We start from the raw sequence: 144,179 nt of genomic DNA, 5'->3' as shown, positions 1-144,179 counted from the left end.
AATATGTTGTATGAAATGGAATGGACATGACAAAAACCTAATCACACCCACATGCTTGCATATTAATGATGTAATTTTTGCTCCACAATGGTTGAATGAAGAATATGCAACCTTGGAAATATCTAAAAAATGCTTAATAAACACTTCATGGATGCTTTGTGTCAAATGTAGATGAATACTTACGATGCTTGGATAAAATTAGGTTGATCAAATGTCTTTATATATGAGATCCTAGATCAATTTATTGATTAGGTTGATCTCCAACGGTCATATAGAGCCACCAATTTCAGTCCACTGGAGAGATAGGTCACATCCTCCATTTGAAAATTGGGCCCCATTGAGGGGAACCAGGGCACTAGTGCCTTCTTCCTCCTCAATCAAGGACCATGATTTAGTCACAGAGAGGAGGACACCCCTCCAAAAAATCATTTGGTAGGTGTATATGGCATCAGAAATAGAGTTAAGGAACTAAACAGACCCAGATAGGAGATGAGAGAGAGAGACACTAAAGTAGGGGCACAAACATGAAGTGTAAATTGGCCCAGTGACAATTTATGACGCTACAGAAATGGAGTTGCTTTCTTTGGCACCTAGCTTATAAATAATTATATGCTTTATTTGTATGTTATTATTGAAGAAAATAGTGATTATTACAGAACTCATATAATGTTTATGTTTCCGCAAAAAAGAGAAAGATGTAGTCTCCTTGTTGACGTCATGAGCCTGCCAGTGTATTGTAACTTATTTATTGTAAATTAATACATTGGTTTGATGCTTTGAAGTCTAGGGTTTTTACCTTAAAAGGTTTTCCCCACATATATTGGTGTTTCTTCTCTTTTGTCTAATTCTTTTTTCTTTCATTTTTTCAAGTATTAATTTGCATATCATTATGTTGTTGAAATTTACAGATTTGTGAGTTGACTTATCTTTCCTTGAAGGTTTAATACAATGGAAAATTAACTATATCTATTTTCTCTTTAAAGGCATAGTAATATGTTCTTCTATCGTGAAATTAAATATTTAATAAAAATGAAAGAAAGGATACTAAAGGTTCATATTGATTCTCAAAGGACTTTCTAGGATGCCCTATTCCTTTCAATTGGTATCAGAACTCTAGTTCCATGGTTTGCAGGTGCTTTCTTTTTTGCTTGCCCATATTGCATGTGAATATTTCATGGTGTTAAAGTTTCTTAGACTAGCAAGCTTGAGGGAATCTATTTTGAAGGAATTGGCTCATTATTAATCCATGTTTGAGTGTAAATCTTATAGATGATCTTGTTTTCAAGTTACAGTAGACATTTGAAGGATGGAGAAGATGGAGTTTCATGGAGTCAATCATGTGATGTCATTTAATATGGTATTGGTCTTGAGATCCTAATTGATAGTGTGTAATAATCTTGACGCATGATGGTTTTATTACTTATGTTGGGTTCTTGGACTAAGTTCTTGGCATTAGAAGGCACTATTTTATTACCCTTTTATGCATGTAGGCTATGAATTTGATCATTGGAAGATCTGAAAGCTTCTAGAATAGCCTTTCTCCTTAGTATGCATGTACATGATGGTGGTTGTGGAGTTGACCTACAAATGGGCCTAGAATTCTTGGACCTCTTCTTCCTTTTTTGGTGGTTTGTAATTGTATGTCTCTGCTTCATGTTGGATGGATCTAATCATTTTATATATTTTTATTCAAAATAAATGGTTGTGTTTATCTATGTTATTCCATTATTCTGGTTTAACTGTTTTGGTGTTCTTAAAACTTGTGGGTCTTCTAAATGATAAGTGGCTATGGGTTTGCATGTGTGTTCATAAACATGATGGTTTCATAGGTTTTACATGGTCAAACAAAACTTATGGAAATTATAAATCTGTAGATAAGCTATCTTTAAGATTATGTTTCCCTGTTAGTATTTTTAGATGCAAGATAGTTGTAAATTTGCATTTATGCTTTTTTGCATGGTGTGAGGAGGTTTGTTGCTTTCTTAATGAGGAGATGTTTGTATATGGGTTATGAAGTTGATTTGTTCTTTATATTTTAAAATATTCGGGACAACCTATTTCCTTTGAAGGTTTTGTAGTTTTCTTGTTCTACTAAAAGATATGGGTTTGTGTAGATTTGGGATATTTCATTATTTCATATGGATTATATATATTCTTGGATATTTTTGTGGATTCGGATTTGTATAGAGATGGTTTTGTAGGTTTTGCATGTTAACAAATATTTGTGGTTTTAAATCTATCGAAATTTGTTATGTTCATAATCTTAGAGCTTTATTGGATGGAGACAATTTCAAATTCGCAGGAATGTTTTTTGTTCCTTGACTACGATGCTCAATTATGGATTTTCTTGGAAAATCATATCTGGTTAGTGATCTGGTGTTTGAGTCTTGAAATACACATGTTATCTTATTCGATATCTCAGTTTTATATGTTATTGATGTGATGGTGAGTATGCATGTTTTACTATTTGGGATCTATGAGTTGTTTAGTTTAGTGGGGTTATCTTTACCCTTTAGTTGCATTGAAGATTCAAATGTGGACTATCTATATCCATAGATCTTTTAGTATTTAAGTAGATTCAATTAGTTGGCCTTCTTTGTGGTCATTTGCATAATGATATGGTATTTTGAGATGAGATGATGGATATTTTTTGAGTACCTAGAAAGTCAATTGTTGGGACTTGGAGCATGTTTATCACAATGTCATGTTAGCTTTGTTTCATTTTATTGGTTATACTTTTCAATGGGAGCTTGTAACGGTGATGATATACCTTCTTGGCTTGGAGATCTTGGCCTTACTCTGGTGTTATTGACATTTTAGTTTTATGTGTGTAAATATGGATGATCTTTAGATTAGGGGTGGTTTTATCATGATGCTTGGAGAGCTTTCTATCATGGTTTAGTAGGAGCTTTGGTAGTGATTGTGAATTTCTCACTTGGTGATGGATGATCTTCTTTAGTGTTGCAGATGTTTTTGAGGCACTCTTAGATCCTATTGTTGCAGAAGAGTTATTTCACATTTGTTGACTCACTATTTCAATATAGTTTGTCTTTGTGTGATTATTGATGTTGTTTCTTGGTTTTGATTATGTCAGGTATTGTGTATTGTTTTACTCTCGATACCACTTTTGAGTTTTGACATAATACAGATTCTATTGAGACCAAGATGTCTGCATTGATTGCAAGTTATCTCCTAGGAGGATATGGTTAGATCATGATGTCATTGTTATGTTCTTATTTTCATTCTACATGTGTAGTTGGAACAATGGTAATTGATTTTATAGTTCTCTTTGTATTGAGTACATGATCACTTCCTTGATTACTTTATGATAATGCTATGTTGCATTTTGGATTTTGGCACAAATTGATCAATTACAGGTGCTCATGAATACTTGGAGACTCAAGTGATGTTGATGCTTTCTTGTCTAAGAGACATTCATTGATGCAGTTGATGGTTTCAGTAGGAAGACCAAGGAGCTTTCAATTGTTTTAAACTCAAGAGGGGATTGTTCTTGGAGAGATTCATGGTGACTTGGTTATACTAGAGGAGCACTCTCATTCCCCACTCTTGTTCTACTCAACAATTTAACATTTGATAGGTATTGCCAATTTTTACTTTTAGATAAATTATCTTTTATGCTTGATCTCTCGTAGATACTGGTCTTGAGTCATGGATAGATGGTTTCGAAGGATTAATTTGAGAGATGTTATGGCATGGCTATCTATGTGTGCATGTTTGTTACTATGATGTCGATTAATGAGGATCATAGAATATGGTGTATTGGGTTGATTTATTGATATAGGAATGGTTACTTTGACTTTGATCTTCTCGGTGTGAGAGGCTTTCATCCATAGTGGTTACATGATACATATTTTATGTTTGATCTTGGTGAATGAATAGGTTGGGTATTTTTATGGATTTTTATTTTGGGGTTTCATGAAGGATACCATACTTGACATGGTTTTCAATTACAGGTGTATGTAGAAGGACATTCTATATATGTATGATTTGGAGTTTCTCTCTTTGGTCTCGTTTGTCTTCCTTGATGTTTGGATTTGAACATTAATTTTTAGGCTTGGATAGAGCTATGGTGATCACTAGTTTGTGGTCACGTATTGTCACTTGTAATTTTGGTGATGACATGGAGATTATGTTTATCTCTTTCCATTGTTAAGTATGAAGACTTGTTGTGAGAGATGTTTTTGCAACAATTTTGTTTGAAGCTTTGCATATCAATGTGGATGTTCTTTGGTACTACATGGTATTGGTTAACACCTTCTATGTGATGATATTGGTAGACTTAATATGCCTTGGTTATATTCATATTTGTGTTACCCATATAGTGGGAGTTCCTAGATATGTATGTTTTTTCATTGCCAAGTTTGCACATAGACCTTGATTATGGTTTATGGATGGATTATTTTTTGTCGAAATGAGTTCATTGATGTTGTTGATAGCTTAGAGGTAGGGATGATTAGATAACTTGGCACATGGAGCTTGATTGTGGTTTATGGGTGGATTATTTTTTGTCGAAATGAGTTTATTGATGTTGTTGAGAGCTTAGAGGTATGGATGATTAGATAGTTTAACATTCATTGTGGTTGCTTTTTCTAGTTAAGCATGTTTTTGGGAGTTGGATGTGAGCAATCAATTATGGTTGTTTTGATGATTTTTTGAACATTCATGTTTGATCTTGTTCTTGGAGAATTTTTAGACCTCAAGGTTGTGTTCTAGTAATGGGTTTCAAGTTATATCGATGCTTCTATAAATCTCATGAGCACAGTGCAGTTGTGGCAGCATTCTATGGTTTGCACTAGACTCTTGATAGGTCTTCAACAAGTGGGAGAATGTTGGGATTAAGTTGTCTCAATTTTTAAGTCCTAACATTGATAATTAATTTAATCTATTATTTTGGTGTATATTTATTTATCCTAAGTTGATTATTTCCTAAGTTTTCCATTCACTTTGTGGGTCCTCTTGGAGAGGTGGCATCCTACATGGCAAGTGAAGTCAATGGCATGTTTCTCATTGTGTTGGAAAGCAAATATCGTGTAATCCCTATCTTTTAGGAAATGGGTGCCCACTTTGGAGTTCCTATTTTTAGGGGATTGAAGTCAAAGATTTCATGTTAAAGAAAAAAATAGATTTGACAATCTCCTATGTTTAGAAGAGAGACTTATTGTGCAGTTTTTATTCCTCAATAAGAAAAGAAAAGAAAGCAATTTTTTTCTTTTATCTTTTCTTGGAGGCTCATTTTAGGATTGAAATGTTTTCACTGAATATTTATGCCCAAGGAAGAGTAGTGCTTTATTTCTAATTGTAGGATGAAGTTGGAATCATTGGTGATGTGCTTTATTTAGCTTTTTTTCTTTGTTGAAGAAAGAGTTTCTTTCTTTGGCACCTACCTTATAAAGCATTATATTCTTGAGGTGTATTTCATTATTGAAGGACAAGGTGATTATTACAAAGCTAATATTTTGTGTATTTTTCTTACAAGAAAAGCAAGATGTAGTCTCCATGTTAATGCTATGAGAATGAAAGTGTATTGTAACTTATTTGTTTCAAAATAATACATTGGTTTGATGCTTTGGAAAGTGGGGTTTTTTACCTAAAAAGGTTTTCCCGTGTATATTGGTGTTTCTTCTCTTCTATCTAATTCTTCTTTCTTTCATGTTTTAAATAATTAATTTACATGTCATTATATTGCTGAAATTTATATGGATATGTGAGCTTAATTATCTTTCATTTAATGGTTAATGCAATGGGACATTAACTATGTTTGTTTTAGCTTTAAAGACATAGTAGTATGTTCTTGTATCATGACATTAAACATTTAATTAAAATAAAACAAAGGATACTGAAGGTTCATACTGATTCTCAAAGGGCTTTCTAGGATACCCTTTTCCTTTCAATTATCACACTCATAAAATTCTAAAAACTAGTCACAACACTTAATACCACACGGCTAAAAGACAGATATAAATGATCAATAATAAGGTTATAAATATTTTTTCCTATTCACCATTTGATAGCACCTTTCAGTGTCATTACTAACTATTAATAAGAATTAAAAAATGGTGTATTAAATTTAACAAATAATTTATTAATTTGCTGAAAAATACATCTACTATGTTAGATAGACAGGGGTCAAAATAACACACCCAACTACTAGGTCTAATAAGCCATGGAATGACATATAAAGCCAACCACAAACCAAAAAAAACACCTACCATACCATATCATATACTATAATGTTAATTATTAATATTATTGTGCAACTAAGGCAAGATATGCATAAGAGAATGTTTGGTGGTGAATAGCAATCATCAAAGTAAGTGGCATTCTTTCATCTACAAGGAATTCTCATTTCATTGCCTTATATACATAATCTTTTAAATCTTTTGATTTTTTAAGACCTTGCATCATAGTAGATATTAAGAATATGACTCATTGAATTTTTTTTTAGTCAATGATTTTTAAGTGTTATTATAGTTTGGATTTCACACTTGCCATGGCTTCAACATTCAATGTTAATGGGTGTTGGCATTTTTAGTTTGTTGGCATTTTGCATATAAATTGCATTAATGATATGTTGTCATTGATGTCAATTGAACCGGTAATGGTATTGATGTTATTGTTGATATTGTTGGTTTTGATATTGGCTAGTAACCACTAGGAAGAGCTTTGTGGAAGATGTTGTAAACCGGTATGTTAAGTTTCTGAGTTGAACCGGTAAACTAGTGTAAAGGGTTAAACCTTTCTATGCAATGTAATCGGTAAACCCTATCAGTTGTTAAACCCTAACCGATCAAGTTTGTTGGTTTATTATCTGATGAGCGGTAATAATGGAGACATGTGTGATCATTGTATGAGGATAAGTTCAGATTGTTTTGGCGTGTTTGTTTGTTGTCTAGGGAAGGAGCAAAGTGGATTGCATCTAATGCATAGTGTGTGATGAGTTACAAATTCCGATGAAGCGGTGATCATCGAGCAATTAAAATTTTCTTGAAGAATGTGAAGAGATTGTTATGATTTCTAACGGTCAAGATTGTACCGACTTGTTTGTAATCTCGATGATGAGAATTAAGTTTTTGTTGTGTTACCGACCTAATTGATTTGTATTTAAGTTCGATGAAGTTGTTTGTAAAATTTGTTGGCAAGATAGGCATAAACCTTTTGAGTGTGTAATTGCCTAACCGATGAATGGATCTACACTTTGAGTAAAGGCAGATTGAAGCTCAAAAGGATCTGGTCAAGCAAATGCAGTGCTATCCAGACAGATCAAGAAAACCTGTTGTTTTCTAACAATTACAGCAGAAGTGAAATCCCTTAACTAGGTAAGCTCTAACAAGCTTTGTTACTTATTAAATCCTCTAACAAGGTGGTCCATTAGCTTGGATTTTTAAATCCTCTAGCGAGGTTACTCCTAACAAGGTATTGTGTTTTTCATCAAGGCATATTTGTAAATACCTTAACCAGGTGATTCCTAACCAGGATTAGTTCTTAACAAGACTTTGATAACTCTAATGATGAATAGTGAGTACCAAACTGGTATTGAGAGGGGGGGCTGAATCAGTACAGGCACAAAAACTTTCTTAAACTGGTTTGATTGCAGACAGTGAACTACTGGCAATCACTAACACCGATCCAAACCAGATTACTACTGGTTATATATAGTGCAACTATGAAATACATGAACCGGTCAATCTTCTTAGCTTACCATACAACCTACTCCCTCATTTCCACTTTGTCCTTATGCATAAACAGATAATCTATCATTAGAGATACAATGATTTACTAGATCACCATGATTTGCCACTAAACAGAAAATAACAAAACATCACATGAAAGAGGCATCACACATGACACACATATTTTTCACGCGGAAACCCAACTGGGAAAAACCACGATGGGGATGAATACCCACAAGTTGTTTTTGAACTCTTTAGAAGTCCGCTCTGTTAGGAGCCAAGTCTGGTTAGAGACTGTTATAGTAGATTCTGTTAGGAACCGATCCTATTAGGGATCACCTGGTTAAGGGATGGCTAGAATACTCGGTTAAGGGTTAAACCCTATTAGAGGTTACCTTATTAGAGGATTTTCTGAACTCAATGGCTTTGAGTCACTCTGTTAAAGGATTTACAGCAAGCTGGTTAAAGCTACCCTATTAAGAGATTTTCCAACTGTTGAAGTGGTTAAAGATCAACAGGTATTACAATGATCTGGTAATAGCACACAATGCCAATGCAGATCCAGTTTAGTTCCTTCCTTCTGTACACACACTTTGCAGGTATCAAATCTTCTTATTTGGTCTGTCAAGAATCACGTATCTCTACACTTAGATACACACACAACATTTGCCAACAACCTTAGCATGAAACATCACATCGACCTTATAGGAAATAGACAGGTCGATAGCATAAACCCTAAACCCTAAACACTTAGGTTGAGAAATTTAGTCGGTTCAATCCTGACCATTGAACACTATGCATTTGAATACAATGGTCTTTAACAGATCTCAAGACATTCTCCATCATTCATTCTTTGCAACTCCTTGGAGGTGATAACCCATCACGCGCTCTCCGCTGTTTGCAGAGACTTCACACATTCCCGAGGTAGATAGGATCAATCTCCTTCATGCAAGATCCTTCATGTGCACGAGGCTGATGTGGAAACATGATCTGATCTCTATTACAATGCTAGCTCATCACATAATGCCATCGGTTGAAACACACAGGATCGAAACACTTCAACTGGAAACCCTGAAGCTGAGACTACCAATCGATAGTTATGCCATATGAACCCTAGATACAAAACATTCTATACCGGTTCTCATTCTGACATACCGGTTCCGGTTCACAACATCATACCAGTTCACTTGGACAAGCATACCACTTCACTTCAATAATCCTGTTCACTCTTCAACATGTTACCGGTTCTCTTTCAGCATATTGACATCAATGACAACACAATATCATCATGTCAACATATTCTACACATATGCCAACAATCTCCCCCTTTGGCATTGATGGCAATATACAAAGATATCTCTCTTTCTGCATCACATCTTCTCCTTAATATTGCAGATATCTTCTCTACTTCACATCTTCTCCCACTTTGACAACAATGCCAAAGTGAAGGCACGAGCTTCCCTGTTCTACTATGCTGCTCCCCCTGAGGAGTAGCATCCTTCAACACATCAATCTTGAAAAGATATAGCAAAGTAAGATCTAACTGATGTGGAGCACAAGCCTTTAGCTTACCTCTTGAAGAGGCAGCACCCCTAATTCACCTCTCAAATAGGTAAATGTAGCCTTTGGTAGAGGCTTGGTGAATATGTCTGCTAACTACTCCTTACTGGAAACATGCTCCAATACCACCTCTTTGTTCTGAACCTTTTCCCTCAAGAAATGATACTTGAGTTTAAAGTGCTTGGTTCTAGCATGTAAAACCGGATTCTTGGAAATGTTAATTACACTTGTATTGTCACAAAATATGCTTACTGTTTCAGATACAGGAACTTTGAAGCCATTCAATACATGCTTCATCCAAATAGTCTGGGTGCAGTTCATAAAAGCTGCAACATACTCTGCTTCTGTTGTAGACTGAGAGATACAACTCTGCTTTTTACTCATCCATGAGACCATTTTACCACCGAGAAAGAATGCACCACCGTTTGTGCCCTTCTGTTCATCTACATTACCAGCCCAATCAGCATCTGTGAACACTTTCAAATTGAAATCATTATTGTATGGATACCATAACCTAGAGTCAATAGTTCCCTTCAAATATCTAAGAATCTGCTTGACTGCTACCAAGTGAGATTCTCTTGGGCTTTGCTGAAACCGAGCAGTAATACCCACTGCATGTGCAACGTCTGGTCTGTTATGCACTACATAATGCAACTTACCAATCATTGATCAGTAATCCTTCTCATTTACCAATGCCGAGTCATCCTCTTTTGATAGCTTACAACCGGTCACCATTGGTGTAACAACCGGTTTACTGTCATCCATGCCAAAGGTCTTCAACACCTCTTTGACATACTTGGACTGAGTAATAAAGATTCCTTTTTTCATTTGTTGAATCTGCAGTCAAATGAAGAACTTAATTTTCCCTATGAGTGACATTTCAAACTCCTCTTTCATCTCATCTGCAAAGTCATGACTCATCTTGTCATATCCACCAAAGATTATGTCATCAACAAATACTTCGCAGATCAGAATCTGATCTCCTTCTGATTTCAAGTAGATATTGCAATCTTCACTTGTTCTTTCAAATCCAATCTTCTTAAGATGGGAATGCAAGCATTCATACCATGCTCTTGGTGCCTGCTTTAGTCCATACAAGGCTTTATGTAGCCTACACACCATTTCACTATCTTCTGATAGGGCAAACCCATCTGGTTGCTCTATATACACCTCCTCTTCAAGTATTCCATTTAGGAATGCAGATTTTGCATCCATTTGGTATACCTTGAATCCTTTCAAAGTTGCCTATGCAAGAAGCATACGCACTCCTTCCAATCTTTCTACTGGATCAAAGGTTTCTCCATAGTCTTCTCCTTCTTCTTAGGCGTATCCTTTACACACTAGTCTGGCTTTGTTCCTTACCACTATGCCATCCTCATTTAGCTTGTTTCTGAAAACCCATTTGGTTCCAATGACATTTTTATGCTCCGGTCTGGGTACCAAAGACCATGTACCATTCTTTTCTATCTGGTCAAGTTCCTCCTCCATTGCCTTAATCCAGTCTTCATCTTTATGTGCCTCTTTGAATGATTTAGGTTCAAATTCAGAGATCATACGTGAGCTTTCTCTGACCTTTCTTCTTGTAAGAATTATTGCATCTTTGTCTCCTATGATCTGCTTTGGACCATGATTGAGTTTGACATACCTAGGTATGTTCTTAAAATATTCCTTTTCCTTTTCTTCTTCATCCTCATCTTCATTAGCATCAACATCTATCGGTGTAGGAGCACAATTACTAGTACTGGGCTGATTTGCAACCGGTTCCCAGAAGGTTACTACTGGTTCATCTCCTACTTGCTCACTGTCGGTTTCCTCACATTTCCCAAAGTTTTCATCAACCCTAACATTGATGCTTTCAACAATTCTTTGAGTCCTATTGTTGAAGCATTTGAGAGATTTACTCTTGGTGGAATATCCTAGGAATATTCCCTCATCACATTTAGCATCAAACTTGCTCTGATGTTCACTCCTCTTGATGTAACATTTACTACCAAATACTCTAAAGTAGCTTACCACTGGTGTCTTATCGGTCCAGTACTCATAAGGAGTCTTATCCTTTCCCTTTTTGATGAGTACCCAGTTCATTGTGTACACTGCAGTGCTCACCGCTTCTCTCCAAAAGGTGTGAGCGACCTTTCCTTGGATCAACATAGTTCTAACCGCTTCAACCATAGTCCAGTTGTTTCTCTCTGCTAGGCCATTCTATTGTGGAGTCTAGGGGGTAGACAGTTGCCTCTTGATGCCATTCTCTTCACAATATTTGTTGAATTCATCGGAAGTGAATTCCCCTCCTTGATCAGTTCTAAGGCATTTGATTCTTCTACCACTTTCCTTTTCTACTAGTGCTCTGAAAGATTTGAGCTTTCCAAAGGCTTCAAAATTGTCCTTCAAGAATGTGACCCACGTCATTCTTGAGGAATCATCTGTAAGAATCATAAAATACCTATCTCCCTGCACACTCCTATTTTTCATAGAACCACACAAATTGGTATGCACAAGATCAAGTAAGTTGTCAGCGGTGAAATATTTACCTTTGAAGGTTGAGGAAGACATTTTCCCCAGTTGGCATTCTCTGCAAAAAGGATTTTCCGGTTTGCTCAGCATCGGCAGTCCTCTAACTACCTTGATCTTACTGGCCTTTATTATGTTATCAAAGTTTACATGGCAGAGTCTCCTATGCCATACCCAGCTATCATCAAACTTAGCCATAAGACGTGCTTATATTTGCATTTAGCTGAAATAAGTTACCTTTGGTCTGCATACCGGTGGCCATCAATTCACCCTTCTTTCCTTTGATTTTACACACTCCATTTTTGAATTCCAGAGTCAGTCCACTGTCATTCAGCTGAGCAACACTCAATAGATTGTGTCTGAGACGTTCCACCCAATACACATTGTCAGCACTACTCTTTCCATTCAGAGAGATGGACCCTCTTCCTTTGACCATACATGGTGCATCATTACCAAAGTGAACCACACCACCATCATATTCTTCCAAAGATAGAAACTTGCTCCGGTCACTAGTCATATGGTGATAATAGCCACTGTCAATAATCCACTCATTGGAATTATAAAAGCGAGAGACAAGAGCCTTCTTGTCTGGCACATCTTCCTTTACTGCAACAAACACAATATCTTCATTTTCTTCATCTTCTGATTCCTCATCTGTGACACCTTCATCAACTGCTACAAAATAGTTTCTCCGGTTTCCTCCTTTGAATTTCATGAACCTTTCTGGTTTGTCCTTGTTGTCACCATTAGGACAGTTTACAGCAATATGTCATATCCGGTTACAAGAAAAGAATTTCAAAGGGAGCTTACCTCTGTATTTACCGGTTCCCTTAGGAAGTCTCTTGGCAAGAAGAACTTCAAATTCCATCAAAATCTCCTCATCATCCATTTCTCTGCTCTGTCTTGGTTCACGGCTAGTGCTTGCTTCTTTTCCTTTTTCTGGATGGTGCAATAGAAGCTCTAAAAGCTGATTCAGTATTTTGAACACTACCATCAAAACTATTTAGCTCATAGGTTGTTAATTTTGCAATGATGGAGTCTAGGAATACCTTAGTCTTGTCTATTGACCTTAACTCCTGAATAGAAGCAACCCTTATTGCATAGACCGGTAATAAGGAGCTCAGGACTTTACTAATAATAGTAGAATCTTCCATTTTTCCTCCCGCAGTTTTGATGTCTCCAACAATAGTCTTGATTCTTATTCCATATTATTGAATGGTCTCACCTTCAACCATCCACATGTCTTCAAACTTCCCTCTAAGGCTTTCTTCCTTAGCTTGTTTTACATGCTCATCACTACCATAGATATTCTCAAGAGTATCCCATACTTCTTTGGGATTTTCTTTATCCTAGACATCAATAAACTCAATGTCAGATAAACTGCTGATTAGGGCTTCCATGACTTGCCCATTCTCCTAAATCTCTCTCTTTTGATCATCGGTGAGAATACCGGTAGGGATAACATAAGAATTCTCAACATAGCTCCAGTGTTGAGCACCCATGCTTCTAATGTATATCTTCATTCTGTCCTTCCATATTTTAAAGTTATCTATGTTGAACTTTGGACCTTCCCTCTTTATCATTACAATAGGATCTTTCCCTCAAGCGGTCCAGCTTACAACACATAGGACCTGGAGGACGCTTTGATACCAATTGATAACTCTAATGATGAATAGTGAGTACCAAACCGGTACTGAGAGGGGGGGTGAATCAGTGCAGGCACAAAAACTTTCTTGAACTGGTTTGATTGCAGACAGTGAACTACTGGCAATCACTAACACCGGTCCAAACCAGATTACTACCAGTTATATACAGTGCAACTATGAAAGACATGAACCGGTCAATCTTCTTAGCTTACCATACAACCTACTCCCTCATTTCCACTTTGTCCTTATGCATAAATAGATAATCTATCATTAGAGATACAATGATTTACTAGATCACCATGATTTGCCACTAAACAGGAAATAACAAAACATCACATGAAAGAGGCATCACACATGACACACATATTTTTCACGCAGAAACCCAACTGGGAAAAACCATGGTGGGGATGAATACCCACAAGTTTTTTTTGAACTCTTTAGAAGTCCACTCTGTTAGGAGCCAAGTCTGGTTAGAGACTGTTACAACAGATTCTGTTAGGAACCAATCCTATTAGGGATCACCCGATTAAGGGATAGCTAGAATGCCCGGTTAAGGGTTAAACCCTGTTAGAGGTTACCTTATTAGAGGATTTTCTGAACTCAATGGCTTTGAGTCACTCTGTTAAAGGATTTATAGCAAGCTGGTTAAAGCTACCCTGTTAAGGGATTTTCCAACTGTTGAAGTGGTTAAAGATCAACAGGTATTATAATGATCTGGTAATAGCACACAATGCCAATGCAGATCCGATTTAGTTCTTTCCTTCTGCACACACACTTTGCAGGTATCAAATCTTCTTATTTGGTTTGGCAAGAATCATGGATCTCTACACTTAGATACACACACAACATTTGCCAACAACCTCAGCATAAAACATCACATCAACCTTATAGGAAACAGACAAGTCGGTAGCATAAACCCTAAACCCTAAACACTTAGGTTGAGAAATCTAGTCGATTCAATCCTGACCATTGAATACTATGCATTTGAATACAACGGTCTTGAATAGATCTCAAGACATTCTCCATCCTTCTTTGCCACTCCTTGGAGGTGATAACCCATCACACGTTCTCCACCGTTTGCAGAGACTTTGCACATTCTCGAGGTAGATAGGATCAATCTCCTTCATGCAAGATCCTTCACGTGCACGAGGCTGATGTGGCAACATGATTTGATCTCTATTACAATGCTAACTCATCACACAATGCCATTGGTTGAAACACACAGGCTTGAAACACTTCAACCAGAAACCCTGAAGCTGAGACTACCAACCGGTAGTTATGCCATATGAACCCTAGATACAAAACATTCTATACCAGTTCTCATTCTGACATACCGGTTCTGGCTCACAACATCATACTGGTTCACTTGGACAAGCATACCGCTTCACTTCAATAATCTTGTTCACTCTTCAACATGTTACCAGTTCTCTTTCAGCATATTGACATCAATGACAACACAATATCATCATGTAAACATATTCTGCACATATGCAAACAGACTTATTGTAAAGCTTTAACAGGCTTGGCTCCTAACAAGGCGAACTTCACAAGAGTTCAGATAGCTATCCTTGTGAGTCTCATCTCACCATGGTTTTTACCTATTTGGGATTTCCACGTATAAACATTTGTGTCAAGTGGTGAATGTTTTTGTGGTTATGATCTTATTTGCTAATTTGATTAACTTCTGATAAGGCATGATAACTGGAAGCATTGAGAGATGAATATGTTGAGATATAATTAAGCATTGTTGATGTTTACAAGATTGAAGTTGATAACTGTTAAGTTGTCATAACAGTCAAAACGGTTGATGTCAAGTATTCTTATGAATATTGATCTTGACTATGATATGTGTGATATTTTGCCAAGATCAAGAGCTCAATGAAATGTACAAAATAGAGACACAATATAGGACAAGAATAAACTATATTCTCATCAATAGAAAATGATCAATAATCATAATTACATACAATGTAGATGAGCCTGCTTATATAGGCAAGGCTAGGGATATGTGAGCACACAAACATGACATGTGGCTCAATAAGAAACAAGGGTAGGTAGGAAATAGGTGTGGGTAGGTAGGAGAAATAATATAATAGTCCACATGAGGTGGTTCACCCACTAAATGTGGAGTATAACAACAAGATCAACACCATAAAAGGTGGAATTTCTCCTACACACACTATCCCAATGTGGCACAAACACCCAAGTGTCTCATACCCAAACTACTATGAAATGCATTATCCTAAGTAAACTTAAGTAAGGTGTAATAATATCCATGATGAATAATTATTTACACCAACACCCCCCCTTAAGTGCAACTTAGGGGAATGGACTTAAGTCTACAATGCAACTAAGCAATGCAAGATGGGTCCCGGCTACGAGGCCATGTTAGGTACCCATGTACAAATGCAAATGCATGCAAACCAATGCAATGAAATCTCTCACAAAGTGGGGAAAGAGAGAAAAACCCAATGGGAAAAAACCCTCCCCCAAAAGAGAGATGAAAAACATACAAGAGAACTCTCATAGAAGAATGTGAAGGACAAAACCCCATGTGAGGAAAAAGTGCCCCCCATATGAGAGAAGAAGAGAAGCTAGGAAGTCCCCCCTCAATGTGGAATTTGCACCAATTATAGAAGCTCGATGTATGAAGAAACTGCTCCATGAACGTCGAACAACATTCCTCCCCTTAGGAAGAAACAAAACCAAAGGTGTATCCAAGAAGTCTCCCCAATCATGAAGGGAAGATGTATGAAGAAAACTCATGATGAAAGGAATCTCTGAAAACTGCTCAAGTGTCCCCATGTCGATGTTGAAAGATACCCCCTCCAAAGGTGGTAAACTGTGCCACACTGCTAAAAAAGGCACTCCAAGATCTAGTGGAGATGGATGTAGAACATGTCCCAAAGACTCACATGTCTCCTCAAAAAATAAAGAGACCTCCTCCAACTATTGTACATAAGTATCCACAATCATGTCAACCTCAAAAGAATGATCATGTAGAGAATGAACAAGAGGGTCAGAGTGTTCCCTCGCAACAATCGAAGAAGGATCACCTTCATCAAAGAGAAGATGAATGTCATCAATGATCTCTCCGAAATCTGCAATGTAGGATTCCATAAACAAACCTATAATATCTGTCAAGTAATCATCCCATGAATCTGAAGCTGGAAGACAATGAATATCCTGCTGCACTAAATCACATGAAGGCAAAACTGTCGCACTATCTGCATCATCAGGTGCAATAGGTGATGTGATATCAATATGAGGAGATGAAATACAAGACTCAAGAATGGGGTCACATGTGAGAATCCCCATGTTCAAGTGCCCAAAATTATCCTCAAAATATGAACCATCACAAGAAGTGTGATGTATGATCAGCCACCCCAGTCGCAATGATAGCTCTAGTCTCCAAGTCTCTAATGAAAACTGAGTCAGGTGTGAACTCCACAACTCTCTTAGTTGCGCCATGTGTGATTTGATAGATAGAAAGGAGATTGTTTGTCAAGTGGGGTACACACAACACATCATTGAAGGAGTTATCCCTAATGTCAATAGATCCTTTCCCAATCACATCCATGTATGTATGATTGCCCATCAAAATCTGTGGCATGGTGCAAGGCTCAAATGTAGAGAACATAGACTGTGAAGATGCCATATGATGAGAAGCCCCTGAATCTAGAAGTCATCTCTTTGAATCATGATTGGTAGTAGCACATAGAGCTTTTCCTTTTCTTGTCCCAAAAGAGTGAGTCTTTCCACTTGTAGAAGCCATGAATGCTTGCCCTTTTCCTTTTGAATGCGAGGAAGTGGAAGTTGATGAATCATCCTTCTTGTAGACTTTAGGCAAATCAATGTTATGCTTTTTGATGATATGTGTGAGCTCATCAATCTTCTTAGAATGGCAATGATGCTCCTCATGACCAATCTTTTTACAATAAGCACAAGTAGGTCTCTCCCTCTTTGGTGAATTATCTCTCTTGGAAGAGGATGAATCTCCTTGTTGTGGAGAAGATGGTGCTTTTTCTTTAGGCTTTGATTGCCATTTCTTCTTGTTTGAGTTGTCCTTTCCTTGATTTCCTTTGTTCCCTTGATTTGCCACTAATGCTTGAGACTTAGAAGCCTTAAGAATGCCCATGCTTATCAACTTAGTTTGTTCCATCATCAACATTTCATTGAAAGCATCAAATGTAGGCATTGTGTAGCTTGAACCCATTGTCATCCTATGGGTTTGGAAACTAGAAACAAATGCTGCATATTCTTGTGGAAGCTTGCCTATCAAGTTGAATATCAATTGAGTATCCTTTTTATCAATGCCACAATCTTTGAGTTGTGCTCTCAACTCATTTGCCTTAGTGACATAATCTTGTATAGTATCAAAGTTCTTGGTATCTAACATGGTGAGATCACTATCAATTTGATATCCCCTAATCTCATCAACTTGACCATACAAGTCTTGAAACTTTTGCCAAGCATCCTTGATTAGAGTACACTTCTCAATATGAAAAATGAGATCCTTTGATACATACTTTCTTAAGGTACCAATTGCCATGATATTTTTAGTAAGCCAATCCAAGTGACCAACTGGATCAACCTTAGGATCAGCTAGAGCAACAATAGTTCCATCAATGTAATGAGTGAGTCCTTTTTCCATAAGTTACTCCATGCATCAATTTTCCAAGTAGCATAATTATGTGGAGTTAAGAGAGGAAACTTAGAAGAACCCATAGCAGCAAAAAGAAAGGAACACAAGAGCACAAAATCACAAGAGACACCCCCCCAAATTCACTCAATCAAAGTACCCCCCCCAAAGTGATGATTTTGGCACTTTATACTTAGTGCGATTACAATGAGCCACTTGCAAAACAAGGCAAAGTGGACTTATGATGCAAATTTTACAACTTCTCAAATGAGATACAAGAGACTTCAATCAATAGTGCAATGAATCTAACTAAGATTCAAGCATATATACAAGTACCAAGAGAGCCAAAAATGGTCAAAATCTGAAAGTACAATTTCTACTTACAATGGCATCAATCTGATAGCATCATGTGAAAGTAGACAAAAAAATACGCACTTTCAAAAAAAATGGCACCTGAAAAGGAGGTCGTATGACCCCAAATGAAGCCTCTGAAGTTGCAAAAACTGGGATTACTCAGGTACAGTCACCAAAAACTGCATTTTCTGAAAAATCTGTGCATCAAAATCAAAAAATTTCTTCACCACTGCGGAGAGCACGAAATTCTAGCCCATTTCAAAATAAATTGTACCAAAAAAGGAGTAAAAATGAGCAAGTTATGGCCATTTGAAGTTGAACTACAAAATCAAAAAGCGCAATGAGAGGGGCCTGCAAAATTTTTGAAAAATGATGACATGGCACTGATGTTAGTAAGTCACTATGTTAAATTTGACGGTCGTATGACTGTCGCAAAACTTCGCCTCTCTGCTGACTGGGTGTCCGTACTGTACAGACTGATGATGTGGCAGATGACTGTATAGGTCGTATAGATGACATGGCAGTCTGACTCGGCTGTCGTACGGAGATGATGTGTCAGTCAGAGGTGGCCACAGGCCAGTGGCCTCCTGCCACGTGGCGGATGTGGATCGCCGGTTTTAATGTCTGCCGGCGGAAGGAGGTGCTGCCAGAGAGGAGGGCTCGCTGGAGAGCCGGCGGTGGCAGGTGGGCCGCTGGTGGCAGCAGCCGGTGGTGCGGTCTGCTGTGGAGGCGATGGAAGGCACCGGGAGGTTCCCAATGGGCGGCGCGGCAGGGAGGCATAGCGGGACGCGGGAGGCGAGCGTGACGGCGAGAATCCTGGGCGTCGGCGACAGGAGACAGACGGCGGCGGCGGCTCAAGAGGTACGGGCTCTATAGACCTGCAACATGCGGTACTGCGGGTGCAGCACGTGCAGACCTGCAAGTACAGCAGGTCACGGGGGGGGGGGGGGGGGGGTCTGCGAACCCCCCAAAAACACCTTTTTTTTTTTTTTTTTTGATAATTTTTCGAAAAGATTTCAGAAAAATAAATTTATTTTTTTTCGAAAAATATATTAAAAAATTTTGAAATCCGTACGATTATAGCAAAATTGGCAAAAAAAAAAATTATCACCAAAATAGGTTGACTTTATAACCAGAATTCATGGAAACGGCCTTCAGGACACAATGGCGGGGTCGGATCTGGTCTAGGACGCCTCCAAAAGATGTTGCTCCTCAGATCTGCCTCTTGACGTCACAATAATGCCTCTTCAAGACGAATCAATGAAGCCCCAATGGCTCTGATACCATGTGAGATTTTGCCAAGATCAAGAGCTCAATGAAATGTACAAAATAGAGACACAATATAGGACAAGAATAAACTGTATTCTCATCAATAGAAAATGATCAATAATCATAATTACATACAATGTAGATGAGCCTGTTTATATAGGCAAGGCTAGGGATATGTGAGCACACAAACATGACATGTGGCTCAATAAGAAACAAGGGTAGGTAGGAAATAGGTGTGGGTAGGTAGGAGAAATAATATAATAGTCCACATGAGGTGGATCACCCACTGAATGTGGAGTGTAACAACAAGATCAACACCATAAAAGGTGGAATTTCTCCTACACACATTATCCCAATGTGGCACAAACACCCAAGTGTCTCATACCCAAACTACTATGAAATGCATTATCCTAAGTAAACTTAAGTAAGGTGTAATAATATCCATGATGAATAATTATTTACACCAACAATATGTTTACTTTGTGTGATTGAATTTGAGTTTGGGAACTTTGTATCAGTTTTTCAGTATACTGATTCAGCCCCCCCCCTCCTCTCACTATTCTATCGGATACTTATTCTTTCATCATACCATCAATTGGCATTAGAGCATCTCAGGTCCTCTTTAATCTAAAAGCCTAACATCTTGAGGAAAAGATCTCGTAGATCATGATGAAGAAAGAAGGTCCGAAGTTCAAAAAAGATAACTATAGAATATGGAGCGACTGAATGAAGATTTACATTAAGAGTCTTGGTAGTCAATATTGGGATCATATAGAAACGAAGTATATTACACTGACTGGAACCCTGACTGATGATCAGAAGAAAGAACAACAAGAAAATCATCAAGCATTAGAGGCTATTATCAGTTCGTTGTCTGATGTTGAATATGTAGATATTCATGGTCTTGAAATTGCATATGAAGTATGGAAAAAACCTAAAGAGATTTATAACAGTGATGAACATGTTAAGATTGCTAAAGACGAGAGTCTAAGAGGAAAGTTTGATGACATGATAATGTCTGAAGGTGAGAATATCCAACAGTATGGTCAAAGGATAAAAGAGATAGTTGGTGAAATAAAGAGTGTGGGAGGGAAAGTGGAAGATGCCACAGTGATCAATAAGGTACTGAGAACCCTGCTACCGGTCTATGCTATCCGAGTTGCAGTTATTCAGGAGCTGAAGTCCATTGACAAAACTAAGGTATCTCTTGACTCTATTATTGGCAAACTTACTACTTTTGAATTAAATGCCTATGGTGGTAGTGTATAGAAATCAGAATATTCATTCAGATCTTTTGTCTCTAACCCATTTGTGAGAAAAAGTAGAGATACTAGTCATGGTTATGAATCTAGATCCAGCAGAGATGTTGATGATGAAGACAGCTTAGTGGAACTTGAAGCATTGTTGGCAAAATGACTGCCTAGAGGCATTGGTAAATATAGAGGTAAGCTACCTTTAAAATGTTTTGCATGCAACAAGATTGGTCATATAGAAGCTAATTGCCCTAATGGTGAAAATGAATACAAGAGAGACAAATTTAAGAAGTATAAGGGTAAAGGCAAGAGAGATTGTCTTGTAGCTATTGACAGTGGTATTACTGATGAAGAATTTGATGATGATGTTAGTGAAGATATTGTGTTTGTAGCTATTGACAGTGGTATTACTGATGAAGAATTTGATGATGATGTTAGTGAAGATATTGTGTTTGTAGCTATTAACGAAGAAATATCATATCAGAAGGCACTAGTATTCAGGAAGGATAACTCAGATGATTGGATCATCGATAGTGGTTGTTCACATCACGTGACCGATGATCGGAGAAAATTTCTTTCCCTGAAGGAATTTGATGGCGGTGTTGTCAGATTTCGCAATGACTCACCCTGTATGGTTAAAGGTAAGGGATTTATTTCTCTTAATGGGAAGAGCGGTGCTGACGATGTCTATTGGGTTGAAGGCCTAAAGCACAATCTTTTGAGTGTGGCACAACTTAATGACAAAGGATACCCATTGGAGTTTAGAAATGGTATGTGCAAAATCTTTGACAACAAAGGTGAATTGATTGCAACCGGAAAACTGACCAGAGGTAATCTATTTCATCTTAATCTTAAAGTTAGCAACTATTTGATTGCAAAGATAGATGATAGCTGGCTTTGGCATAGGAGATTTTGTCATATAAATTTTGACAATATTGTAAGCAAGTCTAAGATAGTAAGAGGTCTTCCTTAGCTACACAAACTGGTTAATGCTCTTTGTAAAGAATGTCAGTTAGGAAAGATGACTTCTTCAACTTTCAAGAGCAAGTACTTCTCAGTAGAGAACTTGTTAGATTTGGTTCATACAGATCTATGTGGACCAATAAGAACAAGAAGCATTCAAAGTGATAGATATTTCATGATCTTCACTGATGATTGTTCAAGGATGATGTGGGTCACATTCTTGATGGATAAGAATGAAGCTTTTGGTAAATTCAAGGCGTTCAGGGCCTTAGCTGAGAAAGAGAGTGGTAAAAAGATAAAATGTTTGAGAATAGATCAAGGCGGTGAATTTACTTCTAAGGAATTCACTAAGTACTGTGATGAGAATGGTATCAAGCAGTAGCTTTCTACACCAAGGACACCACAGCAAAATGGTATAGCAGAGAGAAACAATCGGTCAGTGGTTGAAGCTGCTAGGACTATGTTGATACAAGGAGGTATAGCGAAAACATTTTAGAAAGAAGTAAGCATAGTTGTCTACACAATGAACCGAGTTCTGGTGAAAAGAGGTAAGGACAAGACCCCTTATGAATACTGGTATGGGAGATCCCCTAATGTTAGCTATTTTAAGATATTTGGAAGCAAATGTTTTATTAAAAGAGTGATTGCATAAGCAAGTTTGAAGCTAAGAGTGATGAAGGCATATTTATTGGCTATTCCGCCAAGAGTAAGGCCTATAAATGCTTCAACAATCGGACACAGAGAATTGTTGAGAGTGTTGATGTTCATGTAGATGAATGTCTTGGAGTCTTTGAAGGAACCAGCTTAGAGAAAAAGGATGAAGATCCTTGCATTTTTATTTTGAAACCTGAAACTATTAAGTCGGAAACCCTTAAAGAAAATCCTGATGTACTTGTTCAACCAGAACAAATAAATTCAGAAGAAGATGATAATGAAGAAATTGAACCTGAAGAGAATGATCATGTTATTCCTAGATATGTGAGACTGAATCACAGTCCTGAATAGATTATTGGAGATAAGGATGTTGGAGTACTAACTAGAAGGAGAATAAGAGAGAACTCTTGCATAATCTCCACCTTTGAACCTAGAAGTGCTAAGGAGGCATTTGGTGATGATCATTGGGTTAAAGCTATGGAGGAAGAATTGGATCAAATTGAGAAGAACAACACTTGGACCCTGGTACCCTGACCGGTAAACAAGAATGTTATAGGTACTAAATGGGTGTTCAGAAACAAGTTAAATGATGATGGTGTTGTAGTTCGCAACAAGGGAAGATTAGTCTGCAAAGGTTATGGGCAAAAAGAAGGAGAAGATTATGGAGAAACTTTTGCACCAGTAGCAAGACTGGAAGGTGTCAAAACTTTACTTGCATTTGTAGCTCATAAGAAGTTCAAGGTATACCAGATGGATGTTAAGTCTACATTTTTGAATGGGATATTGGAAGAAGAGGTTTATATAGAGCAGCTTGATGGTTATGCATTGATAGATAAGGAAGACATGGTATGCAAATTGCATAAAGCTTTGTATGGATTAAAGCAAGCACCCAGAGCATGGTATGAACGGCTTCATACACATCTGATGAAGATAAGCTTTGCTAGAACTAGTGATGACAACAACATTTATCTCAAGTCTGAAGGAGATGAAATACTGGTTAGTGAAGTATTTGTTGATGACATTATATTTGGAGGTAATGATGACATGAGAAATAGTTTTGTAGATGAAATGAAGAATGAGTTTGAGATGTCATTAGTAGGAGAAATTAAAAAAACTCATAGGCTTGCAGATACAACAAATGAAGAATGGTATTTTCATTACTCAATCTACGTATGTGAAAGAGGTTTTGAAGACTTTTGGTATGAGTGACTGTAAACCAGTTGGAACCCCAATGGTTACAGGTTGTAAGTTGTCCAAGGAAGATGCATCTAAGTCTGTAGATGAAAAGGAATACAAGTCAATGATTGGAAAATTACACTATGTTGTTCACAGTCGACCGGATATTGCCCATGCAGTTGGTATAGTTGCTAGATTTCGGAAGAATGCAAAGGAAGCGCATCTGATGGCAACCAAGAGAATTTTTAGATATCTAAAAGGTACTATTGACTATGGGTTATGGTATCCATATGGTGGAAATTTTGATTTGAAGGCATACACAGATGTTGATTGGGCAGGAAATATTGATGACTGGAAGAGTACTACTGGTGGAGCATTCTTTCTAGGAGGAAGGCTAGTTTCATGGAGTAGTAAAAAGAAGAGTTGTACTTCACAATCTACTAATGAAGCTGAGTATGTAGCATCTTATATGAATTGCACACAAGCTATTTGGATGAGGCACATTTTGGAAGGTTTTAAGATGAAAATATCAGAACCAATAAAGATTTTGTGTGATAATACAAGTGCAATAAACATTTCTAAAAATCTTGTTTTGCACGCAACGACTAAGCACATTGAATTGAAGTATCACTTCTTGAGGGAAAAATTTCAAAGTAAAGATGTTATCTTGGAGCATGTTTCTACCAAAGAGTAGCTTGTAGATATCTTGACCAAACCTCTACCTAAGACCACTTTTGAGTATCTTAGAAGTTAATTGGGGGTTGTCCCTCTTCATGAAGTTAGTTGAGCATGATGTTGATTGCATCAGCCCCTGAATTACTTGTAGAATCTTACATGGATTGATGAAGAAGTGGATGTATTCCACAAGGGGAGCATCAAGTTGCAGTATGTTGTTGATGCACAGTGAGAACAGAATTACCTGTTTTTACTTTCACTTTGGCATTGATGTCAAAAGGGGAGAAGAATTATGTGATTGAGGAGAAGAATTATGTGTCTGGTTATGTGAACCAGCGATAGGCTGAAGATAGACAGAGCAAGGTGAATACTTGGTAATGTAAACCGGGATTCCTATTCACCAATCTCAGCAGCAATCAGAGGCGTTGATATTTGTATTGCCATCAATGCCAAAGGGAGAGATTGTTGGCATTTTTAGTTTGTTGGCATTTTGCATGTAGATTGCATTAATGATATGTTGTCATTGATGTCAATTGAATCGGTAGTGGTATTCATGTTATTGTTGATATTGTTGTTTTTGATATTGGCTAGTAACTGGTAGGAAGAGCTTTGTGGAAGATGTTGTAAACCGGTATGTTGTTTGTGAGTTGAATCGGTAAACCAGTGTAAAGGGTTAAACCTTTCTATGCAATGTAACCGGTAAACCCTATCAGTTGTTAAACCCTAACCGATCAAGTTTGTTGGTTTATTATCTGATGAGCAGTAATGGTGGAGACACGTGTGATCATTGTATGAGGATAAGTTCAGATTGTTTTGGCGTGTTTGTTTGTTGTTTAGGGAAGGAGAAAAGTGGATTGCATCTAATGCATAGCACGTGATGAGTTACAAAGTACAATGAAGCGGTGATCATGGAGCGGTTGGAATTTTATTGAAGAATGTGAAGAGATTGTTATGATTTCTAATAGTCAAGATTGTACCGACTTGTTTGTAATCTCGATGATGAGAATTAGGTTTTTGTTGTGTTACCAACCTAATTGATTTTTATTTAAGGTTGATGAAGTTGTTTGTAAAATTTGTTGGCAAGATTGGTATAAACTTGTTGAGTGTGTAATTGCCTAACCCGTGAATGGATCTGCACTTTGATTAAAGGCAGATTGAAGCTTAAAAGGATCTGATCAAGAAAATGTAGTGCTATTCAGACAGATCAAGAAAACCTGTTGTTTTCTAACAATTACAACAGAAGTGAAATCTCTTAACCGGGTAAGCTCTAACAAGCTTGGTTACTTATTAAATCCTCTAACAAGGTGGTTCATTAGCTTGGATTCTTAAATCCTCCAATGAGGTTACTCCTAACAGGGTATTGTGTTTTTCATCAAGGCATATTTGTAAATCCCTTAACCGGGTGATTCCTAACTATAATTAGTTCTTAACATGACTTATTGTAAAACTTTAACAGGATTGGCTCCTAACAAGGCGAACTTCAGAAGAGTTCAGATAGCTATCCTTGTGAGTCTCATCTCACCGTGGCTTTTATCTATTTGGGTTTTCCACGTATAAACATTTGTGTCAAGTGGTGAATGTTTTTGTGGTTATGATCCTATTTGTTGATTTGATTAACTTTTGATAAGGCATGATAACTGGAAGCATTGAGAGATGAATATGTTAAGATATAATTAAGCATTGTTGATGTTTACAAGATTGAAGTTGATTACTATTAAGTTGTCATAACAGTCAAACCAGTTGATTTCAAGTTTTCTTATAAATATTGATATTGACTGTGATATGTTTACTTTGTGTGATTGAATTTGAGTTTGGGAACTTTGTATCAGTTTTTCAGTATACTGATTCACCTCCCCCCCCTCTCAGTATTCTACCGGATACTTATTCTTTCATCATACCATTAATGGGATGTTTTATTTTATGGTCATGGATCATTTGATGTCATGGGTATAAATAAGAATGTGAACATTTTGTAATTGAGTATATTTGCAAGGCGATAATATTTTTCAAAGTTTCACAATGTTTAATGGTGACCAAAAAAATTGAAGTACATTCAAATTACAACAAGAAAAACAAATAACTTATACCAATATATAATTCTCAAAAAAATATCCACTTTCAAAAAAGAGACTCAAACCCAAGTCCATTTGTAACTTCAAAACTCAACAAAATTACAACTACATAGTTAAATTTAAGACAAAACATGTTAAAAAAAAATATAACTAATTACTTCACTATAAAGAGCAAGAAATTATTTTCCACCTCAAAAAATGGCTTGGACAAATGCATATGTATGGCCAAAAAAAGGCATCCCAAAGTTGGCATATAAAAGTGAAATTGCAAATGGAGAGCAGATATTTGGTCCAATAGAAAGAAGTTGGTCTTCAAGTGGAGGATAGGCAGCGGCTACAATGGAGGTTGCAAATGGGAAACACTTGGGTGGTGACAGGGAAATTGAATGACAACGCCCTATCTTAGTTGATACTAAGAGATGAAGGGGTAGTGCAGCCAACAACATGGGGGTGGTTCCTTGGTGGAGTGGCAATAACAAATCTTGAGGTGGCAAAGGTGGTAATAGTAGTGGGAAACTATCAAAGATATCATGCAATCATTGATGAGCTATCCATTTAGTTGGATAGACCATGTTTATGAGCTTAAAATTTGATTGTGAGGGTTGTGGGGGCACACATCCCTACTCACAACAAGCTTTGTACCCTATCATGGTAAGTTAAAAGGGTACAACTCCTATTGGCATGCCCTTGTGGCACTTAAAACAGACTTTGCTTTGTTGTCTTTTATAGATTTTGACAATTTTTGGACACAATGGGTCAAGGCCCTTTGCGTGCTCATCTAATCAAAATTTTGGACATAATAACAAGGTCTATTTGGTGTCAAAATGCTTATGTTAAAAACAAAATTAAACCCTATAAATAAATCTATATTAAATTGATTTCATTGAATGAAAACTTACCTTAACTAATATGACCCTTCTAAATGTAATGGAATAGTTAATTTATTTCTTAAAGGTCTACAATAAATCGTTTGAAAAAAAAACACTCAAGATGCAAGACTACAAACTTTAGGTAAAAAAAAAGGTAAAACCATATATCAAATTGAATTAAATTGACCTACATTATACCATGTTAGATTTAATAAAGATTTTGCAATATTAAATTTAACTTAAGAACAATATAACAAGATGACAATAAATATACTATGCAAACAAAATAAGACTAGCAATCTATATCCAAGAATTACTCAAGAGATTGTAGGTAAATAAATGGAAGAAAAGAGTTACACAAAATCAACGAAGATGAGGATAAAAAAAAAATCAAAAAAGCAAGGGAATGGCCTCTAAATTTCCAACTATAATAAAACAAGAAATAAGTGAAATCTCATTAAAAGAGAAGAAAAATATATTTGTAGACTCATTATCCTATCTTGCCTAAACAATAAAAAAAAACATGTTAAACTTAATAAAATAGATGCAATAATTAATTGTCAATGGCTTGCTAAATGTATCTTATTTAAGGATTAAGCTATTAATATAATATGAATAATGTCACAATGAAAAACTGAATACTCTTAATTGAATTCTTAGAAATTACCTCAAAAATATAATTTTCAAAGGTCATGATATCTAAATCCAACGATACAATTAACTTACATAGATAATACATTATTTATAATTCCATTCATTTAATTTATTTTATTTCAATTTTAATTTTTAATATAATTAAAAAATATTATTTTGTTTAACTTTAAATTTTGTTTAGTTTTATTTAAATATAAGTTTTGTTTTATTTAATTTTAGTTCATTTCAATTTTAATTTTAATATTAGTTTAGTTTCATTTTTTTCTTTAAATAATATATTAGGATTCCACATTTCTCATGTCGTCACATTGCAAGAAATTATTAGCAATCTCAGTTTGTGAGGAATTAAGATAAGGCAAGTCATTCCCACGTAAGTAAAGGAGTATGCCACGTAAGGAAAAGAGTATAGAGTGGTAGAAAATCCTATTCTCCTATAATAATGTCAAATTTTGAAAAAGATATAGTGGTAGAGAGTCCGGAGAATAATTCATTAAGAGCTCCCTTTAAAAATTTGTAATTTATTTAAAATTATATTTTATTTTATTTTTCAATAAAAGTGGATTATTCCACTAAACTTTTTTATTAATATTTTTTATTTTTTACACAGGATTCAAAGAGTGTACTAGAGGAAAGAACCCTGGGAAGAAAACCTCTGGTCACAGCTCATAAAATAAACCTATAGTATCTAACGGATCAGTTTATACACCCCGCCCAAAACCACATACAAAATGCGGTCACAACACATATAATATCAGTTTTGCATAGAGCCCATATGACAATTTGCCAAAAAAATCCATCGAATAATTTTCAAATGTAGACTCCACAGCTGCTATCAATGGAAGAAGACAAAATTTTCCAAAAACCTGTGCCAAATCCCATGAGCCAAAAACCTTCCTGCCAAAAAAGAAAGTATCAAAAAACCTTTGGAAAAACACTATTGTATCAAATATTATGAGCTCGAACTCTCCTCTAGACAACGAACATGAATACTTGAAATGAAAGGGGAAAGCGGGAATAATTATCATCATAAAATTTTACATCAACATTACTCAAGAAAATCATATAACTATTGTTGCAAACCTTCCCATACCCTAGAAGGAATTTCCTCAAAACCCACCTCTCGCTAATTAGCATTGCTATCAATGACTAAATTTGCCAAAAAATCTGCAATCTTATTAACTTCTTTGTAACAATGGGATATCAAGAAAGATTCAAACAATTCTAATTTTTGTAAAATGGGATCAAGTATATACTGCAAATTCCAACAATTCGATTTCTTTTTCATAACACATTGAATAATCACCATAGAATCACCTTCAATTATTAAGTCCTTAATTCCCAAAGAGATTGTCATATCCAATCCAAAAGACAAAGCATGAAATTCCGCATAATTGTTAGTTTTAAAACCAATAGCATGACACTTAGCTCGAATAAAATTTGCATTGTGATCATAAATTACCATCCCTACCCTAATCGGCCCAGGGTTACCACAAGAGGCCCCATCAAAATTCAGTTTAAAGTGCCCTTGCGAAGGAGGTTTCCATCTAGCAGAGCATCTCTTACCTATTGCATCATTCTTTTTTAAAATTGAACCATGAGAGGGTAAAACTAACAGCATCTTCCAAACTTTGGTAACTCTACTATCCCAGTGCGAAAAAGAAGTAAGATTTTCCAAATTCTTATAAATAAACAACAAAGCAACCTCAGAGATTGAAGACTCAATTTTTAATAGAACCTCAGACACAGGAGACCTTGTTTTTTTAAATATCTTGTTGTTTCTCTCTAGCCAAACATTCCAAATCACAATAGATGGAGATATGATCCAAAGGCATGCATAAAAAGATGAGGCAAACATAAAGGGCCAAGATCTAAAATGGGAAATGAGATCCTTACCAATAACAAAGGATATATTTAACTTCTCAAACAACCACTACCAACATTCATAAGCATAATCACAATGTAGGAACAGGTGTGAAGAAGATTCTAAATTTTTGTTACAAAGGACACAAGGGAAAACAACAGTAATACCAAGCCTATCTAGTCTCATACCTGTAAGGACTCTGTCTTGAACTGCCAACCAAGCAAAGGCTCCAACTTTAGGAAGACAAGTCGAATGCCAAAAAAACTTATAAGGCCAAGATGATAAATCTTTAGCAACCATAAGAGAGTTGTAACCATCTTTAACGATGTACTTACCAGAAATGTTCTTTGTCCAAATAAGTTCATCCTCAGAATCAGAAAGAAATACAATTCTATCCCCCAAAATCTTCTCAAAATCTAATTTCATGCTTTGATCAACATCTAAGAAATCAATCGACTTCCATCTAGCTAGCTTAAGGGGTCCACTGCTCACAATTTCAAAATAATCGGCTACAAAAACACCCCAAAGGGAGGAAAGAACGATGATCAGAGGAGACCAATCCCTAATATTCACCAAAGGTGTGTGCCCATTCCATACTTCATCCCAGAATCTGACCTTTCTACCATTATGAACAATCCATGAGAGATGAGGCAAAATAATTGATCTACATTTACAAAGGAAATTCCAAATAGCAGAACCCGAAGGCAAATTTGAGACTTTAAAAATGTAGTCTCTCGGTCCATTATTTAAATATTTGGCAAACATAATCTGTGCCCTTAAGGAGTTAGGCTTGTCATATAATTTCCAAACCAACTTAGCACCTAAGGCTAAATTCTGATTCTCCAAACTCTGAATTCTTGTTCCCCCAAGTTCCTTAGGCAAACATAAAAAATTATATTATAATTAATAAAATTAATAATTTATATAAAAAATTATATTAGAAATTTTTAATGTTGGTTTTTATAAAAATTAAAGAGAAGGATAATCAAATTATATAAAAATTAAATTATAATTTTTTAATGTTAGTTTTTATGGGAATTAAAGAGAAGGAGAATTAAATTATAATTTATTTATTTTTTTAAGGAATTTAAAAGAAGAGGATAAAAGTATTTAGTTGAATTTTGATTAAATGGGGTAAGTACATATAAATTTTCTTAATCGTATTTCAATTGTCATCTTTTGATTATGGTTGATTTTATTGGAATTACGCTTAAAAGCAATCATGGGGCTATGATTCTCTTGATAGGTTTCGAAGGTGGGATCAATGGCAAAATAAATTGAAATGCCAACAAGTAGATCATCTAAGCTAAAAAGTAGTTAAAAAAATAATATTACAATTTTTAACATTAATAATATAATACTAGCTTAGATATCTTTAATACATCATCAAAAACTCTATTTTTTAGTTAAAGAAAACGGTTGTTCAGTGACTATTACCATGTCATATTCTTGATTTCAAATATGGTTCTCTCCAAAAAGAATTGGATTAGGAGATCTTGAAGTGACCATTAAAAAAAAATCAGGTCTTCATAAATCCAAAATGAATTGTGATATATGATCAAGTTACATATAGAATTAATAGAACTGCTTGCTTTCAAAATAAATTCATTAATAGTTCTATAGTATAATATTAATATGTTTTGGATACATTCAAATTATGAAGATAATTAAGCTTCGTTGATTCACTAAAAGTTAATGAAAATACTTTTTTCCTAGAGTGAGATGCAAAGTTAATGATCATACATTGATTTATACTAAATTCATTTTCCACATTTCTTGATATGTACTCTCTAATATTTCATATAACACATATTTTTAACCGTTAGGCGTTTTTTTATTGGGCAGCCTATGTTGGAAATGTCTCAAACCTGAGACTTTTTTGCGACTACCCGAAAAATGTTTGGTTGCCAATAACACGCAAAGTTTGCCATAAGCACAGTTAAAACATGCCTTGCCCCCAAAAAGCATGTCGAAAAAACACCATGATTAATTACGGAACAATTTACCTTTGCTTCGCAAAATTCTTTGATCGAAGAACAATTTAACCAAAAATTTGTCGTTTGACTGGATCTTCTTGTTATAAGGGGAAAAAAATTGGTCAAATATATGTGTCGTGTGCCTTGGGGCTACTAAAGCGAACCTCAAATAGCTTACAGCGCAAGCATATCCTCACCCCTACAATTATCTTAAGACTTTTCAACTTTTTGTTTGTTTCTAATTATATTTATTTTAAATTTTAAGGTAATTGTTAGCGCAACATTAACTTTCCATCTCCATGATTTACACTTGATTTCCAAAATCTCCATAATTTTGAATTGTTCTTGTTTAAACTAACAAAGGAGTTCTTGTTTTTAACTCCTCTTCATCTTCCAGTTCTGTTTCATGCAATTAGTTCTTGGTCTACGGAAATTTCATGCATCTTGTGCATAATTTATGTTCCTGTGATCTATAAATCATTTGTAATTCATACAGATTTAGCAATGTAAATGATTTAATTGCATTCATTCTATTTTTCAGATTTCAATATGTAAGTTTTTCTTTTATTTTTCAATTAGAGATCCAGACTCTATTTTGCAAGATTAGCTGCAAAATTTTACATGGTATCAAAGTGAGGTTGCTAGGAAGAAGAAGCTAAACACAATTATTTGTAGGCAGATCTCTAAAGATTACCATTACCGTGGAAACTGACGTAGACCTTTATTTCTAGATGTATGCATATTCTTCTCCTAATTTTTGCATGCTCCTTGCTTTCTTCCTATATTGATTATTTAAAAATTGTATGTGCTTTGCAAGCACCGCATGATAAAGATCTAGAAAATTTTGGGCTTTGTAAAAATTTAACTTTTAGAAAGTTTATATGGGGGTTTTGTTTAATGCATTTAGTATAGGTTTCTTTTAATAAGCTTCCTGAATAAATAAAAATAGAAGATTAAAGTTGCTATTAACCACTAACTTGTGCACTCTTCCTTCAATTGGCAGCCAAAAGTATTCGTTTGTTCTAAATTCCTGTCTACATGAGATTCCAGTGTTGCAACTTTGTTTGCTCCTAGAGATTCTTTCTAGCAGGGTTCCTGACTACATGAGATTCCAGAGTCACATCCTCAAGTGCTTCCAGAGTCTCTTTCTAGTGGTACATTATTGAACATTAGACAAACAATGGCATCATCCCAATCAGAGGTCATATTTGCAGTTCTTCAATTTGGAGCACATTTCTGCATATTCATATATTCTTGTCTTCAGATGATCAGTTTCTATATTCAAAGACTGTGTACCTGTCTGTTCATCCATTTGAGCAATGCAAAACATGTACAACTACATTTTCAAAGTATCCTAGAGCTACTCATGCAGTGGTTTCTATGACTCTGATACAATCTTGTTGCAGTGTGGATTCATTTGCATTTCTCCATCGACAGTTGCATCTTTCTTCTTTAATTTGAATAATAGTTAGGAGTTTTTCACAATTGGGTTTTCTCCTTTCTTCTTTGTAATTGGGTTCTTAATCAGGCTTTGTTGCCAAGACCCGTATCTCTCCTTAGTTAGACTTAAGGGGGGTTGTTAGCACAACATTAACTTTTCGTCTCCATGATTTACAATTGATTTTCAGTATCTTCGTAATTTTGAATTGCTCTTGTTTAAGCTAACAAAAGAGTTCTTGTTTTTAACTCCCTCTTCATCTTCCAGTTCCGGTTCATGCAATTAGTTCTTGATCTGCAGAAATTTCATGCATCTTGTGCATAATTTCTATTCCTGTGATCTATAAATCATTTGTAATTCACACAAATTTAGTAATGTAAATAATTTAATTGCATTCATTCTATTTTTCAGATTTCAATATGCAAGTTTTGCTTTTATTTTTCAGTTAGAGATCTAAACTCTATTTTGCATGATTAGCTGCAAAATAGGCATATTTTTATTCTTATTATTATTATTTAAATGTTTATAGTTCTTGTAAGTAAACAAATGAATTAATATATACCATTCATAATTAAAAATTATTCATATTTTATGTACATTTTTTTAAAATTTTTTGATGGTCATATTTTAAGATGAAAGTATATTTAATAATTTAAAAAAAAATTAATATAAATTATAAAAAAATTATAGAATATAAAATAATAATATATTTAAATATTTTTATTACAATATTAATTTAGATTATATATTGCTCCTAATTAGTAATGGTGATATCGATGTTCAATTAGATGGGAGTGAGTGTGCAACAATAGAACTACCAAATTCTTTATAGTTTGGAGAAAAATATGCTCTCTTCCTCACTACACTTTGCGACATCATAAGGAATAACAAAGTCGACACAATTAGATTATAATATTTTGTGTATTGAAATGCCATTGTGCACTGTGCAGAGGAGAATGAGTGTTTCAGCAGTAGGACTCACATTATCTGTAATAGTGATTTTCACCACCCATTTGCCATTTTGAAAATGCATATGCATGATATGGACAAATTTTAGAGATCCCCTTTTGACGAAGTACATCTGAAAGTATAGATAAAATTGTGATGCTATTTATTTGCAATTGTGATGATAGATTAAACTGAATTAAATGATTCTTGGTATGTTATTTCAATTTAATTGTTTAGGTGAATTATTGGTAATAATTTGGTCCTGACTATTCCTGAGATTCAAACCCTAATCTCTTGCATGAAAAGAATAACTATGCTATGAAAATGTCCATGGAAAAGGGATCTCTAATTTTACCCCTTAGCAAAAATAGAGTACATTACAATTTTTATATGACTCGCAAAATATGTAATATTTTTCAGCATCGACACTAGCAGAGACATTTCACCCTTCAAAGTCAAAAATGCTTAATGTAGTCAATTCGAAGAATATAATAATTCACATCTGACATTGTACAAATAACCTATATTATATTTAAGGCTGCAAAACTTTTAATATGCATTACTATCGATGTTACCATTGCACCTTCATATGATGCAAGTGCTAGTTTTACTTTGTAAGCATCAACAAGGAACATATATGAATCTTTCTATATTTTTTTAACAATTTTTTTTTCAATTGATCATCATGAAAAATAAAGATAAACATATTCAATATAAGAAAATTATACCTCATATATTTGGAATAGATTTTACATGTTGCATTTAATATAAATATCATTAATGACATAATACTAAATGTATTACTTTTTAAACCAATGCCCACTCAAATAGGGGTGTACTTGTAAAAGTGGAATATAATTCAAAATCCACGAGCCCAATGTAATATGTTACAAATAAATTTTTCAAAAAAACATCATGTTGTGTTTTAATTTTTTTAATTGTTTAATAAGAAATTTCATTAAAAAAATAGTATAAATTACAAGTTTAAGACTTCTTTTAGATTCCTTCTATGGAGTTAAAAGATAGGAATTTTTAACTAGTGACTAAAATTCCTTATTTTTAGATCAATCAAAAACATTTAAATTATCTTAAAATAAATTACTTCAAAGTTTGTATTTTAATGATTCAATCTGATCATTTTTTACAAATAATAAGAAAAAATGTATTTTTTCTTCATTTCACTGGACAAAATATTTTGTTATTTGTAAGATAAAGCATCAAATCCTATAATAAGAATAAACTGAATGACATGTGGCCTCCAAAACCTCCAAATAATACAACACTATCTTCCTCTAACATAGACACTGAAATTTTTGTTAGGCTCAAATGTCTTGACACAAATTTAGGGGAAAGGACCCAGTAGTTGAGCATGTTCCAATTGTTGTGAGGGTTGTTGATACCTTTTGTTCCAAAAATTGAACAAATAAAACCTATTGTTTGAAACAAAAAATATCAATTTTTGTTAGGAAATGTACCAACAGTTGTTAGGAAATGTACCAATAGTTGTTAAGAAATGTACTAATATTGTAAAAAGTAACCAATCAGGTGATGTCACATCGGCTGCACAACTATTGGGGTCTCTAATGCACGCCTATTGGTCTCACTTTTTTTGGGGGCTGTTTTGGACACCTTGGCAAAAAGCATGCTGATGTGGCATCATATTTGATGATGTGGCCCTGAAACCTTAGTTATAAGCAGGGGACTTGCCAAGTAAGCTGCTGTAAAAAAATCGGAGTGATTCGAAATTTCCAAGTAGGATTTTGAGAAGCGTGAAGTTAGGGTGCACGACTACTGGGTCCTTTCCCCTAGTTTGGAAATGTAAATCAAAGAATATTTTAAGAAATGAATATTCACTTTAGACAAGCAAATATGTGTTTTGGACTTCCCTACATTAATTACTTAATTTCAACTTTTTAAAGTTTACTATATTTTTTCTCTTTTAAACATAAATTGTAAATACTTTTATAAACATATCCTTTAAAATATAATATTTTTAGAATTACAATAATAAATAGAGAATAGAATACATTTGTAAACATTATTTAACTCATTAATTATTTAATATTAATAATAATACTCAATTAACAATTAAAAATTGAACTATTACAATCTACGCAATGTCTCCCGCCCAAAAAATTTCAAACTCTCCTTCCTCTGCTCGCGTCTCCTCTGTTGTTGTGTTGGTTGTGCAGGGCAATGCTCAGTCGATGCCTAGTGTGGAGACTCAAGTCCAAGGGGAGTTTGATGCCTCTTAGCCCTTGGATGCTTCTGCTGGAGTTTTGGGTGCAATGGGCTTCTCCTCGGTGTCCTTTCGTCCCAGTGCTACTGGTGTGTTGCCTGGTGTGACTCGAAAGCCACAACCTAGACCATTTGGTGGGTTTGCTCCGGTTACTAAGGCCATATCCGTCAATCTGAAAGATGATACGGCAGAGGAAATTGTTTATAATGCTTCTATCATTTCTTTACATGGTGCAATATGTCGTTTTAGGGGGGTTTGTCCTTCTCTTCCTAAGTTGCACGCTTGGATATATGAACACTGGGAGCGTCTTATCACAGGTAAAGTTCATATTTTCCCCATGGCTAAGAGGTTTTTTGTTGCAAAGTTTGATAATGCCCATGACAGAAACAAAATTTTATGTGATCATTTTTTTAGCTGGGAGGATAAATTTTTGTCGATGATGAAGCCTTGGCACTCTGATTTTAACCCTTCTACTGAAATGTTTAATAAGATTCCAACCTAGGTTCGACATCCTAATCTCCCACTTCATTTATGGAATGATTCTCTTTTAGAGGAAGTGGGAGATGCCCTTGGTGACTTTCTGAAGGTGGATGTTGAATCTTCTGATATCTTCCACTCTACATTTGTCTGCATACTTGTTGATCTGGATATCTCAAATGGGCTGCCTGCTGAAATTTTACTTAATTCTTCAAAGGGTTCTTGGGTCCAATCTTTGGACTATGAAGGGATTCCATTTCGCTATAGAAGATGTTTTAAAATTGGGCATCTTGCTTAGCATTGTGAGTTTTGAGAAAAAGGCAACTAAGGCTACATGGTGGAAAGGTGCATCGGTACAACATTATACGGTGTCGAAGATTCTAGATCAATCTAGGAGTTTTTCTGAGGTGGCTGCTTTGGATCCATAAGATTTTGAGGCATCCCCTTCGGTTGTCTCTCTTAATGGGGTTGTTGATACTGTGCATGTGTCTCCTGATGTTTCTTGTGTGAAGGAGACTCGGGAGGCTTCTTCTGGTAATAATGATTTGGCTTGCACTCTTGTTTTTACCAAGTCTGTTGACTTGCTTGCTGATGTTGGGGTTTTGTCGTCTACTGGTTTTGGTGAGGCTATGTCTGTTGGGCTGTGGCCTGCTGGTGATGTTGGGGTTTTGCCTTTGCTGTATGTTGGTTCTACTAAAGCTAAGACAGTGGCGATTGATTCTCACTCACAGGATTTTGGTGTGTTGGATTGGCATGTTAAGGCAACGCATGTGGAAGAGGGATGGATTTCTGTTAAAGGCAAAAAAGCTAAATCATTTAAACCTTCTTTCGATATGACTCTTCGATCCCACAAGAGCAATTCTAAATGTAAATCTTGATGGTTCTTAGGTTGGGGAGGGTTTTTGGTTGGCTGCAGGTTGTTCTTTTTGCAACTCTGTTGTTTTTGGTTATGGGTGTTCTTTTTACCCATGGTTGTCTGGTGCTTTCCTATTCCTTTTTTTTTCGGACAACTTTCTGGTTGAGGATTTCGTATCCTATCATATTCTGTTTGTAAAGGGTTTCGGGTCCCTTCAAAACATGTTTTTCCCTTAATAAAAAATAATTAAAAAATTGAACTCTTATTTTTTAAATAAAATAAAATTATTATAACTCTCAACAACATTGTTAAATTTAAAATTTTAAGCCTCATATTACTATTTACCTTATACAAATAATTATTTTCAAAGAACAAAACTGTCCTACCAATATTTAGCAACTTTGGAGCAACATGACCTTGTTATTAATGACTACATTTTTTGCAATGTTCATGAATAGCTATTAAGATATAGAAGCCCACTCCAAAGAAAAAACTTACAACTAAGAAATCTCATGCTACAAAAGAAAAATGCCAAAACCAAAGAGAGTTTCTAAAGTGACTGGAGATAACAAGGGCAAGCCAGTATAAAAAAGTGTGGCAATACCTATAAGACTACTTATGTAAATTATTGAAGCAAGCACACCATAATTTTGGTGTTTCTAGCAAGGGCATAGGGATTATAAACAACTTAATCAATTAATTTAATAAACTTGTCAACAATGCAACAAAATTTACACTCTATAACAAGAACATCATCATTACTTTGCAAGAAATTCAATTGTTTGTGTCAAACTCTCAAAGGGGCTTGCAAAGCACACAATTTGTTTAAGGTTCAAAAGATATTACCAAATTCATCAGCAAAATTTACACTCTACAACAAGAAACATCATTACTTTGCAAGAAATTCAAATGTTGTGTCTCTTGACGGGGCTTGCAAAGCAAAAATTTTGAGGGTACAAAGGATCTTACCAAATTCATCAATACTTGATCTTTTAAAAAATTAAGAGTTATTGTTTTGTTTACAGTTTCCAGAAAAAACTAACTTCTACACTGTCATTATTGAAATTTTAGGCATTTTTGTATATCTTACTATAAAATAAAATAAACTTCCATCAACTATTTTTTAATATAAGAGTTGAATTTTACATATTTAGCTTTTTAAACATTGAAATTACATTAGACACATTCATAAATTTCTTTTTTAATAAAATATTGTTATGTTTTTTTGTAAATTCCTTTTCAAATTGTCATATGAGCTAGCTATTATATGTTTACTCATATTTCGAAACTATTTTTTATCCTATCCTTGAAAGCTTTGATGTTTAAGTTGATTGTGCCAAGGTTCAAAATTCTTCTAAATTGCTCTGAAAAAATTTGTTTCTTTTTATTAGTAAATGAATGGTTACAATTTTTTCCAAGTCGTTAGAGAATCGGAACTATCTTGCATGGTCGGCTAATAGAGTCAAATGTCATGATATCTCCAAATCAAAGCCATGTTTTTATAACCAACTCGTTGTGTAAATATTCAACTGGGTATCATGAAATTTACAGAAAGCCATGTCTTTATAACCAACTCGTTGTGTAAATATTCAACTGGGTATCATGAAATTATTTAAATATGTGCCATCACTTTTCTCAAGGTACAATGTTACAGGCCATGGAAAAATTCATGATTGCCAACGAGGTAGTATGCTTAAATCAAACTTACTCTAACATCCATAAAAAAGTATGAGAGGTAGGTTTTTAATTAGACTACAATATCCATGAATAATATTGTAGTAAAAACTTATGATATGAATAAAGATAACCTATAGAATTGCAGTTAATAAACTCTTCAGATGCTTCATTTGATGGAACATTTCCTCTCTTGGAATCAAATAGATGCAATATCAGATGGGACATACTGTGGTATCATAACATGCTGAGGGCAAGATTGCTCATTCTGCCCTGTGTACGTTGAGATGCAATCTCGTGGCTGATGTGAAGACAAATAGCAACTTAATGTGAGTCATGTGGTCTAGGAAGACTACTTTACTACAAATAAAACTAAAGAAACAATCCACACCTTGAAATCCTTGTAAAAGCAAAGTCGTAGTTCCTCAAGCTGACCATGGGAACAGACAACAGAAGGTGTTGCTCCTACAGCTTTACTAATTGCAGTAACTAAATCGCAAGTTAGATATTCTTTATCATTGGCAGGACTAATGCCAGCTGCATTTAATATATCCTGCCACAGAAGACATTTATGGTTTATACAAGAAATCTCTTAAAACAGATAACTCTTGACAAACCAAATCTAATGATTATACAAGGTACTCCGATTTTATTTTTTTTGTACTTAAAGTGTAAGCAGATACCGAGTTTATGTGTAAAGCTAACAGAAGTTTTCCCAGCAATTTATGACATTTTCATCACAGCCAGGCCTACCAGAGAATTACTGTCTAATTCTCTATTCACATACCCTTTTGGGAAACTTGGACTGTGTGGCTAAAGTGGGATACATACAAAAGCAAAGTATTGGAAGATATATGAAACAAATTCTTCTGAGTAATTAAACCTTGCAATCACAATGCAAATAGCAATACAAGTACCGAATATAAACATTAGAAGCGTCCCTATCAAAGGGCAAGCTCATGTTTCATTAAATAACAAGTCTGTTTGAGTAACTTATCCTTTCTGTTCCAAGTTTTAGCAGCAGTGAAATTATACCCCAAATTCCTGATGTCCATGACAATGAATTATCCTTGTCATTATTATTGCAAACGTTATATTTCCCTAGGAGTCCAATTCTGTAATGAAATTGTGCAGGTTAAATTAGGATTAAATATAAGAGACGTTAACAAATAAGGCTTTATATTCAGACTTACAATGAGGACCAGGGCAAAAAGCAAAGGGTTTGTGCAATTTAGGCAACTGTGAGTTTCCTTTAGGATCTTCCAAAGCTTGTCAACATTGAAAGTAATCAGAGGGGGCCAATTATAACCAAGGTTGGCTTGTCTGTATATGAACTTGTCTGGCAAGTCATCCAAATGGTTATTAATATTATGATAGCCACTATACGTTGCTAGTAAAATGTTGAAAAAATGTCTCAACCTAACTTTTACCATATTCGTATTTAATTATTAATTAAAAATTTGTAATTTTCTTTTAATTGTCATGAAAGTTGCTAAATGCAACTATGACAACTTGTAAGGTATTTTTTAGTTCTCAATATAGAAAGAGCGTGAAAAAGGGGAAGTTAAATGAAAGCTTGGAGAAAATAAGGAAGATTTTTTTAGTTTGCATGAGCACATTACTAAAAGGTGGATAAAATCACAAATTGGAAGAGGAAGTTTATTATTTTTGTGATTTATGCCTAAATGGTTTTAAAAAACATTTGTGATTTGTGGTTTCTTTCATACCTATATATTTAGTGCTTGAGTTGAAGGAAAAATAAATTAATTTACAGGTTGTTGAAGCGATTAAGTGTTGCAATGATTCAAAGAGATAAGTTGTATTAATGTAACTCATTTGAAGGATTAATACAGGTCTTGGATCTCTCTAGGTGTGGATTTTTTTCCTGCAAGGGTTTCTCCATGTAATTCTTGAGTTATGGTTTGCATTTATAATGTAATGATGTAATCTATTTCCATCTATGATTTATTGGTATTTATTTATTTGGATGCATAAAATTATCTACATATTTTCAATGTAAAGTTTTATCTTGTTTTTCAACATTTGGTATTAGAGCCAAGCTGGCTTGATTACAAAAGGGGACACCTTTCTTGGAGTGTTTGATTGGGTTTCTTGCTACAGTGGGAGTATGTTGTTTTTTCTTGCAATTTCAGATTCAGTGTGATAAGAGATTGTGGCAAGCTCATCTTAGTTGGACATTAAAAATTCAACAGTACTAGATATGAACTTTGGAAGTTAAAGATGCAAGATCTCTTGGAAAGAAATTGATCAATGGATTGTTGCTAATAAAGAGGAGAAACCAAATAGTGTGTTAGATGAAAAATGGAATAAATTAGATAAAAAGGCTCACGGCACTATTCGTTTGTGATTATCTAATTTTGTTCTATTAAATGTTTCAAAATGAGACTACTGCATTTAAATTATGGAATAGAATAGGAGAGATTACCAAATTAAGAGTCTCATTAACTAGTTGTTTCTGAAAAGAAAGTTATATTCTCCTAAAATGAATGATGGAGACTATTGTAGATCATTGAAGACATTTAATCTAATCCTGAGTCAATTACATTCAATTAATGTAAACATAGATGAGGACGATAGATGTATTTTATTATTATGTTCACTACCTGAGCCTTGGGATAATCTTATTCTTGCAATCAGTGGTTCTTTTTCAAATGATCTAAAGTTGAATGCCCTCGTTGCCACTCTACTTTCAAAGGAAATGAGGACTTCGAAGGGGTCTAAAGATGCATTGCATGTTTGAGGTAGATCTAAGGAGAAAGGTAAGGACAAGAAGAAAGGTGAAAAGGACAAGTCTAAGGATTGTTCTAAGTCCAAGGGAAGGTTTAAAACACCTAGTAAGAGAAGATTTAAGTGTTGGAACTGTGGTAAGCGGGGCCATCTCAAAAAAGAAAGTAAGAATAAAAAAGAAAAATAATGATGATTTCTCTACAAATAAATCCTCTGATGATGAGGACAAGTCTAAGGATTGTTCTAAGTCCAAGGGAAGGTTTAAAACACCTAGTAAGAGTAGATTTAAGTGTTGGAACTGTGGTAAGCGGGGCCATCTCAAAAAAGAAAGTAAGAATAAAAAAGAAAAATAATGATGATTTCTCTACAAATAAATCCTCTGATGATGAAGCTATTGATGCTTTTATTATTTCTGCTAATATAACTTATGATGACTCTTGGTTAATAGATTCAGATGCAACCTACCACAACTCCTCATAAGGAATAGTTTTCAGCATATTCAAATTATGATGGTGGGGAAATTTTCCTCAAGGATAATAGCACATGAAAAATTGTAGGTCGAGGGGAGGTAAAATTGATTTTCAATGATGGAAGGGTTAAACCCTTAAAAATGTATTGCACATCCCTGCTTTAGCTAGAAATTTCTAAAATGAATAATTCAAGGATGCATGTTACTTGGGCAAAGAGTGGTTGCAAGTTAAGCAGAGGGAATTTGGTTTTAGCTAAGGGTAATAGGTGTGGCACCCTATTTAGACTTGATGCTTCTACTTTTTGTAACTTTGTTAATGTAACTGATAACTCTATGTCATGTAAGTTGTGGCATCACACAATGGGTCATATTGATGAAAAGGGTCTTAAAACCCTCATAAATAAAAAGATGGTTGATGGTTTGTCGGGTTACTCTACTAATTTTGATTTTTGTGAGCACTATGTATGGAAAGCAAAATAGAGTATCATCTAAATCCGGAAGTACTAGGGCTAAACAAGTTTTGCAGTAATTCATAATGATGTCTTTGGTCCTATGGATGTACCATCTATTGGAAAGTCTCACTACTACATTTCATTCATTAACGATTATTCTAGATATTCATGGGTTTACTTTCTAAAGGAGAAATCTGATTTTTTTCTATATTTAAAGAATTACAACACTCGTTGAGAAATAGACAGGTAGAAAAGTAAAGGTTTTAAGAATAAATAATGGTGGTGAATTTTGCTCTATGATCTTTAATGACTATTGTAAGCATGCAGGAATTCTCTGGCAAAAAACCCCATGACAAGATGGAGTGGCAAAGAGGATGAATAGGACTTTAATGGATAGAGCTGGAAGCATGTTGAGTAGTGCAAAGCTTGAACAATATTTTTGAGATGTAATTCACACTGCTCGTTATCTGCTTAATAGGTCACCTACTTCTGCTCTTGTTGATAAAACTCCCTATGAGATATGGATAGGTAAATGAGCATCAACTTCTCATTTTAGAGTTTTTGGCAGAGAACCATGTGTTCTATTCCTAAAGAAAAACATTCTAAGCTTGACTTCAAAGCTAACGAGTGTGTTTTTGTGGGTTATAGCAAGAACATTAAAGGTTATAAGCTTTGGGATCTTGTAGCAATGAAAAAATGATATATTCTAACAATGTAATTTCAAGGAATTAAGAAAACTAAAAATGATGAACAACCTCATGTAAAGCCTAACAAAATAGTGTATTTTGATATTAAGTTTGAACCACAAGAAGATGCACATGTAGAACAAGATGATGAACATGAAGGTAAAGAAGAAGGATTAGAAAAGAATTTTGAAGAGGAACAACCAAAGCATCTTGTTACACCTTAAAGAAGATCCACTAAACAACGTAAACCTATTGATAGATATGGATATAGTCCATCTAATTTTCATTGTGTTTTTGCTTTATCTTGTACTAACAATGAACCTAGATCTGTGAAAGAGACCTTATCTTCCAATGAGCATTGTGATGTAGGAAATAGGCATAAGTTATCATAACACATAAAAGCCAACCACAAAGCTAAATGCTATGAAATTAAGTCCTAACACATTCAATGAAAGCATAGAAACAAAGCACTAAAATTAAATGCAAACCAAACAAGTGCTTCTTCCATGTTATTCCATTGTTTTTCTTTCTCCTTCAAATTGTTGTAGATCTCACCTATAAAGCAAGTGTGTTGCAAGCAAGATGAATTGAAATTGACAGCACAAGGATACTCGAAATGTGGTTGTAACTAAATGAGAAAAGAGTCCAATTTATAGAAAAATTGGGGATTGATTGGATAGCTAAGACTGATTCGAGACTGAAAATAATCAACGGACAAGACTAAGTGCACAGCAAAGCTGCCATTCGGGGAAGGATGAAGATAGAAGAAAGCAAATGAGAAGATATTATGAAAATAAATAATAAAATCTTTAATTATCTTCTCATAAATACCAAATTAGCAGGTTGAAGAGATAAGGGAGAAAAAAATTTAAAAATGGAAGAGATAAGTGGGGTCATAAATTTATTTCACCCACACATGACAATTAAATAAATTTAAAAATTAATTTAATTAAATAATTTGGAGAAGGGGTTTAAATAATTAAAATAATTATTTAATCAAGGAGGAATAATTAGGTTAGAATAAAGGGATTAAATAATTAAGTGAATTATTTAATCAAAGAGGAATAGTTAGGATTAGCCGATTAAGATCAAGATTAATTGATTACAAAGAGATAATGATAGATATTAATTAAATAATGAAGATTATTTAATTAATGGTTCAGAAGAACAATAATTAAATAATTAAGAATTATTTTTAATTATTTAATTATAGGAAACTAGAAGAAGAATATTAGTACTAATTAATTAATTAAAATTATTTAATCAATTTAGACGAAAAAAGTTAGTGAAAAGTATCGTCAAAGACTTATAACAATTTTCAATGTCTACAAGCATAAGTCTTGGTTAGAGGCAATGAAAGATGAAAGAAAGGACTTGGACAAATGTGACACATGGAGTTGAGTTGCCTAAGGGAAAGAAAGCCATTGGATGCAAATGGGACTTTAAAAAGAATTTTAGAGCAGATGGTAAGTCAGAATGGTACAAGGACCAGTTAGTGGCAAAAGGTTAATCCCAAGTTAAAGGAATCGATTTTGGTGAGATTTTGGCTAAACTAACCTCCATTAGATTCATTTTATCTATTATTGCTACTTTTGATTTAGAAGTAGAGCAGAAGGATGTTAAAACAACTTTCTTACATGGGGATCTTAATGAGGAAATATTTATGAAACAGCCTCATAATTTAATTGTGAAGGGACAAGAACACTTGGTTTGCAGTTTAAAGAGATCTTTGTATGGTTCAAAAATTTGATGCTTTTGCATTAAATCATAACTTTATTAGAAGTGAAGAAGATTGTTATGTTTATTTTAAAATAATTAAAGATTGATTACTAATCATCGTCCTATATGTTGATGATATGTTATGTATTGGAAATGATAAGGGAATGATAGTTAGTTATCTGGTACATTTGATATGAAAGATTTAGGAGAAACAAAATATATCTTGGGTATGTAAATCAACAAAAATCAGGTTAACAAAAAATTATGGTTAAATCAAAAGAAAGTATATTAACACTATTTTGCAGTATTGTAAGCCAGTTAGCATTCCCTTTCTAGTTGGCACAAGGCTATCTCTAGAACAATGTCCTAAAACAAATGATGAATTTGAAGAGATGTATAAAGTTCCATATGCTAGTGTTGTAGGAAGCCTTATGTATGCATTGATTTGTACAAGATCTGTTATTGCCCAAGCAATAGGAGTTCTTAGTAGATTTATGGCAAATCTTAGTAAAAAACATTGGACTTATATGAAAAGGGTTTTCAGATATTTACATGGGACTTTCAACCATTGCATTTGTTATAATCGATCTTATGATATGAATAGGATGATTGATTTGCAGGGATTTGTTGATTCAGATTTTGTTGGTGATCTAAACTGCAAAAAGTCCACAAGTGGCTATGTCTCTATTTTGTTTGGAGGAGCAATTAGTTGGATGAGCAAAAGACAACCTTGAGTTACATTGTCCACTACAGAATTAGAGTACATGGTTGCGACACATGCTTGTAAGGAGGCAGTTTGGTTAGAGAGATTGTGTTTAGGTATTGGCTTTTAGTGTATTGTCATTTGTTTCGCTAATAACCCAATGTATCATGGCCGTATGAAACACACAGGTGTTTAGTGTCACTTTGTTCAGGAAATGATTGAAGGTGGTAGAGTGATGTTACAGAAAGTAGACACTTTAGAGAATGTTGCCAATTCTCTTACTAAACCAATAAGCACAAACAAATTTAGTTGGTGCAAAGAGGCCATGGGCCTTACTTCTTATAAAGCTTCATTCCCTTTATGCTTTTTGCAAGGTGTTCAACAAGTGGGAAAATGTTGAGAAAATGTCTCAACCTTACTTTTACCATATTCATATTTATTATTAATTGGCAATTTGTAATTATTTTTTTGTTGTCACGAAAGTTGCTAAATGCAACTATGACAACTTGTAAGGTATTTTTTAGTTGTCAAAATAAGAAGAGCGTGAAAAAGGCGAAGTTAAATGAAAGCTTGGAGAAGATTAGGAAGATTTTTTAGTTTGCATGAGCACATTACTAAAAGGCGGATTGTTGACGTATTTTTTATGACAGCACCTAGCACAGAATAAAGTTACCGACGGTCACCTTACTCTCTCTTGATCAAAGTGTGATTGTATGCTAAGATTGCAGGAAGATTAAACAATCGACTCCAAGGTTCCTTCATGCAACGGACGTGACTCAGTTGATCGATGTGATTGCTGGTAATCCAAGGGAACCTATGCTTGGATCATTCTTTCACCTCTTGGATGTGACTAGAACTTCATCATCGGATATAGCAATTATGCGATGTTGCTGCTTCGAACGGATTGAACTCCAATGAACTGAAATTAAAGGGGAAAGGGTTAGAGGATCTAAATCTACTCCTAAAGGCAATGATATCAATGGATAATGCTCTACTGGACAAATTCCAAATAAACCAAGCTCTACTTCGCCAAGATTAACTACAACTCTGCAAGAACCAATGCAATCTTCTGAGGATGTTGAAGGATTTTCACATTGAGAAAGTGCATTTGATCACCCCACACGGTGCAATCCAAACAACTATTCACAATCGAACTTAGCATAAATTTGGGGGTTCAGGCTAACTTTACACTGCATCTTATAATCAACAAGATGCAAAAAGTATGAACCATGGAAATTCATCAAACACCATTACATTCTTCATTGAAATCAAAGCACTTTATCTAACAACTGAGAAATAAAATTCTACTCTAAGTGAGGAAGGTGAAACCATGCAAGTTTTGAAAAAATAACTTAAGTGGACATCATCAGAGAACAATGTTTCACTGTTATTATCTCAAAAGAACTTATCACAACAATTTCATATAAATCTCCCTCCCTTACAAATGAAGGGGTGACCCCTTATATAGGCCTCGGGCCTTGATTACATGCAAACCCTAAGTAGGGTTTTCCCTAAAAGATTCCCCACACATGATGCAACAAGGTGGGAATCATCAATTAATGCCCTATACAATTAATTCCTAAATGCCCAAAATGGCATCCATTTGTGCATTAAATGCACTACTTTCATCAAATTCGCCCAACATGCAACGAATGTTCCTCCATGCAAAATTGCCCATGCTGCCATAAATGCCCATCATCTCCCCATGCAACAGCAACATGCAAAAGAATCTGCCATAATGTCATAAATGTGGTGGCTATATGCAAAAGATGCTCCATAAATTCAACATGCGTTGACCCGACCACCACTTGGCGAGAAACCCTAGGAGAGGGAAAATCTCATCTAGGAAGAATTTTCTTAAAGTTTCAAATTTTCCTTGTCTTGGAGAAAGATTTTTCATTAGTTTTGCACATTTCCTATTTTTTACGAATTTTCCCAAATTAGGGTTCTGGGGTCAAGGAGAAAGAAAATTTTCACTTAGCCAAATCTGAAAAAAAATTGAAATTTGGATGAATTTTGATGCCTGAAATGGGATTTTCGAAAAAATTTCTAGAGGGGAATTTTCTCGTTCTACTCTTCTTTGATTCCTTCCTTGCCTTTTTTGACTTTTCTACTATGTTACCCCGAGTTTCCGGGACGGGGACGGCAGGGGACGGCAGGGGATGGTAGGGGATGACGGGACAAGTTTCCTAGACGGCAAATTTTTTTGCCAATTTTGGGGATGGCAAAGGGACGACAATATAAAATATAGGGAAAATTTTAAATATTTAGTGAAATTTTAAATGTTCATATGAAAAATAGATAAAGCATGTATATATACATTATATTCATATGAAAACATGGATAAAGCAGGTATATGTACATTATAGAACCTTAACATACCAGATTTGTGTTCAAAATTCATTGTCAATACTCAATATGCATTCATAATTGAAAATACATTGTCAATATGCTAACACTTGTTTGCATGTAGTTCATTGTTTCTTTCTGGTTGAAGGATATTTCGATAGTCTTCCATTTCTATTATGACCTACAACCGCTTCTTTATGAACTACAAAGTTTTGGATGTTTGTGAAATTCTATACCAAACTCTTATTCATATTTCTGAGTGCTTTTGGCTATGATTCAGACCTGTTTACCTTTCATAATTGTGAAAAGTCCAATATTGCAGACCAACAACCACTTTTTTACGCACTACCGTGTTCTAAGTGTTTGTGAAATTTATTACCAGGCTGCTGCTCATTATTTCTAAGTGCTTTTGGAAGTGATTCAAACATGTTTACCCATCATATTAGTGAAAATCCACTTTTATAGACCTATAATAAAATAAAATAAATGTTTTTTGAGCATTTGAGTCTTTTTTTGTTTTTTAAATGTGCTAGGAAAAGGGGGACAGCTAGCCGTCCCCGGGACGGTTAGGGCACTGGGGGATGTCCCCAAACCATATTGGGGACGGGGGGACGTCCCCTTTGAGAGTCACTGTCGTCTCCAAGTTTCCAGGACGTTTCCCACAAATTTTGCAATTTTGGGGACAGTGAGGGGACGTCCCCAAGTCCCTGAAACGTCCCCGGTACGGGGACGGGGGATTTTAGCCCGGGGACGCGTCCCCGGGTTACGTAGCTTTTCTAGAATGCCCAGTCTTCAGTGTCTGCCTGCGAAGAACCTACCACAAATAAACTTTCCAAAAATAGAAAGTGTTTCAAAATGTTAGAGTTAGGGCAAAATAGGACGCAGAGACTAAAAATAAAAACTTACTAAAAAGAGAAATTACTAAAAATAGTAAGTTTGATTTTTGGCAAAATTAGACCAATCCGATAGTCAATAAATTCCTTCAAAAAATAGGAACTTTCTAAAAATAGAAAGTTGCTCAGAATTCGCTCAAATTTCATGTGCAGGATCCTTAGAGGGTCCTAATTCCAATGCAACGCTCAATTTTTGCAAAACCCTAAAGGAAAGGCCTCAAATTCAAGTCTGAAGGTGAAAAACCCTAAAACAGACAAAATAGGCTCCAGACTTAGCCAAATTTGCTCGAACGAGCTGCAGACTTGATCAAACTAACCCCCAAACACTTGCAAACTCAGAGGACTGACAAAACGACCGCAAAAAGACCAAAAAACCAAAACCAAAAGACCGAGGGGGCCTAAAAAGTAGGGAGTCCCCATTTGCAATGGGGCGATGTGTGAAAACGTCACAACTTGGACAAAATCACAAGTTGGAAGAGAAAGTTTCTTATTTTTATGATTTATGCCTAAATGGTTTTAGAAACCATTTGTGATTTGTGGTTTCTTTCATGCCTATATATTTAGTGCTTGAGTTGAAGGAAAAATAAGTCATTTAAAGGTTGTTGAAGCAATGAAGTGTTGCAGTGATTCAGAGAGAGAAGTTATATTAATGTAACTCATTTGAAGGATTAATACAAGTCTTGGATCTCTTTGGGTGTGGAGTTTTTTCCCACAAGGATTTCTGCATGTAATTCTTGAATTATGGTTTGCAATTATACTGTAATCTATTTCCATCTATGATTTATTGTTATTTGTTTATTTGGATGTATAAAATCATCTACATATTTTCACTATAAAATTTTATCCTATTTTCCAACAAATATCTCATCAAAGGTCATTTATTTCCTTTGTGAAGGTGCAATTCATTGTGTTGACAATGCAATCCTAGGTGGGTAATCACATCATTGATATACGGTTCATTTTATACATCCCCACTAGAGGTTGCTTGTAAATATCTCATCAAAAGCAATTTATATCCTCTGTGAAGTTGCACTTAATCATGTTGACACTGCAGTTTTGGATATACAGTTCATTTTATATAGAAAGCTTTAAAATGAAGGTTTAAAATGAGTGCTTTGGTTCACTTCCAAAGTAGAGGCTCTACCCTAAACTGCCATTTTAGTTTTTTCCTGATGCATATGATGACAACCATAGTTCAAAAATTCAAATCTGGCTAAAACTTGGCAGCCCAAAAGTTTCACTCAAACTTAAAATTGGCAAATAAAATAAATTAAATGAATACACAAAATGAACCTAAATAATGTATAAAAAATATAAAGAAGAAATTTAGAGAAGAAATAAGACTTTTGATCATAGAAGTAAATAGAGAAAACAAGTTTGACTCAGCAAACCAAATGTATAAAAGCAATTGAATTGGTTGAGATTTAATCACAAATATTCAGGAAATTAAAAAACATTAAAATGTTTATGGAAATAGGGAAAAATGCTTCTTTTTTTATTGTTGTCATTTTATGACACCCTTGGTCCATCAGTGAGAACCGATCAGAGATATGTTCCATGGACCAGCACTGCCCCAATTGATCAAGGAGAGAAGATTCATGAAGTGTGAAGTGTTGCCTTGTCCGGAGGAAGTTCCTCCCTTGGCCTTTTCTTCTTCCTCGGAACTCCGGAACCCCGAGGTTCCGAAGTTCTTTTCCCTTTGCCTTCTCCTGTTCTTCTCTCCGGAACTCCGGAACCCTGAGGTTCTGAAGTTCTTTCTCTTCCCCTTCTCTCACTTTTCCTTTTCCGGAACTCCAGAACCCAAAGGTTCCAAAAGTTCCTTCCCTTTGCTGCCTCTCCTTTCTTTTCCTAGAACTCCAGAACCCCGAGGTTCCGAAGTTCCTCTCCTCTCCCTTTCTTTTCTTCTCTCCCAGAACTCCGAAACCCCGAGGTTCCGAAGTTCCTTTCTTTTTCCCTTCCTCGAAACTCCGAAACCCCGAGGTTCTGAAGTTCCTTTGCGCAATTCCTCGGAACTCCGGAACCCTGAGGTTCTGAGGATCCCTCCCCTTCTTCTCTCCAGAACTCCAGAACCCCGAGGTTCTGAAGTTCCCTCCTAGCCCTACTTCCTTCTTTTCTTCGGAACCCCAAGGTTCCAAAGTTCTCTTCCTCACTTCCCCTTCTTCTCTCCGGAACCCTGAGGTTTCGAAGTTCCTTCCCCCTTTGCCTTCTCTCTCTTCCTCCGAAATTCCGGAACCCTGAGGTTCCGAAGTTCCTTTTCTTCTCTTCCTCTCTCTATCCTGGAACTCCAGAACCCCAAGGTTCCGAAGTTCTTTCCTTAGCCTTTTGAAGTTCTCCAGAACTCCGAAACCCCGAGGTTCCGAGGTTCCTTGCTCCTTCCCTTGTCTTCCTCACTTCAGGAGTCCGAGCTTCCCAAGTCTCTAGACTTCCTTCCGACTTCCGACAATTCCGGATGGCGTGATCGACACTCAAGGCTTTAAATGCTCCGACAGTTTTGATGACTTGTGCACTTTCTTTTGTGGAGCCACGAGGGTGCATTAAATGTTTTTGGCAGAATTTCCATCAAGGGAGGTACGGGGCCATGCTTGGTGACTTATGTCATGTCTGACTTTGGAAGGTTAGTCAATCCACCTTCTCAGGATTGCCCTTTGTGGGTATGGCTGGGTTGCTTGCATGTACAAGTCAAGTGCATGCACTTCCAGACTGACATGCAGGGGTCATGATCACCCTTGTAACTATTTTTCTATATAAAGGTTGTTAAGCCTCATTGTAAAGGGTTCTCTCCCTACTGCCTTGAGCTTTCCTATGCTCTTTCTCTTCTCTTGAAGACTTGTAATTGTTTTTACATTTCTACAACTATAAGTTTGGCCTTTGGCCTTTGAATGAATTGAAATTACATTCTTGCCTTCCTTCAACTTATGCATGTTGTGTATGTTTCCTTACCTTCATCATAAGTGTATGTTTTGTGGCTCTTCTCTCCATATATGTTGTGTTAACTTGTTTTTCTGAGTGTGACTTGTGGGAAACCTTCTCCCCTCTTGGCATTCAATGGATTCTAACCTTCATACATGCATTGGGATCACTCATACAACTGAAGTTTGTGCATCTCCTGGGTATTTCAATTGATTCCTTGTGCCATTTCTGGTGGGGAGAGAAACAATCTCTTCTTGGTGCATCACCTCCTTTTATTTCAAGCATTTCTCTCTTCCCTTTACCTCTGCAATTTGTTAGGATAGGCCTAAGAGTTAGTTTTGAAGTGTTGAGTTGGTTCAACACCTGCACCTGGATTGAGAAGGAAGTCGTCCTTCTCCGGAGATTCAACCCCCTTGCGCAAGGTCCCACACTTCGGGGTTGTTTCCATGTTTCACAAGGTTGCTGAGTTGATAGCTTAGCAAGGGTGCAAACTTTTGTGATAACACTTATTTCAGGCCAAACAAATGGGATACAATGTGGCTTTTCTATCTAGCACAGTCTAAAGCATTTTTTCTTAATTGCTTTTTAAAACCAAAGAAGGGATTTAGGGGCAATGTGGTGTCTGGGGGTAATGCCCCAAGCACATTACCAAGGGTGGAGCCCTTACCACCAATCCCAAATTAAGGCCTTTGTGGCCACAAGGACCTTCATGAAGTATGTCATTTTTTATTATTTTCTCTTTTAACCAATAGTTGATAAATCCTTCTAAACACCTAATAATCAATTCATGCCACTAAGATCCAAATTGTTGAATACAAAAATGACAAAAAAAATGGTTTTATGCAGTGTTTTTGGTTGTTTCTCAACAGCCAAGTTCTCTTGTCAGACTTACCAAGACTGAGTAAGTCTTAACAAAGACCCGCCAAGAAACTCGTGCAATATTCATGAGTTTCTGCAGTTGACTCATCTCATAAGTTGTGTACAAGTTAGTCATCTGCTGCAAAAATGCATTAATACTCACCAACTTTTAAAACACTGATGAAAACCAAGAACCATGGGCAACTAGATAAAAGTTCGCAAAATTTGTATTCCGTGATACTTTCCGTTTGGGGAATAATCTCTAATCATTCAAAATGTAACTTTGGGGTGTTCATTTGACCAGAATACTTAGAACCTAATAATGATGATAGGAATATCCAATGGTTCTCATCAGACTAGAATTCTATTTCACGGCAAACTGAAGTGTAAATGTAATTCAATTAATTAGTTTAAAACAGAAAAAAAATGGCAAATTAAAAATGTGAAGTATTTTCATGCCATATATAGTGTGTTTAAAGAGAAACAAACATAAGACAAAAATAGAGAAGTTGTTCAATGTTGCCAATTACTCTCAAATTTTCTATAAAATTTAAAAACCCAGGCTTTACATGAAAAAATGAGGTGTAAATGAAAAACCCAAGGTTTCAAGGCAAAGGGGCAGGTTATTTAAAAAACCCATGGGTTATTGAATAACCTGCACAGTTTTCTGGATAATGCCCAAAATAACCCAGGCTGGTGAAAATTCAGCTAGCCAGTTGAAATTAGCACGGCCCCAGCCTTGGACCATTGTTAACCACAGGTTTTTCCAGGCAATGCTACTATGGTTTTCAACTTCTCATACTCACAAAAGGAAATCCAGGAATGGCAGTATATCACTGATTTTAAAATTCTCAGCTCTTTAACCTCTTTAAGAAATCTCATCCAAATGCTAGTAAGATAGTACGAATAAATTATGCAAAAAATAATAAGCAAAGAAACTGCATGGTAGCCTGCTGCAAGACATAATTTTCTCTAAGATGCTTTGAAATACTAACCAAGATATTGTACTTCGAATAAATTTGAAGAGTTGTAGAAAAATAACTATATTCATCTTTAATCACCGGGTATGAACAGGTTCCATGCTTCTCTGTAATCAACAATAATTGATGGCAGCAGAAATTAATACATTCCAGATCATTTTTATAAAAGAGCTTAATATATGTCAAAATGTTCCATGCAATAGGCCAATTGAATGCTCAAATCTGGTGAATGAAAATGTGAAATAGATCTCAAACTCATATAATGTTCTATGTAATGGTACTTTAAGAAAGATTGCATGTACGGTAAGTACTCACCCCACTGTCCCATGAACATTGTATGGAAGCACGTATATTTTCATACCAAGAGGTACAAACAAGGGATCAGAAAATTAGAAATAATAAGATACCTATATAATGAATGCATAGCAGTTGTTATGGTTAGCGCATTAATATCCTTGATATTGAAAATATAATAAATATTTGAAAGGTTTCTCAAATTGTCCTTTATAGTGGGAAAGATAGAGCTCACCTCATGTGCCCAGAGAGATCCTCTACCTCCATGACAATTAGTTGGAGAGCTACAGCTTAGGGATGGCCAGTCCCTTTCAAGTTCTCCAAGCAGACTGAAAATCTACAATAGCCATTAATTAAAAAATCCGTACATGTATGTTGCAATCAAATGCAATACAAGAAGTTCTATGCAATACTGTAAAACCTTTTTTTCATTGAATCTTGCTCCGCTGCAACACTGAGGCCAAGTCCCGTCATTGTAATCAGGCCATAAACCATCTGAGATGTATTAATGTCAGCTATAAAAGTACAAATCCTAGCCTGATAAAGGAAAATAACAAAGTCATATAAATATCTAATTGTTTAATTAATTGTGCTGCAAATGGAATAAAAATAAAAGCAACAAATTTAGGCCAATTTTAAGAGACCTGCAGGTGAATCTCATATGATGGAATCTCTTCAACAAATATTCAGTAGGTCATCAACATAGAAATGTATTCTAAGTGATCGTAACCTTGGCGAAAGTTCAAATTGAAATATAATTATCAACAATGTCATCCTAAAGGTGCATTGCTCAGATAGAGTTTATTTGAAATCTCCATATGTTTATATATAGTTACCAACAGAAAAACCTGGCTGTTTTTGTTATAGACTGTTTAAATGAGAACAAGATAGTCATGAAAGAGGAAACAAATGGAAAGAAAGTGAGGGATCCATATAAAGGGAAATGGAAAAAGAATTCCAATGTGGTCTTCCAAAAAGGAGATCTCATGCAACAATTTGGTTTCCCAAATGGCAGTGACATGAAAAAATATCTATAATTCTACGAATTTGGAATAATGTTGTCACATACTAGTAAGTTGATAATCATTAATTGCTCCCAAGATTAACTTCACATTTTCTGTGATAATTTGCAACGGTGTCTTTATCTTTTTGATTTATGGTGAAATAATCCAACCATTCTATACAAACCAAAATTGTCCTATCTTGTACTTCCATATTGTCTAGTTTCTCTCATTTAGCTTCTTGCAATTCAAGAGGAAGTTCTGGAACTTCCAATGCCTGTGACAAGTAAAAAAACACTTTGACAATATGTACATGATTAAGTCATATCATTGACAAATTTCAAACTCCCATCTATGCTCTGCAGTGCAACTACAATTGCACTTTCCTCAGCTCATCTACCAGTAAGGCCTTCATCATGTGTTTCTAAGCAGTGGGAAAGTGACCAAACTGTCAAAAGCTTGGTGGGAAGGATGATCTAGAGCCCAGAAAACAGAAAAAACAGCATATTCAGGATTAGTAAAATCAGGATAAGTCCAAAAGTGTTATAAAACTGGCTTGGAGATGACAAGGAGAAACAGATAAACTGTTGTTGACCAGTGGAGAAGTATTTCCAATGTCCCTCGAAGAATGAAATCTACCAAGGGATTTTTTGGATATAAAGGTTGTTTAATAGCATGATCACCCACAGCTTGGTTAACCGCAGATTGATTTGCAAAAAGCCTAGCTATGACCTCCCTATTATGGCTGACAGTGAGTAGAGGAGAAACACTAATATGAGACTAATTACAGCTAATTAACTTGTTCTATTGTGATGGAGTCATGGTTGAAAGATGACCATGTCATCCTCAATGACAATTGGCTGCTTTCCTTTAGCCAGCCATGCCAATTTGTGAGCATCAAGATTCTGATAAACTGAATGTCAACATCTTGTGTTGTTTTTTTCATTTGGTAAAGTTGTTTAACATGAGACAAAATAAAACATTTACCTTTCATTGAATCCTTATTGTTTTTTAAAACCTTGTCCATAATTCTTTGGTGGTGTCTAGGATGCATTTTGATTAATGTAGAGTTGTCAATCAACCAAAACAACCTTCCACACAAAGGAGAAGCAACAGAAATGCCATGAAGCCAGAGAATTCATTAGATGCAAAATGAATTTGGTACACTATGCATGATGTAACCCTTGTTATTAAAACAAGATGAAACCCTAAAGAAAACCCGACATACTAAAATTATGGCAAGTGTCTTAATCCTGTGATATGAAACACAAAGTAAATAACCCAAGTAAGCTTAAATATGTAGGTGTGAATAGGGCATAAGAAATTAGTTAAGCAGTATACAATGTTTGCACCAACACCCCTCCTTAAGTGCAACTTAAAGAGTATGGGCAAGCCAAAATTTCATTAGTAAGGGCAAGCCAAAATCTATTTAAATCAACATCAAAAACATCAATATATCCAGCAAGAATTTTGTGCCAAGAAAAACAAATATTAGCATTCCAATCCACAGGATGACCAAACATCAAAGACCACAAAGAAAGGGCATATCTGCATTCAAAAAAAAGATGCTCAAAAGTTTTTGTAATGAACAAAATTCACAGACTCTAGAAGACAACCCATAAGTATGCAAAACATGCCCCATAGCTAATTTTTTTTAAATAAGCAGCCAACAAAAGCAGGTTTTTTTGGATCAACAGATTTATGCCAAAGATGATTCAAAACTTTAGACCATTTAGAATCAGACCAAGATAATTGTCAGGAAGTATTAAGCCAACAAGCATATTATATATCCTGCTGACTGTAACTAAATCAAACTTGGAGCTGAAAGACTTGCCATTTAATTCTGTCTATAAGATCTGAGCCTCTTATCATTTTCCCAAGAAACCATTCTCCCAAGCCATTGTTAATCACGGAGTAAATTTTTTTATGAGTCACAAGTAAACCATACTTAGTTTTCAGCTGCTCTCAAGAACCCAAATTACCATTAATCAAGACCCTAACCCCCAAAGGGTCCCAAGTTTTAGCTAAACATCCCTGAGTTAAAGCCAAAGGTTTCCAGATTGGGGCTATGTTCCACCAGATGGACCTATTAGTTACTAGAGTGGAGGGGATTTATTCACTGCTGCCCCATTGGAAACGAAATGTCTAACCTGAGCCCATGCCTTCCATAAGGTCGTAAGAACAGCTGAGCCAAAAACTCTAACCTCAAACTGGCCAAACAAGATATCTTGAATGTGCATAGGGCACCATTGCTTACCTTCTTTTGTCTTGGACAATTTCAAGTTATTTCTTATCAAAACTTTCCACAATTAGTTCCCTTCCATTGCATTGAATAACCATTTAGAAGCAAGAGCAATCCCTTGTAACCTCAGATCTTTTAAGCCAAGAGCTCCCTGCATTTTAGGTTAACAACATCATGCCCAACAAACATGATGTGTCTTTTTACCGCCCTTACCATCTGACAATGAGAATTTCCTCAAAATCTTCTAAAATTTTGCAAATTGTGCATTGGCAAATAGCCATGCTAAGTAAATATATGGCACGAAAAGCTATGACTTTTTGAACCACTTGAACTCTTCTGGCCAGGGAGTGAAGGTGAGTTTTCCATTTCAGGTTTTCTTCTTACTTTTTTAAACAACCATTCCCACATGTTTTTTAGGGAGGGAGAAACGGAAAAGGAAATTCCTAAATATCTCACCACTTTCTGCATTTCACTACTATCTTCTTGTCCAGCCCAACTTGAGCCCCCCCGCCCTATAATTCCCCCCCACCCGCCTCCCAAATAGAGATCAAGAGATTCTATACGTCATATGCCCAATTCTATACGTCACATTCTATTGCTTATAGGCCTCCCACCCGGCTGCTAATATAGTTCTAAAATTGACTCATTGTCACTGTTCAAGAAAGATTAGTTGGGGGTTGGGTGTGCCCTCGATCGACTATAGACCATAGACTATAGACGAGATACCTAGCTATTAGATGGTGAACAGGACTAAAAGTGAACAAAGGTTGTTCCCTCAACCGAACTCCCATATCTATCTCTAATTCCCCCCACCCCAACCCCATCCATCTGTAAAGATTTGGGCGGGCGCCATAGATAGTTCGTTCAGGGGAGCAGTCTCCCCTCTTTAGGCATAGATAGGGGTCGGCCGAGTGCTGCCCTCTATCAATCCCCTATCTATCTATATATGGCTCTCCCGTTGCATTGGTCGAGTGCCTAAAGGTTAATCCCCCTCCTAGGGCTGCTCACTGGACTGGATGCATCCGCCCTATAGACGAAGCGAAGGAGGGAGAGGGCCCCTATATATATATGGTGCTCTCTCCCACCCTAGGCAAGGCAAGCGTGAGTGGATCAATCGGTTCTCTCTAGTTAGGGTATGTTAATGCATTAGTAGCTTCTGCAAGATAAGATTTTCCTAACTCATTGATCTCCTCTATTCTGTTTTGGTTTACTCATCTACGCTATTAGATTATCTGAACTGAATATGTTTATCAGACTATAACTTTGATCTTGATTATGATATTGATATTGGATAAAGATGGATTAGATCGACGACTTGCTTAACATAGTTAAGCATCAATCTAAATGCTATCGGGCTAGTAACCCGATAGCATATTAATGTCGATTCATTTATGAATCGGCATTAATATACTATCGGGGTATTAACCCGATAGCATATAATGCTATTAGTTATTGTTATTGTTTACTTTAACACCGATTCATTATCGGGTGTGCTTATATCATAATCTGCTTTAACACCGATTCATTATCGGGTGTGCTTATATCATAATCTGCTTTGACATCGATTCATTATCGGGTGCGTTTATATCATACTCTGCTTTGACATTGATCCATTATCGGGTATGTTTATATCGAACTGTTAACATATACAAATGGTACCGAGTTGTTATCATAAACACCGAAATGAATCGGTAGACAGTCACGACCAAGTGACATCTTGGTCGGACATGTCTAAAAGACATGTCCGATCAAGGTGCCACTTGATCGTGACTACCCTGCTATATATACATCTTTCAAAAGAGAAGGAAGAATATTGAAATCGATAAATGTTCATCCTTCAGACCTGCAGAAAAGAAATACAATAATATTGTTGTCATAGTAATAATACCAAAATTGAAAATACACAATCTAGCATATAACTTGTTCATTGAATTGGAAATTGCAATAACATTTACAGGGTAGGGCGAACTGTTACCGGAAAGGAAGGAAGGGTCGGGTGAACAAATTGAACAAGCGGTTATCGAACCAGTTATCAGTTAGTTAGCCAGCTCAAGGGATAGTTCTCAAGCTAAACCATCCTTTCTCAAGCCTAGAATTCGGGTGGGTGGAAAGGTGGGGCTGTTGACCGATGCCTCAACTAGTCCGGAGTTAAGGATGAACTATAATACCCATCTCATCAGCCTCAACTAGTCGAACTGCTCATTGGTTGTTAGGATCAAACCACCCCTAACCCTTATTTGCTAGCCAGCTAGGGGGATCTTGAGACCACCCAATTATAGTGGACTTGTGAGGAGCGATCTTAGAGCCTGAAGCATTACAAAATATCTTCAGCCGTTTAATGGTGTTATCAAAATTGGCCTCTGTAAAAAGAGAAGTATCATCGGCAAACTATGCATTCAAGAGCTACTCCTGATTAGGAAGCCTAATGCCCTTAATAGGAGGGGATATTAGGTCTAATCTGAGAACATAGTGTAATGCATCAGCTGCAATAACAAACAAAGCAGGAGCAATCAAACGACCTTGTCTAATTGACCTTTGAAGAATAATAGGTTGAATAGGCTCACCATTGACATCAACAACAGAAGAGGAATCATTGAACAAGATATTAATCCACTTACAAAATTTAGGAGGAAAGTCAAAGGCTTTGAGCATATCCAACACAAAGCGCCACCCTATTCTATCATAAGCCTTTTCAAAATCCAATAAAATCATGGCCACATTTTGCTTGTCCTGATTCTTATGCAATCTGTTAAAACACTTTGGCATCTTATCCTCCTTACCTTTTTTTGTTACTTTCTTCTCTGACCCAAAGTCAAATGTGGTGGGTCTATCTTTATGTTTTCTTTTTTTGTTATCTTCTTTGGTAGAAAAACCTTTCTACATATGAAAAAAATTATCAACACTTGAGTCTGAAAACAAAGGATTAAAACATGACATCACAATTTCCTTGACAAAGGTTTGATCACGAGATTTGAGGTTGGAGTTGTTGACAGGGGCTTCTTCCATCACCCCATGAACAAAAGTATTCATAATTTGTGTGATTTTTTCAGCTTTGCCCTGTACGGAGTCTAGGGTTAATTGATGGGCGTTCTTAGAGCCCTATAGGAAATTAGGCTTCTATCTTGTAATAGTTATTGGTTAGACTGGGGAGAAACTAAACCCTTAGCATGAATGACCTCAATTTCCCCATCAAATAGAGGATCTTCTAAAGACAACTATATGTTATTTGTCATAGGAGTATCATTTTGTGATGTCCCCATATTATCAAATAATAATAATTTATATCTGAATAGGCTTATGCACTCATTATTTAATCATGAGTTATTTGTTCATTCAAATTAAAGATTTGAATGAACCTCTTAATAATTAATCGATTATTATATTATCAATTTCATTAAATAACATCTTTATATTTAACTTTAAGATTATACTAATAAACTGATTATTATTAAGTAACTTCTTTATATTTAAATTAAAGACTATATCGTAATTAAATTATGGAGCAAATCGAATTGAGAGCAATGCTAACAAATAGTCAGCAATTTGAGGGAGATAATCATTCATATAGCAGCACTGAGAATAACTAATAGTAAGCAGCGATTAGTAAAGATGACCAACTTTCCTAATAATATAAAGCAGCGATTAGAGTCAAAGTTGGTGCGATCCATAAAATATTACTTATACATTCATTAAAGAATTCAAGGAAGAAGTCAACTATGTTAATGGTAGTGCAGCGCTCATAGATTTGTTAAGAATCATTGATGTATTAAGTTAATAAGAATTGTTTACATGAATCGACCAACTGTTGTGTCCGTTAAATACCTTTCACAAAGGGGTATGTGGAAGATATTTATTCATAAGGCAATAATCGATGAAGTGGGGGGGGAATTAACAACATGAAAGGACAAAGGAAAGAACAAGGGAAATCCTTAGACTAAAAGACAATTCTGGCTGTGATGGCTCAGGTAAGTATCAGTACAATTCCAAAATTAGAAAGGAAGTATTATACAATCCAATATGATTAAATTGCTGTTACCAGTTCATTATGACATTAAGACATAGCCATAATGTTATTCTGAATATATTCAAATTCGTATCCATAAGAAAGAGGTATAAGTTGGCTAATGTATTCGTAGGATATTGCAGTATTGCTATAACTATTAGTACGTGGAGTATTAATGGTATCATGAACCACAAAATAAGGATGGGTATAGTTTATAATTCAGTAAAACTTGGCAAATCCACGTTTGGTGTATTTTGGATAACTGTGTAAATCATACGAACTATTAATAATAAGATACTATGATTTAAGTTACAGTTTTTTTTTCCAATAACAAAAAATTGTAAAATACGTTACGGTTACTTGTAACATTAATGAATATAGAGACTACTGATGTCAGAAAGACTGCCTGCGTCAGAGATTGTTCCCCTAGCATTAGACAATGATAATACTTCCAAATTAACTATTGAGGAAATCATTTAGGATACCATCATATCATATAATAGAGATATTAGTTAAGGAAGGTTGATGTTAATTCCATACTATCAATGGGGAATGAAAGAAAAAGGAATATATATTTTTGGCAGCCATTGACCAGATCAGATCAGGACTGTTATTAAGTTACAGGCAGTAACATCCTTGTCCTTAGTGGTATGCATAGGGATTGTAATGTCCCCTTCTTAGGCGTAATGTTTCAGTTGACCGATGGCCTATTTCGGAGACCCGTAGGCTACTCAATGGGTGAAATTAGGGTTTCCAATTTTGGAGTTTGTTGTTGCTCGTGAATTAGAGTTTGGATCGCAGATTCTTTCTGGGTTTTCAAAGGGCTTTACAGTGGTATGTCCGGCTTTGCGTTCCGAGCACTTTTTGGATTTCTGGCAGTGGTCTTGATTATTTCGACACAGTTGGTTCTCTTCTTCAGTTGGTTCAGTTGGCTTCGTCACTTTTGGCCTTGGGATGTTTTTTGGAGAGATAAGTTCATTTCATTTAAATAATGTTATGCTTTAATGTTATATTTTAAAGTTGACCCCTTGGCCTAGGTTCATCACTTCAAGTTGTTTTAAAAGGTGGTCTTCAAGGGTGGACGCATCATGGAAGGGATTTAATATTTCCTAAGGTCTAAAATCTTGCTTATGAAAAGGGGTGCCAGCTTTATGAAGAGAAGTGAATTAAAATAAAGGTTAATTAAGCTTTTAAAAGTGGCGCCATCTCTTGGAGGAAAATTCAAATGGAAATTAGGGCGCACTTTCTAGAAGCCTCTAGAGATCCCTTGTTAAGCTTATAAATGGAGGCCTCTTCCCTTCATTTGACATCTTATGTCTATTATAATGTTACTCTGTCGGAATGGTAGTGGGGTTGCTTCGAGGAATGAATGCCTCCTAGCCTTGGCATTGCTTCTTGCTTGAAAGATAGCAACTAGTCGTGATTTAGTGTAGTTGTGAGAGTTTGTAGTGGGAATTGCATTGTAGCTTGAGTTGTGCTTGAAGTTCAGTTATTTGCATTTCATTTCATTTTCGGGAGTCGCGGTTAGCAGGGCAGATTTGTAGTTTCACTCATATATTTTGAAATAAAAACATATTCATTCTAGGTATTGCATATTTCCTCTTGTTTTGGCTGGGCGCTCCTTTGTGCAAATTTGCAGATTCTAATATGAAGTGTTTTATTTTATAGAGAAGAATCGCCATTCTTGCCTGGCGTCACTACTAGGAATTGCCTGGCGTCACTACTGGGAATTGCCTTGGGGTTCGTGATAAATAATCTGTTGGGTTAATGTCTGATTTCTTGGTATTGGTTGGGTCGCCTCCTTCATAGGAAGCCATTGCTTTTGGTTTCGGGTCATTCGGACTAGTATTGAGAGAGTAATGAGCATTTTAGTGATTCCATGTGTTGCTGATTAAGCATTTCACGTGCTGGTCTGTCATAAATCAGAATATTAAGATTGATCCTTGAGTAGAATTTCTTGGACTTATCATTTTTGTTAAGCCCAGGAGAGCCTTCTATATTGTTACAGCATTGTATAGTCTTAATTCTATGATCTTGGCAAGCATTTACTATCATATTGTAAGCTGAACAGTAGTACTGGCAGCATTTCTTCTCATTTTCATTTCATGCTTGTTATTTACATTTAATTCCATTTCTAAGTTCTTAGCATCTCCGCCATATGGTAGCTCCATTCCCACCCTGGGTTTGAAAGCACATGCTTGGTGTCGAGTTTTCCTTTCAGCAGTTGTAATTGTAAAGATCCTCTAACCATATGTTAGTCCATCTTGGGCACATTCTTGGTTAGAGTTGCTTTCAACATGCACCAAGATCCTCTGACCATATGTTAGTCCATCTTGGGCACATTCTTGGTTAGAGTTACTTTGGGAATGCTTTAAGACCCTCTGACCATATGTTCACGCCTTGCCCAACCCGGGATCTTGGTGTACATTCTTGGTTAGAGTTGTTTTCCGCATCATTTTGGTTTAAGTGCTAACCCTAACGGATGTGTGTTGTATTACTCTTTGTAATTGAAAAATTGAAAAAAATTGGTCTGGGATATTTCAGGGATGTACTTAGTATGTATGTTTAATATAAAAGGCCGCTGGTCCATATGCAGAGTTTAATATTATTCTAAATATTAGTAATGATATAATAATTATAAATTATTGTAATACTGGAAGTGCTCTACAGTAATATATGTATAATAATAATATCTGAAAATAGATAAAAGTATATGAATATATATTTATAGAAATAATGTCTTGATCAGACAAATAAATATTAGAATATAAATCAGAAGAATTATTAATTTATCAGTACGAAGAATATATGTTTTTTGTTATGACTCTCAGTATTTAAAAAAATTGGGAAAGGAGATGTTTTCACATAGGAGATGTTACAATGGGTTTGACACTAGCATTAAGAACTATGGGTGTATGATAGATGAACTATGGATGTATGATAGATGAACATTTATTTTTTAATAGTTAATTGATTGAGCTGTGGAATATCACTGATTTGATTCATGTTAAGGTGGAATTGTCTCCTAATATATTTAGTTTGAGTTATAAGCATATTGAAATAGATTAATTATGGTTAAAACATGCCTAAACCTAGTAGGGGACATTACACATTTTTTCCTCCTCGGCAGGGAAATGCCTTAAATTATCTGTTATAAGAGCATACTATCTTCCCCCATAGCAGTTTTGCAGAATTCTCTGGAATCTTATCTTCCTTTTCTTCAAGCTTGTTATCCTCATTTTTAGCCTCGTTGGGCTTGAAAGCCCCAATAGGATTAGATTTAGCTTTAGGACAATCTTTTCTAAGGTGCCCATTCCATTTGCAAAGAAAACAGGAGTTTAAAGAACCCAAAACCTCTATTCCACAAACAATTGATTTGTTTTCAAACTGTAAGAACACAAGGTCAAGAATTTCTACTTCCAGGACCAAAGATATCAAAACCCTAGCATTAAGGTGATCAAGGGTAACCCTCAATTCCTCTATTTGCATAACATTACCAATGGGCTTCAGAATATTAGGGATGAATTTCCATAATTGAGAGGGAACATGCTTTATATCTACCCAGTTAGGAGCAGACCTAGCCACCACCTCCTCAAAGTTTTCCTTCAGAGACCAGGGAGGGGCTCTAAACATAGATTGCCCAATATTCCAAAATTCTTTTTTGACAACTCTTTCTTGCATTCTGTGGTTGCTAAAGAAGACAACAAAAAGACCCTTTTGAATCATTCTGCAAAAGGTTACATGAATACCCATCTTATTCCCCCTGTAATGTCCCTTCATAAAATGCCTTGAAATATCCTAGTTATGGGTTTTCCGTTCTTAGTGTAGGGATTAAGAGAAAGTACCTTAGCCTCTGTTGTAGTCAAAACCTGCAAAAATAAAATCAGCAAATACTACAAGTCATATAAGCAACTATATACAGAAATGACTATGTTTAACATAAGAGAGATTCCAGTAGCAATATCAGATATAGAAACGTAATTTATGATAGTGAGCTGTGATACAAGGTCTGGTAGGGGGTCTTGATTAACAGTTCCACGTGTCAAACCCAGCCATGTAGGGTGTCTTAACAACCATTCCCCCTACCCAATAAAGCCATGTAGGGTGTCTTTACAACTGTTCCACCTACTTCTCATGACAGGGTGTCTTATGAAACCGTTCCCCCTATCATATATGAATTGATTCAATTTATCCAGATTATTGTGAATATTTAAATTATTACCAGTTGTTCAGATTATTGCCAGTTGTTTAAGTTACTGCCAGTACTCAGATTATTATCAGTTATTCAATTTATTACCAGTGCTCAAATTATTACTAGTTATTCAATTTATTACCAGTATTAGAATGATTGTTAATTTCCAAATTATTTGTCAATACTTAATCCCTTTCTTCTCCTTATGCACTCTTTCATCCTAATGATGGGTCACAGAGTGTGATCCGAAACGTTGATGCAAAAAACTATCACACAGTTGAATCCAGAAGCAATTACAAACAACAATATGGATTGTGGAAATCTAATATCATTAATACTTAATCAATTTGGTTAATTAGTAGTTCTCAAATTATGTCCAGTTTTATTATCATCATTCACATGTCATCAGTTACTGAAAATCATTTATCATCCTAATATATATATATATATATATATATATATGTATAGAGATTACCATTATTATTGCAGAAACAAACTTATTATTATTGCAGATGTATTAGACCAGTCATGTACAGAAATTAATATTGTGATTGCAGTATGTGCAAGTACTGATAGGATGATCTTACTAATGTAGTGGAAGCTTACATACAGAAATACATACCAGAAAAGGGACAAATGCTTGAGCGTGATTATGGTAGCATAGATTAGATCCGAAATTGCCTATAATCACCTCCGTGTGCTTTCAACGTATTGAGGGAGCCCCCTTTATCTCTCCTCACACACGTGGTGGAGAGTCACGTCCTTAGGGAGCGTCCTTAGTGGTGACTCCTTGAAAAGTTGCTGCCCCTATTATACTTGATAGTCACCGCCTCTCCTTCTTTTGACTAATCAGATTATAGTTGATAAATAAAACAACAAATCCTATCAATCATAACGCTTGATAAACAATGTGGATTATAACAATCGATGTATATTATTAATACAATAATTATTGAATATTGTTTTTTATTATTATTTTAAAAGGATACATTAATATTTCTTTATTAGAAAGATGAGGGGACATGATAGTCCTTCCTCCCTAGATTTTCTTGCCCTCAATCAATTTCAAGTTTGGATGATCAAATATTTCAGGTCCTTCCCATGTAGCATCCTCAGTGGGTAGACCCTTCCACTTTACCAGGTATTTTCCAATGGTTTTGTTTCTTAATCTTTTCTCCCTTACATTGAGTATCACCTCTGGTTCCAAAATCAATTTCCCTTCATCATCAATTAGGGGTAATTCCAGACATGGAATGACATGTTGATTGTAATGTCCCCATCCTAGTCAGGGACTTGGGATTGAGGAGTTAGCCTATTTTTGGACCCTTGTAGGCTAACAGAGTATGGATAAAGGGGTCAGTAATGCAGTATCTTGAAGAGTAGTCTGTAAATTTGTTTTAGTTCAGTGTTGAGCTCAGTTTTGGTCTTTGTTTCATCAGTTTCTGATACTTTATGAGGATTTCCTATTTTTTAGGGAAAAATTGCTAAAAATAGACATGGTCCTATTTTTATTGGCATGGCGAACTGTGGCCCTAGCTTCTGACAAATTCAGTTTCAGAGCAATAATGAGAGAAATGTGAATTTTTAAGTGGTTCCTGTTGTGACCATTTCACACATCGCCCCATCGCAAATGGGGACCCCCTCTTTTTGCTCGTTTTTCGCTCGCTTTTGCTTTCGTTTTTTAGGGTTTTGTTAGTCGGTTAGTCGTCTGGATTTAGGGTCAAGCCTTAGGGTTTTAATTTTTGTCTTTTCAGGCCAAAATCCAGTCGTTTTTTAGAGCTTTTGAGCTTCCTTTTCTAGGATGCAAATTTTGAATGCAATGAATTCGCCAAAATGGTCTAATTTTCAATTGGAATGTTAATGCAGAGCTTGAATTTGTCTAAGTGTTGACAGTCAATGTGAATTTTTGTCCGATTGAATATTTTGATCAAATTTTGAGCTTTTTTGATTTTGATCCTGGGCATTGGGATTGATTTGTTCCCACCTCGTGAAGTGTTAAAATGTGAAAAATCATGTTATTTTGGCCTGTAGGAGCAAAATCGCTCCTGTCCCTCAGTGAAGGACGGGAGCTCATTTTCAAATATCTCATCATCCCTGCAAAGTCCAGACAAATTTCAAGTTGGAAGTGATGGAGAACGGCGATATCTTTCCATTGAATATAAATTGAAGATTTTCATGAGCACAGAAATGCCTCCAGGAGGAAAATCGCTCCTGTCCCTCAGTGAAGGACCGGAGCTACAATTCAAATTTCGCCTTGTCCTTGCAAGATTTTGAAAACTTAACAAATTGAAAGGGTCCGAAGGAAGATGCTTTGCCAAATGAATATAATTTGAGATGCAAAAACGAAGGAGAATGACCTATATTGACTAAATCGCTCCTGTCCCTCTCCAAGGGACCAGGGCGAGGTACCTTGTAGCTCTCGTCCCTCTCCAAGGGACCAGAGCGATTTCCTTCATTATGCAAAATCCAGACAAAGGTCAAGGCAAGTTTACGTTCAAAAACAAGGGAAAACATGAGATAAATGCGTTGAATATAAATTGAAGATTTTTGGGACGTCCATAACAGTGTTAAATGCCTAGTTCGCTCCTGTCCCTCAGGAAGGGACCAGAGCGATTTTTGATATAATTGCTTTTCTTGCAAAGTTACAGATGATGTCAAGGCATGGACGAATAGAGTGAAGAGGGACGAGTCCGTTGAATATAAACTTGGAACCTGGCAAAGTGAGATAGTGGCCACAAGGGAAGGATCGCTCCTGTCCCTCTCCAAGGGACCAAGGTGATACAATGGTGATGATACTTCCTACGCAAGTTCAAGGTCGTTCCTCCAAAGTTCAAGGTCGACACAAGTCAAGACAAGGTGGCGAGGGACATTTCAAGGCGTCTTCATCATGCGCAAACACTCAAAGGACGTTAAAATGAAGAGATTGACACCCTATAGCCTAGTTCGCTCCTGTCCCTCAGGAAGGGACCAGGGCGATGTTGAATGCATTGGTCATTTCATGCAAAATTTACGTAAGGACAAGATGTTGCAATGTTTTAGAGGGTCCATGGTATGATAAAAGGATGATATACAAGGGTTTTGAACGTAAAATGATCATCATTTTGAGCATGGAGACTATATCGCTCCTGTCCCTCTCCAAGGGACCAGGGCGATTTGCTTTGGATTCCTCGTTTTGCTTCAAATTCAAACTAAGTCAAGACGTCATAAGATAGCATATGGTCCAAGCCATCGTTTGAAAATAATTCGCAAGAGTGTTGAACGTCCAAACATTGCCAATCAAGGTAAAAGCTCACATCGCTCCTGTCCTTTGGGCAAGGACCAGGGCGATATCATCAAAAGCACGCATATTCTTTCAAAAACGAGGCAAGGCGAGGTTAAGCAAGGTAAGGGACATCGTTTGGAAGACATCACAACGAAGATTGAAGTTTAAACTTGCCAAGGTTAAGGAGAAAACGTAGATCGCTCCTGTCCCTCTCCAAGGGACAAGGGCGATGATCCCTTTAATGCGTCCAAACACATAATGAAGACAAATGGAATAAGCGCAAAAGACACGAACAAAGGATGTTATTCGCCAATAATGAAAGATCGAGGAACAAAGATGCATATTGAACGTGGAAATTAGAAGATCGCTCCTGTCCTTTGGACAAGGACCAGGGCGATGAGCATTAAAGAGGCCCTTAAGCACACATGCAAGATGATCAAATTCGAAGAACCTATCATGATGATCAATATTGAACGTGGAGATGAAGGAGTTAGACGTAACAAATGCAAAAATCCAGACCAAATAATGGATCGCTCCTGTCCCTCTCCAAGGGACCAGGGCGATGAGGTACGTCCCCTTTGTTTTCATAGTTTTGGCGCCAAGTAAGCAATTCGAATTTTCCTCAAATGCTAAATCAATTTAAAATTTGAATATCCATTTTATTTAGCATTTAATATGGCGTTATCTTTTATTAATTATTTTTTGCCTTTATTTAAAATCGAAATTAACATTTAAAAAACGCAAGGCATTAATAATTAATTAATTAATTAATATAAAATCGATTTGGAGCGCCCAATTAAGCAAGTCGGCCTTGTTATTTTATTGCAAATCATTTAAAAAATGGTTTTATTAAGCAAGTCGGCCTAAGGGGTGAAAGGATGAGCGCGCTATATATGAAGGGTGAAAGATTTCATTTTCACATAATCATTTTTACCTTTCTTCATGCGAATTAAGAGGAGGCGAATATAGTGCGAAGTGTGTTCAAAGGTGTTGCGATTTCAAATCAAAGGTGGCGCTAATATCATCTTGTGTGGAGTGCGAATTACGTTGAAGACCAAGGGTGGCGCTTAGTTATCAAGGGTGGTGCGAATTTGAAGACCACATCAAATGCGAACTTGAGGATACATTAAGACGAATTTGCTAAAGACTTGGAGGATTTGTTTGAGCGATTTGTCAAAGGCAAATTTGAAGATCATTTAAGACCACGTCTAAGGCGATACTTGAAGATCACGTTCACTCCAGAGGTGGCAAAGTCAATTTTGAGGAGACCACATTGAAGACTATTTTATACCTCAAATTTTGCCTAGGCGAATTTTGTTTTTGCATTCTAGAGTTAGCTCTCTATTGAGGTATGGCGATTTATTATTATTGCTTTATTCATTCATCGTCATATTCCAAATTTTGAAATTTTGATTTTTGAATTTCTCTTAGCTCAATCGTTGTTTTTAGGAAATGATAACTCTAGAGACTTATCATGAGGTTTCCTAAAAACTTTGTCTCTCTTATTCACCGTTATTTATTGCAAAATCTATTTCTTATAATGAAATGTTGTGTAGGTATGACGACCCCAAAGGCGGGAGCATCCACCAGCCGCTCGGCTCTCATGAAAGAAGATCAGAAGACCGAAGAGGTGGAGACCAAGATCGTGTCGAAGTGGAGCAACATTGGAGATACCAACTTGGGGAACTTTAGCACGAAGAAGTTTCGAGAGGTCCCTTACATCGGCAAGCCATCACCTGTCGCCCGAAGAATTATAGAGAGTGGCATCATCAAGGCGGCCGGTTTTCCTCCAGCTATTCAGTGCCACGAGTTGATGATCGAGTGTGCCCGTCACTACAATCCACAGTCCAGGACAATTGTGTCCAATGAGGGAAACACTTTGGCGTACCTTTCAGAGGAAGCTATAAGTGAAGCCTTCCATCTTCCAGAGCACAGGGACATGATATACAAGAGCATTGAAGGAGCCAGATCAGTGTACGATGATGATCCAGATGCTTGCCTAAGCATAATCAACAAGAACTGGCTACTCAAGAGTCGTCCCCGTCTGAGCAAAGTACCGAACACACCGCACCGGATTGATTTCCAGGAGGAATACAGAGATTTGATTACCATGCTCAACAGAGTTACAGGAGCACCTCATGCTTTCTATTTTGAGAAGTGGATGTTTTACTTCATCCAGGTGATTGTTCAAGGAAAGGGTACGATACATTGGGCTAGAATAATTAGCCATTGCTTAGACGTACAGTTGAGAAGACTCAGGGCTACTAAGTCCTTCCACATGAGTTCATACGTCATCTATGCCTTAATCAGGAGCGTTGAGTACGCAGGACTACCCCACAGAGGAGTGATTGGAAGAGGACCCGGCGAGGTCAGAGCTTGTGAATCCTATACCTACTTGCATCATCCACCAGGGAAGAACTACAAGTTAGTCAATGATACTTTCACGATGAACATCACAAGGACGTTGCAAGGAGGGATTCACAACAGATTATCTCAGGATGCCTAGGAGTTCATCAAGAGGTACGGTGCTTGGTTCATTCAGTTTCCCAAGTTCACTTACATTAGAGTGCATGGATGTCCTTTACCTCCATACATGTTGCCGAGGTACCCGACAGACAGAATTGTGTTACTTGAAGTAACAAGGCAGTTGGCAGCATATGTGAAGGCATTCAGACACAGACAGCAGAATGGAGTCCAGGTACCTATTATTTTGGGTAATTCAGTTGAGGTATGTCCTAATGTCTTAGCCATGGATGACGCAGAGAAGGAGTTAGCCTTGTATTCTTTTTCATCTTTTGCTTGGAGGAATAGTTTTGATCCACATGGACATTTAGAGGAGACGGTCGGTAAAAGATTTAAACATGAGCACCAAATTGAAGATTTTGTGATGAACCTCTTAGATGATCTCGAAGTGAAACGAAAGATACATTCTAGATTGCCTTTGGATTTCATCAGGAAATGCAGGATTTACAGAGTGGCCGACCAAGCTCAGGACAATGGCAGGCACATCCAGTCTTCATATGATAGAGAAAGCAAAACAATAAGTTTAAATTGGAATGAGCCCGAGGCCGTGGATTTAGATGATTTGATGGCACCAGTCTTGTCTTGTACTCGCAGATGGGTAGACGTTCAGCATCAGAAGTTGAGGGAACAAGGCATAGCTATGTCTTTTACTTTGGAAGAGAAACCAGCCGAAGGTGGAGCAAGTGTTAGTGAAGGCAATCCTAATCCTAGGAATTCAGGTGAAGGTAACCTTCGATGTGCCAGTGAGGGCAATCTCCATTCGAGAGGTTCGAAGAGAAAGGAAAGATCGGAAAAGAAAGAGTCTTCCAAGAAAAAGCAAGGTGCCAACAAAGATCAAGCACCAGGTACTTCTTCCAGACCAGAGAATAGAACAGTTCGAGTGGAAGAGTCTATGGAGTCGATGGTACAGAATGACAGACAGGAAGAAGGACAGGCACAGCATGTTTCGTCAGATGGATCTCTCCAAGACTATGATTTAGAAGAAGATAATGAAGTAACATCTCCTCCCAGACAAGAAGAAATAGTACATAAAGAAATTCAAGTTCAAGAGACAAGATCGAATATCCCAGATTGGTTGAAGGAAAGATTGACTAAGGTGATCGTAATTGAGGACGAGGACAGTGCAATTGATTTAGAGAGCCTTGTGGGACGTTCACATATGACAACAGAGAAGAAGAAGGCTACAAAGATGTCCAAGATGATTCGAGATGAGACTGGATCTAGAAAACTGCAGATAGCTACACCGGTAGCAGACAAATATGAGGGTGAGATCCTAGCAGAAGACTATCATATACAGACTATTGAGTTAGGACCATCCACAGCAGAGCAGACTTTAGATGATGCCACCGACACATTTGAGGCATTGAAGGACAAGCTTAGAGAAGAAGTAGAAAAGAATAGAAAGCTTGAGAGAGAGGTCGGTGCATGGAGGACTTATTTCAGTCACATCAATGAACCTTTGGGACGTCAGGATCCAGTTAGATCACCAGTGCAAGCATTGCCCCTTCAATCGATCAATGAAGCAGAAAGATTCAAGAACCTGGTCCAGCGTACATGTAGTTGGATGGATAGATCTCATACAATGGCCATAGAGTTTGTTACAAGGATGTCGAAGATCATTCATCAGGCTATCCAAGTTCTTGAGATTATTCACAGATTGATGGCAACAGTAGCTGCATTTGCCCATACCAAGGACGTTGTCATCCCTGTCTTGAAGGTAATAAGACACACATCCAGAAGAATTTTAACGCAGGAGAGGATCTTAGAAGGTGATTCTCACAGTTTGTTTCAGTGGTCAACCTTACTTCATATAAAGAGTGTTCTCTTCGAGGACATCAGTGTTAGATGTGGTCAAGTTGAGGAGGTGATCAATCCGATCCAGGACAGAGTATTTGAGGTACTTCGTACGATTCTTGGCAGAAGGATCGAGGTCGAGACAGATGTAGATATACAAGAATTTGAGGATAGAATCAAGATCATCTTTCGCAAGGACGCAGATGTTACAGATGAGCAGTATGATCAGATGTATGCCACCATGCTCCTGATTGATAGAACAAAGGAATTTGAACCTACTTGGGACGCAGCTCTTCTAGATGCATTCGATCAGGTCATCCACTTAGAGGAGAGTATCAAGAATCTTCCCGAGATTCCAATCACAGAAATCGAAGGAATCGTGACAAAATTCATTGCATATGCTAAGAAAGAGAATTGGAAAGGGAATAAGATTCTAGATGAAAGGTTGTTACAGATGACATGACGTCTTATTTCTCATTGGTTGATACCTCCTAGATTTTTGTGCCGAATTTAATATTTGGCTATGTATTTAATATTGTTCAGTAAAAAGGAGGTCATTTGTAACAAACCCTAATTAGGGTTTAGGTGTCATGATCTTGTCCGTTGATTTACTTTCAATCTGGACCTTTCATTGTAACTGGGGATGCTATTTATACCCCCATTTTTCATTTCATTTGGTAATAGTTAATAGTCGAATAGTCAGATAAGAGTGAAATAGAGAGATTAAAGTTAGAAGTAATTCTTATTTTGTAGCAAGATTGAGTCTTGAAGAGAGAAACTCAAGCAATTGTTGTATATGATGACTTGGAAATCAATAAAATATTGAAGTTATGGTGTTTTGTTGCAAATTTCTTAAGTTATCTTCATGGTTGTTGGATGTACTTGAATCACGCTCAATCAAAGTAGTTTGTTAATTTGAAAGACTAAGTGTGAGATTTGATATTTGGTAGGATTCGCAATCCAAACCACTAGCTTCTTGCTGATTGTAGGAAAGCCTTGCGTGGTCGACTGGAGAACATTTTGAGTCTTTAACCTTCAAGCATTGTCGTATCTAGGATATGTACCTTCGTAGTAGTGTCCTTGGTCTTTGATGCATTGAACATCATTATTACCTTAGAAGATCGCACTAATTTCAATTGAGTTGTTATCTTATGGCAAAATTGAAGTTGGTTGAGTCTTGCCAAATCTCATTCATGCTAAGTCGTTCATAGGGTTAGGCTAGATTAGACCTCTTAAACCCTATCTTTTGCTTTTTTTTTTTTTTTTGAAAGTTCCTTTAGTTTAGTAAAATCTTCGAGCTTTGAATACGTAAGACCCCTTGGAGGAAACAGCAAATCACATCATACCACTAAAAAGCTTGTCCACACGTGGAGACCCCACTAAAAGAACCTTGGAGTCCATCTAACTGATCCTTTTTGCAGATCTTCAGCAGTTAGAGACTATTTTCTCAAGAGAGGATAAGATGCCTAATGGTATTTTATTCTGTGTATGATTGTGTATAAAAAACACGTCAACAGTTCCACAGGCAATTAATATTTTAATGAAATATTAATATAAAATCATAAAGTGCATCACTTAAATTTATTTAAGTGAAAATTTATTATCTCCTAAGCTAGGTGTGGCTTTTAGGGTTAAGTTGGGAACCTGTTGATGTGTCTTTTGTACACGACCAAACACAGAATAAAATACCCAGAGGTATCTTATCCTCTCTTGAGTAAAGTTTCTGAATGCTGAAGATATCGCAAAAAAGGATCAATCGGTGAAACTTCAAGGTTCTGTTATGTAGGTTCTCTACTCGTGGATAAGCACCAGTAGTTGTTGTGTTTACTGTTTTTCAAGGGGCCTTACATACTTTCAAGGAAAGCTTGTTCGTGCGACTACTCTTCAAATGAGGAAACAGGATTCTCCTAATGCTAACTGATGTTTCAAAAAAAAGATCAAAAGATAAAGGTTTTAAGGAGGCGAAACTAAATTAATCTTAAGAATGACTTAGTGATGATTGGTCTTGATAGAACTCTACCAATTTCAGTATTGCCAAGAGGTTACAACTCCACTAGAATTGGTGCGATCTTCTAAGGGGATTCAATGATTTTCAAATCACTAAGGGGATGGACACTATCAGTAAGATACATATCAATGCCTCCAACAATGATTGAACTCTTAAACAATCTCAATGTTTCCAGTCGACCACACAGGGCATTCTTACAATCAGTAAGGAGCTAGCGGTTTGGAATATGAGTCTTATCAAAGATCAAGCACAACATTCGTCCTCCAAACTTAAAACTTAAATGCTATCTCTACTAAGAGTGATTCAAGAAGATAAACAACCATGAAAATAGCTACAAGGATTGCAATAAAACACCATAACTTCAATATTTCATTGATCTCATAGCCAAATAAACAACAATTGTTCAACTTTCTCTCTTCACTACTTATTTCTCTGCTGTTGACAATATTAAACTCTTAAATTCTAACTCTCTCTCTCACTTTCTCTAACTCTCTAAAATGAAATGAGTGAGGGCTTATATAGCACTCTCAAATACAATGAACAGCCTAGATCAAAAGAAGATCGATGGCTAAGATTTTGACACCTAAACCCTAATTAGGGTTTGTTACAAAAAAGTCCCCATTTAGATAAACATTATTAATCCATAGCCAATAAGAATTGGCACAAATAACAAGGAGACATAGACCAATAGGAATTAAGTTGCCACATCATTTTATAACAACTTCTCATCTAGAATTTTGTTCCCCTTTCTATGCTCTTTTCTAGCATATTCAATGAATCTGGACGCAATCGCCTCAATCTCAGCAATGGGAATCTTAGGAAGATTCTTCATCCGTTCTTCCAAGTGAAGGACTTGATCAAAGGCAGTAAGAAGAGTCGTCTCCCATCCAAGCTCTATCTCTTTTGTTTTCTCAATCAGGAACATATTAGCATACATCTGATTTCGCTGCTCTTCGGTGACTGTGTTCTCTTTGCAAAAGATGATCTTGATCTTGTCTTCCAATTCCTGGATGTCTACATCCGTCTCGATCTCAATTTTTCTGTCAAGGATCGTACACAATACCTCAAACACCTTGTCTTGAATAGGGTGGATAGTTCCCTCAACTCGGCTGCATCTGGAACTGATATCCTCGAAAAGAACTTCCTTCATCTGGAGCAAAGTTGACCACTGCAAAAGGCTATGGGCTTCTCCATTCATTATCTTCTCTTGTGCTAGAGTCTGTCTTGGTGTCCTTCTTATCACTTGCAAGACCGGGATGACAACATCTCTAGTGTGAGCGAATGCATCTACAGTTACCAATAGATTATGAATGATTTCAAGAACCTGGATAGCCCGATGGACTGTCTTCATCATCCTTGTTGCAAATTCAATGGCTTCCTTGTAAGATTCATCAATCCAAGAACTCATGAGTTGGACCAAGCTCTTTACCTTTTCTACCTCATTTATTGATTCAAGAGGAAGTGCATGCAAAGGAGATATTGCCGGATCCTGTCGTCTCAAAGGTTGATTAAGATGGCTAAAATAATTCCTCCAAGCACGGACCTCTCTTTCTAGCTTCTTATTCTTTTCCATTTCTTCTTTGAGTTTGTCATTAAGTGCTCTCACTAAATCAGTTGCTTCTTGCATAGCCTACTCGGAGGTAAGTGGGCCAAGATCAACTGTATCTAGATCATATTCTTCTGCTAGAATCTCATCCTCATACTTGTCTACCACTGGTGTATCTATCTGTACCTTTCTGGATCCTGCTTCATCTCTAATTCTTTTGACATCTTGGTGGCCTTCCTCTTTTCGATCTCTTCATGAGAACTTCCTATGAGACTTTCCAAGTCGAACACTTGTTCCTCCTCTTTGACCACAACTGCCTTTGTCAATCTTTCTTTTAGCCAATCTAGAATTGAAGACTTTCTTTCCCTCACTTGTATTTCTTTAGGTAGAGGTCTATCTTCCCTGAAAGGAGATGTTGCTTCATCATCATTCTTTTCTTCTTGTTGTTCATTAGCACCAACCTGGAGAGATTGACTTGATGAATGCTGAGGTGTCTGTCCTTTACCTTGTTTATCATTTTGCACCATGGATTCCATAGACTCATCAATTTCATACACTATCTGTCTCATATCTTCTCCTTGACTTGCTCCCTTCTAATGCCTAGAAGATGTACTCGGTGGACAGTCAGGATTCACTTTTTGCTTCTTCTTGGAAGGCTCTCTCTTCTCAGTTCCTTCTTTTCTCTTTGATCCCTTAGAATGAGAAGTATTCTCACTCACACTTGCTTCTCCTTCTTCTATTCTTGTTTCCAAGGTGAATGTCATAGATACATTTTGCTCTTTCAACTTTTGATGTTGTACGTCCACCCATCTGCGAGTGCAAGTTAAAATAGGAGCCATCAAAGCTCTTAGGTCCGAAACCTCTAGCTAGTTCCAATCTACCTTCACTTCTTTATCTTCCTTCTCATAGGAAGATTGGAGATATCTACCACTATCCTGGGCTTGATCGGCTACTCTGTAAACCTTACATTTCCTGATGAGATCCAAGGGTAACCTGGAATGCATCTTTCTTTTCACCTCTATGTCATCCTGAACATTCATCCAGAAATCCTCTACTTGAAACTCATGCTTGTACTTCTTCCCGACTGTCTCTTCTATGTGACCATGAGGGTCAAAACTCTCCCTTGAAGCAAAAGATGTGAATGAATATAAAGACAACTCCTCTGCATCCTCTGCGGCTTGAGAATTAGGACACTTCAATTGAATTCCCTAGTAGAATAGGTACACGGATACCATTTCCATGCTTATGTCTTGATGCTCTAGCATAAGCTGCCAATTGTCTAGTCACTTCAAGTAGTATTATTCTGTCTGTAGGATATCTCGGCAACATGTAGGGAGGTGAAGGACATCCATGAACTCTGATGTATGTGAATTTTGGAAACTGAATGAACCATGCACCATGCTTCTTCACGAGCTCCTGCGCTTCCCGAGACAATCGATTGTGAATCCCTCCTTGCAATGTCCTGGTGATATACATTGTGAAGGTATCATTGATTAGCTTGTAATCATTCTTTGGTGGATGATGTAGTTGGATATAAGAATCACAAGCCCTTATTTCTCTAGGTCCTCTCCCAACAACCCCTCTATGTGGTAGCCCTGCGTACTCAAAACTTCTGACTAAGGAATATATGACATATGAACTCATGTGAAAAGACTTGGTAGGGGCTAGCCTCCTCAACTGCACATCCAGGTCATTACTAATGATTCTAGCCCAATTGAGCTTTTCTTTTCCTTGCATAATCACTTGTATGAAGAAGAACATCCATTTGTCGAAGAAGAAGGCTTGAGAGGCACCAGTAACCCGATTGAGCATGGTTATCAAGTCCTTGAATTCTTATTGGCTATGGATTAATAATGTTTATCTAAATGGGGACTTTTTTGTAACAAACCCTAATTAGGGTTTAGGTGTCAAAATCTCAACCATCGATCTTCTTTTGATCCAGGTCATTCATTGTATTTGAGAGTGCTATATAAGACCTCACTCATTTCATTTTAAAGAGTTAGAGAAAGTGAGAGAGAGTTAGAATTTAAGAGTTTAATATTGTCAGCAGCAGAGAAATAAGTAGTGAAGAGAGAAAGTTGAACAATTGTTGTTTATTTGGCTATGAGATCAATGAAATATTGAAGTTATGGTGTTTTATTGCAATCCTTGTGGCTATTTTCATGGTCGTTTATCTTCTTGAATCACTCTTAATAGAGATAGCATTTAAGTTTTAAGTTTGAAGGACGAATGTTGTGGTTGATCTTTGATAAGACTCATATTCCAAACCACTAGCTCCTTACTGATTGTAAGAACACCCTGTGTGGGCGACTGGAAACATTGAGATTGTTTAAGAGTTCAATCATTGTTGGAGGCATTGATATGTATCTTACTGATAGTATCTATCCCCTTAGTGATTTGAAAATCATTGAATCCCCTTAGAAGATCGCACCAATTCCAGTGGAGTTGTAACCTCTTGGCAATATTGAAATTGGTAGAGTTTTATCAAGACCAATCATCACTGAGTCATTCTTAAGATTAACTTAGTTTCGCCTCCTTAAAACCTTTATCTTTTGATCTTTTTTTTGAAACATCAGTTAGCATTAGGAGAATCCTGTTTCCTCATTTGAAGAGTAGTCGCACGAACAAGCTTTCCCTGAAAGTACGTAAGGGCCCTTGAAAAACAGTAAACACAACGACCACTGGTGCTTATCCACGAGTAGAGAACCTACATAACAGAACCTTGAAGTTTCACCGATTGATCCTTTTTTGCGATATCTTCAGCATTCGAAAAATTTACTCAAGAGAGGATAAGATACCTCTGGGTATTTTATTCTGTGTTTGGTCGTGTACAAAAGACACATCAACAGAACCCTAAAAGCAAGTTATTATTTTTTAATCCCTAATTGCCAAAAATTGCACCTTTTGGGTATTTAGGCAGCCAAGATGGAAATTAAACCTCATTCTTGATATTGAGCATTTGACATTTTCTCCTGAGCACTTGGCTATGGCGGCTAGGGTTTGGACCAGTTTTGGAGAGCGTGCATTCTTCAGAATTCAGTAGCTTTGAGATTGTGAAAGATCAATTGAATTGTTGCAGCTTGGTTGGCTTCATTCAAAAGTCAAATTGAATTGAAATGGGGCAGATTTGGCTTCTTACAAGGCGGATTTGTTGTAGGGTTTTCCTATTTACTGTTTTGTTGTTGATTCTTCTGTGGTTTGGAGGCTTCTTTTCCCAAACACACAACTTGCTCATTTATTGGCACCATCTTTCACTGTTTGGGTGTCCTAGTATTTAAATAAGAGCAGATCTTAATTGTTCTAGAATAAAAATCAGAATTTTGTAAGTTGCTGATTTATTCTTTCTTTTCAATAAATTGGCTAACGACCTATGGGTATGCTTCTAAATTCTCCAATTTATTGTTTCATTTGATTAAATTCATGTATTATTCAATATGTGTTGCAAATTAAAGAAACCCTCTTCTGCAACTTTTGTCTATATCTGAAAGACCATCTTAATAATTAAAAATTACAAAGAAGATCTACAAATTACAGCAGGTTGAAGAGTTAGCAAGGGTTCATCACATTGACCCAATACCTTTTTAAGGCGGGAAACATGGAACACATTATGGATTCTGTTGTTTGAGGGTAGATCCAATTCATAAGCTACTTCCCCAATTTTCCTTATTACTTTATATGGCCCATAGAAACAGAGCTTAAGTTTTTCTGCCCCACTAGTTTTGAGTGATGACTTCTTGTAAGGTTGTAGCCTCAAAAAGACCATGTCTCTTGCTTCAAAAGTTCGTTTTGTTCTCTTTTTATCCGCATATACCTTTTGCTGATTTTGGACTTGGATAAGGTTATCCCTAAGCTCATTCATTATATCCATGCTTTCTTGTATGAAGTCTTTGGCTCCTAAAACTCAGCTCTCCAAATGAATCAAATCTCCAAAGGATGTTGCGGTGTATCCATACAAAGCCTTGAAGGGACTCATCCCTATGGACATGTGATGAGTATTGTTACAACAGTATTCTCCTAAATGAAGCCACTTGACCCATACATTTTGCTATTCTGTAACATAATTCCATAGATATCCTTCCAACCATTTGTTAACTATTTCAATCTGTCCATCTATTTGTGTATGGTAACTTGTACTGGGAGTTAATTTTGTTCCAGCTAGCCTCAAAAATTCTTGGAAAAAGAAACTGAGGAAATGACTGTCCCGATAACTTACAATGTTACGAGGTAATCCATGCAATCTAAAAATTTCTTTAAAGAAGATCTTGGCCATTTGAGGTGCTTTGAATTCTATGGAAATAGCTATGAAGTGTGCATATTTTGTCAACCGATCAACTACCACATAAACACAATCTTTCCCCTGTACCTTGGGCAATCCAGTTATAAAATCCATGGATATACTTTAGCATTTTTTGTTGGGAATTGGTAATGGCTGAAGTAATCCTGTCAGAAAAGTATGCTCATCCTTGTTCCTCTGACATACCATGCATTCCTTAACATATGTTAGCACATCCCCCTTGAGACCCTTCCATGAGAACCTCTCTTTGATCTATTTATAGGTTTTGTAGTATCCTTGATGACCTGCCAATGGATTATCATGATAGTTTTTCAAGATTTCCTTCTTTACCTTAGATCCTAGTGCAATGTACACTCGATCTTTATAGAGGATGAGGTCATTCACAATTTGGTATCTTTCATCCTGTATCTTTCCTTCAATTAGATCACTTGAAAAAGTATCTTTGGCATATTCAGTGAGTATGGATGTTTTCCAATCGATTGATATTGTTGTCATTGCATTAAGATGGGGTCTCAAGGATAGAGCACATGCTACGATGTTATTCTTGCCTTTCATATATTCAATATCAAAGTCATATGCCTACAACTTACTCACCCACTTCTATTGTTTGTCATCTAGGTCCTCTTGACTTAAGAAAAACCTTAAGCTATTGTGATCGGTTTTAACAATGAATCTACCACAGATTAAGTATTGGCTGAATTTTGCTAGGGCATGCATTATTGCCAACATCTCCTTGTCATAAATGGAAAATGCCCTCTCTTGATCCTTAAGTTTCCTGCTTTCAAAAGCTATGGGATGTTTGTTCCATATCAACACAACTCCAATACCTTCTCTCGAGGCATCACAATATAGCTCAAAAGGCAAAGAAAAGTCATAACTTCCTTGAGTTTCTCAAATGCTACTTGGACCCCTTCATTCCATGTAAAGGCCCCTTTCTTAGTGAGATCAGTGAGTGGGACTGTAAGTTTTGAAAATCCTTTTACAAACCTCCTATAGTAGCTGCAAAGGCCCAAAAACCCTCGAAGGTGAGTAAGGGTTCTAGGTTTTGGCTAGTTCTTAATAGCCTCAATCTTTTCCTCATCCTTCCTTACCCCTTGTGCACTAATCTTATGTCCTAGATACAAGATCTCTTCCATACCGAATTCACACTTTAATAATTTTGCATATAAAGAATTTTGCTCAAGTATCTATAAAACTTCATCTATGTGCTTCAAATGATCCTCCCAGGTCCTGCTATCGATTAGGATGTCATCAAAGAAAACTTGCAAAAACTTCCTCAATTGACCCCTGAAGATGTGGTTCATACAAGATTGGAAGGTAGCGGGGGCATTTGTAAAGCCAAATGGTAAAACAAAAAATTCAAAATGCCCATATGGCATCTAAAAGTTGTTTTTGGTATATCTTTCTCCCTTAGCCGGATTTGGTGGTATCTTGATCTTAAGTCTATCTTGGAGAAGTAGACCGCTCCGTGAAGTTCATCAATTCGAGGAATGGGGTACCTATTCTTTAGTGTCTTCTTATATAGTGCTCTATAGTCAATGCACATCCTCATCGTGCCATCTTTTTTCTTGGAGAGTACAACAAATGAAGTGAATGGGCTACAACTTGGTTGGATGTGTCCCATTTCTAAAAATTCTTTTATGGTTTTTTCAATTTTCTCCTTATATTAGTGTGGATGGCGGTAGGGTGTGGTAACTACTGGTTTTGTCTCTTCCTCTAGTTCAATGGAATGTTCGAAACCTCTTTTAGGAGGTAGACCTGGGGGTATATTATCAAAAACCTAGGTTACCGGGTTCGCCTCTGGGCCCCCCTGGTACGGGTCCGGGTTCGACCGGGTTCGTGGTACGGGTCCGGTTCGACCTGGGTTCGACCAGGGTTCGAAAAACCCAGAGTGGGTTCGACCCTGGTCGAACCCAGTCGAACCCGGGGTCGAACCCAGTCGAACCCGGGCGGACCCAGTCGAACCTGGGCGGCTGAGCGGCCCGTAAAATCAAAAAACAATGCAAATTTAATTTTTTTTTCAATTCCGCCTTGTAAAAAGTGAAAGTTATAACCTTAAAAAGCAGAAAATTAGACATCTTAAAAAAACAGAAAACTGATGCACGCCATGGAGTTCCGTGTGGGTTTGAAGGTTGTGATTTGGTGTTGGCGGCGGGGGCGCTGCCCCTCGACCCCGCAAGGGGCTCTGCCCCTTGACCTCGCTGGGGGCGCTGCCCCCAGACCCCCGCAAGGGGCGCTGCCCCTTGACCCCGTTGGGGGCGCTACCCCCAGACCCCCACAAGGGGCGCTGCCCCTTGACCCCATTGGGGGCGTTGCCAGCAAAATCCAGCTCCTCAGTTTGAAAAATTAAACTTGGATGTTCTTAGTTTGAATCCATTTAATGATCAAACTTTAAATTGTTGAAAGTTGAAACAATGATACTTGAATATTTTATCATTTTGATATTAGACTTGATGTATACGATGCTGTTATGGTATGATCATGATGCTACGATTACAAGTTTATGTTGGTTTTGTTGTTTATATGATGCTATGTGACATGCTAATCTTAATTCATGCTTATAGGTTGCATATATATATAATTTACATGTTTTTGTACTAACGAACCCAAACGAACCCAAACCCCTTTTCAAAATTTTGCCGTACCGGCGTACCGGGTTCTTCAAACCCGAACCGGTACCCGAACCCGAACCGGTAACTTAGTCAAAAACCTTTTTGTGTTTCCTTAGCAATGGTTGGATATCTATGTGGACTTCTTTACCTTTGGGAGTGGTTTTGTCGAAGACTAGGCATTGGGATACCTACTCTGCTTGATTATGACAAAGGATTTTTCCTATTTTCTTTGCTGAAAGCCTGAAATTACCCTAGGAGATCCATCGGAGAGTCCTTGCAATATAACCTTCTCCCCATTGTTCTCGAAACGCAATTCTAGCTTTGAAAATTTTATGTCAATATCCCCTAGTGAATCTAACCAAGGGATGCCCAAAATTAAATCTGTCTCTGAGTTTCACAGTATAGAATTTATCCTTAATCTCATGCTTCCCTATGGAGATCTTAAGTTGAGGGATCTTCCTGGTACATGAAGTTGTAAATCCATCATCTAGAGCTACCTTAAATCCTTTGAAGTCTTGTGTTTCCAATCCCAATCTTTTGGCTAAACCCTCATCTATAAAGTTATGTGTAGCTCCATTGTCTATCAAAGTCGTCACCTTTTTCCCTTTAATTACTCCCTGGATCCTAAAAAGGCGGTGTTTTGTTGCCCTTGAGATGGACGCCAATGTTCCTGCTTCATCTTCTTCCTGGTAATTTTTCCTCTTACTAGGGGGCTCTGTCCTCATTGAGTATGGTTTCAATGTAATGGGCTTGGCCCCTTTTTACACAATTATGCCCTGGATCCCATTTTTCCCCACATTTGGAAAAACATGTTATCCTTTCTTGGATTCTTCCTTTTGCATTCATGCCCCAGTCCCCATTCATCATTACATTTGTAACATAACTTGGGCTTTTCACATTTATGCCCTCTCTCCCATTTCTTCTTGCAATCAAAATATAGACCTTTCCTCCTTAGTTCTTCTCGTTCATTATGTGAAATGAAGGTCCTCTTGCGGCCATCCTTGTCATGAAAATGTTTATCTCTTGATGTTGTCTTTTTAGGGAGATCCCTCTCCTTAGTTTGGGCAGCCTCCAATCGAGTAGCCTTAAGAATTGCTTCTTGGAGAGTGGAGGGATCCAAAGCACTTACCAGCCCTTGGGTTGTATCTGCTAACCCTTCTATGAATAGGTAGACAAGTCTTTCTTCAAATATCCCTAGAGCCATGACAGCCAATCTTTGGAATTCTGAAATGTACTCTTCTATGGTCCCTCTTTGTCGGATCCTAGCAAGATCTTTAAAATGTTTATGTGGGTGCAGTTGATCAAATCTTTCGATAAGTTTTTGTTTAAAAGCATGATATGTTTTTATATCCTTGTGATCGTGGGTGACCAGGCCATGATGCCACCAATCATGAGACAATCCTTCTAGGTGCAAGATAGCAAATGTGATGGCATCTCTTTCTGTCATGGGACAAAGGGTTAGGTATGTCTCTAGTTTTTGTAACCATGCATGAGCTGTAACCTTTCCTGATCCATCGAAATTTTGGATGGATAATTTCCCTATTTTACTTTGCATGCTTGGGTTGGGTCGGTTATCTCCCCTCCTATGGATGCTCCTCATTCCAGCCACACAATATGCTGTGAAGGGGATGCTTCTCTCAACTTCGGGATCCAAACCTGCATATTCCATGGCAAGTTCCCTCATAGTTGCGTTGTTGACTTCTCTATTTTCCCTTGATGGTCCTTCTTCATTTAAGAAAGGAGGTCTATTTGTGCTCGGGTTTGATCCCACTGTGGTTTCTTGGCCATTTTCAAATTGAGTGGAAGTAACTTCTCTCTCATGTCTTTGGCTGGGCCTAAGATTATTATTGATATTTTGGAGGGTTTCAAGTAAGGCCTGAGTTGTTTGCTCATTCTTTTCCATTAGGGCTCTTAGTTCGTACTCCATTTGTGGGTTTGTTATGAGACCTTGGTAGGTAGTCTCTTTCTTTTCCCTTTCTAGAGCTCTAATGGCTCTTTGACTAAGTTGCATTAACCTTTTCCCCCCTCAGGTTAGCAGGAACATGCTCTGATACCACTTGTAATGTCCCTTAATAAATGCCTTAAAATATCCTAGTCATGGGTTTTCAGTTCTTAGTGTAGGGATTAAGAGAAAGTACCTTAGCCTCTGCTGTAGTCAAAACCTGCAATAATAAAGTCAGAAAATACAAGTCATATAAGCAACTATATACAGAAATGACTATGTTTAACATTAGAGAGATTCAAGTACCAATATCAAATATAGAAACATAATTTATGATAGTGAGCTGTGATACAAGATCTGGTAGGGTGTCTTGATTAACCGTTCCCCCTGTCAAACCCAGCCATGTAGGGTGTCTTTACAACCATTCCCCCTACTCGATAAAACCATGTAGGGTGTCTTTACAACCGTTCCCCCTACCCAATAAAACCGTGTAGGGTGTCTTTACAACCGTTCCCCCTACCCAATAAAGCCATGTAGGGTGTATTTACAACTTTTCCCCCTACTTCTTATGATAGGGTGTCTTATAAAACCGTTCCCCCTATTATATATGAATTGATTCAATTTATCCAGATTATTGTGAATATTCAAATTATTACCAGCATTCAAATTATTACCAGTTGTTCAGATTATTGCCAATTGTTTAAGTTACTGCCAGTACTCAGATTATTCTCAGTTATTCAATTTATTACCAGTGCTCAAATTATTACCAGTTATTCAATTTATTACCAGTATCAGAATGATTATTAATTTCCAGATTATTTGTCAATACTTAATCAATTCAGTTAATTAGTAGTTCTCAGATTATGTCCAGTTTTATTATCATCATTCACATGTCATCGGTTACTGAATATCATTGATCATCCATATATATATATGTATGTATGTATGTATGTATGTATGTAAATGTATATGTATATGTATATGTATAGAGATTACTGTTATTATTGCAGAAACAAACTTATTATTATTGCAGATGTATTAGACCAGTCATGTACAGAAATTAATATTGTGATTGCAGTATGTGCAAGTACTGATAGGATGATCTTACTAATGCAGTGGAAGCTTACATACAGAAGTACATACCAGAAAAGGGACCAATGCCTAGGTGTGATTATGGTAGCATAGATTAGATCCGAAATTGCCTATAATCTCCTCCGTGTGCTTTCAACTTATTGAGGGAGCCCCTTTTATCTCTCTGCACACCCGTGGTGGAGAGTCACGTCCTTGGGGAGCATCCTTAGTGGCTACTCCTTGAAAAGTCGCTGCCCCTATTATGCCCGATAGTCGCCACCTCTTCTTCTTTTGACTAATCAGATTATAGTCGATAAATAAGACAATAAATCCTATCAATCATAACACTTGATAAACAATGTGGATTATAACAATCGGTGTATATTATTAATACAATAATTATTGAATATTGTTTTTTATTGTTATTTTAAAAGTATACATTAATATTTCTTTATTAGAAAGATGAGGGGACATGACACCCCCACACAGAGGCTATCCAATCATCAAAAAACTTATAAGAAGGCAAAAAATTGGAATCCAAACAAGCGGAAAACACAGCTATATTTCTTAACCTTGTTTCCTCAGCTTTCATTGCTTTTGCCACGTCTTTGTTAGGAGAAATGGAGAGAATTTTAGGCAAGGAAGACCCCTTACCATTTTCTCCCCATCTATTGTCTCCTTTGTTGATGAGGCTTCCATCTCAACCTATGACTGTCTCAGGCTCTAGTAGTCCATCTCTTCCCACTTATGACTCCACGGCCAACTGAATTTTTCCATGAAAGGTGGCCAAAGGAGGGCAAACTTCATCGACAATATCAACATTTAAAGCATCCCTATAGATTGCTTTTGCGGAGAACCAATTCCACAACCATCCTAAACATTGTTATCTTGCGGGAGTATATTAAGTGTTTCATTAATTATTGTCACTTTGCTTATTGTGGCTCCATATCCCATGAGCTAGTTGGCCCAAGAGAGGCAAGTTGGCTGTGGGGAAGTACGGATTATTAAATGCAAAACTTAATTCATGTATGGCCAATGACTAGCAAAGAAATTAGTGGAACAACGAGCCAAAGCCCAATATGGGTAGGATAACAAATTTAAAAATTTAAACAATAACCTGCACAAAAATAATCAATCGACCATCCCACCTAAAACACAATAGCAAAACAAACAAGGACCAAACCAAATCAAAGAGGAAAAAGAGGAAGAATGTTTTCAATAGTGACGAAGATCACTAATCTGAGCTTGCAGTAGTGAAAGCAGCTCTCCAAGAAGCAAAAATGGATCGAGTCTTTATCTTTAAAATGTTCAAGAACATTTATTCGAGGTGGCACTAGATGTCGTGATGTTTTCACACATCGCCCCATTGCAAGTGGGGACCCCACTTTTTGCTTGGATAAGGTGCCTTGGTTAGGTGTTTTAGTTTGGTTTTAGCCTTGCATTAGTTCCTAGTCGTTAACCGTTGCTTGTGAGAAGAGGTTGAGTTTGTTGGATTGAGTTTGTGGACAAATTGCTAGAGGTTGTAGAAGAGTTGTCAAATTTGTCATGTTGCAAGGTTGTTAGGAAAAGGTCAAGGTGAGCGAAAAATTGGAATTTTCCTTCTAAGGGTCATTTTTCCACCCTTTGAAGAAGGGTTGAAACCAAGTGTTAAATGATTAAATTTGTTTCAAGGCATTTGAAAATTGGAAATTTCCTTCTAAGGTTCGATTTTCTACTCATGGAGAGTAAATGTTAAGTGAGAGAGAAATTGGAAATTTCCTTGTGGAGATTGATTTGCCACCCTTGGGGAAAATTTAGGAGGCAAAATATGGTGTCAAATTGAGAACTTCCTTGTAAAACAATGAAATTAAAACCTTGTGTGGTTCGACTTTCCACTCTTCAAGAAAATTGATGAACCATGAAAAATGAAATTCACAATCAAATTTCCTTGTAATACAAGGAAATTAAAGCCTTCCTTCTACCTTGCATTTTTCCACATCTTCCTTGTCATATGCGATTTTCCACTCCTAATCTTGGCAATTGAAGAATGATTAGAAGGTCAATTTTGAAGCAAATTAAAAACTTCCTTGTAAAATCAGGAAATTAAAAAAACATTGAATGAATTTGAGAACTTCCTTGTAATACAAGGAAATTTAAGTCTTCCTTCTACATGTCATTTTTTTTTCACTCCTAAACTTGGCGATTAAAGGATGACTAAAAGTTAATTTTGAAAAAACAAAACCTTCCTTATAAAACAAGGAAGATTAGGACCTTCCTTATCATGAGCGATCAAGCATCATTGTAAAAGGAGGAAGATTAAGACCTTCCTTATCATGAGCAATTGAGCATTGAGAAAACTTCCTTGTAAAACGAGGAAATTAAAAACTTCCTTGTCATAAGTGATCAAACCTTGAGCGAATTTCCTTGTAATAAAAGGAAATTAAAACCATGCAAGCAAAACATGAAAGACTTATTGAGCGCTTCACCTTCAATGATCATTTAAACACAAATTCACAAGAGGAAGAAGCCGACTCGAGGAATGAAGCAAAAATACAAATTTTAATTACCAAACAAAAACGTTAAGGCAAAAAGTTTTGGCTTATAAGGAAGGAAGAGGTGTGACCTTTGGTTGCAATGCTCATTAAGCAAGAGAAAGGTGCGATTAACTACAATTCAAATTCAAAATTCACAAGTAAATTCACAATAAGGAAACATTTCCAGATTTGCTGAGGCAGAGCAGAATATTATTGTTTGATGTGTTTTTTAAGGTGTCTTGATAGATGCGCCTAACCCTATATTTATATCCCTCAAAGAAATACCAAAAGTTCCTGTAATGTCCCCTTCTCATTGATGCTCTTTCAGTGGTCCATTAGCCTATTCTTGAGACCCGTAGGCTAGGTGGAATGAGGAATGAGGGTCTAGCATTGATGAAACGAGGACTTACTATTTTTAGTAAGTCAGGGAATGACCATTCTAGTGTCACTGTTCTACTGAGCTCTCCATGTTTTGCCTCTGGACGCGATGATCATACTTTTCTGAGCATTAATTCTTGACTTACTATTTTTAGTAAGTGGCTGTGTGGCACAATTCTATTTTTGGCAGTGGACAGGGTTCTGATTCTGCAGCAGTTTTGTGGTCGTCCTGACTCAGTTTCATCCTAGCAGTGTTGATAATCAGTACGGGAGTCATATGCGAAATAATTGACTATTAATTCCTTATCCTAAGGTTTAATATTTAATTAATCTGATTATTGACGACTGATTTATTAAAATTGGGATTAATGCCTATTTTATCCTAATTGTTTGGCGAAACTCGTGTACTATGGAATGGCGAAATATTTTAGAGGAATATTATGTTTTAGTGCATCTCCATTATGCGCCAAGTAATTAACGTGGGTCCCTTCCTTTTTGGCGTGGGGTTTGACTTGTGAAAAGTGGCGCTACAATTGGGTGAAATGAAATTCAAATGCAAGGCGTGGAATTTGGAGGAATGGCATTTGAATTTGAAGAGTGAAGTTATAAATAAGAGGCTTGGGCTCCCATTTGGACTATCTTTGAAAATTGCATCATTATGCTGCCGGTTTGGCTACTGAAAATCTGAGCTTCGAAGTTGGCTTCCTAGCTGAGTCTCAGTTTCGTACTTGCAATATAGTACCTAGTTGTGCCCTTGTGTTTCCATTGCAGATTGGTTAATGAGTTGCAGATTATGGAGTGATTGATGTTGGATTTGATTGTTTTTGGTTGCTGGTCGCAGGACTGCTGAAAGTGAAATTTGCTCATACTTCTCTACCAGGCGACTCCATTCATTTGGGTACCGGCTCATTCTTCCTTCCATGCCATGGCGATACAATGTGTGAGTTTCTAGCTATTTTGATTGAGCAATGATTTTATTAAACACCGTATGCTCTCACCCTCCCAGTCTAGGCTCTCGGTGAACAAAAGGTGGAAGGATTCCCTTTCAGTTGTTTGGTTTATTCCTCTAACCTTAACGAGTTATTTGTTGTGGATGAATTGTTATTGGCCTAAAAAGACAAAAAAAATTAGTGGGATATTACAGTTCCAAACTTGAGCAAGGGTTAAACCCTTCAAAATTCACCAATCAATGGTGAAATTTCTAATCTGACCTAGCCGACTTGAGACAATGATTCAAAATTAAAACAATTATGTGTTCAATTCGGCTAAGGGAAGTACAGGTGATTGACTTGGCCAAGCTCATTTCCAGTCATAATTGGATGTAAAATCTGCCTCAGTTTGTGCAAATTTTTCTCACTTCACCACCTTGGATAGAATTGAAAATCAGACCTGATTTCTGGTGCATAACCTCAGTCAAGGGCAGACCTGAGTCAATTTGAGGAGAAATACAGATCGAACCTGATCAAAGATAATTTACTGACTTAGTATTCATTTCCAATTCTGAAAAGGGAGTTTTGACATTTGATTGAGGTTGATTTTCTGTTAATTTCATGGGATTGAATTCATTTTACTGCCATTGTAATCTTCTCAACTATAAAATGTTTTCTTTTCTAGGTCTGATGCATGAGGATGAAACAAAAGATGCAGCGTGGAGTGGACTCCATAAGGATTGCACTACAGATTCAATGAGGTCAATCATATCAAGGACAAGATCTATACTTCAAGGCGAACACAAGAGTCACCTTTCAATGCAAAAGTAAATCAAGCGTAAATGTCTTCACAACCCGAGTGAAGGATCAAATCATCCAGAGAAGCTGATATAGTGATCTAGCACCAATGAGAGAATCAAGTTTTAAGGTAAGAATTTCCTCCTAAAGCCTAAGGAAACGCGCTCAAAGATGGATAGTATGAGGAGATCTACAACGTGGTAATCAAGAGAGTGGAACTCATCAAAGAACATTAGGAGATCAAGGCAACATTGCTTTACATAAAGATCATCACAACTTCAATCACAAGGAGGAGGCATCAAAGAAAAGACACTACAAAGCAGGTGTAGAGATCAACAGCAAGAAGAGAGACATGAGACAATCTTGAATTTCCTTCAAAATCCAAGAATAGCTGCCAATACAAGTTGATGAACGTTGCAACATGGAGATGCCCACCACGTCAAGGCTAGGAATTCAAGCCAATATTACAAGGAGGATCAAAGTCAAAGTCCACATTTCAAGAATATGTCAAGACAAGGAAGCAATCTAAGAAGAGAAATTAAAGATGGAGAATAATGCAAGAACAAGATCAACACCACAAGGATTACATCAAACATCATCAAGGTGTAGATTCATCATAAGTTGAAGGATTGAAGATGGAAAGACGCAAGTGTGATCGAGAGATAGTTTCAAAAGAGTTAATCAAGCCTAACTACTTGATCACTTTGAGATGATACAATTTGGAAATATGTCCCACCATCTTCATCACATTGAGCAGGTTTGGAAAATATTGAGTATCAAGAGATATCGCCCCAACTCAATACAATTACTTCTTTGTGATGATCTACAAGTTCTAAGATGTAGTTGAGGTGAAATGATACAATTTGGGAATATGTCCCACCATCTTCATCACATTGAGCAGGTTTGGAAAATGTTGAGTATCAAGAGATATCGCCCCAACTCAATACAATTACTTCTTTGTGATGATCTACAAGTTCTAAGATGTAGCTGAGGTGGCATCCTATTCATCATCAACCCAATCAGGTTATGCCACATCAAGATGTCCAAGTTCAATGTCACCTAATCCATCCAAGGTGGAGCAAGTGACACATGGCACTGCATGGAAAAATGTTTTACATACCTAACCTCATTTCCTATTGGTTAGAATTCAAGATGGGACAAGTGTCCACCATATTGTAATTTTATCACTGGTTAGAGATGAGTTTGTTGTAACAAACCCTACTCATTTGTAAAGGTTAATAGTTAGTAGCAAAAGCAATCAATAGTTAGTAGTTAAGAGTACAGTAGGAGGAAACTTGAAATTGTTGCCAAGTTATGTTAAAATCAATTCAATACTTTCATTGAAGTTATGGTGGATGTATGTGTTGTGTTTCTACATGTTGCATGGTTCCTTGTTACTTCTCAAATTTAGATAAGGTTCATTGATTACGATGGAGAAGTGTGATGATATTTGATGAATCCTTTGGTTCATACCACTTACACCTTGTTAATTGCAAGTTGTAGTGCGTGGTTAGTCTAAACCTAATTATTATTGTGGCTAAGTCCAATTGTGAATACTTCATTTGGATTGCACCATTATTGGGTATTTGAATGGATTGTTTACAATTTGAAGATCTTTCACTACCTTAGGAGATCACACTCTCTCTATGGCGTTGTGAGCTATCTCTAGTTAAGTAGAAAGTAGTTTCATGAAGGATTTGTCTATCAAAGCATCATTCATTATTGTCATTGTCCTTAGGAATTAGGAATTAGTATAGATTCTCTAAATCCTTTCCCCTTTTGTCCTTTTTTGAGTTTGAATTAGTTTATGAGAAGAAGCATCACATGATTGATACATCTGATGTTCATGTTCCAATTGTAGTTCATAACGTAAGTCCCCTTGGATTACCAGTAATCACATCAACACATTGAGTCTATCCCACATAAAGTTGCTTGTACGCAGTAGGAACCTTGGAGTCACCTTTTTTGATCACATAGCTTAGCATTCGAGAGGTCTTTATTCAAGAGAGGATAAGATACTTAGTATTTTATTCTGTAAGGTGTCACAAAACACACATCAACAGAATTGGCGCTAGGAGGGCATGATCATCATGAATGCCTGAACAGCTGAACTCCTATCAATTCATATTTGCGGAATTTATCTCAAGACTTTTACCACGCTCAACAAAATTTGCACAAGAAAAGAAGGTGATCAATAGGCTATCAACCGGATTTGCAAAAGAAGGAAGACATTCAATGTTCAAATCTTCCACAGCTAGAACCAAAATGAGATTTCAAAGTCGAATTTGAGAAATGCTAGATCTCTTTTATGTTAAAAAATCCAAAAAAAGTTGAAAAGTTGAAAAAAAGTGAAAAATTGCAAAAAATCCAAAAAAAAAAAAAGATTTCTCAATGGAGGGGCAACAGCATCACCAAGATAATCAACAAGTTGATATCCATCTACTTTGGTGGGCTTTGGATTTACAACTACATCCACGAAGTTTGTCCAAATTTGCATCAAGGAATAATTATAGAATAAATAACACTTGTGGACACACTGAGATGCATTGTTACGATGGAATTAGCGTTGCAAGGGAAAATTTCCTTCTCAAAGGTACATGATCCGGTTGTACTCTCAAAAGCAAAACCTAAGCCTCCAATTAGTGAAAGTGAGTTCTTCATGAAGTTCAAAGAGATAATCAAGAAAGGGTTGAATATGGAAGACTTATGTGTAGAGGACATCCTACTCCCTTATTGTTGTCGGATTCACAACACAACTCACTTGGAGTTCACATGTTCATCATGTAGAGAGGCTATCTACCAAGCTAGAGTGCAGTTAAGTTTGGAAGAATCATCAAAGATGTACACTATAGAAAAGTCATGGAATGCTCACCTTCAACCAATCAACTTAGCATCAAAAGAAGGTATTACTACAGCATCCAATAGTAGGATAGCACAATTGACCATAACAATCAGCACAATACAGTTGAGAGCAAATTTACATACCTTATACCAAAGAAAGAAGCACCCGTTAAAGTGGAGGTTGAAAAAGCGACTAAAGATGTTCAAGCCATTAAAGATCAATCTGTTGGATTAACCCTCAAGGAGGAAAGTCCATTGCAAAAAGAAGCAGTCCTTGATGAATTTTCATTCTTGCTACAAAAGGAGATTCTTGAGAATGAATTGCAAGGAGATTCTTGAGAATGAATTGCAAGAAGTTTCAAGCCTCATCCAAGAGGAAGATAGTCAAATGAGCGTGTTAAATGAGGAATTAAAAGTTATTACAAGCGAATACAAGTATGGAGAGAAACTTGAGGGGCGTTGAAAGACATTATCGCCACAATGCTACTTTAAGGGGCACTAAATGATCTCATGCGGGAAATACAAATGGAGCCATTGTCAACGTTATTCCAAGACAAGCGAATTGTGCCAAGTGGAATGATTCATCGTCGACTTTGGCCTCCCGAGATACTACTTGAGGATGAAATACCAACAGAGATTGTATTTGAGGATCAACTAGAGGAAATTTTTGAAGATCAACCTATCAAGGAGTCCCTAATTTTTGAAGATATGCTTATGGAGTTTCATAAGGATGCCTGGTTTATGAAAAGAGATGAATAAGATGTTATTACAGAAGCAAAGAATGTTGAGCTATTCAAAGGGGCACTAGGTCTTTTTCAAGAAGAACAAGTGAGAGAAAATCAACAAATCATATTGAAGCCCTAAATAGCCATTATTGAGTGTTTATGGAGTATGATAGACCAAGGCAAGTGGAGGTCAGCATCTCCTAATCAGTGTTGTTCCTTGTTCAATTTTTTTGTAATTGCAATAGTTTACCAACACCCTACCCCCTTAAAATCCTCTAGGAAGCACATCCATCCCTAACACTCCGAACAAAAATTCTTCTACACAATTTGTAACTAGTCTAGGGGCATTTCAAACCCTTGTCAAAGCTACAAAAGATGGGCTTTGATAAGGTCTTTGCAAACAGAATTCATTATTCCCTCTCCATGAGGGACCACATGCTAAAGTGGAACAAATGCTATTAAGAATTTTTTGTTTCTCTTAAATTAAAGACACCTCTCAACTCAAATAGGAGCTTTAGTTTCCAAATTTGGTGATCAAAAAAGGCAAGACAATAGAAAGCAAGGTTGTGGAAGAGGTTGTTGGGGTGCATGAAAAAGATTATAGTTTAATATGATTGTCAAGTAAGTAGGTGCTATAAACATTAAATGGAAGCCACGACCTAAACCGTTTGGTGGGTTCGTTCCGGTTACTAAGGCCATATCCATCAATCTGAAGGATGATACGGCAGAGGAAATTGTTTATAATGCTTCTATCCTTTCTTTACATGGTGCGCTATGCCGTTTTAGGGGGTTTTGGCTTTCTCTTCCTAAGTTGCATGCTTGGATATCTGAACACTAGGAGCCTCTTATCACGAGTAAAGTTCATATTTTCCCCATGGCTAAGGGGTTTTTTGTTGCAAAGTTTGATAATGCCCATGACAGAAACAAAATTTTATGTGATCATTTTTTTAGCTGGGAGGATAAATTTTTGCTGATGATTAAACCTTGGCACTCTAAGTTTGATACGGCAGAGGAAATTGTTTATAATGCTGATGATTAGGAGCTTTAGTTTCCAAAGTTGGTGATCAAAAAAGGCAAGACAATAGAAAGCAAGGTTGTGGAAGAGGTTGCTGGGGTTGCATGAAAAAGATTATAGTTTAATATGATTGTCAAGTAAGTAGGTGCTATAAACATTAAATGGAGGTCTACATTGGCTATAGGGGGTGGTGATCAGCATTGGTGTTGGGTGAAGATGTGGCAATTGGGCCCAACATGGTCTTGGTAAGGGGAACTTCGGCAAGGTAGAGTTCTAATCTACGTGCCCCCAAAGTCCCCTCTATAAGAGATACTTCTTTGCATTAGTCTCTTTTTTCTTTGTATTAATCAAGTTGTAATAATCTAGGTTGCAACCTTTTTATAGCTAGTACTCTTGTAGAAGCATTTTTCATACTCTGAAAGTTGTGTATCAAAGCTCAATGCCCCCAAGAGCACTTTTTACTTTGTATGATATAGTCACTTGGTAGCATGTTTTGTAGAGCTATTTTGTATTGCAATGCTAACTATTTTCCCAAGATTAATGCTGATAAGGAAACTTCATAAGGCCAACCCAATATAATATTTCATTTATTTATAAAATATATATACCCTTCTTATGGTTATTGAATAAATGAAACTTCTAATAATAAGTGATCCACTTTATCAATCTATTGTAATGTCATGAGCCAACACAATAATGCAAATATAATTATTAACCTTCCACAAACACTTGTTAGTAAAATAACAACACTATCGGGACCTAATATTTAATCAGATTTTAGACAACTCGGATTTCAATTACTATTAATACATCAACAATTTCATTACACTTCAATCAACAATGGCAACATAACACGTGATCTTATTATTATAATGAACAAAAAATACAAATGTAATTCCCACTCTCTTTTCTATGCCATACCCCATCCTGACATCACATAAACAACAGACCTGAATAAGAAATTGTCTTACAATAGTAAGGCTTCACAATTTCTTCTCCTAACGTCAATCATAAGATTAACAGCAGTTTGTGATTTTTATAGCAGATCGCATGGAATAAGGATTAATGTATATATAATGAACAACAATTGCTTTATAAATCGATCCTCCCCCTTTCCTCTAGAAGTGATCTCCTCTAAAATGGATAGGGAATTAGTTAGATTAAACAATAATGAACTGGGAGAAGTGATTAGACTATGAAGAGATGTGGTTAGCAATGAATGGACATATTCCACTCCAATGGTCACAACCTGACAGCGAATGGAAATGTTCCACTCAAGGGACACAACTTCGAAGGAAAGACATAATCCTCCAAGCCCAATGGAGGGGTATAAGAAGATCACATCCAGCATATATAAAGGCATCATCGAAGAAGAAGATATCAGATTCAGGCATCAGCAGTCCAACTCAGCATACAAGAACAATATTACATGCGATTTGGTATGGAAATGACAATGGCTAATGATATGGATGTTTAGTCAAAATTACCTTCATTGAGACAATATAGGAAAATGTTCATATACTCTCTTATACATATATATTTGTATCATACATTCTTTTATATGATAAATGAGGACAATATTGCATAATCTTTATGTGTTTGGTTAATGCTATCAATCATGGTTAAGGAATAAGGGGATAAAGGGAGGGGAAACGGCGATGAGGTCCTCTCCTAAGTACACCAACTCATGGTGGAGACCGAATGGTCCCATGAGACCAAGGGGGCACAAGGAGTGTTGCCCTTGGGCTTAGGAGGGAGGGATTCTCAGGACACCCTACTGCAATCGTCCTGACTTCCTTATCATGATTGGCCATGAGATTAAGGAATTCAGGTCATAGGGGAAGATAAAGGAAGGATAGTGAGGGGAACAGCTACGGGAATCCTCACTAGGTACGCCACCTCATGGTGTTGACCAAGTGGTCCCATGAGGCCAAGACGGATTGAATATCCGCTCTTGGGCCTAGGGTAGAGGAACATTCAGGCACCCTAACATACCCTTTATCTTAGCCTCCCTATAGTTGAGATCCATCATTAAGTTATGTCTATCTTATAATAAAGTTAATGTTCCTAAACCCTAGTAACGAGATTCTATATTTTGCTTACTATTTCTAACAAAGATTTGTTTGATTATGTTTTCAATGATTCTCTAACATATTTGCAGGACCTCAATTTGGGAGATCTAAGTTGGTATGTAACCCTATTCCATCTCCTACTTCCTTGGAAAATTTGATTTTAGGGCAAAACTAGGGCATTTAACAAAAAAGGGATATTACATTCTATAACAATAATGACTATATTACATTCAAATGTTTATGCAACAGCAGCAATTCATACCAACAGCAATGGCAACTCGGTTTAACACAATGCAGCTGGAGTCTGTATCCAATGAAGCTCAAATGTGAGATTTCTATGAGATCACCCTCTAAAATCACCAAGGTTTTTGTCCTAGGATTCCCAAACTCAAACACAAGCTCTCAAAACTGATTCTTAAAGGAATTTGGTTAAGTGTAGATGATGCCTCCTAAATGGACATGTTCACCCCTCTATATCCATAACAACAATAATGGGTTGGCCACAAGGAAAATCTGCAACTCCAAATTTAAACAATGATTATGAGCGGGAAAAACTCCCACTTTTGAGAGTTATGGTGCCAAAACCAACCATTTATGACATTACCACACGTGTTGGGGCATTGTGGAGAGAATGAAAACAAAGCCAAGAATATTGGGGATCAAGGATCAAAGATATTACAAGATTCATACCACAAATCAAAGCATTGCAGGTTGAGGAATGGGCCTGCCAATAAAAACAAGTCTAAGAGTCCAACAAATACAAAGGAAGAGCAAGGGAAGGATGGAAGGCATAACAGGATGGATAAATCTAAAAGTCCAATGGGGATCAAGGAAAGGTTGGACTGAGATAGGAAAGCATGCTTGTAGGAGGAGCTCAAAAACTCCAACAACTGGCAAACACTTAGAATACTAAGCATGTCTTTAAACTCAGAGACCTTGGGGACCTTGTACCAACACTAGGGAGAAGAAGAGGAAGAATAGGCACACAAAATGGGACATGGACTATTTGGTCCATAACATAGATTAATTAAAAAAGGGGACATGACATCTACACTTGGCACATCGCTCTAAGCTTGGATCTACCACAATGGCTTATAATCAAAGTGAATAACAATCTAGGAGACTTTAGCTTCCAAACAGTCCTCTTCACTAGAGGAAGGGATTTCCAAGGTACTTATAATCCTTTGATCATTTTTTCCCCTTTTCTTCTCCTAGTTTTTTAAACTTCATATTCCTTGTATTTATTTGTTCCTAAGCTCCAACTAGGAATTTTCTTTCTTCTTGTAGATTTACAAAATTCACAATGTCATAAAGAAGATATCTTTCATAGAACCATGATGTTGCATGCAAAAAAAGGAAGGTTAAACACAAGTGTTGCAATACACATGTAAATGGATGCATAAACTATTTCCAACACAGCCTTGCACACATACACATCTGCAAATGCAATGCAAATCTCTACAATTTGTCAAACCATAGGTGATAAGGGAGATTGAGGGCATAGATTGGGTCCATCTCTACCATTCCATACCCTTTCAAAAATTTGTCTTCTACTATCCATCCTAGGAAACGTTAAGAGTTCTATGCCTAGTATGGAACAAATTCTACTCCTCATTCTCCACACTCTCTTAAAAGCATTGATTGGAATAAAGAGAAATATGAAGAGATAAGGAAAGCATTAAGAAACTTGTGGTTCTCTTCAATCATGCTATTTAACATCATCCCCAAGCTCAATAGTTTTAAATTTGTCAAATTTTATTTCTACATGGTTGAACCCAGAAAACTCTTACAAAGTAACACTGCAAATAAATACTGAAGACAAATTTCAACTTTGCTTTTTTATCTAAATTGTAATATCTATTTTTTCAGTGGAGTGTTAAAGAAAATGGCATAGGAAACTTTGATTACTAATAAGAATTCTTATATCCATTACTATGTCCCCTTATTGGCAATGACCAATCTTCACTAATGATCTAATCATCGTTGTCGCAACATGCAAGGTTCAAAGCCCCTTCGATGAATCAGTAATGTATGTGGGTGAGGTGATTGATGGCAGCTCTATATATGGAAAAAAAAGAGCTGCACCATACTGTCTGATGTATGACTATGAAGAGTTCCCAGACTCGTCGCGAGTCAGGCGAGTTTGCCGAATCGAGCCAAGCTTAGCGAGTTTTGACAACTCGTGACTCGAACTCAGCGAGTTATGGAAAAACTCCCCGAGTCCGAGCTCCAGGACTCGCGCCACGGTAGGTCAATGTTTTGACTTGCAAAAAACAAAAAAAACATGAAGTTGTTTGACAAGTTAGTCTCTCCATCAAGATTCATATATGGAATATAACATTTAAGTATTTCTTATACTTTAAGTTATATTCCATATTTATTGTCAGGATGTTTGAGAGTGGTTTCGGACCTCCATGAGTTATAATGCAAAATCTAGTTTTTGGAGGATCCTTCAAATTTCCAGACTTAATCAAATTTCAGGCCATTTCAGGATTAGGATGACATTCCAGACTTGTAAGGCGAGTTCGCTCTGACCTTGATGTAAGGGACGGGACCTAGGAGGACACTATGCATTCAACCAAGGTTTGATTTAGCAACTTGAAGCGTGACCGGATAGTACACAAAAACCCTAGGAATGATCCAAATAACCCCTAATCACTCAACTGACCTGACCTCCTTCACTCCACCTTGAGGAGATCCACTTGACTTGATGACCTTTGAGAAACTCAATCTGTTCAATGCAAAAGCTAAGACACTAAAACGACCAACAACAAAACTAAAATAGATAACCCTAGAAAGCAAAAAGTGGGGGTCCCCATTTACAATGGGGCGATGTTTGAGTACCTCACAACAGGGATGTTTCTTAAAATTTTGGAAAAAGGGGGTGAGTTGGGGACATTTCCTACCTATCCCCACATCCCAAAAAATCCCCCTATGGGGCACAAGGTTATTTTTGGCAAGGGACATGTCTCTGAGGAGCATATTTTCAAACCCTTTTGGCCTCACAATTCCCCCTTCCATCCAACATATATATAGCCCAAAAACTAAGAGGTCCAAGAAAGACCAAGGTCAACTATAGTCCCAAGGTAAAACCTAAGTTCAACAAGCACACTATTTAATGCTACCATACACAAGCACTCCTTAAAGTTTCCAGGTGAAGATGTTCATGATGTCTCATGTTGGTGCTCCCAGAATTTCAATTTGGCCAAAGAAAATACTAAACAAAAGCCCCAAACAAGTAGATACTCTACCAACATGCCTTTCATGGCATAACAAGCTAGCACACATTATAATTGGGCTTTATTCAATAATGGGTGTATGAAATAAGTTTTAAATCGTTAATAATCTCTTAATTTCAATGGGTTTTTTATTTGGCCCAAGGTAAAATCTAAGTTCAACAAGCACACTATTTAATGCTACCATACACAAGCACTCCTTAAAGTTTCCAGGTGAAGATGTTCATGATGTCTCATGTTGGTGCTCCCAGAATTTCAATTTGGCCAAAGAAAATACTAAACAGAAGCCCCCAAACAAGTAGATACTCTACCAGCATGCCTTTCATGGCATAACAAGCTAGCACACATTATAATTGGGCTTTATTCAATAATGGGTGTATGAAACAAGTTTTAAATCGTTAATAATCTCTTAATTTCAATGGGTTTTTAATTTTGCCGAGTCATAGCCGAGTCATGAGTCGAGTCGGCCTTGCCGAGTCCGAGTTTGGGAACTTTGCTATAAACAAATGGAAAATTGGATGCTTGTCAATTTTCTTGTTGTTTCCTTCGAAGTTAATGGATTCCTGAAATCCACTGATGTCTCACCAAAAACTAAGAATGCTGAGTTTTTATGTGACAAGTAACCACAAGCAATGGAAAGTATTTAATTGCAGAAAGGAATCTTAGGGAAGAACTCCCCTTTGCACAGCCCATTGCATAATTTATGTGGGAGAATTTGGTAAAATGACTTGAGTTTAACTTGTAGATAAAGAAAAGAAAATCATCAAATACATCTAATGCCCCATGTGGGTCACCCATTAATGGGTCTAGCTATAGAATGAAATTAGAAAGATGAAAATGTTGACAGGTCTAGTGGCAGGCATTAAATTGAACTTTGATGGTGCCTCAAGGGTCAATCCTAGTGCAGTGGGAGCTGGGTATTTGCTTCAAGATGGTAAGGAAGTTTTCCAATATGAATAATCTTGTAATCTGGGTTCAAAAACCAATACTGAAGCTGAATGGGAAGTGCTCATTGCAGGGTTAATATTGGCTTATAAGGAGGGTCACAGAGAGTTAGAGATTGAAGGCAACTCTCAAGTAGTGATAGAGGCTCTGTTCAAAGGCAACTGTCCTAATTGGCGCATGAGTGCTTATGTTGAAAAAGCATTGGTTTGGATTAAAAAGTTTGACAAACTGAAGTATATGCAGTGCTATTGTGAACACAACAAATATGATGATTTTCTAGAAAATAAGGGGATTGATAGCTCTAATATATCTTCTATTGAAAGTATTGATATATGGATTGCAGGTCTCTCAATAGTATCAATGACAATGGTAGAATGGTCAAATTTAAAATGTCATTATCTTTTTCTTAGGTGCCCGCTTTGAAATTTCGCAGCCACTGGCATCTTGTGCATTTATGAGTGTTTATAGTAGTCAAGAACTGAATGCTTATGTTGTGAGTTGAGCTCAAGCTAGACTCAATCGGAGCATGCACATAAGTGAATAGAAGTTGAAATGTGTATAAGCATGAGCCGCATGTTATAATGAGTGGGGCAATTAAAATAGTTCAAAAATGAAGCTTTTCACAGGGTTTATTTACTTGTATGGTGTGTTGGGGTATGATGTCTGCAGAGCACTGGCTTGGCTTTCTTTGGTTTGGTTTAGGTTTCCTTTTAATGGCGATACATAGTGCCTGTTTTCCTTGGGATCTACTTAGGAAAGGGCATGTATCAAATTTCAGATTATAAAGAATCTTTTATTCCCCAAATACTCAAGCTCTAAATCTTATCAAAGCAATTTTGGGTCCTAATGGAGTGGCGAGCTCCATATTTCCATAATAAGCTTGAGGAGGCAGTGAGTATTGCAGCAATGAAACATTGGGTCATGGATCTTTTATCCTTTGAAGCAACAGGAAGTGAGAAATTGGAGTTGGCTCCAGAGGTGCCTCCATCAGTTTTTTTATTCCTGTGTTGGCTAAAGGTGAAGAGACAATAAAGGAGTTTAATATCCTAAGTAGGAAGGTAGAGATTCTGATGGATTTATTCCAGGATCTTAGACAGGTTATTAATAATATGATTGCATCTCATCATCATGGATTTTTGGAAGTCACGAGTGGGTATACTCTTCCGGCATATGCTAATGATACCTTGTCAAGATCGGCAAGAAGGGCTGAATTAAGTAATGGAGTTCATATTTCTAGTCTACAATCTACTTCTACTTCTTGAGTCATTGCGGAGGTGGTGCTGGTTTCGGGGAAGGGCGTGGCGAACAGAGCTGGAGATCATTGCAGGTCAATCTCAGGCAGCACAGCTATCCCTCACTGGGGAGTTTTTCACTTGTAATGTTTTTGCAGTGTTCTTTATGTTATGGAGGTTTTTTGGATGCTTTGCAGCTTTATCTGGCTGATTGTGGTCATAGACTTTATCAGCTTTAGATGTGGTTGTACAGCTTTATGTAGTTTTTATGCGGATGCTTAGTGTCATAGTTTTTCTACTTGATAGCTATATGTTGGTTTCAAGGTACTCCATTTTATGGGCTTGTCACCCTTTCAAGAGTTGCACAAGCATTACCATATTTATATAGCCAAATGTATCTCTTCTAGTAAGTGCAATGACCGCCATTAATAGCACATCATAATTATAATAAAAAAAACACTTGGGTCAACAACTTGATGAAGTAGTGCACAAAAAAAGGAGCTTTTGATCAAGAATCGCTCAAGAGTCAATACACTACTAATTTTATTGCCTTCCAATATATAATCTCCAAGGAAGAATGAATTGAAAAAAAAAGAACCGACCTCCTCCATATATGTCATGAAAGGACATGGGTTTCAAAATTTTATACAATAAATTAGATTTTTGATAGGGCTTTATAGTTTTAAGAGCAAAGTGGGAGATTGTGAACCTGAGTGATGTAAATGATGTTCAAATTACATTCAATATGCAAGTTATATTCTATTAACTAATTTTATTATTGCCTTAATGTATATATCTAACTATCTTCTTGTTTGTGGTAGGTGAGAGGAGCATTTTATATTTTCTATGTCCTATCTCACGAATGCCACTCAATATAAGTATGTAACAAATGGGGTACGGTCAAGCAATGCCTTGATCTGTCATGACCGATCAAGACATTACTTGATCGTGCCTCTTTGTTTATACTAAACAAATGCATGTTCAACATTAATGCCAATCGGTGTGGGAGTAGTATTACAACCGATGTCTATCGGTGTTGGCTTAATGCTAACAGCCAATAGTTATCGGTGTGTTAGCCTTAACAACCGATAACTATTGGTGTAGACTAACACAACGATAACTATCGGTGACCTTCGTTATATTGCCACCCGATATATATTAATCGGTGTTTTCATTAATCATTTATTTATCATTATTTATGTTAATCGATATATATCTAAATACAAGATTTATTAGATCGATGAACCAAAATACATAATATGATTATCAATAGGTTGTTTACATGCAAATGTAGAATGGCTATCAAAGAGGAATTAATTGCTTGAAGGTTTTATCATAGTTTTCGATATGATAAATGATTGAATGAGAGACTTCATTTTATCTCTCATTCAATCATTTATCTTACCAAAGCTATCATGCGTTAACACTCCCTCTTAGCTAGGTAAGATGAATGTAGACAATATATTCAAGCATCACAATTCAATTGATAGTAATCATTTTAGACATTCATGGGAAATCATACCACCTAATCATATGGTATGAAGTATCACCTAAACACGTGATACTAAAGTTTATCACATCAATCTTGTGATTTACAGGATGTCACCTAAGCATGTGATATCAGTATTGCCTACACACGCAATACTTAAGGATAATCATATGAGAAAGATTAATTTCTCACCCTATCCAAGTTGTGATATGCGCACTAACACTTTATACAAATGTTTTATCACAACACAATCATGGCACATCCATGACACACCAAAGATCCAACATGATAACTGGTTTGGACATTACAAGATCATCACCTTATAATGTCCCCATACAAGTGTTCACTATCTTGAGAGATCGTCACCTCTTAGATGTGAACCCAGGGGATAGAATCCAAAAATTGTCCTAACATGACAAAGAGGTTTACACATTAAACATCTTATAGGTATGCAAAGATAGATTACAAAGCAAATTACCTTTCTATCATACCTAAGCCTTTTCTGAAGTGTTCAACCTTTACTTTGGAAAGGGGTTTGGTCAGAATGTCTGCAGTTTGATCTCCTGTACAAACATATTCCAGTTGGATTGCATTCCTTTCTACCATATCTCGCACATAGTGGTATGGAATCTCAATATGCTTGGATCTGTCATGAAATACTGGGTTTACTAAAAGTTTTATGCAGCTCTGGTTGTCACAGTGTATAACAGTGGGTTTCATAGGTTCTCCAAACAACCCCACAAGGAACTTCCTAAGCCATACTGCCTCTCAGGCAGCCATAGAAGCTGCAATGTATTCTGCCTCAATGGAACTTTGAGCTACAGAAGACTGCTTCTTGCTGATCTAAGATATCATAGCTGAACCTAGACTGAAGCAACACCCTGAAGTGCTTTTCCTGTCTGTCAAATTTCCAGCCCAATCTGAATCTGTAAATCCATGTAGGTCTATATCAACCTTCTCATATTTGAGACCAAGGTTTAGAGTACTTTGTAGGTACCTCATAATGTGTTTCACTGCAACCACGTGTATCTCCTTCGGTTCACACATAAACTAAATTAGAGCATTAACTGCATAACAGATATCTGGTCTTGTATTTACCAAGTACATCAGGGACCCAATCATCTGTCTGTATTGAGTAGGATCAGTGGGTTGTGACTCTGCTGCTGCTTCTTTAAGTTTATGTAAGTTGGTTTCCATAGGAGAGGTCATGGGTCTACAATTTAACATTCTGAATCTCTTCAAAATATCCAAGGTGTACTTTCCTTGGTTTAGTATAATGTTGTCAAAATTTTCCCATACTTCCAATCCTAGGAAGTAATGAAGGATTCCTAAGTCTTTCATATCAAATTCTTTGGACAGATCATTCTTGCATTGATCTATAAGATGATCATTTCCTATGATTAATAAGTCATCAACATATAAAATCAACATTAGCATATCACCATTATTTCTTTTGTAGTAGAGATTAGGATCTGCATCATTTTTAGAGAAGCCTAGTCCTGAGAGATAGGTGTCAATTCTTTCATACCAGGCCCTGGGAGCCTGTTTAAGCCCATAGAGAGCTTTCTTGAGTCTGCACACATGAGACTCTGCATCATAAATTTCAAACCCTTCAGGTTGCTCTAGATAGACTTCTTCTGAGATCTCACCATTTAGAAATGTTGTCTTAACATCCATTTGGTGTACCTTCCATCCTTTTGCTGCTGCAATGGCTAATACAGCTCTTACTGATGTATACCTGGCAACAGGTGCAAAGGTTTCTTCATAGTCTATTCTCTCCCTTTGTGAGAAGCCTCTGGCTACAAATCTGGCCTTGTGTTTCTCAATACTACCGTCTGCAGCATGTTTGATTTTGAATAACCATTTAGATGAAACCACAAGTTTCTTGGTTGGCCTAGGAACAATCTCCCAAACATCATTTTTCATAATGGATTGATACTCTTCAGACATGGCATCCTTCCATACTTGATGTTCAAGTGCATCTGATATATTGTTTGGTTCAGCGTTAGAGAGGTCATTCATAAGGGCAACATAGCTAGTGAATTTATTAGGCCTTTTGCTTTCTCTGAAGGTTCCTAAGGGAGCAGCAAACTTCTGAGCTTCTTCTACAGTTTTGGTGGCCCATAGTGGTCTTTTCTTGAGGTTTTCTCTAGGTAGACTTAGAGTTTCACTCATAGTTTCCTCAGGATTCTCCCTCTGAAGCTCAAAAGTGGGATCTCTATCTAAGCTAGGGTTGGGAATATAGACTTCAGGATCTAGAGAGCTTTGGGCTCTTTTGAAGGCTAGGTTTTCTTCAAATATCACATCCCTACTTAGTTCAATATTCTTTTGACCAGGTATGTATATCCTGTAGGCTTTGGAGGTTTCACTGTATCCTACAAAGATTCCCCTTTTTCTAGAGGGCTCTAATTTTAATCTTTTTTCCATAGGTACATGAATATAGACAGGGCATCCAAAAATCCTACGGTGGCTTATATCTGGTTTTGATTTAGTAAAGACTTCCTCAAGAGTCTTGTCTTCAAGATGAGAGTGAGGACATCTGTTTTGAATATATACTGCAGTGCTAGTTGCTTCTGCCCAAAGATTGATATTTAGATTCTGATCAAGAATCATAGCTTTGGCAGCTTCAACGATTGTCCTATTTTTTCTTTCTGCTATCCCATTTTGTTGAGGGTTGTAAGGTATTGTTAACTCCCTCTTAATCCCTGAATTTTTACAAAACTCTTTAAATAATTCTGATGTGTATTCCCCCCCATTATCAGTTCTTAGGGTTTTAATTTTGTTTCCTGAGTAGATCTCTGTTAGTGATTTGAATTCTTTAAACCTATTAAGGATCTCTTCTGATTCTTTACACTTCAGAAAGTAGATCCAGGTTTTCCTAGGGTAGTCATCAACAAATATTACATAATACAGAAATCCCCCCAATGAATTTACAGACATAGGTCCACATACATTAGAATGAACTAACTCTAAAATTTTACTTGTTTTCCTAGTACTACTCTGAAAAGCACCCTTAGTATTTTTACCTAGGGCACATCCTATGCATGCCCCTAAATGATATTGCTTTAGCTTAGGTAGACCTGTGACAAGGTCTCCCATTGATGATAAAGCTCTAAAATTTAGGTGGCCTAGTCTTCTATGCCATATTTCATTGGCATTTGTAGTTTCATGAATTAGGGCTAAGTTGGGCTCTGTGCATAGCTCATATAAGTAGCCTTGTCTTTGACCAATTGTATTAGCTTTCTTTATAGATGAGTTCTTTGGCCAAGCCAACACTTTGTTGTCCATGAAGGTCACTCTATATCCATTGTCCTCCAGTGCTGATATTGAGACAAGATTCCTCTTAATGCCTGGAACATATAGCACTCCTCTAAGTTGTAATGATATACCTGACTTTAGTTTGATGGTGCAGTTTCCAACTCCTTTGACAGGGTGTGTGGAGTCATCTCCGATGGTTACCTCTTCATCATTCTCCTCTTTCATGGAGTCTAGTACTTCTCTGAATCCTGTGATGTGTTTGGATGAGCCACTGTCGATCACCCAGGAGTTCACTTTGTTTGATGCTTGATTTGTGAGTGTTGGATAGAATACATAATTCTCGGAGTCCTCTTCCCTTTTCGATTTTCTTGTTTTGGCAAATGTGGCTTGTTTAGCTCTTTCTGGACATTTGGCAACATAGTGCCCAAATTTGTCACATCTATAACACTGAATTTGAGAGAGGTCCTTTTTGAAAGAGTTCTTGCTGTGACGACCTTTTCTCTTCCTGAATTGCTTCTTCTTGCCCTTTTTGTTTGAGTTCGTAGTTAGAACTTGAAGATCTTCATCTATATTCTTTTGTTTGATTCCTTTCTTATTTTGCCTTGATTCCTCTTGGAGACAGTCAGCCTTTAGCCTATCGAATTTTGGAAAGTTATCCCTTGCACCGATGCCTTGGACGAACGTTTCCCAGATACTAGGCAACCCATCTAAAGCAATGAGGGTTAATTCTTTGCTTTGGATCTCATATCCAAGGGTTGCTAGTTCATCCCTTAAGGTAGATATCCTCATGAAGTAGGCATTGACTGATTCTCCTTTTATCATGGTTATATGATTTATCTCTCTTTTTAGAGCCAAGGTTCTACTGGCATTGGATATCTCAAAAGCGTCTTCAAGTGCTTTGAACATGTTGAAGGTTGTTTCGTGTTTCTTTATAATGGGCATAATATTGTTCCTTACCCCATCAACTATTATTTTGATAGCCTTATCATTTCCTTCTCTCCAAATTGCTTGATCAGGTTCAATCTCAGGTTCTTTAGTTTCATTCTTTACAAATGATTCAACTTTGTTATCTTTTAAAATCATTTGAATTCTGAATTTCCATGCGGAGAAGTCGTCACCTCTTGCAAGTCTGTCTTCAAATCTGATAGCGTTGGCCATTGATAGGATTGTGATGTTGAATATATACTTGATTTGAATTTTACGTAAAATTGAACAGCCTTAGGTTCGATTTAACTATAGCTCTGATACCATGTAAATGATGTTCAATTTACATTCAATATGAAAGTTATATTCTATTAACTAATTTTATTATTGCCTTAATGTATATATCTGACTATCTTCTTGTTTGTGGCAGGTGAGAGGAGCATTTTATATTTTCTATGTCCTATCTCACGAATGTCACTCAATATAAGTATGTAACAAATGGGGTACGGTCAAGCAATGCCTTGATCGGTCATGACCGATCAAGACATTACTTGATCGTGCCTCTTTGTTTATACTAAACAAATGCATGTTCAACGTTAATGCCAATCGGTTTGGGAGTAGTATTACAACCGATGTCTATCGGTGTTGGCTTAATGCTAACAGCCGATAGTTATCGATGTGTTAGCCTTAACAACCGATAACTATCGGTGTAGACTAACACACCAATAACTATTGGTGACCTTCGTTATATTGCCACCCGATATTATATGCAACCCGATATATTATATGCAACCCGATATATATTAATCGGTGTTTTCATTAATCATTTATTTATCATTATTTATGTTAATCGATATATATCTAAATACAAGATTTATTAGATCGATGAACCAAAATACATAATATGATTATCAATAGGTTGTTTATATGCAAATGTAGAATGGCTATCAAAGAGGAATTAATTGCTTGAAGGTTTTATCATAGTTTTCGATATGATAAATGACTGAATAAGAGACTTCATTTTATCTCTCATTCAATCATTTATCTTACCGAAGCTATCATGCGTTAACAAGTGATATTTTTTTTTACTTTCTACTTTCACCATTATGCACATCTAATCTTTTACCTATCTTTATCTTTCTCTAAGTCCTACCATCAAATTGTATATTTTAATGGTAGCGGAACCATCGATGAAGGACTCAATGTGGAAAAGTTCCCAAAGGGCTATTCCTATGAGGGTATAATGAGGATCCAAGGGGCCATTGGACTTATCTACAAGGGTGTAAAGAGCAACTACCTTCATATACAGAAGATCATGGACAATAGCTGGCACTTTTAGCTGCATATTGCATTATATAAAGATTAGTAATTTACTTTGTTATGAATTGTTCAAAGGCTGGTGTGCTGCTAATTGTAGGCTTCTAAAAAGTGCATAGAGAAGATAATTCCTAACGAAGAAATTAGAGCCAAAATCCAAATAGAGATTCAAATCTAGGGCCAAGGGATAACACTTTGCTAGTGCTATGAATATCCCATATCTTGTATCTTCTTGACTTTCTCACTTTAAAACTTCTAACCACTCACCATGTTAGTGTTGAAGTCTGACGCCAGTTTGTGCCTCTAACAACACCATACATTTTTTTACCTCGTGTAAAACATGTACTTTACATGATGAAAATAAATATAAGACTAACTAGAGAGTACTATATCTTGAAATAGAGATGACATAGGCATTCTCAAGTTACAAGGATATGTTGCATAAAAGTCACACTAAAATTTGCCCATATTGATTTTTGTGTAAAATGGAGACAACTAAAAGAGTTTTCCAATTATGAATTGTCCCTGAATTTACTGGATAGAATTCATATTTTTGAAACTTGTCTAAGAATTGTAATAAGGGAAACAAGGAAAATCAATTCTTTCACAACTGTTTTATAAGCTCAAGATGCAAATTCAATAGAACATTCAAGGGAGCAACCTAGAATACTGACAAAAAACATCTAATGGCAACTCACCTTAAGGAACAAAATAAATGCCCAGTTCACTTGTGAATCCATGATGCCATTTTATTTTCATAATTTTAATTATTCCAAAAAAGCTCTCACTCACAAGTAGAGTTGACAAGTATTGAGCACTTACGAATGGTGAAATGCAAGGAGCTTGAGATTCTGCAGAAAAGAGATACAACATTCTTAGTCTCATAGTGACATTTTCTTCAATCAACTTGGAACATGGTATTTTGGGAACACGAAGGTCAAGAAAAAAAGAGAAAAAAAAGAGGTGATAATCAGCAGGTATTTCCAAATAGTAAGAGATTTTGCTAAGCTATGTTTTGTGACTATTTTTCTAGCATTATATTTGTAGAAAATCTGGATGTCATATGGTATAATCAATAAAAGTTCCATTTCCTCTTTCTTTGGTAATGTCTAATATAGTCAACCCTTAGTCCCCCTACTTTTCATCTATGTAAAATCCAATATATCAGAATGCTATTTTCAAATCTATCTCTGCTCTACATGTAGAAAGCCCAAAAATGGTGAAAAAAGAAATAAGCAGAATTTATTTCAACTCGGGAATGAGAAGCAAACTTATTGTGGAGCAAAACTCAAAGACAGAAAATTGAAACACACAGAACACTCAATAATGTACCCAATCCAGTAGTGTATAAATGAAGATATTTTAATGTTGGCAACAAACAAATTAAGAAATTAGAAGCTATTATATAAACTTTCACAGGATGTAGCTTTTAACACTATTGAAGTCAACAGAGATCATAGAAAACCTGTTTTCTTGAAAGGACCAATTTGAAGAGAAAAATTATAGAAGACAATTTATGGGTATCAGTATCAAGGAAAAAAAATCATATTAGTGAGATGAAGTCAACATGTGATAATTGCTTCTACAAAAGATATTTTAATGTTGGCAACAAACAAATTAAGAAATTAGAAGCTATTATTTAACTTTTCACATGATGTAGCTTTTATCATTATTGAAGCCGACAGAGATCATAGAAAACCTATTTTCTTTACAGGACCAATTTGAAGAGAAAATTTATAGAAGACAATTTATGAGTATCAGTATCAAGAAAGAAAACATATTAGTGAGATGACATCATTGGATTAAAAAAACAAGACTTAGCAGAATACACTTTCCAAAAAAAACCAATTACAAACTAAAAAAAAAATTGTGACAAATTCAAGAGAATGGAAAGCATAGGCTTGGTTCAGGTTCCCTATTCTCCATGCCACGTACTTTCCTTACTTTGATGTTTCTCTTGCTTTCTCTGTCTGTAAAGGTATTGACTCCCAGCATACCTTCTGCAGTCTTTTAGCAAGGTAGGTTAGTCATCAAATATGGACTCGAGCAACAAATGCATTCACACCTATTTATCTCACTGTTCAGTGTCAGGATGCTGTGCAACTCAGGATCCCAAGATAGCCTTGAAATTAGTTCCAAACGGGTTCCATAAGGTCTGTTCAACCCAAACAAAACATCTTTCTTGCACTATAGCTGGCAGGTTTGTATTCAAGTTAACCTCAAGGACGTGCTCCAAGTACAAATTTGGAGAGTTTTCATCAGAAGATCATTAACGGAAAATGATTTCTGCTGCCAGAGCCCAGATCATTCCATCCAAAAGCCTTCTGCCAAAGCCCAACTCGTCACATTAAGATGTGCCCTTTGGATACGCATGTTGCATCACTTAACCAGAGTGATGTTGAATGCAAACCCAACTTCACTAACAAGGATTGAATTGTTGTAGCAGGACAAAAAAAAGATTTAATTGTTCAGAGATCCCAGTTTTCCTATCTTTCGACAGGGATCATTATCGTCAATCGATGTCTATGAAAGAAGGAAAAATTTATTCTCAACTCAAAAAATGGGTCAAAGAAGATTGACTTGAAACTATGCATTTGAATGTTGATAAATCATGACATAATAAAAAAGGAAAATTTATTCTCAACTCAAAAAATGGGTCAAAGAAGATTGACTTGAAACTATGCATTTGAATGTCGATAAATCATGACATAATTCAGAAACACCTCTTTCATGAAATTTCAGTCTCAACTTTAATCAAGGTGGTACACTGTTCAACATCCATCCACTTTAGGAGCTGGGGATTATATTTACCAAATACACCATCTATGTTGGACATTTCTCCAGATAGATTATATTGTGTGTGTATGGCTAAAGCAACGAATCAGATACAAATATTCCAAACAAACAAGTATTGACACCCAACCTGAGACAGCAAACTCTGCTTTTACCACCTGTACAACTTAATGATTCCATTAGTGCAATAATTATAAGTATAAGTAGGATTCTACATTTGGCCACCTCAGGAAACAGGAAACATATTTATTGGATAGAATATAAACAGTATCGGGCATTTCAGCTGACATCGATGTATTTCTTGTATATGTCCAAAACCCTCAATGATCAAAATGCCCGCAAATGTGTGTCAATACTCAATCATATTGAACATTCAACAAACCCTCTGTTTCAGATCAATAGGACTTTTGACCTTTTAAGGTTACTAGAGATGTGACAACTCCTTCTGCAATTAGGACAAAGGCAAGGGATTGTTGAGCCTTTATTGTTTGTGGGGCAGGGGTGATTCTTCCTGTGACTTTGGGCAATTTCCATAATCTGCCAATGTGCATGGAGCTGCAGGAGATCGTTTGGAAAAGTGGGAACCCGGAGTGAGTGTCTCTAGTGCTCTTGCTTTGAACATGGACAGGTTTCTGAACCTGGACAGGCAAATAAAAGGCAAAGGTAGGGGTAATTTTTTTGGGTCACCCCAAACTCGGATGCTAACCAAACGAAGGTATAAATACCCTGCCCCTCTTGGGATTCAAACGCACGTTTTCAATAATTTACACAAACCTGCAGCATCAGGCCCTACCAGCTAAAAATCAAATTGTTTTGAAGAATTTCTTTGCAGTCGAGCTTTCAATGTAGGATGGCATTCGAGTCCTGAGCCTCACCAGTCTCACAATCCAAAAAATATATAATAGATAGTCATATTGTTTATAGGCAGTTAGAAAGCTTTTAACAGATGCCTAAAGAAGGAATCTAAATTCCAAGTATCAAATACACTACCATATTACCGAATCGTTAAAAGATTGAAGTAGCATAAATTTGGAGAACTTGAAATAAAAGTATTCAATGATACTTACTGGGGTGTCACCCCCTATAATAAAAAGGCAGTTTGAAGCACACTCTAATCAGGCAGTGGAAGTAGTTGACTAGGTTACAACGCAAACGACGATCAATTAATTGAAAAAATACAAACAGTCATTGCACAATTTAAGGCATCAATGTAATGCTGAAGTTTGGAATCACCCGTGGCAACAAGCGTTGGTAGAGCAACAATGGTGGGTGTTTCTGCAAATGGTGCCAGGCCACTCCAAAGCTAACACAAAATAATCGAATCCTTTTTCTGTTTCGTTCCCTTCGAACTCTATATGACTAGTACTAGCACTTGTATTCTTAATCCATCTGCTCCCATTACTAGCGGAAGTAAGCGAGATAAAACTGAGTAACGCTATCAGAGAGAATATGGTGTCCATGACTCGTCGTGTGCTGATGGATTCAAAACGAAGCAGCTGAATGCTCTGTAGTCAACAAGTTCACAATTTCAAAGAAAGTCATAGGTGAGAGGACTAGTCGTTGAACATTCCAATTTGGTAATGTCATATCAAGGGATAATTTATCGAATGAGTAAATGAATGATTGATTGATTTTATTATGTCTACAACTTAATAGTCTATGGGACCAAGAAAATCACACTCTAAAACTTTTGAATATATTTTTTCATGTTTGATTTCTTTTATGTAGGGGAAAGGACTCAGTAGTTGTGCACCTTAACTTCGCGCTTTTCAAAATCCTACTTGGAAATTTCAAATCACTCCGATTTTTTTACAGCAGCTTACTTGGCAAGTCCCCTAATTATAACTAAAGTTTCAGGGCCACATCATCAAATATGATGCCACATTAGCATGTTTTTTGCCAAGGTGTCCAAAACAGCCCCAAAAAACAGTGAGACCAATAGGCGTGCAAAAGAGACCCCAATAGTTGTGCAGCTGATATGGCATCACCTGATTGGTTACTTTTTACAATATTAGTACATTTCTTAACAACTATTGGTACATTTCCTAACAACTGTTGGTACATTTCCTAACAAAAATTGATATTTTTTGTTTCAAACAATAGGTTTTATTTGTTCAATTTTTGGAACAAAAGATATCAACAACCCTCACAACAATTGGTACATGCTCAACTACTAGGTCCTTTCCCCTATCTTGACTAGAAAACTAGTTGTTTGGTTGATCTTGTCCTCGTCAAATAACCGATGCATGTTGTCGGCCTTCAAAATGATATCATACTGAGCCTGAATATCCTCATATGCTATGCATTCAATGAGAAAGTGTCATTCAATCTCAACTGCACACATCCTGCAAAACAAGAAAGTTCTCTCATCCCATACCTTTTTGGGCCTTTTCCACCTACCCATTTCACACCTGAGATGATGTGAACTAGTCCTCAGTTGTGCCAAGCCCTGCTTTCCCTTTGATAACTGCCCCTAAATATGTTTTCTCTCCATGATCCCAAGTTGGATTAAACTCTTTGATGTAATACGCCTTTTTGCCCCCAATGCAGTTAATCCACATGGCAGTTTGAAACTTTTCTATGACAAACTTATTTATTTCCTTGTTGGTATTAGGGAAATCGTGCAGTTTGATGTTCCACTTATTCAACCACTTTATGTTTTGTTTCATCTAAATTTTCTTCCTACAGGTAAGACCCTCTTCCATCACGATCTTGGGCCACCGTTGGTTATCCACGTTTTCAACCTTCTTTAGATAACTTATTAACCAGGTTATTGCTAATGCCTCTAATGGAAAAGTACCTGCTTCCGCCAAAAGGATTTCATATGGCATTGATGTTTTAACTTTGAGATTGCTTGTGAATAGGTTTTTTTGAATTCTTTCTAACTGTCTCCACCCACTGTTTGACATGTTGTCTCCCCAAAATTCGCAACCATAGAGAACAATCAGTGTGACCAACAAACCAAAAAGAGCTTTTTTGGCTTTCCAATCCTATAATTTAGCATTTTTGCACCTATTTTGAAGTAGATATGACACTTTCCATCCCCCCTGTATCATTTCCGCTCTACAAGTCTCCCAACTAAGCTTATAGTGGAAGTCAATCCCTAGATACTTGTATTCTTTCACAATTTCCAACGGATTGCCTTCGAGAAGAAAGGTAATTTATTTTTCTTTCCTCTTTAAAGAGAAAATCATGATCTTGGTTTTGGAAATGTTCACCTAGATCCCAACTTCCGTACAAAAGTGCTCTAGAGCCCTTAAGTGATCTCTCAAACCATGGGTCGTTTTAGAGATTAGGATAAGATCATCAGCATATAAAAGTAATTTCACCACATAACCCACAAGATGAACACCTTCACCATCTAAATTGTTTAACCATGTTTCTAGTTTATCAATGTATAAACCAAACAAAGTGGGGGGTAGGGGCTACCCCTATTTAACACCAATGTCACTACTAAAGCACTTGGACATTCCTTCCCTAGTTCTGATTTTCGCTCTAACTCTCTCGTATAGCCTATAGACTATTGCTCTATATATGTCAGGTATACCCAAATCTTCCATTATTTTCCATAACTTATCTCTAGGCACTTGTAGCGTCATTAAATTGTGACCCTTGCAATTTTGACTGTGTTTTAGGTCCTCACCCTAGCGACTGCATCTCCCTACTCACTTGGGACCCCTCTCTACATCATCATTCTGAATCTACTCATGTTCCAGCTCTTGTGTCACCTTAGGACCCTATCCAAGCCCCGAAATAGGGCAGGACAGGGGCATGGTGCCCCTATCCATGCCCCTGTGGTGTGGCGCCCATGTCCTCCCTCTTAGGGTGGCCCTAAGATGGATCCATCTGACCCTTGGACCTAAATTGCTCCTTGGGGACTTAAATTCTCTTATGTCGGCCTTCAGTGAGATAAAAATTAATTCTCCTAGGCAAGTATAAAAGGAGATCTAGTCCTCTCATTTTGGGAAAGCAGAAATTAGATAAGCGTAGATAAGCGTAGAGAAGCAAAATTCAGGAGGAGGCCTTCATTATTTTCATCAAGCATTCAAGTCTTCAAGCTTTCATCAAGTCTTCTTCTTCTTCATGTGTCTTCTTCATTCATCCCTTGGAGAAACATTGCAACATTCATTTGCAAAAATTTATGTGTGTTAGGGTTTTGTCATGTTACATACCATTTCATGCAACACTTGTGATTACATTCAAGAAGCAAAGCAACCATCATCAACAAATTGTAGATCTACAAGGTATACATTTCCATCATTTACATTTAAGCATTTGCAATTATTTTCTTTTAAGGTTGATTCCTCAACCGGGGTTTGACTAAGGCAAACCCCTATCCACAACCCTTCTTCCCTCATTTTCTGTGTGTAGGTTGCAGATGTGCAGCTGTAATTGCAGGTTTGGGCTTCATTTGCAGAGACAAAAAAACCCTTTTCGTTTCACATATTTTTCGGAGGACCAAGTACACTCTCAACCCGGTCCCTGTGACTTTTCTCCAAACTTGCAGGGCAGATGTGTATCAGTATAAATATCTTAGATCCAAAGTTACAACACGATCCTGAATCAGTAGCTCCTTATTTCACCCATTTTGTCTTCATTTTCTACATAGTCAACAAGTCAACTCTTCTACTTACAAAAGAGGGTAAATTGCATTGCACCCTTACAATTCACTTAGTGTTTAGATCCTTATTCACTCTAGGGTCTGGATCTAGTGAATTCAACCCCTCTTTTGAATGTAAAGTATCTCCCAAGTGAAAATCATCCTAGTGAGTTCCTTTCTCTCTCCTAGGTGGGGAATCACTAGGGTTCAATTTTCCACTTTACATTTTGGTGAACCTAACATCTTACATCTTAATTCTGATTTCTTATTTGTTAGATCTAAATAATTGCAATTTGAACTTTAAAATTTCATTTCCAAGTTTGATCTTTTTGCAAAATTTAGAGGTTAATTGCATTAAAACCCTAATTTTTCATTTTTGAGGAAATTAAACTTGTGAAGTATAGCATTTCGGTTGCTTGTTTCAGATATGATTTCTATTTCAAAATTGCAATTCAAATCTTTCTTTTCATTCTAAAAATTAAGTGGTTAAATAGTAAAACCCTAATTTTTAAGAATCTCCTTATTTCGACCTTTGACTGCTAATTTGACCTATTTGGACATCTCCAAATCAGTTGTTTTTTTGGATTCTACAATAAAATCATATTTACTATAATCCCTGAAAATTTTGGAATAAGTTGGTCAGACCAGGTACACTTTGCACCTGGTCCCTAGCTTTTTTCCCAAAATTTTGGGAGTCAGAATTGACTGTATTTTTCTGCTTAAATCCAGGAAATTGGTTGATTTTATCAATTTTTAAACATCCTAAGGTTGAAAGAAAATTCAAAAATGTATGTTTGATTTTCTTGCAATTTACAAAAAAACTAGATTTGAAATTGAATTTGTGTAAAACTTGGATCTTACTTTCAATTTTCAGATTTATCATTGTTGTCAGACTTGTCTTCTTGCCTAAAATTCAAATTTTCAATTTCCCTCCTTTTCCCAAAATTCAAAATTTCAAAGTTCAGTTTTTAGGTCCTAAAACCCTAATTTTCAAATTTAATTGGATTTTATGCAAATTTCGACCAATCTCAACCAATTTCAGTTTTCTAAATATTATTCAAGGTGGCCCTATCCATTAGGTTTGACCTTTTTCAAAATTGCAATTCAACTTCTTATCTTTTTCAAAACCCTATTAGGGTCCTATTTCGACATTCAAACCCTAGTTTTGCCTTAGCTCTCAAATCATTGTAGCTTTCATCCCTAAAAATTTCTGAAAAAGTTGGGAGGACCGGGTGCACTTTCAACCTAGTCCCTAGCTTTTTTCCTAAAATTTTGGGAGATTGTTATTACTATATTTAATTGCTTAAATCCAGAAAATTGGTTGCTTTTGTCAAATTTTGATCCCTCTAAAGTCGAAAACATTTCCCAATTTCAACAATGCAACTTTCAAGGAAATTTTTTAAATTAAGTGGTTAATTATAATCTACCCTAATTTTAAGATCTTAATTGTGTCCATTTTAAATTTGAAATTAATTGGTATCCCATAGGCCCTAATTTTAAAGATTCAATTTCTTTGGGATAATTTTAAATTAAGAGGTTTTTTTTTACATAATCCTAATTTTAAATTTCAATTTCATAGGAGGTTTCATTATTATTCTTTCAATCAATTTGTTCATTTAATTGAATAATCATTTTTCCTTGAATTTTGTATTATTCAATTATTTTGCAAGTTTCAAATTTCAAATTTGCAATTTAAATTCCATTTTCCCTCCTTTATTCAATTTTCTATGCATGTATGGGGTGAACATTATTATGGTTAAATGACATATGAGTTTCTTGATTGATCATAAGTGCATATGGAGTTCTTATCTTATTTTGCTAATTCAATTTCAAGTTACATTAAAGATATTCATGATGTTCCCTTTCATGCATATGATGATAATTTAGTTCTCCCTTTCATTCATACTTATGATTTACCCTCTCTTAAAATTGATCTCATTAATGAGGGCACATTGGTGAAAAAAGGGAATATGGACAGTTCTTTCAAAGATCTCCCTCCTAAAGGTGAATCTTTGGAGAATTATGTTCCTTCTTCTTCTAAAAAGTACCTCCCTCATAAGGATTATTTGGTGCAAAAGGATGATATTATGGCTACTTATCCTACGGACACCATAGCTTATTTTCACGATCTTCCCTCTAAAGATGAAGCATTAATTACATATGATAGTCATTTTCCTAATGAGTGTGTTGAACATAAAGATACCTTAGAACAAGAGGATGATATTATTTCTCATCATAATGCTCTCTCTCCCAAAAATCAAGAACCTAACAAAAATCAAATCAATTCCATTCATGTTCCTAGGAAACCAAAAATTCTTCCTAATTATCATGTTGTGCCTTACAAATATACTAATGAGGTAGTTTATGAGAGCATAAGTGAAGCATCATATGCTTTCTTAGTTCCTACAATCCTCTCTACAATTCACTCAAATACACCATCTCCTACCAAATAAGTTCCTAAAGAAGGACTCTTAGAGGATGATTGGGGGTCCTTAGATTTCACTCCTGCCTTTTCTAGAAAGTCTAAGATGCCTGAATTTCATATTCCAAATTTTTCTCTTAACACAAATCTTGAAATTGATTTGGCCTCTTTAAACTTCAATCCAATTCCCCCTAAGAGTGAACCCTCTTTTGAACATACACATGGATGCAATGGACAAATGTTTGAATGTGAGAGACAAAGTCATGACAAATCACACTTTCCTTTGTCAACATCTTCTTCTCCATTGTCTTGTAAATCCACACCTTCTCACTCTAATTTTGAGTTACAACAAGAAAATGTGTTTACCAATCTTCTTAATTCCAACTTAATATCTCATCTTTATCCTAAACGAAGAAGAAAACATAAACAACATTCCCAAACTTCTTCTTTTTGTAAATATCATCAAACCCATGGCCATTCTACTAATGAGTGTCAGGCTTTGAAAACACAAATACAACATTACATTGATTCAGGCATGTTAAAAATAACATCTAACAATGAATGGCATATTCATCATGATCATTTAAAATAACATTCAAGTTCCTATTATGTTGCTCCTCACTATGTGACATAGTTAGCCTACCTATTGGGGGCTCCTTGTCATTCATGGTGGTACAATTTTAGGTGCAATCATACTTAGTGAGCAATGTAATAGTCTATTTATTCTTGCCTCTATGCTTGGGGGGCAATAATATTCCTTTTCCTCTTTCTAAGGTTTCATTATTTTCTTTATGGCATTATTCATAAACTTGATGTCCTTTCATGCATGGAGTTTTCCTTCATGCGAGCGCATGTCTGTTCCATGAGTGGGATCTTCTCCTTGCTTGAAACGGTATGTCTATTATGAACAATCTCCCCTTAGACAACTTTTGTGAATCTTCTTCTTTCTCTCTCTTTGCAAATTAACTCTTCTATTGTGTTATCCATAACTTGATGTCCTTTCTTGAATGAAGTTATCCTTCATGCGAGCACATGTTTGTTCCTTGGTTAGGATGTATTCCTCGCCTGAAATGGTATGTCTCTTATGAGTAACCTCTCTCTAGAATTTGTGTAATTCTTCTCATTGTCCTACACTTGGGGGGCAATGATCTCTCTCCCTCTCTCTTTCTCTAAGGATCCACTCTTTCCTCTGTTATGGTTAGTGTGAGTTTTATTACTTGATGTCATTCCTTGTGTGAAAATGTTTTTGTTTGCTCAAGGGTTCTCTATACAAGAGGTGTAAGTCCTTGACTACAACCTCTTTTACAACTGGTTATGTACATATATATTAAATTCACCCATCTCCATTGGGTTAAAAGTGAGTCATCCTTCCTCAAGAATCCCATTCACCTAGCAATAGGAGGAAGGATTGAATTCTTGTTCTCTTATGCGCTCCGTTCTAGAAGATGTTATACTTGTCTAAGATAACTCCTCTTGGAGGTAGATGCCTTTTGAGTAAAGGTCTCTTCTCCTCCAAGGATCTCCCTTACACTTATAGCAAGATATCTCTTTTCAACTATCTTATCCTTGTTTGCAGAGTATTCCCTCTCTTGCTTGGATTTGTGACATTGTCGCATGATGGATATCTTCTTGGTGTCAACGAAAGGTATCCTTGTTCTAATTTTTTTAAGATATCAACATTAAACTATATTGACATCTTAAGGGGGGGGGGGGCGCACCCACACTACTCCCTTTGTACTATACTTCTCTTGTGCATTGTATCTCTTATACAGTGGGTTATTCTTAGAACCAGAGCACAGCCTCTTAGAGTGAGATGTCGCCACTTTTTCCCTTATACAATGGGTCATTCTTAGAACTAGAGAACAACCTCTTAGAGAGAGATGTCACCACTTTTTCCCTTATACGGTGGATCATTCTCGGAACTAGATTACAACCTATTAGAGCGAGATGTCACCACTTTTATTTTATACAGTGGGTCATTCTTAGAACCAGAGGACAACCTCTTAGAGCAAGATGTCGCCACTTTTCTTTTATACAGTGGGTCATTCTCAGAACCAGAGGGCAGCCTCTTAGAGCGAGATGTTGCCACTTTCTTGACATTTATACTATACATCTTATACAAGTTGTATCATACTCAGGCATAGACTCCTATGAGGTGATTCGAACCTCACTTGCACACACGCGCACGAGGTTGAGTGGAACTAACGATGTTCTCACTCTTCTCCCTTACATGGATCAGCTAGACAGAATCTAGGGGCTAGATTTCCATGTCGTTTTTCTCCATGGATCACCTAATTCTATGGCGAGATGTCCATGGTTCCTTTTGTTCGCCTTTCTTCTCATGGATCACCAAAGTGTGTATTCATGTCCTCTCTCTTCTTCCTCTCATGAACTCATAGTTTTACTATTGATGGTTCATGGATGATGTCAATTTTTCTATTTTATGTGATTATTGGTGTTTATATGATGGCATTTATCTTTGTGTTTCAATTAGTTGTTTGAGACATTTGAGTATTGAGGTCCCTTCGACTAGTTGATTTGTGGTCTTGTGTTTTGTTCTTGGCATCCGTCTTTTGTGCCTTGTCTTGTTTTTGTTTGTCTTGTTCCTTTTGTCGTGTGTGCTCTTGCATATGTTTGAGTGAGTTAAGATCCTAAGATTAGGGGCTTTGTTCCTCAAGATGAGTGATGTCTTCTTATACTCCTTGTGGTATTGCTCTGGATCTCTCATCTTCATCATTCTCTTTCTTTTACTTTACCGACAGTATTGGCGTAAGACATACTTTAGCTAAAGTGGGGGCTAAATGTAGCATCATAAAATTGTGACCCTTGCAATTTTGACCGTGTTTTAGGTCCTCACCCTAGCAACTGCATCTCCCTACTCAATTGGGACCCCTCTCTACATCATCATTCTGAATCTACACCTATTCCAGCTCTTGTGTCACCTTAGGACCTTCTCCAAGCCCCAAAATGGCGCCCATGTCCACCCTCTTAGGGTGGCCCTAAGATGGGTCCATCTGACCCTTAGACCTAATTTTCTCCTCGAGCACTTAAATTCTCCTATGTCGGTCTTCAGCAAGATAAAAATTAATTCTCCTAGGCAAGTATAAAAGGGGATCTAGTCCTCTCATTTCGGGAAAGCAGAAATTAGATAAGCGTAGAGAAGCAAAATTCAAGAGGAGGCCTTCATTATTGTCATCAAGCATTCAAGTCTTTAATCTTTGATCAAGTCTTCTTCTTCTTCATGTTTCTTCTTCATTCATCCCTTGGAGCAACATTGCAACATTCATTTCCAAACATGTATGTGTGTTAGGGTTTTCTCACGTTGCATGGCATTTCATGCAACACTTGTGATTACTTTCAAGAAGCAAAGAAACCATCATCAACGAATTGCAGATCTACAAGGTATACATTTCCATCATTTACATTTAAGCATTTGCAATTACTTTCTTTCAAGGTTGATTCCTTAACTAGGGTTTGACTAAGGCAAACCCCTATCCACAACCCTTCTTCCCTCCTTTTCTGTGTGTAGGTTGCAGATGTGCAACTATAATGGCAGGTTTGGGCTTCATTTGCAGAGACAGAAAAACCCTTTTCATTTTGCGAATTTTTTGGAGGACCAAGTACACTTTCAACCCGGTCTCGATGACTTTTCTCCAAATTTGTAGGGCAGATCCATATTAGTCTAAATATCTCAGGTTTGAAGTTACAACATGATCCCGAATCGATAGCTCCTTATTTCACCCATTTTGTCTTCATTTTCTACATAGTCAACAAGTCAACTCTTCTACTTACAAAAGAGGGTAAATTGCATTACACCCTTGCAATTCACTTAGTGTTTAGATCCTTATTCACTCTAGGGTCTGGATCTAGTGAATTCAAACCCTCTTTTGAATGTAAAGAATCTCCCAAGTGAAAATCATCCTAGTGATTTCCTTTCTCTCTCCTGGGTGGGGAATCACTAGGGTTCAATTTTCCACTTTACAGTACTTTGTCAAAGGCTTTCTTAAAGTCTACAAAATAACAATATGCTTATTTACCTTGATTGTCCCATATTTTCTCTATCAAATACCGAAGAGTGACGCAGTGATTGATGGTGGAATGTCTAGGTCTAAAACCAGCCTAACCTTTGGCCCTTATACCTTCACCTTTTGCCCAACTGTTGATTCTACGCTCTACCATGCTCCCAAAAAGTTTTCCTGGGAGAGGATTGACCATAATAGTGTGATAATTAGATGGGTTATTGATATCCCCACTTTTAAAGAGAGGGATAACCACACTAGCTGTCCAATTCGAATGGAAACCATCTCGAATGACACTATTGAATATTCCCTTTATGTGAGGAGCGAGAAGTTCAACTCCCCACTTTAAAAATTCAGCTTGAAGCCCACCAATATCACTTGCCTTGCCATTTGCTAAACTCTTTATCTCTTGTTTGATATCCTCTACCGTGAATAAATCCATCGATGTGTTCACTATGGGAGGAGAGTTCTTCTCGTAAATTTGCTCATAAAGAAGTTTTGCATAATCAAGTCATTGGGCATCAATGATACTGTTTTCAATTTGTTTTCTCCTTTACTGTAATTCCTTCCAAAAATCTTTGGGGTTGTATCTACCAAGAGAGATTAACTCCTTCTTTCTTGCATTTACATATTCTTCTTTTTTTGTTTGAATCAACTTTGTGTATTTCTTCTTGATTTCTTTGCCCAGCTCTTTCCCCTTCAAAGATCTCTTGGCTACCTTGCACTCTTCGTCATACCACGGGTTTGTCAGGAAAGTATTCACGACCCTCTTCTTATTGCAAGTCCTTTTGCAAGCACCCAAAGCTTTGTGTATAATAGGTATTAGCAGGCTACTATGAACATGGGCATCTTCCTTATTGAGTCTTTCCCCCTCCATCATATTATTTAGTTCATGGAATTGTTGTTTAAAGACAGCATTGAAGATGCCCCTATTTTCTTGATTTATGAGTATTTTGCCTTTAGTAACTTAGATGATCCATGAGGCAAAATAACCTATGGTACCCATGGGTAGCCAGCAAAGAAAAGCACGCAAAGGTAAAAAATGTTGTGCCTACTAAACCTCATTTTCCTTCTACATCTTGGATCTTCTACTGTGTAACTTAATCAAGAAATCTGCAACTCATCTTATCTTTTCCTCTTCAAACAGATTGCTCAAAGTGTTTATATTTAACACGTCAATGTAGCTTATTTGTATATCCTTGTAAGCTGGGAATTCCATGATGTAATGCCATTTTGTCTCCACCACTCATTGAGTGCAATATCTACATTTTCTATCTAGCCACTCCTTTTTAGGTTTCATCCATCTTTGGGTTTTGCATCTAAGTTCATGTCAACTAGATCTTATCTGAGCAATTAGCATAGATATTCTCTTATCTCTACTAGTCTCTTATTTATTACTATAGACACTAAAAATTGTTCAATAGATATTCTACTAATCTTTGTCTAAACTATTTAGATATGTATGTCTTAATTTATTATTTAATTAGGCTAACCTTCTTTTTCATTCCCTATAATTAAATAATTCTGAATTATTTAATTATTAGTTTTTGATAGGTAAAATGTGTATTTTTATTAATTTGGAAAAAACAAGTACATATCAAATTCTAGGCCCATGTTCACAAAATAGGCATCATTAAACCCCAAAATCCCTTACATCCATAGAGGCAAAACTTTATCACCCAATCTCACCCAGTATAGTAGGAAAGAAAATTTGCTAGTTCTCACCTTCTTCTAAGCCCCCTCTACCACCTTCTTTCCTTTCACATCCTCTACCTCTTTTTGTTCGTCCACCTACATTTCATCCTCTGGTTCCTATTGCTCATCTTCTATTTCACACAGCTCATCCTCTAGCTACCACCAAAGCTTTCACCAAGCAGTAGAACTCATCTCTATCTCGCCCGCCCCTTCCTTATCGGTCATCCATGTTTTCTCCTCAGGGGAGCTACCTGGGTCTTGAGTGCTCGATAGTCCTCATAGGGCCCCCACTTGGCCACTTCCAATCATGTTTCCCAAGCGATGATAGATGAGATGTATTGCTTTACCCCTTGTAAGCCAATCTACACTGCAGTTCACCTAATTTCTTTGTTGCATGTTGCACTCCAAACTAGAAACGGTCGGAGTGGGGGGGCAAACTCACTCACATGTAGCCATCTCCCTCTGGGGCTTACAAACCCTTCCATATCCTGCACCAGGGCCGTCAATTCACCCAAACCACCCAACCATTATTTTTTAATGCACCTATGCATAATCTCTGCTACCGATAAACATAGTTCTAGCTCCAAATACCACGCCATGAACAGTGAGACAATGTTTGCATTGGTGTGGTATTTGAACCCCCCTCCAAATATTCCATCCCCAACACGATCTTCACTCTAGTCGGGAAAGTGTGCTCCTCATACATGAAAATCTTTTCCAGTTGATCATCTATAATGGGTGGACACAGAACGCCATATGTTTTTTGCTTGTCTACAGAGAGAAATTTGCTTCCGTATAGGCTCCTATGGTCGCAACTTATCCTCTGGCTTCACTAAGACACCAATGCAAATGAAAATAATTCCATTGCCCCATGTGTGGTTTATAATCTACCCATTTGTCCTTCACCATAAATGCTCCTTCCAAATTGATATTGGGGCAAGAAATGGTAACATCTCCCACACGTATGGATACAATGACGAGCTGGACATTTTTTTGGTGTTTGAACTTCCTTACTCTGTTAATACATCACCCTCACCTAGTCATCTCTTGGTGCCACCAAATTCCTCCTTTCCTTATGCAAAACTAATATCACCTCCTCTCCCACCTCCATTGTATACCAATCTGAAAAACATGGTGTAATTGCGCATGTGTGGGCTAAATTCAGCAAAATGATTTGGTCAGATTCCAAGATCACCTACACGATTCAAATCTACAAATTAACCTACCTCTCAATATCTGACCACCTAATTTCGTTTTGGGCATACTCCATAGCCATCTTTGTATAAAAGTCTGCATCATTATTACCTTCGCTCAAAGTGTGAGAAATTTTGAAATGTGGGAATTACTTTAGTAGATTAATGACCATCCTAATGATCTTGTCAATTTGCCAATGGGTTGCCTCCCCCATCGCTAATGCTTGTGTAATAATCTTTGAATCACCTTCTAAATGTATCTGACTCACTCCAATTTTTTTAGCCACCTGAACTGCTAGTAGGGCCACATTAGCTCCTGCCAAGTTATTTGTTGTAATCCCCAGACCTAGTTCGCATTTTGCCAAAATCATCCCTTCATGGTTTCGAGCCACACACCCTGCTCCTAACTGGCCCGAATTTCCTCTCGTTGCTCCATCAAAGTTTACCTTGATCCACCCTTCATTTGGAGGATTCCATTTTATGTTATGTCTCTTCTTTGCAATAGGATCAACCCTATGAAGCCCATTAACGGACATTATTTAATTATTGTTTCTTTGAAAATATTTGATTAAATAATTTTGTATTATTTAATTAAAACCTATCATTTATTCTTAACCAAATAATCTTTTTATTATTCTAACTATTTGTTCCTCACTGATTAAATACTTATTTAATTCCTAAATCTATATTTCTCATAATTAAATAAATTCTAAATGTATTTTATTATTCCTCAAGCAAGTGAAATAAATAAATATTATTTATTTATTTATCCACTAAATTTCTTTCTAATTCAAAAATGAATACAAATATCTTTATTTGTGTTTATTGAATTTCAAAATTAATCAATTTGGCAACTTACCTTCTTCTCTTAATTCATAAATGGGAAATAAGATATCCATATCAAGAGAAAAAGAACTTTACATTTTCTTCTTCAGTCTATCTTATCTTCATTTCTCTCATCCGATCTTTGGCCATTCATCCTCTTGGGATAAATTTAATCTCATTCGTTCAATCAACCCTTGATCTTTATTTAAACTCCTTTTCTTCTATCATTTCAACTAGCTCCAATCATAATCATAATTACATCTTTGATATCTTCTTATCATTATCATATCTTGAGCTTTAATTTTGCAGGTTTATGTATACATAATAAATATGAGAGCATTGAAGAAGAACAAGAAAGATAGTGGAGGCTTGGCGAATTGAATGCAAGATTGTTTGGTTTGGATTTTAGTTTAATTGCATTTTAAAATTTGTTTTCTTCATTGTTTGAATAGGAATTTGTTATAAGTGTGGTTGTCGTTGCACCAAAAGATCGACCTATTAATGCTAGATACAACCACTAGACTTATAGAATCCACAGGAGGCACCAAGCTTTGATACCACTTTTTACAAGTGTGTTTGTCGTTGCACCAAAAGATCGACCTGTTAATGCTTGATACAACTACTAGACATATAGAATCCATAGGAGGCAGTTAAGCCATGTCACAAACCCAAGCATTGCACTACACAACACAAGGAGACCAAGGGTGCACACCTTGTAACAAAATTAACATTGAAATTCAAGTTAGTAGTTGCTTTTATGTTTCTTTGCTTCCTTTCCTATTTTATATTCGACATTTGTGGTGAACTCAACATGAACATGCTACTTTTAATGGCTTTTAATGAGTAATTTGTGTGGCAAACAAGTTATCTCTAATGCATTTGATCCTATTTGTGACACACTTGCAGGATTTTGCATTTCTTGTTGACCTTTTACAATTTAGCATAATCCATCTATATATGTCTTTGCATGCATCATATATGCTTAATTGGGTTAATGAATCTACATATCATGCAAACATGCATCTATATTAGATTAAATCTCTTACGAATTCTCGCATAACTTAATTAGGATGGGCAATAGATCTTCATCTTGATGAATTAGGGGGTTAATTTGGACAGATTCTCATCTAGATTAATCTAGGAGGTGAATGAACAACAATCCAATCCAAATATACAATCATTTTTTTCAATTTCACACAAATTACCTAATTGCATTTAGCTTTTTTTTTCTTAGTTGCATGTTATCTTTTCTTAGTTTCATGTTGTCTTTTCTTAGTTGCATGTCACTTTTTTTAATGCATGTCCCTTTTTTTATTGCATGTCACTTTTTTATTGTGTGTTCTCTTATTGATTGCAAGTTGTTTTTCTAATTGCATGCCACTTTTTTTTTCCTTCTCTTTCCTAATTACATGTTGCTTTTCTAATTGCATGTTACTTTTTTTTTTTATTGCATGTCACTTTTTTTCTTAGTTGCATGTCATTTTTTTATTGTATGTTGCTTTTTTGATTGCATATTGCCTTTCATCAATTAGATAGAGGATTTGTGTTACTAATTCATTAGTGCAGCAACATTTTCAAACACTTGTCAAAGAATTTGAATATGAAACTAATTAGTTTGGTGTAGGACACTGTCAAAGAAAATTTTGCAAACAAAAGTGTTTTTGATTATTATATTAGATAACATTTGAGCTTGGTGCATCACAATGAACTTTGTTTTCTATGTTTTTCACACTTGTGCTTTTTTATTAGGGTAGGCCCATAATTATGCGTGTATCCTCTCCCCTTCCCTTTGTGAATTTGAGGTGCATGAGAAACACATAACAACACCCTTCTTTTCTTTTTTAGGAGAGTCTTCCTTGGGGATCTCAACATCCCTTGTCTTGACCTCAAGCGATATTTCATTCAACTCACTATACAAAAAGGGTGAGAGAGAAAGTTGTTGCCTAGATCCCATAATTGTTGCATATGGTGTCAACTAGGATGTGGACATATGGGCCATGTGCGAATTGACTGTCTTACCATTGCAACACGTATGTGGGTGTCCTTGAATGTTAACTAAGAAAATTTGTTATTAGAGTCCAACCCTATGCTTGATAATTCATGGAGTGTGGATTGTACCCCATAGATACTCTCCATGTACATCCCACAGTAAAATAGAAACTCCCCAGTTCATAAGGTCTTTAGTTCATAAACCTTCTCACAAAGTTCATCTGACCAAAAAATGAGTATATGGCCTTGACCATTTTGGGGATGAGAATCTTGTCTATAGCTACAACTCTTTTTGGGTCAATATGAACTCCTTCTTTGGATACAACATGCTCAAGCAACTTTCCCTCTATCACAACCAAATTGTACTTTTTGGGATTTAGAGAGATCCCATATTCTATACCCTTTGTAAAAAAAATCTCTAGATGCATAAAGTGGTCTTCCACCTTCTTAGAATATGCAATCAAGTCATTTTGGTAGACCACAATGATAATATTGATCAAATCAACAAATGCAACATCCATGGCTCTTTGGATGTTGCTCCAACATTTGTGAGTCCAGATGAAATTCTCACATATACATAAGTTCTCCAAGGAGTTGTAAACATTGTCTTGTATTGCTATGACTCCTTGACCTTTACCTAGTTATAACCTGAGAAGCCATCCATCATTGACAATAACACACAACCTTTAACCTTCTATAGCATAGCCTCCATGTTTGGCAATGGGTAGTTGTCATTCAAGGAAGAGACATTTAAATTTTTGAAATCAACAAATAGCCTGATGTCTCCATTCTTCTTTCTTACTAGCACTAAATTTGAAACCCATGATAACTGTCGGATGGGCTTGATTATACCTCCATCTTTGAGTTTCATTAGCTCTTCCTGCATTTTTTGGTGCCAATGTAGGGTTGATGGATCTTTTCTTTTGTCTAAAGGGCTTTGCATCCAACTTCAATGGGATCTCATACTAGAAAAGATCCTCTCTATAGGTCTTCAAGTCATCATAGGACCATGCAAAGACATGTTTGTATTTCCTCAATAATGCAATTAATATTGTTCTAATTTTAGGGCTTATTTTATTCTCAATATAAACTTCTTGGGAGTTGATTCAGTTCCCAAATTCACCTTTTTCAAGTCCTCTTTGTTGATAGGGGCAAGTTTCATAGTGTTGCTATCATTACTATCAAACACTATTTCTAGTGCAACCAGTCCTCTTGGGATCTTATTTGTCTTCAACAATACCACCTTATTCCCAAAGACAGTATCCTTTCCATCCACAACTTCAACAAATGTGTTAAAGTCAATTTCTTATGTTTCATACTAGTCAATGCACTAAAAAACCTTTAGTAAATCATCATCATCTTGTAAGACCTACTAGTTACAAATATTGTCAGGGATTGAAGACCTGAATTTTACTTCTACCATGTAAAGTTTTGCCGAAGTGATATCATTACTCCTCAAAGCCACACTTGCCAAAAAAATTGTCATGACCTATCTACCCAATCAATAGAAAAAGCATCAAAAAACTTGAGGGTATCCCAAACAACAAATTTTTATTGTTTTAGCCTCTTATTATTTGAGGAGTATTTGGACTTGACTCGTGAAACAATTAACTCAAGAGTCTCAAAAAATTGTCAACATCTTTATTCCATGGTTTACAACCATGTTGACGCCTAGCAATAATGCCTCATATTCAACAACATTATTAGTACACTCAGAAGACAACAAGAAAGAATATTTAAAAGTCCTCCCACTAGGGGCAATGAAAAGCATGCCTGCTCCTGAACCATCCTTACTATAGGCACCATAAAAAAATATCTGCCATAGCCACTCTTTATCACGTTGTAATTCATCCATGACAAGGTCTATATTTTGCATATGTGGTTTATCTAGGTTAACTCTAAAATTAATCACATCCATGTCATAAAAACACACCATTTGGACTTAGGTCTATGTGCTCAACAATATTCTCAAACCTTGGCTCCCTACTTAACCTCACCTCTTTCCCATTGACAATTATGGATGCATATGACAAGTATAATTGCACATTCCCTCCTACAACCACAATCTACTATCTAGATAATAACATTCCGTAATTGGGAGTTATGTATGTAACTGTTATGTCAACCCTATAGGTGGCTTCAAGGTAAGAGGCAAATTTTACTTCAACGTTTTTCATGACTCCTATCATTGGGATCAACCTATTATCCATGGTATAACATTTCGCATAAGGAGTATCAACCCACAACCCTAATTCCTTCATTGCTTCCATTGGTATTATGTCGATGGCAGCCCCTGAGTCAATCATACAATTTTTTACTAACTTGTTATTGATCAATAGGGTTGTATAAAAGGGATCAATTTGGGAAGGGTACTTGGTAATGGTGATTCCTAAATATACCTTAGGAGTTTTCATTTCTTTTTATTGAACATCGTTATCCTATTTACTTTCCTTATCCAGAGTATGTGACAACTTCAAGCGTGAATTTGATTTGGCTGACACACTAGACAATAGAGGTACAACACTATTCCTATACTCTTATTTTCAATCATTTCTAATAAAGGCATAGAAACTTTAAAATGAAATAGTGTCTAAGCAAACTCAAATGCATGAGCACTTGGAATAGGATGTGAATCAACTTTTTTTACCTCTCCCTTTGGATAATTCTCTTTGTTAGTAGATCCTTGGGGCTTGGAAGCATTATTTATAGGAGCCTTGCTTTCTGTCTTATCACTTTTTTATGTATCTTTAGGGACATATTATTCATTCTTTAGGGGCATATTATATATTCACCAAGTTGGCCTTAAGACCGTTTTCCCCAAGAATGGTTCTTCATCAGTCTTCTACATGATATCTTTCAAGAATATTCTAACAGTTAGATCACATGTTACAAGCATTGAAGCAAAACAAGAACAAAAACATTCAAGTTTGGCTAGATCTAGAATGATCATATCCTCGAACTTCCACAAGCACGTTTCCAAAGCACAAAAACATGATCCAACTTGATATAAGGAAATTAAGATCATGAACAACGTATTTCCAAAAGATTATCATCAAGAACCAAAATGCAGAATAATGCAGAGCACTGTAAACGTTGTTGAACACCATCATCATTGAATACACTTTCAAGGCACCAAATAAATTGCCATAAATGAATCCAAAACTTGGTCAACATGAATAACATATCCACATACTAGCAACACACATTTTCAGAGCAACAACCTTCCAGAAAACACATCTACAACAATCTGCAACAACTCTAACATAAGCAACCTGATTTAACAACATGGTTCTTCATCTTCATACATACATACCTATCTTCTACTATTCTACAACACCATCACACAAACATACCACTACTCTATATACATACATATCAATGCTAGATGCAACACCCATATATACCATTGCTCTGTAACACTTTCACTTTGTGCACTACAGTAATTTGAATCACCAGGTTTGACATCAATGACAACCAAACATATATTTCAAACAATGTCCAAAACTTTGCATACCCTGTAAACATAATGTTAGACATCGTACCTTCGATTAATCCCTATTCCTAGTTTCTTCCTTGAGTTCATTCATGATGAAAATAGTTATTCCACATCCGACAATGCCCATAAAGAGTAAAGGGAGTGCGAATCGCAGGCCGAAATTGAGCAAATGAAATCACAAATGACTAGAATACAACTCCTCAGGCAAAGAGAGTCAATGGCTCTAGAAATTTTAAACCTATCCTCCCAACCCACAATGTCTTTCCCTCATAATTCAAATACATGCAATGCAGTTGGAGGGATGCAAAGTTCCATGCCATTGAGTGCTCTAGTGCTTAATCCAATATCTTCTATGTACATGTCTTTTGCAATAAATGTGTCAACCATACCAACATCAACAATAACAAGTGTTCATGAATTAGCTCCTGTAGCAAGCTCCATTTAATTGAAGTCTGAGAGAAATGCTCCCCAAAGTTCCTAAATTATTCAACACATGTCTTATTTTATATAGGGGAGTATGCCATTATCCGTTCCCTAAGCTACTATAGCTTTAAGTGCATCTAATGCTATTGCAAGTACACTCCCACCCCTTGTAAGTAGCCATGCTATGGTCACAAGTCAAGGAGGAGTTGGGTAGCAATAGTTTCTACAAAATATACACACTAGACAAGGACACAACCAATTTCATGTCCCACCATAGTATCCTCCAATGAACCCCACAGGTGGTTTTAATGCATACCAATAGTATCGACAATAGTTTTGCCAACAACACCAGTACCAACAATTCAATTAGGGATAATTGAACCATTTTAACCAAGGAAACTTGAATTAGATGAACCAGGGAAATGTGAACCTAGTTGTTGGCGCATGCAAATATGCACTTCCTCCACCTGGTAATCAGCAATAGGAGCAATAAAATCAAGCGCAAAACAATAATGTCAGAGGTCCTATGTGTATATACATGTATATATATGTATGTGTATGTGTATGTGTATGTGTATGTGTATGTGTATGTGTATGTGTATGTGTATGTGTATGTGTATGTGTATGTGTATGTGTATGTGTATGTGTATGTGTATGTGTATGTGTATGTGTACACACACACACACACACACACATATATCTGTTATGATTTGATCGACATGATGTTGAAGTATGAGTTTAAGAAAGAGTGTGAAATGTGAGTGAGAGTGTTGGTTGTTGAGTGTGTTTGTGTATTGAAGGAGAAAGGTAGAATTGGTGTGAGAGTAGATTGGTGCAGGCAGATTGTAATAGAGTTATACATGACCAGATCTACTGCAAGCAGTTGTTTAGATATCTGATCTTATCAGGAAAACTAAACCCATGCATATGAAGATGTAATTTTCTCAGTTCAATTTTGTCTTTATCTCTTGGTAGTGAGCCTTCTGGCAGCAAGTCATCATAATCCGAGCAGTGAGCCCTCCAACAGTGAGCCTTGTAATATCATATAACTAGTTATATTATCTTGAGAGTTAACCCTCTCTATGGTTTTTCCCATTTGGGTTTTCTATGTATAATAATATGGTGTCTCTCTTATGATTGTGTATCTCTTGCATTTCAATTATGTTGCGTGCATTTCTTTTGGGCTAAGGGTAATTATAATAAGCTAAGTTTTAGAAGTTCGGTTTTATTTTTCAAAAGGGAATACTAATTCACCCACCCTCTCCCCTCTCAGTATTTTGGTATGTTCAACAATTGGTATCAGAGCTCAAACCCTTGTTGCTAGCTTAACCACTTAAGGGATGTCTTGGTTATTTGAATATATGGCACCTATGGATATGGCAGGAGAATATTATTTGGATGAAGAGTTGAAGAGAACCCTTGAAGATCTAGAGAATGTGGAATCTAAGAATGAAGAATTGAAAGAAAATATCAAGGAAGCAAATGAATATGTCAAGAAACTGAGAGATCAGATTCAAAAGTTCAAAGCAAGGCATCGAGAAGTTAACAAAGAGTTGAAACAAGCAAATTAGACTGCTGTGAGATTGAAGCTGCAAATTGAGGAGATCAAGAAAGTGGAAGAAAGTCTGAAGGATACAATTAATCAAAATATAGAAGAATGTGGAAAGTTGGAACAAGAAGTTATGAAGCTGAAATCGGAAGCAAAAGTCATTGAAAGTAGTGCATTATTGGATAAATTCTTGGCCATGCAGAAATCTCATAAAGACAAAGAAGAAATAGGTTATCAATTCGACGAATGCTCAAATTTGAATGACCAAGGAAAAGACAAAGAAGAGAAGGTGCAAGCTGAAAAGAAACCTGAAGATACAAACAAGGTCCAGAATCAAGAACCTGTTGCAAGTAGACCACCAGTTCATCAACCAAATGCTCAAAGGTGCCCATCATTCAATGGTTATTTTTTTCATTACAAAAATTTTGGACATAAGGCTATAGAATGTGGACTTAAAGTGAATTAGAATACTAAATGCTTTAATTGTAAGAGTTTTGGACACAAGGCTAATAATTGCAATAATCTAGCTATGAATAGAAGCTATAGACCATTTGTGAATGGAATGAATGGATCACTTATGAACATGATGAATAAGCCCTTTCATGGTTATTGCCATATATGCTATAGTTTTGGCCATAAAGCTACTTAGTACAAATCTAGAAAAACTTCAATGAATTCGGGTCAAAGGAATATCAATTTTCACAATTGCAACAAATTTGGACATTTTGCTAATAGATGCAGGAATGTGATTACTCTAAAAAAATGAGATGAATATAATAAGAATACTACCATGGTATGGAGAAAGAAAGAAGAGAATGTGTTGGTTGTACCTGAGTTTGGTACAAGTGCTTCATCCTCTGGAAATTCATCTGGTAGATTTGGCTTAGGGGGAGCCTTAAAGAAATTCTATTTGTTCCTCCTCATGAAAGAGTTACATATTGTGGCCTCTGCATGTTGGTTTTGGTGTTGATATTGGCATTGATATTGGTGTTTCTATTGTGTTTAGTATGATCGGGTAGATTGCCTCTGCAAAATATAGGTGATGGTGTCACTATGATAAGATAGTTTTAGTGAGAGAATCCTAGGTGTATCAAACAAGTTAAATATCAAAATTTGTGATCATTTTAACATTGTGTCTTGAAGAGACTAAAGAGAAAGAGTAGTTGAAGCGTAGAAGAAGAATCAAAGTAAGATTAGCACAAAAGAGGTGTTTCTTTAATCCTTTCCTATGGAATCCAAGATGATAGGGATGGGAGAATCTAGTTGTAGAGATATTTGGAAGTTGGCAAAGGTACAATTAGATGAATTTGATCATAAGAAAATCAGGAATCTTGAAAGTTCTTTCATAGATGAAAAGTCTCAGAGAATCAGAGAATTAGGGCATAAAAGTTTGGATATTTAGAGTAAGTTTTCATGGTTCACTGATAAGGATTCAATCAAGTTCATTTTGAGTCATGTTCAAGATGGTTGCATGATGTTGTAAAAACCCTATCAAATTTCAAAGGAAGCTATATCAATGATTTCTGGTCTTTGCGATGTTGGAACTGTTCCAATAAAGAAATCAGTCAAAAATAAAGAAGTGGAAACCCTAACTAGAATTATGGGAGATCAAAGGGCATTGCTATTTGATAAAATCATTGACCCATTGGCGAGGTATGTTGCTTATGGTATTTGTTACAAGATTTATTTATGAGTAGAGAAGGATCGACTTCTGCTATAGTTGTGAATGTTTCACATCAGATGGTAAATAAAGGCAAGGATTTTGATTTGTGTTAATTATTATTGATACAATTAACTAAGAATATCACTATGACAAAAGATGATGGACATCCTTTCCATTTTGGTTCCTTAATCATATGCTTGATTCTTTATTTCTTGACATCTTCAACTTCAAAGGAGAATATTGTATGGAAGTCAAATGTCCTTGTTGGCATGTATATTTATGGGTATCTGAGTTATTTAGCAGACAAAGATAAGGAATGTAAAGATCATTTCATAAATCTTCAAAAGATGTGGTGTTCTGGTCTAGTTCCTAGTAATGTCAGCTCTCTTGAGGAGAGTCCCTCCGATAGAAGAAGGTTGAAGAGATTAGTTGTAATTTCCTCTCTGGAATTGAAGAAGATGAAGAGAAGTGAAGAGAAGAAATAAATAATTAACCTTGATGATCTAGAACCTCCTAGAGAATCTAAAGGAAAGATGGCTAAAATTGAAAAACAAGAAGACAGTATGGATGAAGATGACCCTTGCGAGACAGAGAATATTTTAAGTATGCTTGAAGAAAAAGATGGTATGAAGAAAATTGGTGACATATGGCTTTCACGTCCATCCTATGATCAAGATAAAATTGAAGAAGTCTTAGTTGATTATCTTCTCTAGAATAACATTGGTTTGAATAATCTAACATATATTTTACCAAATGTCTTGTTTGAGCAGCTTGAAAATCATTTGAAGCAGTCACTTGAAGAAATTGTTGGAAACGATGAAGTATAGGAAGCTATAGAGAAAAGGTGTAGCAGTGCTCAGAGAAGATTATCAAGAATCATAAAAGGAAATGAGAGAATGTGTTGAAGACATGACCAAAGTATACAAGTATTGTCTCTGGTAGCTTGCTACTAAAAAATTCAGAGCTAAAATTATCTCCATTGAGTCTGAGTTGAACTCTCTTGGTAAAATGTTTGATATTTTCAGTGAGTCTGAGTTTGAATTGTACAGCTTGAGTTGGCCTATTGTACATCCTGAGTTGGCCTAGTGGTAGAGAGCTTGTGCTCTACAAAGAGAGGTCACAAGTTTAAATCCCACAAGGGGGTAAGGTATGTATGCCTCGTTTGTAGCGTAGTTAGGTGCTTCCCACAAGGAGTACAGGGTAGTCCTTTATTGCTCTAACCCATTTGTAGACCCATACATAGATGGATGGCATCGTGGACTATAAAAGACATTATTATTATTATTATAGTGATAAAGATGGTGCATATAAAAAAAGGATAAATTATTTGCAGTTTGAGCTTATATTTATTCAAAGCTAGAGAGAAGATGTAATGAATAATTTCTAGAAAGTAAAGGAGATAGTTGAAGCTAAATTAGAACATTTCTCTGGTCTCCTTGTTGAAGTTAAAAAGTGTGTGGTCCTTCTTTACCTAATTCCTTATCTAATACTATTGACTTGTTGATAGAGAATAACGGTTTGTGTGTAAACCTTAGAATGGTTGTGAACTCCTATAAAACCTCTCTTTTGAAACTTAAAGAGAGGTATAAGAGAATTTTTCATGTGAAGCGCAATTGAAATATTTTTCTTTTCGGGGAAATATAGTTTTGTGGTAACATTTTGTTGTTACCCTTTGTCCTTGATGTCAAAGGGGGACAAATATAGACATTTTCTAAGGGGGAGAGATATGGAACAAATGTATAGTTAAAGCAAATAACAAAGAATATGTTATCTAAGGGGGATAAAAGTGGTTATAAGTGTTTTGCCATCAATGAAAAAAGGGGAGATTGTTAGAAATATATGTTTGGTTGTCATTGATGTCAAACCCGGTGATTCAGATTGGTCTAGATATAGTAAGTTAGTTCACAAAGTCAAAGTGTTGCAGAGCTATGATATTTATAGGTGTTGTAGAGTTGTGATATGTATGTATGCAGAATAGTGGTATGTATGTATGAAGGTGTTGCAGAATAGTGGACGATAGGTATATATGTATGAAGATAAAGAACTGTGTTGCTGTATCAGGAAGATTGTGTTACAATTGTCGCAGATATGTTGCAAATTGTTGTAGAGTGTTTTCAGGAAGTTTGTTGCTCCATAAATGTGTGTTTCCATTATGTGGATATATTTTTCATGTTGACCAAGATTTGGATTTAGTTGTGGTAATTGATTAGGTGCTCAGAAAGTTGTACTCCAAAAATGTATTCAATGATGATGGTGTTCGACAAAGTTTGCAATGCTCTGCATTCCTCCACATTTTGGTTTCTGTTGATGATCTTTGGGAAATAAGTTCTCCATGATCTTAATTTCCTTATGTCAAGTTGGATTGTGTTTTTGTGCTTTGGAAATGTTCTTGTGGAAGTTCAAGGATATGATCACTCTGGGTCTAGCTGACCTTGAATGTTTTTGTTCTTTTTTTTCTTTGGTGCTTGTAATGTGCGATCTAACTATTGGAATATTATTGAAATAAATCATGTAGAAGACCAATGAAGAAGCATTCTTGGGGAAAGTGTTCTTAAGGCCGAATCGGTGCATATATCGATAGTATGTGTGTGTGTTATGATTTGATCAATATGGTGTTGAGGTATGAGTGTAAGAAAGAGTGTGTGAAATGTGAGTGAGAGTGTTGGTTGTTGAGTGTGTTTATGTATTAAAGGGGAAAGGTAGAATTGGTGTGATAGTAGATTAGTGCAGATAGATTGTAATAGAGTTGCAAATATTCTTGACTAGATTTGATGCAAGCAGTTGTTTAGATATCTAAGTTTATCAGGAACTGAACCCACGCATATGAAGATGTAATTTTATCATTTCATTTTTGTCTCTCTGTTGGCAATGATTGACAATAAGTTGTTGTAATTTGGACAGTGAGACCTTCGATAGTGAACCTTGTAATCTCATATAACTAGTTATATTATTGTTACCCGCCCTTCACAATCAACCCATTGACATGTTTATTATGGTGAAGTTCACTTCATCATGTAAGCCTTCCATGTTCCGTAGTTCTTGAAAACCCTCGATTGGTCGATAAATCCTTTAGGTGTCAAGTCATGTCTATGCTCAAAAAGGGGCCCCACCTTACCTATCGGTCGATCGCTTCCCAATGGAAGTTAATCCTGACTATTTCATATCATCGCTCATTCCTTTTCTGTCTGATACCCCGACCCCTAATAACACATAATGATGGGTCCTCATGAATCTTGTATCGGCTGATCACACAATAAGACTCTTTTTGCACACACTTTTCTTCTTGATCGACATTTCCTAAAAGGCATGATCACCTAATGCTCTGATGGTATTGGCTCAAAAATCAGTGATCTGTATAATGATATCATCCAAATGCTTTACCTAATGGGTAATAAATGAGATAATCAATAAAAGGCTCATTATAAATCCCGAAGTAGTATTGCAGCCATCAAAGCAGAGAAGTTAATTACTCCAAGTTTTTGTATATCTGCCAACTTTGTTCATGCGTTTTGTATTCAAATCTTTCAAAGAATTGAAAGGACATTGAAGGCAGAAATGCAAAACCAGGTTTGAAAATATAAACCCACTTTGTCTAAAATTGTTGAAGTTTTTTATTTTCCTGTTGGAAAAATAAGTAGAGCTTCTAGTTTGGCATTTGTGAACTCTTGTTTTCATAATAGCTCTTTCTTATTTTATCTCAATTCAATTTTTCATCCTCTTTGGGAAACCCTAGCATTTCTTTGCTCGGCTTCTATGGTGCCCAAAACTCCTCAGCCCTTAGAAAATAAATTAGATGTTATTAAAGACATAGAGACTAGTCCTTTCACAATGCATGACCTCCAAACAAGGTTGCACAACTCATAAAAATCTCCCATTACAAAGAAAATCATTGAGTGTGCATTATCTCAAGCTGGTGGCTACCCTTCTGCTATTGCATGTCCCGAATTGGTCTTTTCATGTGTGCAACATTATCATGCTGACTCTCAGGAAATCTGAGATGCTAACCAGAATGTAGTTTCTTAGATAGATACAAATATCATCTCCCTATCTCTTCATATTCCTGGGAAAGAAGGGCATATAGGTATATCTTTTTAGATGGGATGGGAAAATTTTCATAATCGATCAAATTGGTGCCTAGATATAATTGCCAAAGGATGGCTAAAGGTTGTTCGACCTGGGAAGTCTAAATTACCCTCTCAGATTAAAATAGAGCTTTTTAGGGATGATATTGTTGAGATCATTGTATTGTTATGCCAAGTGGTGGGTAGGTCTAGTGTAGAATTATTTGAAGAATGGATGTGTTACTTTATTCTTGTTGTTTATGATGATGAAAACCAGATTAATTGGGCAGAGTTAATATGTGATTTTCTTCATGAACAACTTATCAAGTTTAATGATCGCAGATGATTTTATTTGAGATTAGTGTTCTTGTATGTGATAGTTGCCAAAAGAACTTCCTGACCAGGTCTGAGATAGGTCGGTAACCTTTCAGATGGTGCCCCTATCTATAATTGTTTTCCTCAGCTTCCTTTCTCATGACAGTTATCGATGAACTTGATGGAAACCTTGGAAGAAGGATGTCAAAAGAGGTTATGACCATAATTTAAACGTATGGGAGTTTTTACATACAATTCAAGAGTTTTTCGTATTTAAGGGTTGGAGGTTATGAAAAATCCCCATTAAAGCTTCCCAGGTATGCCTCTGACTACCTTGTGTTTTTAGAGTTGTGCCCTCAAATGACCTTTGTCAACATCAAATACGTGCAAATGAGGAAGAAGGGGTATTATTTTTCATTGAGCTTATCCCATTTTTTTTGCAAAAAGAATGAATTTACAAGGTTTTTCGATAAGCTTTTATATGATTTTGGTCTTCGTTCTTTGCCCATGAGAACTCACTTTAATAGTAAGGGGTATGTCAAAAATAATTTCTATGGGGCTGCCCACTATGCTCATGTCCCCAAGCTGGAAAATTTCTGGGAAGACTGTGTTGATGAAAATGAAGTTTTTAGGAGAAGTTTTATGCGACTCACTCTGAGTCAAATGTTAAATTTGAATGTTGCTACCACTGTTCTTGGAGATATAATAGATGACAATTCAAATTTGATTGATGCTTCATATCAGAATGTCATCCTTCCTAGCTTTCAATGGCCTGAAAATGAAGAGGAAGTAAGTATCAAGGACATAACTTCCCAAGTTTTGGATAGATCATTGGCTTGGATTGATCGCACAATCAAAAGCTGCTCTAGTTCTTCTTCTTCACAGAAAGGAACACCCAAGGAAGCCACCACTACCTCTCAACCCTCTCTGAAGGTAGTGGAAAGAGCAACAATGGAAACTAGTGCAACAGACACCGCATTAACAAGTCAGGAGACAAATGATGATGACGAGCAGTTGGAAAATGAAGGCACAGATGAGGGCGTTTATGCTTAGTTTCTTGTTTTAGTTAGTTGTCTTTTTCTCATTTTTGGGCTCTTGAACTATTTGTCCTCATGGACCGCTTATTTATGGCTTAAGTTTAAAATTCCTTGAAACGGTTGTCTCCAAGAAGCCATTATTTTGATTAGTTAAGTAAAACTATTTAAAGTATAAGGGAACCATAATTTAGGGTTCCGATTTTTGGAAAAAGAGGACATTTTTGGCATTTGTAAGTTAACAATAATTCTGCATTTTTAGGAAGAAAGAAAATTTTGTTTGAAAAAGACTTGGTGTTGTTTCAATTAGAGTTTCAATTTTCTTGATGCTATCATCATTGTTTATCTGAATGATTCCTTTGATATGTTGAATGAATCTTTTGCATTTCAGACTTTGTGTTGTGATTAAAAGGCATTCTATACATTGCAGTGAATTTAGATCAGATTTTCTGTGGATTGTTGTTAAAGATCTATATATATATATAGTGACCATTCTTAGTATAAATCTTTGTATAGATACTGATGAATATATATTGGTGGCCCAATTGTCCACCATGAAGAAAGAGATGCATGAATCCATGAGAAATTTGTAGCCAAGTTTAATAAGTTGGTAGGTTGAATACCAACCAATGCAACCTCAAATGAATTTAGATCAGATTTTTTGTGGATTGTTGTTAAAGATCTCTCTATATATAGTGACCATTCTTAGTATAAATATTTGTATATATAGTGATGAATGATTTCTCTCTAAGACATATGTGATTGATATTTATACTTTGTTACGAAGACCATGAACGTTTAATTTTATGTTATTCCTCTTTTATTTTTATGAAGTCTACCTTTTCTGCTTTCTGGTTAAAAGCACACCTCGAAAAATATCCAAATCATATCATAAGAGGGAGTTGTACCTCCAAAATTCAGAGGAAAGTTGCAGAAACAATCACAACTTATCCAATTGTTGATCGATGGTTTGTTCTTTATGTGGGCATTGAGTCATATGGTTATATTTTGAAAGGGAACAAAATATGTCAACCAATAGATATTTGGTGACTCTGTTGGGGAATGAAAAGAAAAAAATTATTTTAGTGAGTGTGTTGATGTCGCCTTATCTTAGGAGCCATGGTTTTTCCTCATGAGAATGTTATTCTTGTTGATCAACCTCAGTTAGACTAGCAAAACCCATAAGATCATATACTTTCAGGATAATGAAATTTAGCATAGGTGTCAAGAATAAGTGAAGAAGATTATCAACAAACCCAAGTAGTCTTAGATAAAGAGGAAAGAATTGTTGAAAGGCCCAAAGTCATTTATGTTAGAGTTGTGGAACCATTTCGCCCTATTGTATCAGACCTTTGAGGAGAGAACCGGTTAGAAGAATTAGAAACCCCCAAATTCATCATTAATATCCGGTGACTTTATCT

General features: G+C 36.4%; 1 protein-coding gene across 1 annotated transcript; it reads right to left on the bottom strand.

The window, feature by feature from the left end:
* Positions 1-39,261: 39,261 nt before the first annotated feature.
* On the bottom strand, positions 39,262-115,047 carry LOC131027724 (ribonuclease 2). The gene is made up of 8 exons (XM_057957809.2): positions 114,708-115,047; positions 111,504-111,532; positions 54,941-55,014; positions 54,755-54,856; positions 54,541-54,544; positions 54,241-54,332; positions 39,850-40,011; positions 39,262-39,759 (listed from the first exon to the last, which is right to left on the bottom strand). The coding sequence occupies exons 1-8, from the start codon at positions 114,932-114,934 to the stop codon at positions 39,658-39,660; spliced, it is 792 nt and encodes a 263-aa protein (XP_057813792.1). The 5' UTR covers positions 114,935-115,047; the 3' UTR covers positions 39,262-39,657.
* Positions 115,048-144,179: the final 29,132 nt, after the last annotated feature.

This window comes from Cryptomeria japonica, chromosome 10 (genome assembly GCF_030272615.1).
Source record: "Cryptomeria japonica chromosome 10, Sugi_1.0, whole genome shotgun sequence".
In the NCBI taxonomy this organism is placed as follows: Eukaryota; Viridiplantae; Streptophyta; class Pinopsida; order Cupressales; family Cupressaceae; genus Cryptomeria; species Cryptomeria japonica.
Note: the sequence above shows the minus strand (reverse complement) of the source record. Positions and strands in the feature narration are given on the sequence as shown.

Excerpts from the sequence above, each read along its gene's own strand:
- LOC131027724 (XM_057957809.2), bottom strand. The coding sequence starts at position 114,934 with ATGGACACCATATTCTCTCTGATAGCGTTACTCAGTTTTATCTCGCTT. Across the intron at positions 55,015-111,503 it reads CTCCTTGCATTTCACCATTC|ATGGTTTATGGCCTGATTAC; the intron begins GTAAGTGCTCAA and ends AATACATCTCAG. Across the intron at positions 39,760-39,849 it reads GCTTTTACAAGGATTTCAAG|CCACGAGATTGCATCTCAAC; the intron begins GTGTGGATTGTT and ends TCTTCACATCAG.